This window comes from Pongo pygmaeus, chromosome 2, assembly GCF_028885625.2.
Source record: "Pongo pygmaeus isolate AG05252 chromosome 2, NHGRI_mPonPyg2-v2.0_pri, whole genome shotgun sequence".
Taxonomy (NCBI): domain Eukaryota; kingdom Metazoa; phylum Chordata; class Mammalia; order Primates; family Hominidae; genus Pongo; species Pongo pygmaeus.
Window position 1 is genome coordinate 154,837,620 of NC_085930.1, and position 140,182 is coordinate 154,977,801.

Genomic DNA, 140,182 nt, shown 5'->3' on the forward strand with positions numbered 1-140,182 from the left:
AAAAGGCACAAACAGTGGAATTAAAAACAGAAGCTACTTACCATAGGATACTATATCATTCTTAGCTATCTATTTTAGAGTAATGAAAATCTATAGTCACAATAAACATGTACATGAATGTTTCTAAAAGTTTTGTTTGTAGTTACTCAAAACTGGAAACAACTCAAATGTCCTTTAGTAGGTAAATGGGTTAAATCTGTAATTTATCTATGTAATGGATTACTACTCTGCAATAAAAAGGAAAAATTTATCCATGCAATAGCACTGTTGATTACCAAAGGTATTATACTGAGTGAAAGAAGCATTTTCAAAAGGTTACATACTGTATGATTCCATTTATATGCCAATCTAGAAAAGGTAAAACTATATAGAAGATCAGTTTAGTTGGTGTTATGAGGAAGGGGAAGTTTTAACTACAAAGGGGCAACAAAAAAAATTGTTTGGTGTGATTTGGCTGTTTATATTCTGATTATAGTGATTGTTACACAAATCTACTTTTATGTTAAAATTATGTTAAAACTGTACACCAAAAAAAAGAGAAAAGTTTTGTTGAGAAAAAAATCTTAATTGAATTGCCCAAGATTATGTGAGATTTATGTCAGAAGAAAAGTAAATAGTCTTCTGACTGGGCCCTCAAGCATTTCTTGAAAGAAATGAATTGATAAAGGAAAAAGCATTTTACTGGTAGATGTCACAATGGTAATTTGGTAATACATTAACACATTTATCTTTATTTTTTATTTTTTTATTTTTTTGGAATGGAGTCTTGCTCTGTCACCAGGCTGGAGTACAGTGGTACCATCTCGGCTCACTGCAACCTCTGCCTCCTGGGTTCAAGCAAATCTCCTGCCTCAACTTCCTGAGTAGCTGGGACTACAGGCGTGCACTGCCATGCCCAGCTAATTTTTGTATTTTTAGTAGAGACAGGGTTTCACCATGTTGGCCAGAATGGTCTTGATCTCTTGACCTCATGATCCGCCCACTCGGCCTCCCAAAATGTTGGGATTACAGGCGTGAGCCACCATACCCGGCCAACACATTAATTTTTAAATTGAAATCACAAATTTTAATGTACTTAAATAACACTTTATATCCTCCAAAAACATTCCCAGGTTCAATATTTTCTGCCATATGACTTTACAGTTTCTCCTAATAAAAGTTCCAAGAGTATTTCTCCATCACGCAATTTGGGTTCAGCTATATAACTTGTTTTAGCAAAAGAATAAAGTAGAAGTGATCATGTGCCAGTTTCAAGCCTAGACCTTAAGAGGCCTTGTATGTTTCTATTTGCCCTCTTTTACCTCTGAGGTTGCCATGAGAAAAACATTGCTGGGGTTAGCCCACTTGCCCTGGGAGGGAGATGAGAGATGTGTAGTGCAGAAAATCCTGCTAAACTAAACCTAACTAACCCACAGATCAGTAAGATTAATCATCAGCATGTTAAAGCACTGTGTTTGGAGGTGGTTTGTTATGTAATCTTGTGTGTGTCAAAGGCTAATGGAAATCTTCATAAAGCAAAAACTGACCTTTAATCCCTAATAGGACTTCAGTCTTATGGTAACAGCTATGAGAATCAAGATATCTAGGAAAGTGTTCCAACAAAAGGAACAAAACAAATCCAGTTCTAGTAAGTGGAGTACATAGTTTATCCATTGGCTCAAAATAGATGTTAACAGATTTGAAAGAAAAAGTCAAAGCAAGGCAGGCATCAGTGTTGTTACTTGATCTACTGGAGGCCCTTAAGCACAGATAAGATTAGAACTCAAGAGTTGAAAGCAAGACTGACTCTCTTGGTGAAGTTCTAATGTATACATAGAATAGATGATGGTTAACTAAGAGGAATGCCTTTATGAAAATATAACGAGGCCTCAAATACATAACCCATTGTGTTTCTTTTGAGCTGGCATCAAAAGAGCTTAATGATAGTTTTTGTGTGTGTGTGTGCAATTACAATAAGCCTCTCACTGCTTTGTCTCAGTGTTTTCTGACCTTTCTTGTCTTCATTTTAATAGTATTTACATTATTCCTTTGGACTACCTCTAATTCATTTTGAGTGTGACAGATAGTATAAATATCAATGTATGATACTTTAGCCTACGAACCAGTGCCTTTAGAATTGTACATCATGATCTCACCAACAATGTATGCAATATTTCAAGAATAATGGGGGGGATACCATGAAGGTTGCTACTTGCCTTTTATGTAAATGGCTAATAACACTGATTTTTATAAAATTCTATTCACTATACTGAAATACTCAGGCAATCTTAAAAACTTTGGGGAAAAAATGCCTTTGCCAAATGATCCAGGGTCACAAATTTAAATCATTGCAGTTGTTCTGGGTAACTCTTATTCAATACTGTGATTAATTTCAGATGAGAGAGACTGAAAGTTTTCTGCCAGGCTTTATGAAACAACACTCCTTTTAACAGCTGAAAGATATCTAAAGTCAAAGGAATAAAAAGTAGTTTATTTTGGTTATGTCTTAAAACCCAATGTTTTAAATAAAAAGAGAAGCAATGAGCATAGCATTAAAATTTGTTTCACTTGGAAAGTCCTTAAATTTGGAAAACCAATTTTGGATCCCATGCTTATGAGCTATGTCATTTGCTATCAATGATGATACAAGTTCACAATGTGATCTTAAAATACTTTCATTTATGATACATATTAACCAAATTATATGATGCATAAACCCAACAACATAAGAAATATTAGCACTGTTAATCTTTACTTTTTCAAAATCCTTTTCAAACTTTTCTAAACATTTTGTGGACATAAACAGTAACGTAAGTGTTCTAACTTTATTGCAATCTTAAAGAATTGCATTTGAAAATTCTGGGACTACTATTATCAGAAAATTAAACTAGAACAGATCAAAAGCCTGATATTTACATTCAAACAACAACAAAATATTGTATTTACCTATAAGTTGAGAGAAACCACATTTAAGGATAGAACTCACTTAGATGCATATTAGGGTCATTGAAGTACTTTTAAAAATCACTGTACCTGGGCCTTACCCCCAGAGATTCTGATTTAATTGATCAAGGGTAAAACAGGATATCGCTATATTTTTTCAAGGCTCTCTCAAGTGATTTTAATGTCCAGCCTGGCTGGAAAATCATTGATCTTTTAAATCAATGTAGTATGACTGCGGTAAAAATTGATAAAATGTTGGGCTTCATTTCTAGAATACAATGATGAGATCTAAGGAGGCTATCAGAACCACTATTATAGCCAGGTTGTTCAATCTGCTATCCAGGTGACACATTGTGAAAGGTGATGTTGACAAAGGAGAGAAACAGGTGTCACTGAGCACAGGATGATGATATGGTTTTGAAAACCTGAAATCTTTTCTTGAAGAGCAGATTTAGGAAAATTACAATCCATCTGCATTGCTAACACAGGGAAAAGACAATCAACATAGTCTGTGTTCCTCCAGGAGGCAGAGCCAGAACCAATGGATAGAAGTTAGGATGGCAACTTTATCAGCTCAATAAAAGTAAGAGCATTTTGATTAGAGCTTTTCAGCCACAGATGAACAATCTGTAAAATACTCAAGCACAGGCCAGGTGATCTGTCATGAACATGGGAAAGAGGTTGAACTATAGATATTTTCTTCCTCATTGTACAAATAACCTGAAAGAACATCTTGAGGCTTCATGAAATTTCTCAAATCACGTCCTAGTGGTTTAGAGGCTAAAACAGAATGACTGAGGGGACTCAGACTATTGGGTAGAACCAAGCATGAGCTGCTTGTTCTTTGTGTGACCTCGGGAAGTCTACCATGCATGCCCTCCTTAGCACTAGCCAAGTCTCTGGGTATAGCATACCCTCAAAGAGAAGTTTTTTTTTCTTTTTGTCTTTCCAAATAGAAATTTTAGTTATAGATTTCACTTAGATTGCTATTTAATGATTGATCAGACATTTTCCACTTATGATAGTTCCATTAATATACTACAGTAAACTCAGTATAGAAGTGTTATGTAGTGGTAGCACTATAACCTTTAAGTGCTAAGCTAGATCAGATTCTCCCAACCTGTGCTGCACATTAGAAGCACTTGGAGAACTTTTAAAATAACTGATGGCCTGGCTTCACCCTAGAGAATGGAATTTAATAGGTCTAGGTAGGGTCACAACATTAAATGCTTTTAATAGTTCCCAGATGATTTTAATAGGAGGCTGACAACCACTAAAAATTTCTAAGGTCGTTCTCTAAAACTTCAGAATTCAATGCTTTATTTTCATTTAATTGCAAATAAGTATATTGTTTGTTGAAAAACAGAACAAATTAAAAAAAAAAAAAACCTGTAGCCATGATCAGACTTTCGATTATAAATTTATACAGAACACAGCAAGCCATTCGAATTTTGGTTCATCTTTCTGAACAGTTTTGTAAATTACCAAGACTCAGTTGTCGAAAGCTAGCTCATCATTTTGGGTGGCATGAACCCAAGAGGAGAATAACTTAATTATGTTGAGTGATAGAATTAGCTTTCACAAAGATTGAAACAGGCTAAAACTATAATTTAAAACCAATAAAATTTAATTTAATAGCATTCTATACTTGGCTCAAGAAAAATGTGAAAGTAAGTACTATAAACTGAAGTCATGGCTTAACAGTGTTGTTATGAGAAGGAAAACAACATTTTTCCTGACTGCGAATTATCAGCAGTACAATACAGTTGCCCATTCCTCACCAAAAGTAATTTGATACTTAATTTTATTAACAAAAAATACAAAATATGAATGAGTCTTCTCTTTGCTTCTATACCACTTATACCTAGTACTACCTAGCATATTAAGTTCAGATCTGGCTACCACCCTTCCACAGCTATGTTGATAAACCATTCCAAATGTAGAGGAGAGTGATACTGATACCAGGACTTTGTAAAATCAGCAAGCCAGTCAGCTGGGAGGAGCAGTGAGGGTGGTCAGACAAAGACTAGTGAAGAATCTGGTATTTTTAAATGTGGAAAAGGTAATAAAGTGAGGCATAGAGGGGTGGTAGGTGGGAGGCAACTGTTGTGATTACTGCTGTTAAATATTTTATAAGCCCCATATTAAAAGGTATTAGGTTTTTCATATAATTTCCAAGTGTACCCATATAAGCTTTACAAAGAAGTTACAAAAGACAGTCTTCATTACAGTTATGGAGAAAGCTTTGCTGTTTCTGTGTTAGAATGCAGTAAATTGCCTGTCACCAAATTGTAATGCAGGGTTGATATCTAAATCATGTTTGTAATTTCAGGTACATTGATGGGCTTGTAACAGATACTCATAAACATTCACTAAATGAAGTTTTCAAGTAAACCTGGGTGATCAACAACCAGGAAAGCTTGAAAGATGATTTGTTTAGGGTAGAGGTAGGACAGACTTTGGACTATATAGCTTTTAACACTACTTCCAATCCTCAGATTCTATTGTTAGATGACATAAATTAAATCACAAAATCCTAAGATAACTCTAGATTTTTATTATTTGTAAATCAACATAAACCTAAATTCATCTTCTCCTAATAAAGTGTACATCTTTTTCTCACACACGATTGTCGTTTTAGTCAGGTTAAAATAAGCGGTCTTGCAAGCCTTGAAACTTCAGTGGCTTAACATAGAAAACTTCATTTTTCTCTCTCGCATAAATCTGTTGTCCTGGCAGCTATTAAGGACAACTTACTTCCCAATAGTGATTCAGAGATCCAGGCATCTCAATACATATGCTTCAAGGTCTCTAAAATGGGCTCTTAAATGTGTGGCTTTGCAAGTAATCCACATAACTTCCATTCATTGGCCACTGGCCAAAAGCAGTTCCATAATCCCACCTAACTACTAGTGGGAAGGAAATCTGGGAAGCCCATGTATATTCAGCTAGCTATACATGTAACTGTCACAAAAGTAAACCATCAGTGAAGATTAAGATTCAGGGCTACAAGCATCTGAGAGAGGACACAAATTAATTATGTCATACAGACAAGTACATGTTCTGTAATTCTTGTTCTGTCTTCATTTTAGAACTTAAAAAAATACTGTAACATTGGATTAAAATTTTGCAAGAAAATCTATTGGAGGATGAAACTGTCTAGAATACAGTGTAGATGATATTCTGTCCAAAAATAATAGATTAGAAAATTTAATGTCAAAACAAATGTCCCAAATTGGATGAAACCCCTCTAATCAATGGCAAGTTAGATGGCAAGTTAGATGTGTGTTTATGTTCATTCTCCACATACTTACTTGAAATATAATTAATCATAACTCCTGAATCTCATTGCTCCCTCTTAATTCTTATTACTTTACGCACTTAAATTTGCTCTTTGGTACCTTTTAAATATCTCAGACTGGGCAATTCACTTACCAATTTTAAAAATAGCTCCTCTATATTGATTAAAAAATAGGACTTCACAAGAACCTCAAGAGAAGTTCTAAGTTTTATTTTTTCTGACATCATCCCAGTTATAACTTTCCCAAATAATTCATATTTTGAACAGAGTCCTACAGGTCCATAATTCTGAAATTATAAAGTTTTCGTTCCATTATTTATCACATTTGTAAGACCAGACTGAATAGATGTTAAAATGACATTTGGACAAAACCAAGAGAGGCCACACCCAATGGGCAATCGAATCTGTAACTGAGGTAACAACACTAGTTCCAGAGTCAGTACATATCAAAGCTACACTTTCCTTGGCATTTGAAAATCCACTGTCTTCACATATTTCTAGTTTAGAACTATTTTCTAGTTTAAAGTTAGAGGATAAAATATAGAGTTTGTAGTCATTATATAAAACAACACTTTTTAAAGCACCTTTTAGAAAACTGCTTTAAGATGTATAAAAGCAAATTAAATTTGAAACACTTATTGAATGTTTAATACAAATACACATAGTAAGCACATACTAAGCAAATTACTCATAAACTGAACCCTCCCTCTCTCAGTCCTTTGGCCCAGAATGCTGAGGATAACAGTGATAGTTTCCTTTTATACTGTCTTAGTGCATCACTGTATCCAACTTGAGGCCACCTACATGTTCCTTTATTCAGGGACAAACTGTACAATATTTCGCACATCTTTACTTCACACAACTACAGTACACATAGGTTTATTTTTTGGCTACCTCTTAAATTCAAAACACCTATTCCCCCTCAGGGATCATTTTGATTCAAATAGAATAAAATTTCAGACATAAAACCAACTTCCAGTTAACACGTAAATAGCTACTATATGCCAGACTGTATGCTAAAACTGAAAAGATGGAATAAGACCCAGTCCTTGCCCTCAAGGAGCCCATGGCCTTATTGAGGAGAATGAAAGGTAAGTAAACAATCCAGTATGCAAAGTGCTCTGAGAAGGAAAGCCTATTAGAGATACACTATAGGCAATTAATCCTGTTTCAGTTATCCATTTCTGTGTAACAAACCATGTGGAAACTTAGCGACTCAATAAATTATCATCTTTTATAGTTCTGTATAGGTTTGCTTAGCTCAGCTGGGTGTTTCTCGGCTGAGGGGTCTCACATGTGGTTGCAGGCAGATGTTGACAGGAGCTATATTCATCTGAACTGGGATTTGTCTGGGACTGATGTCCAAATAATTCACTCATGTGGTAGAAGTTGATGCAGGAGCTTGGTTTCAGCTGTTGGCCAGAGTGCTTGCACATGGCCTTGCCATGTGGCATGCGCACAGAATGGTACCTGGATTCTAGAGAATGCCCTAACAGTAAATGTTCCAGGAGCTCAAAACCACAAAGCTTCTCATAACTCAATTTGGAAATTAGGCAGTCACGTCTACTGCATTCTATTGGTTACAGAGGACCCACCTGGGTTCACAATGGTATGAGTACTGGGAGGCATGGTTCATTGAGGACCATCTTTGTCGACTTGCTATCACAGGCACAAAATCATTTCAAAAATACATATTTTTAAAATTCTCTCTCCTCTTGGCTCATAGGTCAATGGGAAAGCTGTCTGAGACAATATGAAAATCAATGATGCCACTCTAGCATTAGCTGAAGATCCCCTTGATTTTGTCCAGCAGCCAAGACACTAAGTGACCCAAAGGAAGAAAAGGGTGATCAACGAGGCTGTGCGGTAAGTAAATGTGCAACAGCTGGAGTAAATTAGAACTACTTTAGTGCATAACTGCAGCAGGAATAAATTTTGTTAATCTTCAAAAAGTCAAAACAAGGATTGTAACTTTCACAGTATCTGAATCACCCAAATTTTACTACCACAAGACTTTTGTCCTCATTGTTGCACTTACCAGTTCCGTACTGATAATAAAGAAAAATTATGATTTACCTTTTCCTAACAAACAGCAATTTTTAAAATTTTGTTTTTACAATAGGACCCTATGGAGCTGTTGTTTTATGTAAATTAAGTAATTTTATCTACTCTAAACAAACTGCTTTATCAGTTGTAGTCAAATCTGACTACTCCTATGCTTATTTTATTATTAATCCAAGTAAATATTCTCTATTGAACATAGATTAGCAGTTTACAAATTAGATAAAAATAGAAAACAAATCACTTCAACAGTATCAACTAGAAATATGCTAGCTACCCCTTATTTCAGAATAAGGTGTCACAATTCTTCCTTTTAAAATGTTGTATTGTATCATACTTAAAAATATATAAATAATTCCTGAATAAAAGCATCCAATATTTATCATTTTATTAGTATTAGCCTTTGGGAAAAAATTTGATAGCATGATTTTATAAAGCTCTTGCATTTGCTTTAAATTTAGGTTCTGTTAGCTAACTATTTTGGCCACAAGGTGGAGCTGTGATGTCACAATTTGGCAAGATTTGTAAGATACAAAAACTATGTAAATACAGATGAAAATAATTTAATAAAATAGGATCTCATCTTGTAAATATGCACTATTTAAAATTTATCAATTCTCCAAACATTAATTATCAGGAGAAAACTATCATTTAATTTGTCCAGTTCTCACTTAGCAGTTATTGAGCTTTATCATATATAAAATTGTCTTCAGTAGATGCAGAATTATTCTGTCATTTCACATCACGATCCCAGATTTAGTGACTTTAAACCAGTGTTAAAATAATGTCTTTCAAAATTATTTTGTAATTAATCACAGACTAATTCATTAACCATTACAAAATGTACATTTTTTTTCTCCTTCTCCATCCCTTATTTTGTTATCCAATATTGACTTCAGGATCATCCATTATATCTTCTAAAATAATTCTTTCAGTTGATTATTTGTATTTTGTATTGTTAAACAGGCAGAAATTTCTAATTTTCAAAAGAGAGTATTCAGATTTTGAGTCAACCAAATTTCAGTGAAGATAGACTAGCATGCTAAACTCATCAATTGTCTCTTGAATTATTAAATAAACAAACATTACCACCACTTCAATAATATCTGTCAGGAATGAAACCACTTTTCCAAATGAATGTTTCCTGATCTATTTTAATATATTAAGAATAAAACAAAAATATATCCATACATCTGTTGATGGACATTTAGGCTGTCTCCAAATCTTACCTATTGTGAACAGTGCTGCAGTAAACACAGGAGTGCAGATATTGCTTCGGTATACTGATTTTTTTTTTTTCTGGGCATATACCAAGCACTGGAATTGCTGTATCATATGGCAGCTCCATTTTTAGTTTTTTTGAGGAACCTCCAAACTGTACTCCATAGTGGTTGTAATTAATTACATTCTCAACAGCAGTGTGTGAGGGGTCCCTTTTCTCCACATCTCTCAAGCATTTGTTATTGCCTGTCTTTTGAATATAAGACATTCTAATTAGGGTGAGATAATATTTCATTGCAGTTTTGATTGGCATTTCTCTGATGAACAGTGATGTTGAGTATATTTTTAAATGCTATTAGAAAGATTTAAGACTTATAAAGTTCACAAATCCCTAGCCTGTTTACTTACCTTTCCAGTCTAATTTCTTTTATCAAAATAATATAATTATGCAGTACATCACATTTTTAAAGCATTTCTACATGTGCAATTTTCTCTTCTCATTATTTCTTAGTGTACTTCTCTTCCATTTTAATCCAAAACTCATTGCATTAAGAAATTTTATACATTTCCCTATTTTTCTTCCCAATGGCTTTTTCTTAATAATTATTCTTAAATAATGCTGTGGCTTGCTACTCTAAAAGACCACAAAACAAACAGTTCTGTTTGATACACTGCTTTCATGAAGTCTTGAAGACTTCAATATTCCACAACAGTTAACATCTAGTCAGAGGGAGTTATTTACACAGACACAATTATGACTAAAAATTCTACTGGGCTCTTCTGCAACTTTGAGACATCTGTTGAATAACCATTCCAAATTCCAAACGAATGACAAGTTACCAGCATGTCATGTAAAATGGGCTTTAGGGCATAAAAAGCAAATAAATCAAGACATACATATGTCAGACAGGAAAACACAAGTGAGTATATAAAGAGATTCTGTGACGAGGATGGACCACTCAACTCATATGTTCATTGTTTTCCACATTTCTATTCCATAGAAGGATATTTGACCTCTTAGTTAAGTTACCAATACAGATAAATTACTAGTGTTTTCAAAGATGAAGCAGAATTAAGATTAATGCACTGGATGACTATTGAAGTATCTATATTAAGGAAAATATTCATATTGATTCCTGTGCACATTGAGAAAAAATTCTACCACGGTGAGCATTTAAAGCATCTTGGTAATGTATGTACACACATACACACACATGCACACTTGTGCACACACATGCGCACACACACATGGTTACTATTGACATCCATATGCTTCCATTTATTCAAATTAGTTACGTGAATGTCTCCTTTTCTTTCTAGTCTTTTTTTCTTTAAACAATCAATACACAAATATATTTCTATAATATTTCAAAAACACAAGGGTAAAAGGTAAAAGACATAAATCCTATTTACTCCTCCATGATCTCATACCACTCTCCAGAGTTGTTCCTCTCTAGGAAATTTTCTGTAGGTTTATGCACACATATATAGTATTTTGTTTATAACATAAATGGTATCATACTCTAAATAGTGTGACTTTATCAGGTTCATCTGTCAGAGATACCCGATTGTTGCAGATACACAATAAGCCCTTGGACTACATGTGTTTAAACTACGCGGGCTCATGTGTATGCCGGTTTTTTCTGTCTCTGCCACCCCTGAGACACCCTTCCTCTTCCCCTTCCTTCTCGGCCTACTCAGCGCGAAGACAACAAGGATGAAACCCTTTATGATGATCCACTTCCACTTAATGAATAGTAAATATATTTTATCTTCCTTTATAATTTTTTAAATAAATTTTTCTCTAGCTTATTCTAACAATACAGTGTATAATGCATATAACATATAACATAAATGTTAATCAGCTGTCTGTTATCAGTGAGGCTTCCAGTCAACAGTAGGTTATTAGTTGATAAGTGTTGAGGGAGTCAAAAGGTACATGTGGATTTTCGACTGCACGGGGATCAGTGCCTCTAACGCCCACATTATTCAGGGGATAATTGTTTATATATATGGGTGTGTGTGTGTATTTTTTTTAAAGCCTTTATTATATTGCATAAAATGAATGAATCAAACAACAGATGTACTTTCTGTATCTTCTGCTCTGTGTGTTTCAAGTTGTATTTTTCTCCATCCTTCCAATTCTACTTGTTTTCCGTTTTTCAAATTTTTTAATCTACTTATGGGAATTTTTCTAATTTTCTCTCACGAATTATGAATCATCTTTTTAAAGCTACATTTTATATTATTTCATGGAATGTAGGATAAGAGGAAAGACAAAAAAAAAGTGCTCAATAGACTACCTGGATCCCATTTCTGAAAACATGGCATGAGACTGAAATAGTTATGCTAAGTAACCACCCATGGATACCAAAATGGAAAATAACTAGTACCTGGGAGATGTCTTTGAACTGTACCACAAGAGATATTAAGCTGGCTTGCACTGGTAGGAACGAACTGATCTGCTTTTATAACCAGAGTCTGTTCCGATGAGTTGGCATCGATGTCATACCAGGTGTTACATATTTTGAAAACCATTCCTGATGTACAGTAACATAATTCACAAATCATTACTAAAATGTCTCCTCATCCTAGCTGATGGATAGTAGAAATTTTCTTTGGGTATTAAGTGTCGCCAAAGCAGAGAACAAGAGTAGAACCAACTTCCTTATCTTTTTAAGTCCATCTCACAGTGACTATAATGTCTTCTTCATCAACATATCCTTGGTGCCTGGAACAGTGCCTGACCCATAATAGAGACCCAGAAAATATTAATAAACAAATAAACCTATATTGAATAACGTTTAGGCTTCTATTTTCTCACTTTTAAAATGAGTTAGATCAAATCCCTAGTCATCCTAAAATTGAAGATTTTATAATTTCATTTATAATTCAATAGTTTCATATATCATTAAATCTACTAAGCAAAATGAAAAATTATAGGCTTCATTCTTTCAGACAATTCCATCATGTATTCACTTCAGAAGATAAACACCAATAATAAAGAGAACAACAAAACTTTCTAAAATTATTTTATTTTTTATAATTTTCTAACACACGGTGTTAGAAAATGAATTTTGGCACCGTGATTAAGAATTTCTTTTCAAGTTTAACCTTTACATTAAAAACAGTAGCTACAATAAGGGTATTTCAACCTTACTTAGAGAAGTGATAAAACATCAAGTCAACAAATATTTTTGTTGGAGAATTTTTTTATAAGTGGGATAGAGGGAAGTTAACATAGACACTCAGAAGAATAAAATGGAAATTATACCAGGAAGATAAAAAAGCAAATAACCCTCCCCCCAAAAAAAGAATAAGGAGCGAGACAAAGGGCAAAAGGGAAGAAGCAAGGCTCAACAACTTTGTTTTCCTGATATAAAATTCAAGTACTTAAAAAGTTTTTTTAAAAAATAATTAAATGCACTACTCATCTCAATGAAATTTTTCGTTTTCCTATTTTCTAGAACTTTCTAAAAAAGGAAACAAAGCAAAAACAAACAAAAAAAAAACCTCTTTGACTTAAGGACACTTGCTGATCTTGACACTTGATAATACTTTAAGAAATGGAAAGGTTTTCCTAAATCTAATACCTGCTTAATATAATCCACTTTGGAAGATTCACCTGAAAGAAACATAGGGTTTGATTTTTAATATAAATATAAAATAATCTGCCTTAAAATCAAAACAAAAATGTTTTCAACTGTATACGCTCCTCAGTTGTGTTTTGTACTAATTTTCTTGAGGAAAACATTGTGTAATTCTTTGTGTGTTCCCTTAGTAACTACTGTAAATAAGACCTGCATAGGTGTTCAGAAAAATACTTAGTTGCATACAAATCCAGTTAGAATCTGATTTTCAAGGTTTTAAAACATGGTAATTTTCATTTATATCCATTTTGTCTACATTTCCTCTATATTTTGATAAATAAAAATCTTCCCATGCTTTTTTTAAATAAGAAAATATTATGAGTCTTGCTATTTGTACCTAAATATTTTATCAATTTGAAACACAAATTCATCAATTGTCATTATTCTCAGAGGCAACAAAGCACAGAAATAAATATTTAAGTTTTTTCTTTCTTTTCTTCTTCAATCTGTGTTTTAAGGCTCAGAGCAGACATTAAGAAATATCAAACAATTTTTTATAAAAAGTTTTTCAAATGTTTGGCCCAAAATGAAGTCCTTCTGTTGACGTTATTTAAATATTCCCCTCATCTTCTCAGCCACAACTTCAAAGACGTGTTCATGCCAGTCATTCATCCAAAATAAATTTCAATTCAATGAAAAGTAAATAACTTAGGGATCTATAAATGACACTGCAATGTATCTTGTTCCATTTTTAACAGGAAGTCCTTCATGCAAATGTGTGAGTCTCCCAGGATGCATGAAGCTCCAGCCTTTTCGTGGTGACTCAATAGAGCAATTGTACCTTAGAAATTTGCAACCACCTCCCTAAAAAAGTTAAAATGAAGAAATACATCAGATTATATTTAACCAGTGGCAAAATTCAAATTATGTCATTTGAGCAAAATTTAAAAAAGAAACTAAGGCCTAAGGCAAAGTCCTTTTCATAATGATATATTTCTTTTGAACAATCTAAAAACACAAGAGTCATAATTACCTGAAAGTCTTCTCCCACGTTATTAAGTGCAATGTTTATGGTAAATGTAGAAGCATCATGATGAGGACGAAGAGAACGCTGTCGTTCGGGGGAATATTTTACTACAAAATTCAGTAGTGCAAATCCCTGAAAAAGCAAAGTAAGCCAGTGGATTTGCTTATTAATAAAAACATTAAAAAGAACACCTGTGTAAAAATGGGTAAGAAATAGGCTGGAGGGGTGAGAGGATAACTACCTTCGTATAATAGCCTGCAAAGACCTTCAGTGTAACTGGTGCAATGAACTCCCGGATAAAATGAAGCCATACATTCTCCAGATCAACTTGCTTCATGTGGATATCATCAGTTGGGACATTTTCATAACCACCAGATATACGGCTATCCTAGAAACAACATTAATGACATAATAAGCTGTACTCCACGTGCAATTCCCATTTATATTATAGTATTTTTTTCAACCACAGATCATAATAGACAACAAAAATAACAGTTGTTCCAATGTGGTATACCATCTGCTTTAACTGTAAAATTATCAAAATAACTTAGGTAACAGCTTTGTCAATGATACAATGACAAAACAAAGTAATGTAAGGTCAGTAGACTCCTTTCCTACTTCTTAAATGTATATGTGAAGTTTAGCTATAAAGTAAATAAAATTGACTTCCTAAGCCCTCACATCCCCTCTTAAAAATGAGTCTTTTTTTACAGTGACCCTTTAGGCAGTCTTAGCTGCTTGATGAGCATACACTTGGCATATCTGCTGTCTGTATTACCAAACACCGAAAACAAGCTTTCCCCGCCCTTCCTCACTTCTGTTTGTAACACTCAAAAGTTTTTGAATGATTGCTTTTCATTATTTCACCACCTACTGACTTAAGTTCTTCCTTATACTTTAAGCTTCCCTCTCCCTTATCAGCTCATTACCTGGGGGACATAACCGTGCAGAGGCAGTAATATTCCAGAGTATTCTGCTAAAATGGCACGTCTGTTCTCAGAGGAAAAGAAACACATCTAACCACTGGCAGTAGTATTTCCTGCCAAGTCTTTGACACTGAAGGCAAATGCAAAACTGAATTACACCTAAGGCACTCAGATCCCTCCTTCCTATCTTTACACACAAAAACAGTTTTGACAGCCAGATAACGTTTGCCTTAGAATTTTCACCATAGCTCACTGAAAATGCAAGGAATAAAAAGTGGCCTTGGAAAAGAGTGATATCACTCTGTAAAGACATGTGTTACCTAACAAACTCTGGCCTGAGGACATCTACCCTTAGGGAACATCCAGTGTAATTACATGCATAAAGGAGAAACCCGCCCAAACTGATGAAATTACTTAAGTGTTAAAAAATTGGTTGGTGGGAGAAGTAGACTGAAATCAGAGCCTTGGCTAGCCAATTTATCTAAGTCTAGAACTCAGAGACATATGAGAAAAAGTATATAACCCCTCCAAATTCTCTGAGTATCTACTTAACCCCCACATACATTTTAGTTCTTAGTGTGAAATTACAACTTACATGATGTTTTCCCCCAGACCATTTGCCATAATGTTCCATTTCTTCTACCAATTCATCACAGGCTTTTTCAGAAAATATGGGGAACCAAAAGACATCTGGACAGGGCTATAAAATATGCATCATCGTTAGAAGACATAATAACTTCTGTGTCTTAATAGTCTAAAATAGTTATTTTAATATGTGTAAAATAAAAAATATTGTATGACTAGGAAACATAGTTTTCTGTCATGGTTTATTGACAGTATTTTTTTTCTCATGGTACATAAATAATGGTACACCTCAGAACTGATGACATCTTACATTCTCAAAAATTAGGTATTACGAATAGTTTTGAACACTAAGCTAAAAGAGAATTCATGTTTCGAAGATGTCTCTGAAAAAAGACTCTTTCAGAAAGACAGCCCAGTTTCTTCCAAAGATAAGCTTTCACTGCAAGAGTTCTACATCAGAGATCTGTCAACAGTTTCTATTTTTAGTGGTTTCAGAAAGCTATGACACATAGGAGCATGCTTTTTAAAAAGGCATGCTTTTAAAATGTTAATTTCTATGTTCTACATTTTACAACTGTATGTTCCTTAATGCCATTTAATCAGTAATTGAGCCAAATAAATTTTACCTAAAAGGTAGTTTCTCCACTTTCACATCTTCTGTGAAAGTAGTATTGTATTAATAATATTTCTTCTGGAAAATAACAGCAAAATTTTCTATACTTTGTAATCATTAATACAAACCTGTTCAACTATATTTTCAGTGAAAATCTTTGAATAATCACGGTTTATATACTTTTCCTTCCAGTCCTATAAAAAGAAGTACATATTAAAACAAATATCTTTATAAATACTTCACTGAAAAGTACAAAGCATATGCATTTTAGAAATTATTCAACTTATAAATGATTATGTATAGTGGACAAAATAGTAATTTTCAGAAATCACAGTATATAGCTTAATCTTTGCCTGGTTCTGAATATCCTTATGTCATTCTATGAAATACAAAATTTTTATTTATGAAATATTGTACCTCAGGATTTTAAAACTTAAGTAATCTTACGGTGAATAGATTCACACATTTTACAGACGCTCCCTGACTCACGATGGGGTTATGTCCCAATAAACCCGTGGGAGGTTAAAAACACACAGTACCCTGACAAATCCATCATAAAGCTGAAAATTCCTAAGTAAAGCCACCATAAGTTGGGGACCATCAGTATTTTAATATATACACAAAGTAGGTAAATAAATATGTGCTTAAAGGTAAAAGACAAGGAGCAAAATTCTACCAACAAATATTTGTAAAAATGAATTAGTTAATTCATTAACTAGGGTCTGTCTTATATGTCTATAGTAAATTATTCTAAATTTGATTTTTTAAATGAGTTTTTAAAATTTCTGCCTTCACTGCAGTTATTAATATTTATCAAGGAATAATCATGAGTTTACTAGCACTTTCACTTCTTTCAGTTACTAAAATTAAGGGTTAGGGCTCTATATTGAAAAATGGTTTCTCTTTATTCTAATCCATGAATTTGATTCTTTTTGACCAATCTCTGGCATAAAATCCACACACAAAGATATCTCAACTTTTTTCAACAAAAGCTAAAGAATTATTTTATTGGGTCAAGTTCTTTATTCAAATATGGATATTTATTAAAATATTAATATATTAATATATGGAGTGATATAAATATCCAAAAAGATCTCTTCTGAAATTTAGAATATTTCTAGAAATTATTAATTTTCTCTTTACAAAGTGCAAATACAGAGAGGCAGCAGGGAGGAAGTGAGACACAGACTCAAAATAATTCCAATCAAAAGATGTTTCAAAAGATATTTGCCTTAAATACATCTTTTGAGGCTAGATTTTAGGGGCTGAATATTTATATCACAATTTATGTCATTGGTTTTGCATATCTGTTTATATGTAACTCAAACATTTTTCATGTGAAGGAAACAAAGGTATCTTCAAAATTTTAATAAATTTCATGTTTATGTAGTATATATGGATCAGATTTCTATATTATCTCATTATTCCCTCTAATATTAATTAGCTTTCTGATTCTAAAATATGGGAAGAAAACTGAATAGTCATTCATAAGATTTAAGAATTTTTACCTGTAGCATTTTTCCTGTGCATCAATGCTGATTTTTCTTCAAGTTAAAGTAAAAAAAAAATCCCCTAAGATTTTATTTTAGGGCACTAGTATTAACATTTCATTGTAGATCACCTTTCAAATCATTGAGCAAACTGTGACTTTATTAATTTCTTAGAAATTCTGATAATGGGATAATCAATAAGCATTTTGCTATGCGGTATCCCTCACGAGGCATATTAATCAGGCTGATTTAACAGAGAACAAAGAAAGCCATGGAAAGAAAAGTTGTTCCTACTTAGTTCTGATATTTTCATTGCTTACTTTCCAAAGACTTGAATTCTTACACAAATATCTACAATTCAGGATATAATTCAGGATATCTGACTTGGAACCTAATGTCACCCAAGAAATCAAATAATTCTATCCCTCAAGACACCAAGAGATTCAATGGTGAAGTGAAATATGGAATTCTACCCTCACGACTAGAAAACACCTCTTTTCAACTTTACTTCCGTGAAAGAGGAAGGTATGTGGCTAAAATGGAACAAAAGTACTTTTAAAATAACACTATGTCAAAAGATAATATTTTCCTATTCAGAATATTCAGAGACAACTACATTTACTATCCCCATATCTCAACTATTCCTACAAAATAAAGGACAATTCTCATCAGGTGGATTGAGTCTGCAATTTAAAACTTTTACTATTGGCAAGGGGAAAATCATTACAGCAGTGTTACAGGTTTGATTGTTGAAGAGAGCATTTTCCCTTGAATAAGTGTGCCACCTGCCTAACAAAAAGATGTCCCTGTAAAACACAAAAGGAGCTAATTACTGTACCATTCAAATCTGTTACAAAAAAAAAAAAAAGAAGAAGAAGAAGAAGAAAACAGATTTTAAAAGGAAATTGTTTCTTCAAGTTAAGACTCTTCATATGCTGAATCAGCTTTCTCTGCAATTCTCTCTGGCTATCTTTGATGTACATTCACAAAACTGTCAAAAAATAATTTAAAAAAATGTTTTTTCCTAAACAAAATTTTTGAATTTTCTTCTAAAAAATCAAACTGTTATAATATGCGAGCTATTTGTAAACATGTTTCTAAAATTATGATTAAAACTGGATGGTGCTTTTGAATACACAAAACAAAAATATTAGAATATTGGAAGAGAACAAATTGATAATTCCCTTCCCCAAACCTAATAAGTGTCTTAATAAAAACAAGTTATTGGTCAAGTTTAGATCTACTCTATAGATCATGAAATACAATTAATTATGTCGTTTTAATTTTTTTCTTTTTATTTACTTTTAAAAAAAATTTCAGCTTTTGGATTCAGGGAGTATATGTGCAGGTTTGTTGCAAGTGTATAATGCATGATGCTAAGGTTTACGGTATGACTGATCCCATCACCAAGGTAGTGAGCACAGTACCCATTAGTTGGTTTTTCAACCCTTGTCCCCCTCCCTACTCCCTCACTCCTCTAGTGATCCCCAGGGTCTATTGTTCCTATACTTATGTTCACAAGTACCCAATGTTTAGCTCCCAGTCATAAGTGAGAACATGCAGTATTTGGTTTTCTGTTCCATTAATTCACTTAGGGTAATGGCCTCCAGCTCTCTCCATGTTGCTGAAAATGACATAATATTGTTCTTTTTTATGGCTTTATAGTATTCTATGGTGTGTACGTAACACATTTTCTTTATCCAGTCCACCATTAATGAACACCCAGTTTGAGTCCATGTCTTTGCTACTGTGAATAGTGCTGCAACGAACAGATACAGGTTCATGTGTCGTTTTGGTCAAATGACTTACTTTCTTTTGGCTATATACCCAGTAATGGAATTGCTGGGTCAAACAGTAGCTCTGTTTTAAGATCTTTGAGAAATCTTCAAACTGCTTTCCAATTTGCTAAACTAATTTACATTCCGACCAACCATGTACAAGCATTCCCTTTTCTCCATAGCCTCACCCATATCTGTTTTTGACTTTTTAATAATAGTCACTCTGGTGTGAGACAGTATCTCATTGTGGTTTTGATGTGCATTTCACCTTATGTCATTTTTAAAAGCCTCTAACCACATTTTATATTATTAACCGACTGATTTATAAACACAGTTATAGAAAAATAATAAAGTTGAGTATGAAATACATACCACAGGATTTTCAAAAATCTGCCAGAGGTCATTGTTATAATGAGAAGTATTGTAATTTGCAGTGGATAATAGCCTTCCAAATTCATGTCTATTAGAAATGTACATAAATACACCCTATATGCCAGAAAATAACAGTATTAATCTTAGAGGTAGGTACAAAAGTAAATTTAATCATAGGAAAAATATATAGAAGATATTAATTTCAATTTTTATATTTCATTTATGAACATGCATTTTTATTCATATAAAATGTGCATAGTTTAAAATAAAAAACTCAAATTTTGATTATGAATTCAGACACCACAGAAAACTAGTAGATAGCACTGACACTCAACTGAAAAAAAAGAAGAATGGACTGTTTTTGTCCCTTTCTCATTGATCCTAGATGTAGACATCGAGGAAAAAATTCCTGTTTGAAAGCAGAAATATTTTTGAGACACAGTGCAATGAATTATACCTCTTTTGGCTTATTTCTCTTTCAAAGAAAGCATCACATTTTTAATCAAGAATTCACTGCCAGTCATATTTCACCAGTCTGTTTCATTCCTTTCTTTTTCTAATGTTTAAAGGCTAACACGCAAATGAGTCATACATTATAAAGGCAGATAAAGAAAACCAATTTCATATTCTTGCCCCAACCAGACAAATGTGGAAAACACCACGAGGTAATGTTGTTTCTTTTTGGACCTGTTTTAATAGTAAAAGACTTAGTGATTAATAACTCAATAATGTGCACCTAAACCTTACTGTAATCAAATTCTATTTTATACCTACTTCTATCCTCTTCTCTCCCTTTAAAAAGAAATAAAAACCTAAAAAAAGAATGAAAGGGACTTAGGTTTAACTTTCTCACCTGTCAACCATAAAATATAAATCAGCTCAAAGAACCAAGAGTTGACTATCACACAAGACCCATGCCCAAGTCACACAAAACACACACACACATACACAGATGACTGATGAAAATCAACATTATACCAAGCTAAATGCAACTAAGGCCCTTAAAGAAACTTTACTACTAGGCAATATACTATATCAAATATTAAATAAACAAAAATAAATAAAATAAGTAAAAATAACACCTTTGGGGGGCTGAGCATTTGGAATGTTTCCGGAGTAGGGGAGTCTTTTTCCCTTTGTAAAGTCTAAAATGAAGAGAAGCATTGGGTAAGTTGACCTGTATACCCGCTCTCTCAGGTATTCTTGGTAAATAAAAATAATAGCAGCTGTTGATCAAAAGCTAACATTCTGAAATGTCCTTCATAGACAACATGCAGAACAAGCAAAGCTTATAGCGCACACAAAGAAACATCTCCAGCTCTTTCAGCCCTTCTTTTCTTTTCTTTTTGGGAGGTGTGGTGGGGTCAAACATAAGTCTAAGCTCATTCCTTAGCAGAACTTTCATTAGACACATAAGACAAAGGAAAAAAATGAGTAAGAGAGGCCATTCCATGATGCGCTGTTGAGTCAAATCAGCCAAACATGAGCACAAAATACAATCACAAGTACTGAGGATATTCAATAATAATGCACATAGGTTTGTAGAGAAAACAAACATATTCAAACAATACATGCTTTGTTAAACTAAGAAAAAAATACTTGCCAACTTTTCTGATTTTTCATCAAATCACAATTGCTTATATAAATTTGGAAATCGGAAATAAAATAACCCCATCATTTCTAAAACCAAAAATCATATCAATATATTCTAAGCCATATTTATGCATTTTGAAAAATTATTTTCTAGTCATGTTAAGTTTTATAAGAAAAGTATATTTGTAGTGCAGCAAGGTATCATTAGTATTTTATTTAGAGTAAATACACTACGTATCTCAACACTTCTACTAGCTTGGTGGTAATAATCCTGCTTTTTAAGAATGTGAAGTTAGTAACAACTTTAAAATTTTACCTAGTTAGAGAAAATGTGGACATTAATTTTAGAACAAAAATATTCTTAAATGTGGAAATATTGTTCCATCTAACCTTATCTAATTAATTTTAATTAGATCAAGTTTTCACTATAGAATTTCAAATTAAAGATGTATTCTTAAAAGAGCAAAGCTGATTTGTAACAAATACATCTTTATTACTGAAATCCAACTCTGTTGCCTATGAATTAGCCTGAGCACAAAAACTAACATTTTTCATACCATTTCTATAAGTAAATGTTAAATTATCTCCAAAATTGCTCCCAAATTTTTAACACAGAACCAAAAAAATTGGCTAGTACTTACAAATTAGCAAGACAAAGGGCATCAAAACACAGTGACACACCAACTGGTAAAGCAAGCCATCTTATAAGAACATTCAAGCAAGCCATCACTGCATATCTTACCATTTCTCTAGTATTTCGGCAAAGAGCCATATCAGGATCCAGTTTGTCACGAACAAAATAGTTCCTTTCATTCATCTCTGATCGGAGTGTCTTTCCTTTAATTAAGTACACATTAGCCATGTATGGGACATTCCATACTCCTCTGAAAGTAAAGAGAAGACATTCTTATATACCACAAATACAAACAATTTTGTTTCATTTTTACCTTTTTAAAATAAATGCTTTGTGTTTAGATTTTGTATATATAAATTATTGAATCAACATACAAATATATTCAATGATATATATATGATTACACTGTATACACTATATTTAATGAGATTTAGGAGATAAACCACTGTCCCTTTGGATACATTTCAATTTTGGGTTGGTATCTGTTTGGCATTTGTATTATAGCTATCATATCTCAATCAGTTGTTACAATTAGACTATTATAATCTATTGTACAGAAGTTGTTTCTATTTAAAATTAAAGAATTTGATAGCATGAATCATAACATACAACCAGTGGTGCACTAGACCCAGCTCATACTGGCTCCCCAAAGTTAACTTTTTCTGCCAAGTCCGTGTTCAGTAATTTCACATTGGAAACTTGAAATCAGCCATGGTAGAAGTATTTACACCAAACATATGGGCGAGCACTTTAAATCAGGGAACCCTCCACCTCCAAAAGCCAGTTGTTACACATTTACCAGCATACCACTGAATACAGCCTAAAATTCTCCAAAATTATATTCTCTTACCATTCATTAAGCCATCTTAAATATTTTATAGAAAAAGGAAAACATGAAGAAATACAGCTGGGAGCACATAAACGTTGCATCCTTTCCCACATCTATATTCTCACTCTGAACATGACTGATTTCATAAAAACTGCAAAACAAGTTTTGCCCCTAAGACTGTGCGCCTTTCCTTTAGAGAACATCAAGGCAAGATCTTGACCAAGAAATGTAGTTAGATATTAAAGGAAATATGATATTGTGTCTTACTAGACTAGCCTCAAAGAAAAATGCCTTAAGGAGTACAGCAGTCCCCGCCTTATGTGAGGGTGATACATTCCAGGACCCCAGTGGATGCTTGGAAGCAGATAGTAACAAACCCTACACATACACTACTATGTTTTTTCCTACACATACACTACTATGTTTTTTCCTACACATACATACTTATAATAAAGTTTAATTTATACATAAAGTACAGTAAGACTAACAACAATAATAGAACAACTATAACAATATGCTGTAATAAAAGTTACATGAATGTTTACACTTTCTCTATCTCAACATATCTTCGTATTTTCAATCCACAGTTGACTTGAAACCATGGAAAGCAAAACCATAGATAAGGGAGAATTACTGTATACATGTCAGCTAAATTCAGAAATTAATCTCTGGGGAATTATTCAGTGTTTCAACTTACACACACACACATACACACACACACACACACACAGAGTTGCTCCTTCGTGTAGCTTTTGGACATTAAGTGTATTCCAGATCAAAAGTTTCTGCCATATTTTTTTCCTTATACTTTAGACAACAATGACAGGAGGTTGGACAGAAAATCACCAATGCCTAAAGCAGCTTGAAACGAATTTTCCATTCTACCTTCACAAACCCTCATTTCTGATGTGCTCAAAGATACTATCAGGTATACTGTCTATACAACTCACCCAGAGTCAATACAACTGCATAGAAACAACAGAATATGATCTTAATAGTCTTTTCTCCTCCACTGTGCATTTTAATTGCAGCTAACAAAAACCTTTATTGTATTTACGTCATTCAGATTGAAGCTTTCCACACCAATTACTATTTCCACAAGCAACACATCTTTTTACCACTCAACTGTTTGAACAGAAACGTGTGCCTTTTTTTTTTTTCTAAATTTAAGGACACATCCTTTTAGTCCTGAGAGTGTACTGCCCCTTTTTAATCAGGCTGACATGTTTGAGAACTAAGGCAAAGCATGTAATGTCTTAGTCACTCTGGTCCATCATATGTATGAAAAAAAGAATGACATTCTTCTCCAATATTACCTTAGCAAAACTATTTCAATTGTGATTATTTTTAGTAATCAACCATTGTCTCTGAAATAAATATAAATCATGCACACACTTTTCAGCAAATATATTCTTTTCAGTCTCTAGAAGTGAAAATCTAATATTGGTGAAAAAACTTGTGTTTAAAGTAGAATAGCTATTTCACACACAAAAAAACTCATGCAATCAGGAATACTGGAATGTTCTGGTTGTTAGTGTTATTGTTGGCTTAATTATAAATTGTAAAACCTATCAAAACAACCCTTAATTATAACCACTAAAAAGTTAGTAAACTAAATCCCCTTTCCAAACTTTTAAATAAAGAGTATTACTCTTCTATCAAGCATAATGTGAGTATGGTAAACATACATAATCTCTTAGTATTCCCCACAGCAATGAGCTTGTTCCTTTGAAGATTAGGGACTTTAAAAACATTTTTTTAAAATATTAGTTTTATACTGGTATTTCAGGATTCCAAGTGGTCTTGGGTTCTCAAATTCCCATTAACTATAAAGAAAAGAGATGAATGCAAAAAAAATTTCAAGTAATACTAACAAGACTACATCTTTAGATTATGGTATTTCACATTAAAATATTAAACCAAGTAACTTACACTCTATTCCCTTGAACAATATCCACATAATCTTCAGATCGTGCATAGTATCCATCAGGACTCAATGCTCCCCAGAAATTGGACCATAGCTTTCCATGACGAGTTACAAGGGGAGCAATGATCTTTCTAAAGACAGAGAATGTGAGAGAGAGAGAGAGAGAAACCTATATAATTATTTATTTTTAAATTACCACAGAATTATGTATTTTGGGCTTAGCATGTCATATAACACAATAAAGCTCATTTAACAAACCTGCAGTTAATAAAAATAAAATAAGAATCTTCTTTCCCAACATCTTTTCTTTAATAAGCATATTGCTAATTTTCAATCATATTGCTTAAAAAGAGTAACAAAGAAGGAAAAAGTAATTGAAAATGCTAATGAATACATAAAAATGACTTTTAAAAATGCCTTGCTTACATCCAACAGAGGGAAACTACTTTAGTTATTTAATTATATTTAAGTTTAATTAAAGTATTTCGGAACCTATACTAAATGAAACCAAATATTTTCATTGTCACTGGGTGAACAACAGCCCCTGGTGCATTTAAGATATTCAATTAATATTTGTTGAATTTGTAAAAAATGAATGAAGATGAACTGAGACGTTTGTAAATAGGCAAAGTTTTCCTGTAATTAAGTCTCAAATTACTTAAGTATGTTTCCAGTTTTCCATGACTTTAAAAAATGACTTGTGATTACAGTAAGCTAGTTCTGGCAACACTGAACTTTCCTTTAACTATTTCAGAAAGCAAATTTATGGAACAACTATTCTTTATAAGAAAAAAGAAAACCTATTTCACCTCCATCTTGTGAAGACCAGCCAGGCCCTTTCTATTACATGCACAAAAGTGAAATAAATAAACACACATCGGGCCAGGCACGGTGGCTCATGCCTGTAATCCAGCACTTTGGGAAGCCGAGGCGGGCGGATCACAAGGTCAGGAGTCTGAGACCAGCCTGACCAACATGGTGAAATCCCATCTCTACTAAAAATACCAAAAAAAGTTAACCAGACATGGTGGCGCCCACCTATAATCCCAGCTAATCAAGAGGCTGACACAGGAGAATCGCTTGAACCCGGGAGGCGGAGGTTGCAGTGAGCCAAGATCATGCCACTGCACTCCAACCTGGGCGACAGAGCAAGACTCCGTCTCAAAAAACTAAATAAATAAAAATAAATACAAATCATGCAAAATAATAAATTTTGGTTTATTCTTACAAATTCCTACTAAACTATTAATCAGAAACACGTTTTGTTTTGTTTTGAATACCTACAATATTGGAAATAATAACATGAATTAGAATCTACATACATTAATTTGGGAAATAATTCAATATGAATAACTATCAAATATTTAATTTAAAAAGAACTTATAATTTATAATCCCAGCTGCCTCCTGAAAAGGTTTAAACCAACAAATTTGGGAAACCAAAATTCATCTGCTGTATACCTCAATGTTTTTGTGAATGAAAATGTAAGGATGACAGCTGAGGAATGATTCATATTATTATACAATTTAAGGAGTAAAATTTAGAGCAAGGGAGCAAATAGAGATAGGAAGAGGAAAAAAGAGAGCTGATGAGAAGCTAGAAAGCCACCATGCCCAAGATGTGTCAAATCTTTCTCTACCCTTCAGTCCAATCTACTAAATCTTGCAACATTCCTGGCATATGTGAATAGACTATAGAAACCACATGTCTAGATACAAAAGCAAGAACCATAGGTATTACATAAACCCAAACCTTTGATTAACTAACAGAATTCCATGGAGACATAGCCTGAGTTTTACTCTTTAAGGGGCAAGGGACCCAGATGACAGGTAAGTTTTTTTTCTTTTTTGAGATGGAATCTTGCTGTTTCGCCCAGGTTAGAGTGCAGTGGCGCAATCTTGGCTCACTGCCAGCTCTGCCTCCTGGGTTCACACCATTCTCCTGCCTCAGCCTCCTGAGTAGCTGGGACTACAGGCACCCGCCACCACACCTGGCTAATTTTTTGTATTTTTAGTAGAGACGGGGTTTCACTGTGTTAGCCAGGATGATCTCGATCTCCTGACCTCGTGATCCGCCCACCTCGGCCTCCCAAAGTGATGGGATTACAGGCGTGCACCACTGCTCCCGGCCGGGAATTTTTTTTCTTTTAGAAGGTTTAAAATGTTTAATATTAAGAGGGATATATGTCAAATACATAGTGTAAATTCATTAAATAGTTCACTAAGAGAATAATTAATAAATATCTAAATTATAGTCATAAAATGAAAATATCTAAATATTATTAAAAAGCATATGTGCATTACACACTATAGCATTTCAATCAAATTAAGAGAAAACAATGCAAATTCAAGAAAATAGTACTGAATTAAACTAGGCTTCAAGAGTTACAAATCATACACTATTTCATATCTCTAGGGTATCACAACTGCTTTTCCTTGCCAAATGATCAAAACCTCATTCATATGCTTTGGAAAATTACCTACAATGTACATAGATAGTTAACTTAGATATTGAGTATCTATAACACAGCTATACAGTTGGGCTGTATATACAGCTTGCTACAGAGAGGTCTTAGATTTTTGAAGTAAAAACTAAATTCTCAAATTTACAAATTCTAGTGATATGGATAGATAGATAGATAGATAGATAGATAGATAGATAGATAGATAGATATTATATATAGGGTGGGTTAATAAAGCATAGTAGATTTCCCATGTATCTTACTTAACAAAATAAAAACAATCATTCTAACATTTCATCCACTAAACATTCTATTTATTATGAGAAATAATTGTGTTAATACATGTACTTACAACAATACCTGGCACTTAATAAGCACTTGTTAAAGGTGAGGTCTTAGCAGGAGTAGTAAAAATGGTATTATTAGTATTAGCAGTAGTATTGACAAACAAACTTAATATCATTGTAAGCTGATATACATGATGTCTTTTTCCCATTTCAATTGAGTTAAATGAGCAAACAGACACTGTTAAGTGATAACTAGTTCAATAGTAAATAAAGCTACACATATGACTGTCGGATGATTTGTACCTCTGAAATTTCCTTCTGATACTAAGGACTACAACTCTGTATGCAATAACTATTTTGGTCAGAAGTTTTGTGAAATTCTACTTTAAAAATATCTATAGAGAATAAAACAACTCTAAATTTTAGTATCAGATATATCATAATTTCACCTAGCTTTAAACAGAAAAATGGGCCAAGTAACTATTTGTGATTATAACTAACATTAAATAATTCCAGATGTATTCAGGCTGTTTTCTATGACTCCTTTAAATGAAAAATAATTAACTTGAATTGAAAGTTTATTAGCTGTAGAACATAACTAAATTCCCTCAATTTACTAAACACACAATAACTACAGTATGTTCACATCAATATGAAAAATAATCATTTTAACAATAAATTGATATCGAATTTTAGAAAGTACCTGTTTTGTTCAATCAAAATTTTTAAAGTCCTTGGATTTGTCAAAACAACATCTGCATCCACACTAAAGTAATAATCACACTTTTCATCCTGACGGCAAAAGTCCCTAACATTGAAAAAGAAAATGAAATGGGCATGAGATAAAATAAATTTCTGCTGACTGAAAAATGTTAACATAAATATTCTTAGATGTAAAATATGGTTCTCTAGCATACTTTTCTGATCAAAATAGTGAAACAATATCTGAAACGATATATATATTGTCTTAAATTTCAAAATGGTCAATTTAACACAGATATTCACAGGGAGATCACCTCTAAAATTTTAGGCCAGTTAAAATATATTTTCAAGCCAGTAAATATTTTAAGGCATAAAACATCCACAAATCAAAACGTTTCTGCATACATACATACATACATACATACTTACACATGCACACAAATGCAACTTATATATCCCACAACTCAGTTTTAAACGAATGTTGGAGATGTAAGTATATGATTTTTCAGGTATTAATATTTTACAAACTTGATTTGCATCAAGTTTTCTAAGATAGTTATTCCCCTACCTTCTTACCAGGGGCAGTGACTATGTTTGCTTTCCCTGGTACAGTTTGTAACATTATCATCAGGAATATCAAGGAATGAACAACTGGAGATACCAGATGACATTTGGGTTATCAACTTCCTACCTCTGGGGTCCCCTCCCTCACTGTTGGTCCCAGTCAGCACTTTTTGCTGTTGTCAGTGTGTGTCTCCATACCATATTTGTTCCAAGCAACTATCAAACAAAATACCAAACAGGAGCACTTGGTACAATCATGAAAAATATTAAAGAAAATATGTTCTGAATGTGGACCCAGAGGATTCTCCAATGAATAAATTATGGAATCATTAGTAATAACATCAGTTTGGTTTTTCAGAGGCCTCTTTTCTGTCTATCCCTACACCCCTAACCTAGTCAGAATCCATCCCTCTGGGACCTCAGCTTCTGCAGCACAGGCATGAGGGTTCGTAGTAGATAAGATTATTTCCTGATGAGAATGGATCATGTCTTCACCTTTTTATCAGCTACTCTTAACACAGCTCCTGGCATATTCAATTAATATTCATTGAATACACGATTTTTTTTACTATTACTAGAGTTTTATTAGTAGAATGAAGTATTAACAGGGCTAAACAAAAGGCCTATAATACCCCTTCTTGGGATTACAGTATTACCTAGCTCAGTGAGTAACTGGAGAGTAAGAGCACCTGTTTCCCCCACAGCCTAAAAACACACTTTTACCACACACAACCTTCAGAGTGTACACTTAAATTTAAGTCACTGCTATGAAAGTCATGCTATTCATTTATCTGCCTTTAAAAAAAATTGATCTTACTTTGATTCATCATTTGATTAAATATGTTGACTTGTAGCCATTAAAAGAAAAACATAAGTAACTTCTACAGCCCTTTATGTATAAATACATACAAACATAGACACAGACTAAGTTGGCTACTGCATACACAAACAAATAGTTTGAGACACCCAAATTTGGCATAACAATTTTAATTTAAAAGTTTATTTTTTCTTAAAGTTTCCTTAGTAAAATAATTTAATTTAATTTTAATTTATTAAAACATACATTCCCATGTTTCTGGCTTCTGCTTGACTTAGATTTTCTTCTGGTCCTACTATTTTTATAGTTTTGATTTCATGCTTAGCTTTATCAAAAAATACCTTGATGTCCTTTTCATGATAAACTTCCTGTAACATATTTTAAAAATCAAAAATTAGAGAATAAGACAATAAGATGACTGAAGTATTCATATGTAGAAAGTGCTTCACATTCAAGGTCATGAATTCTACAATTCAGATATTCAATTACATATAAAATAATAAACATATTAAACATGGTATATTTAAATATCACTTAAATGTCACATGAATAATCTTAAATACATATATATCAATATTCTTAAAGAGAAGATGTTTCAAAATTCTGTCAATATCTACTGCTAGACAAGTATTTGTATAAATACTTAAATCTTTAATAGGTGTTTGCATAAATACTTAAATCCTTAGTAATATAAAATGTTTCCAATTGGAGAAGAAAAACATGGCCTGTAGCCTGGAAATCTAGATATATGTTGTAAAATATCTAGAAAAAATGTCTACTAAGCATAATAGCCATCAATCTGAGTTACAAATTTAAACAATCACATTTTACAAAATACTCTTTGAAACCAGAGTAAAATAAATGGTCACATATAATAAATTTTTTTATTTACCAAAAAAAGGAAAAATTTAACAAAATTCTATGGATAGATTAATGGGAAAACCATCAACATAAAAGTTACCAATTTTAGTGTGATTCGGCTGTGCTAAAATTCAGATAAGATTATCTGTCTCCATCATTAGAGCATTTCAGAGATTTTTATTTGTCAAGTCTCTAAGTTTTCTGAAAAGCTGTTGCTTTTTGCAGATTTTTAAAATAACTTATCACATAAAAGCAACATAGAGTTAATACTAAATAACCGAAGATAAGACAAAAACTTCCGCCATCAAGGATTTTAAGGCCCCATGAAAGCAGGGAAAATATAAATAAAAGACAATACATAAAAACAAAATAATTTAGTGAAAGTATATACATTACAACATATTTTACAAAGCAAATGCTCAATTTTTCACCATTTTAAATCCATTTAAGCTAGTTTTCTGCAGTTAAAATATTCTCTGGAAAATGTGAATGGTTAGCTGACATTTACATTAGGAAAAAAGAACAATGGTAAACAAACAGTATTAGGACAGAAGAGAAAAAATCGCACACTTCACAGCTATTGAGTTTTTCTAGACAATGTTAAATACCATTGGTTTTAGTAGACAAGAAATAACTGTAAAAATACTGAGGAAAAATATCTTCAAGTTTGGATAATATGTGGGAGGTATGTAGGAGGCTCTGAATATTTTTGAAGAAAATGACAGTATCAAAATCCTTTGGGGAATGGCATACCCTTGTGTGATTAATCAAAACAGTACTCTATCTGGAAACTGTTTCAAGTTCTTATGATATGTTATTGTCTTAAATCACAAACAATTTAATGACCAATTCTATAGAAGAAAGTACCAGAACTAACCCAAAGGCAAAGGGATTTAAGGCCCTTTGAATCTCCTTGATTATGTATTAATTTAAGCTATATGATGATGGCTAATATTCAGCCATTTTTGATCTACAGAAACTGGCAGTTTCATGTGGCTCATATCAATATTGTGGTGCTAGTCTCTAGACTCTAAAATCCTTAGGTCCTAAAAAGGCAGGGCTGTAATTACTCCAAAAATCCTCCACTGAACTTAACCCAATGAATTTTATTAGACATAAATAACAAAGAGTTCCAAAAAAGACCAAAAATAGTTTTGACATAAAATATTCATTTCTCAAATACTTACTTTGTTATGAATAAAAAGTTTAAGTGCTTCTTTTGGGTAATCCAGTGTCAACAATATGTCCAGAAACCGAGGTAGAAAAGGGGTTGGTTGCTCAATAAAAACACCTATTGATACGTTTGGATGGACCTTTGTTTTACACCAAACATAAAAATAAAATTATCATTAGTATAGTTTTATTTTAAATTTTATTCAAATCTTAATCAGCATGACATAAAAAATACTAGAATACCAATTCAACATAATCTGCTAAATTTGAACTGCCCCATGGCAGTTCTCTAACACTTGAAACCAATTTTTTTGGCCCCCCCCATCAAAGTGATTTTACTGAATCCCATCTTGGTTATGAGTTAGGTTTAAAGATGAAATTATCATAGTTATTACATGAATGTAATTCATGGTACTGCCTACACTACTAGTCAATGCTTCCTTTAAAATAGCCCTTGCAGAAACTTCTTCACATCTGAAAGCTATTTTGAAAGCTTCGTCTAAGAAACCAAATACTAATTGTGTTTCTCTTTTTGTTTCCACAGCTTAAAGTTCACGGCTTAATTCTGAGCATATAAAAAGCAATCATGGGAGACCTGAGACTTTATCCTTTTATTTCCTTTCATTATTATATTATGTATAAGGAGAGCTGTTTTCTTTCATCAATATTAATATATCTTATCTTAATGTATATATTTTAATATATTTTCTTAAGTTCTCTTTAGATATGTTTTGGTGTGGAGTTTATCCTTCATTAATTGCACAAACAATTCTGAAATAGCCATTATACATTCCAATCCACATGATGGGCAATATTTGGCAAAAGGAATGAAAGTTCCTGGCTTGAAAGACTTACAAGTAGATGGGGAAGACAGAAACATAAGTAAACGCCCATGTAACAGTGTCATGACCAGAAATCTATAGAAGACTTGTTTATAATGTCTTACTAAAGCCATGTCTTAAAGTCTGAACAAAAGAATTACAAATATTTTTAAATACCTTATACATTAAGTGCTGAATTAGCAACCTTCTTCCATTTTTTCATACACGGTACCTCACACATTCCTCCATTATCTGTATAATAACATATGCTCACATAAAAGTACACCTTGTACACTATCATATTTCTTCATCTATTCATTCACTTGCCCAAATATTTATTATTAAATGAATAAACAAATACAAAGAACACAAAATATCTACTCTCTAGTAGTTCTCGATTTAATAGGAAAAATAATTTTAAAAGTAGGTCACAACTCTCCTTTATCAAATGAGATGACGCATTTCATTTAATTTGCATAAAAGCCTTAGAGGTTATTTTCCCAAATTTGCACATGAGGAAATGAGATTTAGATAAATTTAAGTAACCCAGAACACATATATTTGAGGGTAAAGTGCTGGGTTTCAATCCACTACATCACCAATAACCTAAGTTCAAGTTTATATAACAACAACAGTATAACAGTTAACATTTATTGAAGACTGACCACTTCGTATATGTATATTAAATTTATACAAATAAAATATCATTTATATATTTGTTTTATATATTCATATATATGTGTGTGTAAAATTTCATTTAACATTCCTACCAATACTCTGAGATAATCACTATGACTTTACATATAAAGAAACATGCCTATGGCCCACATCTAACATTATGATAGGATTGGGATTTAACTACCTACAGAATTTTAATTTTTATATCCCTATTGAAAAACAGCTGTATATAGCACGTAATTTTATTGTGCATAATGGAATGAATAGTTTTCCTTTCTATCACATTTTAATAAGCTGTAAGACAAAACAGCTTAAGTATTAAATTACATAATCCTACATGCAAAAAGAAAAAATGTTAATATAAATATTTTTCTATCTTTGCACCAGAAAGTTTATATAAAAGGAAACAAAACATAAAAAGTATTAACTTGCCCTCCAGAAGACAACACTACTTTCGGCAAAAAAAGATCAGGATAAATTTTTAAACGTCTTCATGATGCAGCTTCATTCAGAAATATTCTGGCATTCTTTCCAGATAGGAAACAGTTTGCTATCTGAGAGACTGGCCAAAAACCATACTTTCAAGTAAAATAGGGCTCTATTCATAAGCTCCTACATGTACACAAGTTACTCTTTATACTCCTTTCAGACAATGATAAGAATAGAAACTATTTAATTCAGAAGCTTGAACATATTACAGTAAAAGTATTTTGCATTTGCATGGGTTCAGGAGTTAGTAGTACCATATTCCTAAGAGCTTTATTTTTGCCTATATTGCTTCTACGTTTCTGGCTGCTGTAGATACTCAATGAACTTACGGTGAATGAAGGAAAAAATCAGTCTTAATGACAAAACTCCCTAGAATCAACGCTTCATACATACAATCTTCCAAGTTATGTGAGCAATTTTTTGGAAGAAAAATGTTATCGTAGGATATCAGCTCTGGCTGATGTTAGAACAAAGATACATAAAAATGTTTTATAGATTAATAATGAATATTTTCAACTCTTTGTTCACTCTCAAAACATGAATGATAAAATATAACTATCTATGAAATACATACAAGTAGCACCATGCCTAGAATATACACATCACACAGGTAAAAATGCAGTGTCAAGAACATACAGTAGTCTGGAGCCAGACTCCCTATATTCAAATCTCACCTCCAACACTTAAAATTGTGTGCCCTTAAACACGTTACTTACATTTATGCACCTCAGTTTTCTCGTCTGTAAAACTGAGTCAATTGTACTACCTACTTTAGGAGTTTTGTGAAGTTTAAATGAGTTATTATATGTAAAGTAGTTAGAACAGTCGTTTGTTATATAATCAGGTAGTATTAATTTTTACATACCAATTTTGAAAATCCAGCACAGATAAAATTAGTCAATAAAAATGCTGAAGCCTTGTAATGATTTTTTCTCAATGCTTTGACTAAGCTAACAGACTAAACACAAGAGCACCCAATCGTAGTAAGCTATTAAATGTTAACCACAGGACTCTTTCATTAGGTTCAATCATTAGCTGGTTTTTCTTTCAAAAAACAGTTCTGAAACACAAATCTAGCAAATGGCTGAATCATCATGTTTTAACACTATATCCCCGTTATCTATCATAAAATCAAAACTATAAAATAATTTGCTTTTCCTATAAATCACAGTATTTCATGACAATGTACTTTCTATTACTACATTTCACACATAATCAATTCCACTTACATCTACTGCAGACAAGTCGACCGTATCGAATTCACAAAGAGTGCAGCCATTATCCTGTGTCCATGAATTGGGTACATAGTTTCCAAAATAATTCAGGAGAATCTTGTAAATGAAGGAAAAGGTTATTAATGAAGGCAGGCCTCTCATCAGTGTGGTTTCATTCTATAATCATCTAATTTAAAAGCATGTTTTCTGCAGCAGGTATATTCCTTTAGTAATTCTACTAATATATCATCTGTAGGTGCAAACTGAATAGTTTTCTCCAGGATATGAATTGTAAAGCAGGACAAAGTATGTCTAGCAATGTCAAAAAAAGTCTTATAAATCATAAAGGTCATTTTATTTCATATTATATTAGATATAATACCAGAAAGAATGATAAAAAAGAAAAAGCAAACAATGAAATAGAGTTTTAAATGGGCTAGTGAGACTTATTAGGAAAAATACAAATAAGAGTCACATGAATAGTAATTTAGTAATAAGATAAACCTGTTTAAAGGCTGAGCACAGACACCTACAGTAAATGGGGCAGTAGTAATGTGACCTCTAACTAACACAACGCCACACAAAATAAATACTAAGTAAGCTTTGTCACCAAAAGACACTAAGCTCTTCCAGGAAACTATGTTACTATAAGCTAAGCTTCTGGGCAGTGATTCAGGGGTACTGATTCAGGAAAAGACAGCTTGCAGATCAAAATAGATCTAGGGCAACCACTAATAACAGTCACCTGACAAATCCTAGTGACAGTAAGCTAAAGTACAATACTATTTCTCTACACATTTTCTTTCAGATCTCTCTGAGGATCCCCCTTGTGAGGTATCTGTCCTTAAACAGCTATTGGCATTCATTTTAACTGTTAAAAAAAAAAAAAAAATCTGTGCTCTTCTGTGTTTTGGGGAGGGGTGGTGTGAGGGAAGAAGGATAGGTGACGGAGGTCGACACACTTAGATTTGCTCTGAACCCTCAAACAAAATATTTAATATCCCTAGAATTTGAACATGTTAGGCAAAATCCTGCTGAGTAAATAGTAAGTGAAATTACTACATCTTCTGCAATTTTAATACCCAGTAGTGGTATGAGCATTTATATTAATAGGTTTTTTAAATTTTCTTTCCACAAACTATAATTTTGCCTCATGCTATTAAAAAGCACCTAAAATCCCTATTATCACTATATGATCAATAATTTTTCATTGGAAAGGTAAAATGAAATCAAAAGAAAAAAGTCCATGTTAAACATGGGGATCAAAAAATGTACAAAAGTGTCAACTAGAGTTTTCTAGCTTCTTGAAGTCCTAAAGGGGATGTTAAAGTGTGGAATACATGAAGTAGTTGGGTATCATTTTGCCAGATTCCTCTCAAATATTTGGGATCCTGTTCAAATATTCTTACTGTACTGAAACACTGAAACAAATACTGCTGAAACAAGAACTTTAAAATGGGAAAAACTTTGTGTTGTACAGATATTATAGATATAGCTACATTTAATCTCTACAGCAAAATTAGAAGACATGGACAAGTAAGCCATTCACATTTCTTCTAGACTACAGGATAATTCAGAAAACAAATTACAAGGCAGGAAAGATGTAGTCATGATATTAACGACATTTCGAGTCAATGTGGTCATTTTAATGTGTCTTGATAATAAAAACAGAAATAAATATTTTACTGTTGTCAAATGACAAAGGCAAACATTAATCATTTGTGTTCTACAAAATATCATGGTTTTGAAGGAAAAATATCTATGTGGAAATGTATCCCCTATTTAGCATTATTTCTTAAAAAGATAAAGAATATGCAAGGGTGAAAAGCATAGTTTTGTTTAAAATATCCTGAGAAAAAGTTTTTTTAAAAGACGGAAAAAATTTCCCAAATATTTGGCCATATCTAAAATCTCCATTGTATATAAAGACTGGTATTTCCACCATCTCAGAAATCTTATTAAAAATGTAAAATTTATTACATGAGTTATTGATCTGTCTACTAGAATCCCTATATGAATATTAAAATGATCACTAGTTTTTAAATGTTAGAGCATAAAAGACAGCACTTTTAGTTTTCGGAATTAAACTTGTCACTTTCCTACCTTCTGCTTTTTATCTCCATTTGTTTCCTAGATAACTAAGATATTTTAGAAACATTACTTTTGACTAGAAACTTCCATCTTTTGGAACTCTCACCACACAGGCAGAGGTTATCCACCATCACCACCCCCCATTTACATCTGTTTTCCTCATGAAAACTGGAGACATTTTTGCTGGCAGCTCTAGATGGTGCAGAAGGCTGTTTACGCAGTTAGGCTGCTCTGGACACTCCTGGGCTACTAGGTGATAGTATTTTCCTGATTCTTCTTTCACAATATCAAAATGTTTCCAAGTATGATGTCATTTTCATTGACAGAGAAACTTTTCCACCCAAATCCTTTCCCTCTTTCTTCCTTTTAAAAATTATATCCAATTATTCAAGGTCACAGTGACCCAAGTACTACAGTTTTTATGCACAAAATTAACATCTCTATTTTTATTACAAATCAGTTTCAGAAATGAGTTATGTTCATGTGTAGATCAGGTGATTAGCTCTTCCTGTTTATCTTTTGTAATCAATATGCAAAAATTGCAAGCATTCCTATACACCAATAATAGACAGAGAGCCAAATTATGAGTGAACTCCCATACACAACTGCTACAAAGAAAATAAAATACCTAGGAATACAACGTACAAGGGACGTGAAGGATCTCTTCAAGGAGAATTACAAATCACTGCTCAAGGAAATAAGAGAGAACACAAACGAATGGAAAAACATTCCATGCTCCTAATGTTGTGAAAATGGCCAAACTGTCCAAAGTAATTTATAGATTCAATGCTATTCCCATCAAGCTACCATTAACTTTATTAGCAAAACTAGAAAAAACTACTTTAAATTTCATATGGAACCAAAAAAGAGCCCGTATAGCCAAGACAATCCTAAGTAAAAAGAACAAAGCTGGAGGCATCATGCTACCTGACTTCAAACTATACTACAAGGCTAGAGTAACCAAAACAGCAAGGTACTGGTAACAAAACAGATATATAGACCAATGGAACAGAACAGAGGCCTCAGAAATAACACCACACATCTACAACCATCTGATCTTTGACAAACCTGACAAAAACAAGCAATGGGGAAAGGATTCCCTATTTAATAAATAGTGCTGGGAAAACTGGTTAGCCATATGCAGAAAACAGAAACTGGATCTCTTCCTTACACCTTATAAAAAATCAACTCAAGATGGATTAAAGGCAAACCTAAAACCTAAAACTATAAAAACCCTAGAAGAGAACCTAGGCAATACCATTCAGGACATAGGCATGGGCAAAGACTTCATGACTAAAACACCAGAAGCAATTGCAACAAAAGCCAAAATTGGCAAATGGGATCTAATTAAACTAAAGAACTTCTGCTCTGCAAAAGAAACTATCATCAGAGTGAACAGGCAACCTACAGAATGGGAAAAAAATTTTGCAATCTATCCATCCAATATCCAGAATCTACAAGGAACTTAAACAAATTTACAAGAAAAAAAACAAACCACTCCATCAAAAAGTGGGCGAAGGATATGAACAGATACTTCTCAAAAGAAGACATTTATGTGGCCAACAAACATATGAAAAAAAGCTCATCATCACTGGTCATCAGAGAAATGCAAATCAAAACCACAATGAGATACCATCTCATGCTAGTTAGAATGGCAATGACTAAAGTCTGGAAATAACAGATGCTGGTGAGGATATGGAGAAATAGGAACGCTTTTACGCTGCTGGTGGGAGTGTAAATTATTTCAACCATTGTGGAAGACAGTGTAGTGATTCCTCAAGGATCTAGAACCAGAAATATCATTTGACCCAGTAATCTCATTACAGGTTATATATCCAAAGGATTATAAGTCATTCTACTATAAAGAAATATGCACATGTATGTTTATTGCAGCACTATTTACAATAGCAAAGACTTGGAACCAACCCAAATGCCCATCAATGATAGACTGGATAAAGAAAATGTGGCATATATACACCATGAAATACTATGCAGCCATGAAAAAGAATGAGTTCATGTCCTTTTCAGGGACAAGGAAGAAGCTGGAAACCATCATCCTCACCAAACTAACACAGAAACGGGAAACAAACACTGCATGTTCTCACTCATAAGTGGGAGCTGAACAATGAGAACTCATGGACACAGGGAGGGGAACATCATACACTGGGGCCTGTTGAGGGGTGGAGGGAAAGGGGAGGGAGAGCATTAGGACAAATACATAATGCATGCAGAGTTAAAAACCTAGGTGACGGATTGACAGGTGCAGCAAACCACCACAGCACATACATACCTATGTAGAACAAACCTGTACGTTCAGCACATGTAAACAAGAACTTAAAGTAAAATTTTAAAAAGCTACCAAATTCATAATTAAGATGTATATTGTTTCATATTTAAAAGAAAAGGCTGAACATTAAAATATGCATCTTATACATTACTAACAATAAATGGGTTTCAAGAAAAAGTAAAGCTTCAAATTAGAAACCAGTTTCTATCTAAAAATTGATTCACATTAGATTTATATAGACCAAGTATGAAAATAATTATTTAAAATACCTAAATATGTTTTAAATAAAATGTTAATTAAGAAACACACAATTATTTATATACTACTATGAAAACAAATGAAAATATAAATGTTCATAGATATATACTAAGGAGACATAAAAACTGAAAGCAGCTATGAATTAAAGCCATATAGGAGGGCAGTATAAATGATTTTTTAAATTATTTAAAATTGTTAAAATTATTTTTTCTAATGGCATAAAATTTGGAGAAAGTAGGAAATAAGCTCATTTTTTATACTTTAGTATCATCAACATACTATAATCACTTCACCACTTATAGATTATATATATTTTTAATGAAAAAATTGCTTAAATGTTTAGTTCAATATTATGGCTCAAAACCACTATCATTATAAACATCCATTACTCAACAAAATAATAAGTAAAACTAACTTACAAAAAATCATACCAAAAAATCCTTCTACCTTTTATAAAGGTTAAAAAATGTTTGTAATAATCCGCTTTCCCTATCAGCCTGGATAAGAAGAATATGTGACATACTCATTTGAATTTATTTAACTTTAACCTAATATTATAAAGTATTAGTATTAAATGTTTACATATTCAAATTTTCTCGAGTTTTTGTATTATACCAAATATAATATTTATAATAAAACTGCATATTTTATTGTCTAATAGAATAACAAAATGAACTAGATACGATCATATCAGAGAAAACATAATAGGAGCATCACATAGCTTGAAATGCCAGAAACAGTGATAGTGCAAACTGAAAATGTTTCCAAGAAGACTTAATATTTCTTAGTACACCTAGGTCTTTCTAAATGATTAAGGATTAGTGCTCCTTTTCTTGTGATGTGTCCTTTAGTCACTTTTTAAAGCTCCAGTCAGCATCATCCTGGAAATTTGGAAGGAATTGGTGATCACGTTGAAATCACTGAACATAAGGCCTTATCCATAATCACTAAATTCTCAGAACCAAAATCACTCCTCAAAGACATTTAAATTTTTGAGACACACTCTCGCTTTGTCGCCCAGGCTGGAGTGCAGTGGCCCGATCTTGGCTGACTGCAACCTCTGCCTCCCAGGTTTAAGCAATTCTCGTACCTCAGCCTGCCAAGTAGCTGAGATTACAAGCAGCTGCCTAATTTCTTTTTTTTTTTTTTTTTAATTTGTATTTTTAGTAGAGACAGGGTTTCGCCATGCTGGCCAGTCTCGAACTCCTGGCCTCAAGTGATCTGCCTTGCCTCAGCCTCCTAAAGTGACATGAGGCGTGAACCACCGCACCAGCCTAAATTTGATTAAAATATTATATTACCAAGGAGGAACAGAACACTGTAGTTATGGGAAAAGTGGGGTTCTACCAGCTCTTGACTAACTGGCACTGACAGTATCACAGACAGCTAAAACAGTGACTACACACACATAGTAAAGGGATTCATCTATCAAATTTGCCTAGGGAAAGTTACAGTGACCAAGAGTAATTTTTTTTTTTTTTTTTTTGAGACAGAGTTTTGCTCTTGTTGCCCAGGCTGGAGAGTAATGGCGTGATCTTGGCTCACTGCAACCTCTGTCTCTCAGGTTGAAGCGATTCTCCTGCCTCAGCCCTCTAAAGTAGCTGGGATTAAAGGCATGTGCCACCACCCCCAGCTAATTTTGTATTTTTAGTAGAGACGGGGTTTCACCATGTTGGTCAGGCTGGTCTTGAACTCCTGACCTCAAGTGATCCACCCACCTAAGCCTTGCAAAGTGCTGGGATTACAGGCATGAGCCACCATGCCCAGCCAACCAATAGTAATTTGATAATGCTTTTGCCCTGCCAGAAAATAATCTGCCTTACTACTCCCAAGAATAATGCTAGGTCATTAGATTACTGACTCTAACATTCAATTAAGTTTGTTGAAAGTGTAGTATTCGCTACACATGTGCTGGACCCTGAGGAAACAAAAGTAAGCAAGACAGGTAAGATTTCTGTAATTCCTAGACCAAAGGCCTAGTAAGAGAGACCAGAAAACAGGCAAATACCATTCCTGTCCAGTGTGTGATACATACTGTAACAGAAGTAGTTCCAGATATTACAAAAGCATACAAGAGACCCGAAAAGTAAAGACTGCACTGACACCTAAAAGATAAGGACTTAGCAGGTAGAGATGCAGCAGGTGGGAATTAGGGGGAGAGGATTCCAGGATATATAAAAAGCATGTACAGAAGACTTGCAGACACAGCAACATGAAACTTCTGCGAAGTTGAAAGTAATGTAGTATTGCTGAGCGGAGAGGGAGAAAAGAGAAGAAATTGAATGTGAAGAGGGTGTGAATGTGTAGGGTTGGGAGTGGGAGAATGAATGGGGTGGTAAATTGGTGGCCACTAAAGCAGGAGCAACATAAAGAGCCTTGTAAGACAAGTTGAGGATTTTCAACTTCATACCTAAGTTCACAGAAAATCATTATATAGGTGAGTAGAGTGACAGGGTTTCTGCTTTGGCAGAATACTCTAGTTCCAGGCTGCTGGGGGTGTGAATGCTACTAGAAGGAGGCTGCAGGTGGCCTGAACTAAGAAAGTTGCTATGGCCACTGAGAAAATCAGATAAAACCAGCATGCACAGGAGTTAGAATAGAGGGCTTTTGGAGTGGGAAGTGCCTAGAGCCAAAACAAAACCCAGGTTCTGGTTAACCACTGGGTTATAAGGGGAGGTAATGCTGCAAGTCTTAATCTCTGGGTATATGTAACACAGAAATCTACCACTTGAGTATTCTGACCTGGAGCTTAGGAAAGACACAGGAATTAGAGCAAGGATTTGAAAACCACCAGCATTGAGAGAATTCACTGATGAGGAAATGACTCAAATTACCCAACAATGCATATGGAAAAGAAAAGGAAGAGGCCTCAGACAGGCCCCTGTGAACATTTACTAAAACAGTAAGGATGAGGGTCACTACATGCACACAAACTGAGTTGTAAAATTTTAAAAATAAATATTTTGAAGAACAATAGAGATTGAAGAGGAAAGCCCAGAAAATAAATAGACAAAGCAGCAGAGCATCGTGGAAGCAAAGGGAAGGAGCATTCAAGTAGGACCAAACGATATCAACAAATTGTCAAATGCTGTCTTTAGGTGAAATAAAGATAAGGGCTGAACAATGTCCACTACTCAACAAAGATTTCACAATGGACCTTAACAGGAGCATTTCTTAGTGTGATGGGAAGAGGTTGAGTAGTGACAGTGAGTTATCTATATTTTAAGAAAGTTTGGCTGTGAAGGGGAGGAGAAAAGCCAGGTGCAGCCTGGAAGGCAGTGTGGATTGAAGAGGATGTTCTACCTTGTGTTGGCTTGGTTTGGTTTGGTTTGTAAGACAGAGGAGACTTACTGGTCTTTAAAATGCTAATGAGGAGATGACAGAGCTGGGGAAACTGATTATAAGATAGAGACTGAAGGAGGGCACAAGATAGAGATTGCTTTGTAGGAAGGCTGGAATGGGATGAAAACCAAAGAGGAAAGATTAACTAGAAGAGACAGGAATCTACTTCTTTCAGTTTGATGGAGCAGAAGTTGCCAGCATGGGTTTTCCTTGCATTTCTTTCTATTCACATAGCTTTTCCTGGAATTCAGATCACTCACTCCTCTGGAACAGAAGCCCACATCCCCCAGTATTTTCTTCCCACAACAAATATCTGTTAATCCCTTTTCTAGGTACTTAAACCAGGCATTTCAGCATGTCAGAAGGTTGTTGTAAGCACAGTATTACTGTATTTTTTCAATGCAATTTATGTTCCAGCTTGATTGGATCCAAGCAAAACAAACTTTTCATCTATAAATTTTGCAGTCAATAACATTTTTAGCAAGCTCAATTATATACATTTGAAACAGAAAGGCATCCAAAATTTTATTGGTCAAATTATGTCACTTTCATTAACTGTAGTTAATGAAATAAGAGAAAGAGGAAGCTTTCTGGCCATATTGTAATACCCCAATCTTAACAGTGTTGTTAACTTAGAAAACGGCAAGTCAGGTGAAACAAATGATCTCTTAATGTCCTGAGCAATTCCTAATGAGAAACAATACCCAGTATGAGAGAAATGTGGCTCACTCCCAAGTTAGTTGTTATTATTTAATAAAATGCCAAATGTGCTATAAATAGAATAAAAGGCTATCACTCTGCTGAGGAAAAATCAGTTTGATTAATTAATTAGTATAAAACCAGATGATATACTGTGTAAAAGATGAAGTCTTTATTTTAGCACCAAAATAAAGTCTTTGAAAGAAATTTTTAAAAATAAAATAGATGACATTCCACTTATCAATCCATAGTCTATCTCCAAGAAATAGCCAAATAAAAGTAACTGTTACTTACCTTGGTAGGTCCATTTCCATTAATTGCCACTGGTAATGTTTCATAAAATGTATTCTTAGCTCTGGCTTTGCCATTTTCAAATTTTAAAACAACTTCATCTGGGTTAAAAAGAGAAAATAGGCTCTAGTAATTTAAAATACGTGTGTGTGTCTGTATTCGTGTGTCTGTGTGTGTATGTGTATGTATCATCATTACAAAATTTCTCATGGATGTAATATTCCAAGTGCTACAACACTTCTAGTAACCTCATCTACTCCAAGTCAGCAGATACCCAAAATGAAGGATGACAGTGACAACAGATACAGATACCAAACTCACTCCAACCTGACACCAGTAAAGTCATTGAGGTGCTAAGCCAGTGAGCTGTCTGTCAGAATAATTCATCTTGCAATCCTGCCTTTGCCCCTTCATAGTAACGTTATTCTTGCCAAGTTAAATTAGTAACTCAGTTTAGTCATCTATCAAATGGTATCCATGTCTGTCTTTTAGGGTTATTATGAAGATAATAACAATATATGCATGGTGAGTAGAATATTATCTGGCATAAGCAAGGGTTCTACAATTGGCTACCAATGATAATATTTCCAGTTCTTAAAAATCAGACTTAGCACATTAATCAAGATAAAACTCAAGTCAGAGGGGAGCAGAGCCATCTTCTTAAAATTTCCTGAGCACTCCAAACTAAACATTTTGCATTGTGGGAATCTTTGTTCTTTTTTTAGAGACTGGGTCTCACTTTCTGGCCTAGGCTGGAGTGCAAGGACACGATCACAGGTCATTGCAGCCTCAAACTCCTGGGATCAATCAATCCTCAGCCTCTCATATAGCTGGGACTATAGGCACGCACCACCATGCCTGACTAGATTTTAAGAATCTTTTTACTAAATGAACTGACTTGAAGTACTGATTGAATTGCAATATATTCTCAATTTTTATACATATATTTTAAAGTAGTTATGTGTTAATAAATTATATTTTAAATTTTACTGTATTGATTAGTTTTAATGTATTTTATCAAGATATATGTATCTATAATACACAGGCACATATGCATATCCACACGAGCATGTACACACACACAGACACACACACACACACACATACACACACACTCTTCCCCAGTCTACCTGTCTAGTTGTCACCAGTTATCTTTCAGCTGGGTCAAAAGGATCTACTCTAATACTCTGGGTAATTCATGATACAAAGAATTTCACTAGAAAATGTGTAATAATAAAGTGTAATTAATTCATAAACTTATCTAAAGTTCCCAAATGGTAAGACACTAAATTTTAAGTTACCTAAAGCCAGAAGCTTATCTTTTTCACACTAGTCATAAGAAATTTTAATTTAATGTACTGACGTTAAGTTCAAGTCTAGTATTTTTGTTAAGTTACAATAATTACAATATTTACACTGTCAACCTTAGTCACAGCCCCCAAATGGACATAACAAAGGAAAGATCGTTGAAAACACAGGTGTTTGTTTGTATACTTAAGCAATCCGGTATTTAGGAAGCATACCTACAGCTCCATTTAAGGTCTGGAAAATTTTGCATTTGTGATCCAATGTGATGTTAATAGCTTCCTAAAACATAAGAATAGAAATGATATTGAAAATGACAACAAAAACAGCAAACATTCCTATCATATTAATATAGTTTGTTCTTTGAGGGAATTTAAAGTTTAATATTCTTATATCTTAAGTGTCTAATCAAAATATTTAGATGACTAAAGTATTTAGCTAAAACGTAGAAACTGCGATAGTTGCAACCGATTGCAAAATACACTTAAAGAAAATCTTGTTTCCTAATGACAGCAACTACAAACACACAATTAACTTTTATATCTGTATCCAATATATATAGTAAATTTATTAAATATCAACTTATATTGGTAAATATGATAAAAGTATTCTCAAATTAGAAAATCTTGCTTTACTGTACTCCAGAGTTTCACTCACATCAATTTCAGGAATATTCTCTCTAGGGCCCATGGAAGACTGCCTATTGTACCCAACATTCCCTCAACTCCCCAATAAGGGAACTCAGATTTCAGTAGCATACATCTGCTTAAAATAAAAAAACAGATTTTCCTTTGGGTACTATGAGTGGGCACATACATATGTTCTGATCAAAGTACGAGAAACTATTCGGTAAGACTTCTAGAAAGGCTACTTAAAGAGAGTGATGAAACTGAGATGGCCTGTTTTTACTACTGTGCCTCTCTTAGCTGCCCAGAATATGAATGCAATGACTGAAACTCAAGTAGCAATTTTGGACAAGGAAGTAAGATTAAAACTGGGAACTATGGGCCAATGGTAGAGCAACAAAAGAGCTATCCCTCTTGACAGCATAAAGCCTCCCTAACAGCCTTGTGCTCCCTACCTCTTAATTACTTTTAATGCGACAGAAGGAAAAAAAACACAAATAAAACATCTTTCTTATTTAGACCACTGCTATTTTGACTTGCTTTACTTATTACAGTTTAAGTATTCTTATGAATAAAAGGCAAAAGCCTGTGTCTATAGCACAGTCCCATGGATCCTCAGGCTCTAACCTCTTAGGGATTTCATTATCATCTCTTTAAATCTTCAGGCTCCATATTCTCAAATATTTGAAATACACAAATTGGCTATAAAGTTTCCTAAAAAGGATCACACCCATCCTTACAGGCTCTATCCACTCTGGGCCACCAAACACTTGAACAATGACCAGGGCTTTTGGCTTCAATGTTTTCTCAACACCCATAATCTCCAGGCTCCAAATCTCAGAGGAATGTCTCTGTCCTCAGGGGTATCACAGGTAATTTTCAAATTAAAAACTGTCTTCTGAGTGGCTTTATTCACATGTCATTTCAAAATACCAGAAAAGGTGTTCTTTTACAATTGTAGCCAATTAAACACATAAAGTCTATGTTATTATCATATGAAACAGAAAAAAAGTCCAGATTTTGGTTTTCAGGGAACCAAGGATCCAGTCCCTACAATGTCACTGACTATGTGGTCTCAGTTTCTCTACTGATAAAGTGTAGATACAGAGTCTAGCCTCTAGCCTATCTAGGATCAAAGAAGCTGAGAGGTACAAAGGGCTTTGCAAGGCTAAAGACTACAAATGAGAATACACTGCAAATTTCACTCTGGTATCAAATGGCTTTGGTGTAGCTTTTGAGAAAACAATTATAGCTGCAAGATGGAGTGAATACAAGAATACACATTTCTAATGCTCTATGTTAATAAATGACAGCTATTTATTCAAGAATATGAAAGAAGACATTCTCTAGAATCTTTAGGATTTCATTATTGTCTCTTTAAATCTCCAAGCTCAGAAGTTTTGATAATGTAACCTATTCTGTTATTTTAGGGCAGCCTAAGTGAGTATGCAGTGGAGGTTAGGGCCATGACAATGGTGTGAGGGCTGCCATTTCATTTTAGTATCAAGTCATTTCAATATGTGTCTCAATACATATAGCACTGCATTACATAGTTCTTCTTTCCTTCTGCCTGATCCAACGAAGTTTGGCAAGTTTGCCAACTTGGCCACAAAAGAGAAGCCATAAAGACACACTAAGTTAGTGCTGATCTCCAGCCAGGTGACATAAACCAATCTCACCTATTAAAAATATGTTATCAACAAGAACATTTTGAAATTCAGTTTACCAGTTGCCATACTATCATAAAACCTTTGTTTCTGACCACTCCACATTAACACAATATAACACACAAAACAACCAAATCAATAAAACAAAAAAATTGCAGCTGTTACACACCCTTTTCAGTGGATCAATGTAAATTTTAGTGTAAAAGAGCTGATCATCATCATTATCCTGGAGATTCCATTGTTGAACTATACGGTTGACATATGGAGCATAGCCAATAAACCCTGCAACACAGCAAAGAGAAAGTAGATAATTTAGGATTCAAAGACCAGAACTGGTGTCATGTTAATTTCACTGACCAGTTGAACAGAGTTGTGAAGTCATGAAGCCTAATTCTTAGGTTGGAATTTCACAGCTCACCATGAAAGAAATATGAATTATTGAGTGCCCCTTGTTTTATATATAAACTCCAATAGAGTGTTTGCTACCAACTGCAAAACAGAAAATAACCAAACTCTTTTTAAATAAATGTGTCTCAAAAAGTAATTGACAAAAGAGGGAGAACTAATGCTTTCCAAGGCTCCTAAGGGAAACAGATTTACTAGGAAAAGAATAGACTAAGAATTTTTTCTCTGACCTTCTAAAAAGCTCTTCTTGGATGCTCTGCAGAGAACTCACTCTTACTTACAGAATAAAATCTCTACTACAGTGGTTTTACTGTCAGTGCCAGAGATGCTAATGCAATCAAAGGAATGCTGGATTTGTCACTAACTGCAAACATCCCGAAGAAATTTTATATCTAAGACATTTTGGAAATGTTTCCATTACTTTGGCCAGTCATTATTATGCCTGCTAAACCATTTTCTGGCTAGGTCTTTTGTGTCATAGTCTGGAAAAAGGAAGTCTAAAATTGGATTGTTCTCCTTGGCCTTAGAGCACAAGCATTAAGACCGCCAATAACATTTGTCTATTAAAGACACAAACGGAATCATTTTTCCTGTCTGAATCTTCCTCTGAATTATGGAAATGCAGCCAAGCTGCTATGTTTCATTGACATTCAATACTTTTAAAAAGGAACCAATGTTACTCCTGTGAGTTGAAGAAAAATCTATTTTTTAACTGTCAAAATTAAAATTTTCTTAAAAGAATTAAAAAAATAGGTCCAGGGAAATTACTGGAGAAAAAAGACAAAATGAAAACATGACCAAAACCAATCAATGGTTGCTCATTTTTTGGTTCTTGCCATATAAATTTTTTTGTTTGTTTGTTTGTTTTTTTTTTTTTTTTGGAGACAGAGTCTCGCTCTGTCACCCAGGCTGGAGTGCAAAGGCACAATCTTGGCTCACTGCAACCTCTGCCTCCCGAGTTCCCCTCTGCCTTCTGCCTCCTGCCTCAGCGTCTCAAGTAGTTGGGATTACAGGCACCCACCACCATGCCCGGCTAATTTTTGTATTTTTAGTAGAGATGGGGTTTCGCCATGTTGGTCAGACTGGTCTCGAACTCCTGACCTCAGGTGATCTGCCCGCCTCAGCCCCCCAAGTGCTGAGATTACAGATGTGAGCCACCATGCCCAGCATCAAATAAAAAAATTCTGGGGAGAAGATAATACATTTTTTAAATCCCATGGCCAATCTTCTATGATGAAAAATGTACCACACAGAGACATTCAACATTTTCCAATGGTTTATATTACTGTTCTTCAAAAATTGTTTCCTTATTTTACACGCCCCAAATGTCCTCAATAAATGAAAAAAATACATCTATTTTCACATTACATATTTTATGTGATTTATATTTTTCTATTAAAAACTTTTTTTGTTGTTGTTTTTGGAGATGGGGCTCTCACTCTGCCACCCAGGCTAGAGTGCAATGGTGCACTCATGGCTCACTGCAGCCTCGACCTCCTGGGCTAAACAATCTCCTCACCTCAGTCTCTGAAGTAGCTAGGACCACAGCCATGTGCCACCATGCCCAGATAATTTAAAAAAAAATTTTAGTAGAGATGGGATTTCCCTACGTTGCACAGCCTGGCCTGAACTCCTGGGCTCAAGTCACCTTCCTGTCTAGGCCTCCCAAAGTGCTGGGATTACAGGTTTGAGAGACCGTGCCTGGCCAAAAACTATTTTTAAAAACTAAATAGTATGCCCACAAACAACTCATGTCCCTTAAATAACTGTAAATATGTGATCCATGAAATTATTCAAACTTTTATTAAACATATTTATATTTTCTGCCATTCTCTAATTATTTTGACTACAGAAAGCATAAGGATGATGCTTTGATGTCCTTTTATGATTACTTTCCCACTTATAAACACCTTTTCCTTAATTAAACTGACTTACAACTGCACTTGCTTGCTAATTTCTTGCTGCTTCCAAAGCACTGTGAGTCTGTCTGAAACCTGACCACCTGAGTACATACAACACTATTTGAAATAAATTTACATGAGATTTCACTATGCAAGTCATCTTCAGAAAAATTTCAACAAGCATAAAATAAAACATGTCTCAGAGTCCCACAGCTACATATTTCCTTTAAAAAATTGGTTTTAAACAGTGGAGGACTTAGAATAAGTTGCAAGATTAGCCATATGTTACTGAGGTCTTGACAGTATGGAGGCCATGATGTGGAAGCAGCACCCATCCATGAGCCGAATGCTCAAGCAGAGAAGTGAAGGTGGGTAGCCGTATTACAGAGAGGCTTTGACAGTTCATGAACTGGAAATCCAACAGAGAAAGACTGCTAAGGCAAGAAGCACAGAGTAACCAATATGATAAACCTCGCGTTCTCACTTGAATATGGAAGTTAAATCCAAAGGTGGTAGATAGATTTGGAGAAAAGAAAATGGTCAAGAGATCCCAGATAGCATTATCTGTAGAAATATTGAGACGAAGAGGAACAGAGATTTCAAGCCAGGCAGTGCAAATTGGAATTTAAGGTTTCAAAAGTACAAAATCTATATGAGCTATCAAAGTTCCAAGGTACAACTGTGGGAATAGGTTGATAAAATAAAGTGCAGGTGCAAAGAGCTGAAATTTAAGCATTACCAAGAAACTAAATCACTTCCTAGTGGCTAAGCAAAGCCTAAAACCCAGATATGCTGCTACCTGAAGCAGCACTTATTTTAACTAGCCTGGATAGTACTGGTTATATACACGTAGATCACCCCCAAAATTCATTTTTCCAATGTGGTTTGCAATTTGTACCCAATTTGTTTCTCTAACATGTCCTTCATCCTATTTGGTTATGTCTTTTGTCCCTATGTTTATATTAATCTCAAACTAGTAAAAATAAATTTGTAGCCATCATAATGTCCAAAGTCAAATTTTATTTAATTTTCTAAAGGCTGGACTGAGGAATGTGGTAATTCGTTCCTTTAATCCGTGGTAGCACAGCTAATGCAATATTTTAAGTATACCCAGACACTCAATGTTAGATATTTTTCACTACTGGGTTCAAGACAAATCATTTATTTAATCCCATAATGTTTAAAATCAGATAATATTAAGTAATACCTATTCTTAAAAGCTGCTTGATTGCGGACTGAGAATAATTTTTTTTCAAGTAAGGAAGCTTACTAAACTTATTATCCTAGAGCAAGAAAATTCTCAATGTGTCATAATTAAAGGAACTGGATCCATACTTTTCTTCCTTTAACAACAGAATATCTCTAGAAGTCACTTAAATTTGAAAAACATGAGTTTCCTCACTTATAATGTGGAAATTATAACATTTATATTACCTAGTGTTTTTAGGAACACCAACTCACATAATACACGGGAAAATGCTTTGTCAATATACGAATAATAAGATAAGGGTTATTTAAAACTTCATCTAAAGTTACTACATCTGCAAAAACGGTTGTTTCATTAGTCTTTATAACTTGCATTAAACTTTTCTTCCAGTATCTAACTCACCTCCTGAATTCAGATAGCGTTTCCCAATGTGCACAACAGGATACTTGTCTGCTAGTCTTTTATCTGGCCACAGAATTCCATCTGCTGCAAAGACCACTTTGTGGTTTGCCTTTTGGAATTTTTTTAGAACTTCTTCTGGACCACCAGCAAATATGACATCAAAGCTGTTCAATGAGGAAAAAATGTGTTTTAAAATACACTTGTCAGAATCTAGACACATAAACCATGAAAAGTTCTCTAACAAAAGTCAGAATCTATACCTGTGCCAACTATTTACACAGAACACCAAACAAAATTTCTCTCAACTTAAATTATATGAATTGTATTGAATTATTAGTTTACATTACATTAGCAAATGAAGTCCAAATAAAAGTCAGCTTTTTTAGTGTTAGCCTTAATTTTTTTTTCAATAATCACTTATTCCCAAATTGAAATTCTAAAACAGTATTGAAATGTTAGAAATGCAGTTACTTGTTGAATAACTTAATAATACAGATAGAGTCATTTACGGAAGTTGCCATAACTGCCTAATATTTCAAGTAAATTTGTACCAGTCCATTACAGTTTCTGAAGAATTATTTTTGAAAAAATGTGTTTAACTGCTAAATGTCATCAATGTATGTTTAATATTTGAATGACTGTTTAGCATGGAATCTTAAAATAAGTGTGTTCAGACAACTGCAGGTTTTTAAAGCTCAATACACTTGAGGGAAAATTTTTGTAAAAACTGACACTATAATTTAATATCTATAATTTCATTGATTTTTCTGATGACTTTCTTCCTCATGGTTCATTCACAGAATCACAATGACTTAACAAAATGTGAAGTATAACAGCCACTATCTAAAATTTTTCTACTCTGCAATAAGTTCTTTATTCATTACAATCACAAATTATTTTACTTTTTTTTTTACATCAGTGCACCTTAAGACCAAAGGTTTCCAATGATGATAAATTAATGACTTACCATCCCAGGTAGCTAACAGCATAATTGTAAAGCCACTCACAGCATACAATTTGCAGTCTGCCAGGTGGGTTTCTAATCCCACCTCTGCCACTTGATATGAGAATAACCTTAGGACAAGTCACTTAACCTCTTTACACTTAAGTGTAAAGTATAAAATGGAGGGAAAAGTAGTATCTATATCCTCAAGTTATAATTTAAAAAAATTAAAAGTAACTCCTGGCACACTGTAAACACTGAACAAAGTTAAAAATTAACATGAAAGGGACTAGAGTGAAGGGAGAGACAGACGAAAACTCACTTCAAAGTTTTTACAAATCTGTAGGTTAAAATAATTTTATTTTTAGCCAAATACTTGTACTTTTGAAACTGAACTTTAAGTTACAATAAAATTTTTCTGACTGAAACCTCAAACTTTGCCCTGTTTATTTAAAAAAAACTGATTAATCTCACATTACAAAACATAACACTTTACTTTTTCTGCTAAGTACAACTGATTTCCTCAACCCGATTTAACAGTGGTATTTTCCTCAAGACTATAAGTTGTTGATAATTTTTTTTTTTTTATAATGAAGACTGGGAAATAAGACCAGTTTTATGGGTAATTGGGCCAGGAGAAGCGAGGCAAATAAACCAAAGTCTCTGAAACAGCGACTACCATGCAAGTGATAAACAGACCCTTTGTGCATTGCCTGGAGATGGGGAAAAATAGCTTGTGATGTCAGAGCATCTTATGATTGGAGACTCCGACTAAACTGAGTCTGAAATTTTGCAGGTAGCAGCATGCATACAGTGTGGCAATTCCTCAAGGATCTAGAATCAGAAATGCCATTTGACCCAGCAATCCCATTGCTGGGTATATACCCAAACAATTACAAATCATTCTTCTATAAAGTTACATGCACACATATGTTTATTGCAGCATTATTTACAATAGCAAAGACTTGGAACCAACCCAAATGCCCATCAATGATAAACTGGAAAAAGAAAATGTGACACATATACAACATGGAATACTATTCAGCCTCAAAAAGAATGAGTTCATGTCCTTTGCAGGGACATGGATGAAGGTGGAATCCCATAATTCTCAGCAAACTAACACAGAAACAGAAAACCAAACACCGCGTGTTCTCACTCATAAGTGGGAGTTGAACAATGAGAACACATGGACATAGAGAGGGGAACATCACACGGTGGAGTCTGTCGGTGGGCAGGAGGCAAGGAGAGGGAGAGCATTAGGACAAATACCTAATTCATGCAGGGCTTAAAACGCAGATGAGGCCGGGCACAGTGGCTCACGCCTGTAATCCCAGCACTTTGGGAGGCCAAGGCAGGCGGATCATGAGGTCAAGAGATCAAGACCATCCTGGCCAACATAGTGAAAACCCATCTCTACTAAAAATACAAAAATTAGCTGGGCCTGGTAATGTGCGCCTGTAATCCCAGCTACTTGGGAGGCTAAGGCAGGAGAATTGCTTGAACCCGGGAGGTGGAGGTTGCAGTGAGCTGAGATCGCACCACTGCACTCCAGCCTGGCAACAGAGTGAGACTTGGTCTCAAAAACAACAACAACAACAACAAAAAACTCTAGATGATGGGGTAATAGGTGCAGCAAACCACCATGGCACATGTATACCTATGTAACAAACCTGCACGTTCTGCACATATATCCCAGAACTTAAAGTAAAATAAAAATAAAATTTAAAAATTAAAAAAAGTTATAAATGCACTTTCGGGATGTGAGTGAATATTTTTTGTCTTTGAAACCCTAATGATGGATACAGATTATATAAATAGTATAGCTCAAACTATTAATAAATGTCAGTTGTTTGAAAAGGAGTTATGGTAACTTTTATAATTTAGTGTTTTATAAGCCTGCATTATCTTTATAACAAAACACAAGTATCTTAAAGCAAAAAGTCAAGACAAAAGTTATCACATAATTGCCTTTGAAGAAAAATTTCACATTGCTGAAACCTTTCCTATCTCATTCTAGTAGCACTGCTATTTCTGTGTTTAAATACTTTAGAAAAGTTATTTGAACTTATTTAAAACTTCTCAAAGGGCAAGGAAGGTTTCCTACTTAAATTTATTTTGGCTGCAAAAAGTCAAATTGTCAAATTTAAAAAAATGCACACAGGTGTTTCGGGAAGTCAGGGACCCCGAACAGAGGGACCAGCTGAAGCCATGGCAGAAGAACATAAATTGTGAAGATTTCATGGACATTTATTACTTCCTCAAATTAATACTTTTATAATTTCTTACGCCTGTCTTTACTGCAATCTCTGAACAAAAATTGTGAAGATTTCATGGACATTTATCACTTCCCTAATCAATACTCTTGTGATTTCCTATGCCTGTCTTTACTTTAATCTCTTAATCCCATCATCTTCGTAAGCTGAGGATGTACATAGCCTTAGGACCCTGTGATGATTGCATTAACTTCACAAATCGTTAGTAAAGCATGTGTGTTTAAACAATATGAAATCTGGGCACCTTGAAAAAAGAACAGGGTAACAGTGATGTTCAAGGAACAAGGGAGATAACCATCAGGTCTGACTGCCTGAGAGCCAGGCGGAACAGAGCCATATTTCTCTTCTTACAAAAGCGAATAGGAGAAATATCGCTGAATTCTTTTTCTCAGTAAGGAACAGCCCTGAGAAAGAGAATGCTTTCCCAGGTGGAGGTCTCTAAAATGGCCACTCAAGGAATGTCTGTTTTACACAGTTGTAGATAAGGGATGAAATAAGCCCGGGTCTGCCGTAGCACTCCCAGGCCTATTAGGACGAGGAAATTCCTGCCTAGCAAATTTTAGTCAGACCAGTTGTCTGCGCTCAAACCCTGTCTCCTGATAAGACGTTATCAGTGACAATGAGTGCCTGAAATTTCATTAGCAATTTTAATTTCACCCCGGTCCTGTGATCTCACTTTCCCCCCATTTGCCTTGTGATATTTTATTGCCTTATGAAGCATGTGATCTCTGTGACCCACACCCTATTCGTACACTCCCTCCCCTTTGAAAATCACTAACAAAAACTTGCTGGTTTTGTGGCTTGTGGGGCATCATGGAACCTACCGACATGTGATGTCTCCCCCAGATATCCAGCTTTAAAATTTCTCTCTTTTGTATTCTTTCCCTTTATTTCTCAGACCGGCCAACACTTAGGGAAATAGGAAAGAACCTACGTTGAAATATTGGGGGTGGTTCCCCTGATACACAGGTCATAAAAATATTCTCACAGAAATTGAGTCCATCTACATATGAAGAAAATAAAATTTTCCACATATAACTGTGGTAAGTATGCCTGGGTCCTGAAAAAACCATAAGATTCTACCTGATGTGGTCATACTGAGTCCCCTGCCAGACATGTCAGTGTTCTATCTCAATAGATGATTGAGATTTTCCTAAGTGTTTTTCCTTTTTGTCCTTCTGTGTTCCCTACTTCTGTGACACCATCAACCACATACTCACCTAGGTTGAAAATCTTTCATTCACCCTTCACTCCTCTCTTTCCACGGACTATCTCATGGAATCTTTTCCCTAATCCTATTGATTCTGTCTACTTAATTTATTTTGCATTCAATTCCTCTCCACTCCCATGAGAAGGCACAAGGCTAGATTAATTTTAAAACCCTAGAGACCTCCACATTACCCATCTCTTCCCCACTCATAAATAAGACTGTCTGACAAACTATTTCAAAAATTATTCTGTGCCAGTTCCCAGATTGTATCAATGGTTCTCAACTATGGCCTAAAGCAGAAGTCAGTAAATATTTACTCTCTGGCCTTTTACAGAAAATATTTTAGGTCTTGATGACCATATTGTCTGTCACAGTGACTGAACTCTGTCACTGTGTTGCAAAAGCCACCACAGACAATATGTAAACAAATGAGCACAGCTGCATTTCAATAAAACTTTTTACAAAAACAGACAGTGGTACAAGCCACAGAATCCATCATCTTTAGTCTCAACAAGAAGCAAAAGCTCCCATATAGCCAAAAAAGAAAGCAACAGAAGTGTTCCCTAACCTTGTCATTTAGCCCCAATCCTTTATCATTATTGGCATAAACTTCAGCAAAAATTTATAATCATCCAAACTATTAGCAGCACAGAAGTAGCTTCACACCTGATAATTCTTTCATCATATCTTCACCTGAAACATATGTCTGTATTTCCAGAGATAATTAACATCACAAACCAATACTATGGATCCACTCCTAACCACCCACCCTCAAAACACACAGACACACAGACACACACACACACACACACACAGTTAAAAACACCCACGTACCCAGTTGACCTTGCACAACAGATTATGATAAAATCACAATAAAATGATTAAAATTATTTTGTAAATTTTGGAGGGAGGGAAAGGGAGTTCGTTGGCATAAAATGAATACAATTTTAACAGCTAAATATTGAACCATCCTGGCATTCCTGGGATAAATCCCACATAATCATGGGGTATTTTTGTTGTGCTGTTGGAAAGAAAATAACTATATCAACAGGATACCTATACTTCCATGTTAACTGCAACACTACTTATAATAGCAAATATACGGAACAAATCTAAGTATATATCAACAGATGAATGGATAAACGAAATATGGAGTACATACATAATAGAATATTATTCACCCATAAAAAAGAAGGAAATCCTGTTATTTGCAACAACAAAATGGTTAGAACTGGAGGTTATTAGGTTAATGATATAAGCCATGCACAAAAAGACAGTATCAGATGGTCTCACTCATATATGGATATCTTCAGTTTTCCTTTTGTTCTGAGAATAACCTAAAACCTTGCCAAATATTTATTTTTATCTAAATTAAATATAATAAATCTTACTCTACAGATTATAAAGAGCCAGTTTCTAATTTTAAACGTTCATCCAAAAGTAAGTTTAGAATACACATTCCATGGAAGGAATGCAACAAAATTGTTTCTAAATTAATTCAGGCTTTTTAGCATGTCTAAATGGCATACAGGATAATTAGGGGGTATCGGAAACATTCTAAAATTGAATAATGGGGATGACTGCACAACTCTGTAAATTTAATTAAATTCACTGAATTTTACACTTACAAATGTTTATTGGCATGTAATATAAATTATACCATAACAAAGCTGTGTTTCTTAAAAGGCTCATCTAAACCACTAAGTATATAAATCTGTGTATATTTTCATATGATAGTGACCTATGCTTCCATAAAACAGTTGAATTGTCCTTAAAAATACCACATAAAAAATAAGAATGTTTTGCTTTATTAAAATGAATATATCCTGAATTCTGGCCCTTTACCAGAGCTAACCTTAATTAAGAGTTTAGGAATTGAGTTAAGAATGGGCATCATATTTCAAACCATTTACAAACAGTTTAATTCATTCTCCCGGGCCCTAGATTACAATTTTCAACTGCATTCATCACTCTGTATAAACTTTTTAAAAAGAGTGTTGTTTTTAAAAAATAAGAAGGTTAAAAAAAATTTCTTATGTGGCTTCAATTGCTCATCCCTCTTTACCCTCCTGGTTACTTTCTCATGACCCCTAGGTTTTTTCCACAGGAGTCATGGTAGGTAATGATGGAGAAAATGTTAATGACTCCTCTTAGACAATGACTTGGCTGAGTGGGTACCCATGTTTTCAGTTGGCTGGCTGTTCTCACAGGAGTTGTCAGGAATTTTATCTGTTTGTTTCTGTGATATATCCCAAACACTAACAGTGCCTGGAAGACACTGTGTCTTCCATTAAAATTTTATTATCTTTTCTGTCAAGCTGGGTCCTAAAGTATCATCTAAATCAACAAACTCAACCTCAAGCAGGCTTTAGGTATCTCACAGTGTCCTTCTTCTCATGAGAAAAAAATAGGTCCCTCACTATACCAGTTGTCCACAAGGATAAATGTTAGATAGGGGGCCGGAGGTAGGGGATGGTGATGCGAGAGTGATGGTAGAGAAAAGTTCTTCCTAAAACCCAAAAGGAAGCTTGAGGATGTAAAATCATTTCTGACTCACATGTAGTAACTCTTACAAGGAGAATCTGCCTCAGAGCCAAAGTGAAAATGTACATGTGGCAAGTTTAAGCTGACTAATATGGTTGTTTGAAATCCATGGTAATGTTAAACCAAAACATACTCATATTTATTCTACAGAGCTATTTTAATGAACTTGGTATTCTTTTTCTAAGTGTAAAAAAAATAACAAATGCTGTAGAAAAATTCCCAGTACACTATGGCTAACACTTGCCTTACCATACTTCATCTTGCAAAATAGGTAACCACAAGCAGAACTTAATTTTTTGTGTAAAATATAACAGGAAAATTTTACAGATGCAAGTGTTATGTATCTTTTGAAAATTTTTAAGTGTGTATGGCACTGGGACTTCATTATATTAATATCTATTTTCATTTCATAATTTACAACTTTCTTATTTATACTAATGCATAAAAATATTACTCTTATTTTCATCTGTAAATAGTTTGTGTCTTTATATTTTCAAATTGCGAAAAAATATGTAAAAAGACTTTCCTAAGTTAGAGGGGAAAATTCACGGGGACTTAAAATGAGCAATCAATAACAAAAACAAATAAGATACAGAAAACAAAAGAAAGGAAGTAGTAACTAATAACTCATGACAATTCGATGTCATTACAAAATTGTAAGAAGATGGCAAAAAAGAGTGGATATTTTAATTAGGAGAGGGAAATATTACACAAAATACATTTACATTAAAAAAGTTCTTGTTTCATAGTAACACAGGCTTTCTTATGTCTCACTTGTATTTATAACTTTGAGTGGTCTTTTTTCTTCTGTTTAACCAGAATCCATTAAGTTACCCGTCTCAATAGTAAAGCTCACTATGATCTTTATTCTTAACTCAAGACTGAAGTATGAATTTCACAAAAATGTTAGCTCTTGCCATGTTCTCTCATTAGTGTTTATGGTAATTCATCATCTTTGATGGTATTACATCATGTCAGACCATAGTTGATATAATTTGAATCAACGTCCCCACCCAAATCTCATGTTGAAATGTAACCCTCAGTGCTGGAGGTGGGGTTGGGTGGGAGGTGATTGAATCATGAGGGCAGTTTCTAATGGTTTAGCACCATCCCCCTAGTGATGTTCTCATTACAGAGTTCTCATGAGATCTGATTGTTTAAAAGCATGTAGCACCTCCCCTCACTTCCTCCTGCTCCAATCATGTGAGACCTTCATTCCTCCTTTGCCTTCTGCCATGATCCTAAGTTTCCCGAGGCCTCTCCAGAAGCCAAGCAGCTGGCCAGCATCATGTTTCCTGTACAGCCTGTGAAATTGTGAGCCAATTAAACCTCTTTTCTTTATAAATTATGCAGTCTAAGGAATTTGTAGCAGCACGAGAACTGATTAATACAATAGTTTTGTAACTAGTAATAACTACTTTTTTTGCCTCTTTTTTTTATTATACTTCAAGTATTAGGGTACATGTGCACAACGTGCAGGTTAGTTACATATGTATACATGTGCCATGTTGGTGTGCTGCACCCAGTAATTCGTCATTTAACATTAGGTGTATCTCCTAATGCTATCCCTCCCAACTCCTCCCACCCCACAACAGGCCCCAGTGTGTGATGTTCCCCTTCCTGTGTCCATGTGTTCTCACTGTTCAATTCCCACCTATGAGTGAGAACATGCAGTGTTTGGTTTTTTGTCCTTGCGATAGTTTGCTGAGAACGATGGTCTCCAGCTTCATCCATGTCCCAACAAAGGACATGAACTCATCCATTTTTATGGCTGCATTGTATTCCATGGTGTATATGTGCCACATTTTCTTAATCCAGTCTATCATTGTTTGGCTTGGTTCCAAGTCTTTGCTATTGTGAATAGTGCCGCAATAAACATACGTGTGCATGTGTCTTTATAGCAGCATGATTCATAGTCCTTTGGGTATATACCCAGTAATGGATGGCTGGGTCAAATGGTATTTCTAGTTCTAGATCCCTGAGGAATCGCCACACTGACTTCCACAATGGTTGAACTAGTTGACAGTCCCACCAACAATGTAAAAGTGTTCCTATTTCTCCACATCCTCTCCAGCACCTGTTGTTTCCTGACTTTTTAATGATTGCCATTCTAACTGGTGTGAGATGGTATCTCATTGTGGTTTTGATTTGCATTTCTCTGATGGCCAGTGATGATGAGCATTTTTTCATGTGTCTTTTGGCTGCATAAATGTCTTCGTTTGAGAAATGTCTGTTCACATCCTTCATTCACTTTTTGATGGGGTTGTTTTTTTCTTGTAAATTTGTTTGAGTTCATTGTAGATTCTGGATATTAGCCCTCTGTCAGATGAGTAGATTGCAAAAATTTTCTCCCATTCTGTATGGTGCTGGGAAAACTGGCTAGCCATATGTAGAAAGCTGAACCTGGATCCCTTCCTTACACCTTATACAAAAATTAATTCAAGATGGATTAAAGACTTAAATGTCCCATTCACAATTGCTTCAAAGAGAATAAAATACCTAGGAATCCAACTTACAAGGGACGTGAAGGACCTCTTCAAGGAGAACTACAAACCACTGCTCAATGAAATAAAAGAGGATACAAACAAATGGAAGAACATTCCATGCTCATGGGTAGGAACAATCAATATCGTGAAAATGGCTATACTGCCCAAGGTAATTTACAGATTCAATGCCATCCCCATCAAGCTACCAATGACTTTCTTCACAGAATTGGAAAAAACTACTTTAAAGTTCATGTGGAACCAAAAAAGAGCCCGCATCACAAGTCAATCCTAACCCAAAAGAACAAAGCTGGAGGCATCACACTACCTGACTTCAAACTATACTACAAGGCTACAGTAACCAAAACAGCATGGTACTGGTACCAAAACAGAGATATACGTCAATGGAACAGAACAGAGCCCTCAGAAATAATGCCGCATATCTACAACTATCTGATCTTTGACAAACCTGAGAAAAACAAGCAATGAGGAAAGGATTCCCTATTTAATAAATGGTGCTGGGAAAACTGGCTAGCCATATGTAGAAAGCTGAAACTGGATCCCTTCCTTACACCTTATACAAAAATTAATTCAAGATGGATTAAAGACTTAAACGTTAGACCTAAAACCATAAAAACCCTAGAAGAAAACCTAGGCATTGCCATTCAGGACATAGGCATGGGCAAGGACTTCATGTCTAAAACACCAAAAGCAATGGCAACAAAAGCCAAAATTGACAAATGGGATCTAATTAAACTAAAGAGCTTCTGCACAGCAAAAGAAACTACCATCAGAGTGAACAGGCAACCTACACAATGTGAGAAAATTTTCGCAACCTACTCATCTGACAAAGGGCTAATATGCAGAATCTACAATGAACTCAAACAAATTTACAAGAAAAAAACAAACAACCCCATCAAAAAGTGGGAGAAGGACATGAACAGACACTTCTCAAAAGAAGACATTTATGCAGCCAAAAGACACATGAAAAAATGCTCATCATCACTGACCATCAGAGAAATGCAAATCAAAACCACAATGAGATACCATCTCACACCAGTTAGAATGGCAATCATTAAAAAGTCAGGAAACAACAGGTGCTGGAGAGGATGTGGAGAAATAGGAACACTTTTACATTGTTGGTGGGACTGTCAACTAGTTCAACCATTGTGGAAGTTAGTGTGGCGATTCCTCAGGGATCTAGAACTAGAAATACCATTTGACCCAGCCATCCCATTACTGGGTATATACCCAAAGGACTATAAATCGTGCTGCTATAAAGACACATGCACACGTACGTTTATTGCGGCATTATTCACAATAGCAAAGACTTGGAACCAACCTAAATATCCAACAATGATAGACTGGACTAAGAAAATGTGGCACATATACACCATGGAATACTATGCAGCCATAAAAAAGGATGAGTTCACGTCCTTTGTAGGGACATGGATGAAATTGGAAATCATCATTCTCAGTAAACTATCGCAAGAACAAAAAACCAAACACCGCATATTCTCACTCATAGGTGGGAATTGAACAGTGAGAACACATGGACACAGGAAGGGGAACATCACACTCTGGGGATTGTTGTGGGGTGGGGGGAGGGGGGAGAGACAGCATTGGGAGATATACCTAATGCTAGATGACGAGTTAGTGGGTGCAGTGCACCAGCATGGCACATGTATACATATGTAACTAACCTGCACATTGTGCACATGTACCCTAAAACTTAAAGTATAATAATAATAAATAAATAAATAAAAAAGACTTAAATGTTAGACCTGAAACCATAAAAGCCCTAGAAGAAAAACTAGGCAATACCATTCAGGACATAGGTATGGGCAAGGACTTCATGTCTAAAACACCAAAAGCCATGGCAACAAAAGCCAAAATTCACAAATGGGATCTAATTAAACCAAAGAGCTTCTGCACAGCAAAAGAAACTACCATCAGAGTGAACAGGCAACCTACAGAATAGTAATATCTACTTTTTAAAACAATGATTCCTTGTCAATAATTTTTTTTTGAAATGGAGTCTCGCTCTGTCGCCAGGATGGAGTGCAGTGGCGCAATCTCGGCTCACTGCAACCTTGCCTCCCGGATTCAAGCAATTCTCTGCCTCAGACTCCAAAGTAGCTGGGATTATAGGCACCCGCCACCACGCCTGGCTAATTTTTTGTATTTTTAGTAGAGATGGGGTTTCACCATCTTGGCCAGGCTGGTCTTGAACTCCTGACCTTGTGACCCAGCTGCCTAGGCTTCCCAAAGTGCTAGGATTACAGGCGTGAGCCACTGTGCCCAACCATATTTTAATACATCATCTACAAACATAAACATCAGCTCTTTAAAAAGTAATTGAATATAGATTTTAAAATCCACAGGTTGTTTCTCTTACCATTCAGTAAAGATGACAACCAGATCATCTTGATCAGCATAGTGTTCCATGACTTCTTTCATTAATCTCACTTTCTGGCCCCCTCCAATACTATTAATTCCATCACCACCTCTCCATTCTTCTCCTTGACCAAGGACCTATAAACAAAATCAACATTTCATTCCTGAGCAAAACTCAAATTATGAAAGTACTATGAAAAACTTAAAGACATCATCAACTTGAACAGTACTGTACCATAACCACTCTTCTAATGTTTCATGAAACCATGATTCTAGAAAAAAAAATCTAGGTGCCTAAATCAGATCATAATTCTTCAATGTTATCCATCCCCAAAATGCCCTTCTCAATTTTTACCATCTCAAAAGTTGTGAGTCTAATCCAAGGAAATAGACCCAGAAAGTATTTCTCACATTGCATCATTTTATTCCTATTTGTTTAGACCATAAAGAAGAAAAATGAATAAATTTCCCATATCACTTTTTTTTCAATCTGGCAGGAAATCTTTATGATCAACATTGAAGCTGAGTGGCTCCTTGATGAGAGGCCTTTAAGTGATTTTCCTACTGAACAAAAATGGGTTTTTCAGGGAATTGCAGAGGGCATCAAGAAAAAAATCACCTTCTTTACCTTATACATCTTAAACGTATGTAATTGTCTAAAGCTTAATAAGGATTCTTCAGTGCAAGATATTGCCTAAGTACGATTAATTTAAATTTAATTTTAATTACCCTGTACCCTTTCTCTTCACTATTTGCTTGAGCCTCAGCAGCTGCTCACTGAATTGGAAATGCATTATGACACACTGACTCTAAGGGAACAGAAAGTACAATACACGTCCCTTCCCCCACACAACACACACCTTTTCTCTTCATTTCATCAAAACAAAGTCTGAAATTGCCATTATAATGATCTACTAAGACATCTGGGAAATTAATGGAGAATGAAATTAAAAATAAACACACAAGAAAAGGATAAAATAAAATTTAATAATAAATACCACTAGTTCTAACTTTACTTAATACTGAGCCAGAGATAAATCTTGCCGGCAAAGCCTGTGGGGCTCCCAGCCACAAGTGTCTTGTTACAACTTATCACTTCCTATGTGGCAGGTTGCGGGAAAAACACAACCCAAGAAAACTCAACCTGTTTTGGATCTGGATTCAAACTAGGCTAATCTAGAAGCATTAATAGTACTTTCTCTAAAAATTGGTCTCCTCTGGCCCTGAGATTTGTTCCACAACCCATCTGGAATCCCTAATCCTAAAGCAACATTGGACCCAATGACATCTGAGAGTCTACTCTGTGCAATACACCATGTTAAGCACCACCCTCTATGTTCTTTCCACTACACTAGTGGTTGTCAAATTTCAGTGTGCATCTGAATCTCATGGAAGCCTTGTTCAAACACAGACTTCAGGGTATCACTCCCAGGATTTGTAATTCAGTCCGTCTGAGGTGGAGCCTGATTATTTTTTCTTTCTAATCAGTAGCCAGGCAATGCAGATGTTGGTGGTCTGGGGTCCACGCTTTGGGAACCACTGCATTACATGAGGAGAGAGCAAAAGGATCATAAACTCCAGTAAGTTAAGTGGGGATGGGGTCCAAGATCTGATATTATACTCTATATAGTTATTTGCCTTGGGACAAGCTTTCCTCATCCAGAAATAAAGTAGTATCTACCTTACATGGTTCATATAGTGACTTAACAGCATATCATATATAAAGTTCCTTACAAGGTGCCTTGCACGTAAGAAACATTCCACTCTCTCTCCAGGCTGAACCCTAATGATTCCCCAACTAGATTTCAGCATTATTTTATCCTGATTTTAATTTTATTTCCACAGTGTCTCCTATCAGTGCATACTACTACATTTTCCATCTATCTTAGTAACATATTTCTAACATGTTTTTCATTTATCCTATATTAAACATCTAGTTGTTACCACTACATCTCTTTTTCAGCAAAGTTTAGCTGTTTATTAGCTGTTCTATATTAACACTTAGCTGTTCTATATTTACATCTATACTTAGTATTCCAGTGGTTATTTAATAAAAACTACCTTTTTAATATATTACATACTCAAATGGATCAGTTTTTCTCCAAAAAGTAATCTTTCTTCTTTTTTAAAAAAAAAGTTTTTTGCTTTTTGTGTTCCTACCTAGGTATCTCCTTGTTCTCCTCTTATTTGTAGAAAAGACTTGGCTGACAGATCCTTCTTTCTATTAAAAAAAACAAGTAAGTAAATAAAATGGCAGGCCTCTCATAGCTAAGTGTAATAGTTCTATCAATTTCCCCAAGTTTCCTCTGATCACTTGTCAATGAGATGTTCACCTGGAGATAAGTTTTCTAAAATGCTTTGGTTAAAAATACATTAACAATCCTCCCAAATTCCTCTAAATGAAAACAAACAAACAAACAAAAAAAGCAAAAACAAAAGCAATTCTCAATAATAGACAGAAAAGGCACCCTCTTCACATTTATGTTTCTAATTCCCTGTAAACAAAGAATCATCCTATGATAGCAAAACCCACTACAGAAAAAATTATGCAGTCAGTGAAAAAAATCCCTGCCAAATCTTATTTACATTGTATTTGTACATGACCTGCCAGAAAGAAATTATATATATATATGCAAATACGTATTAACTTTTTTTGCTGTTTTATAGAACATATTTATACAAAGCATTGGCAAAAATTAAGAAATTATTGTTTGAGTGGCACAGCATTATTTTATCTTAATTATTACAGGTGCATAATAGTTGCATATTTATGGGGTACATGTGATATTTTGATACAGGCATATAATGTGTAATGATCAAATCAGAATACTTTGGCTGTCCCCTCACCTCAAGCATTTACCACCATTTCTTTGTGTTAGGAAATATTAATAAAGCCAAAAACTACATGAACTAACAGCAATTATGTAACCAAATGCTATCTTCCTTGTGAAGATTACAGATTCTAGTGCTGTTGTGAAAAACATACTTTAGGCATACATTACAGGATCTTCATAGGTTAAAGGATATACCATACCTTCACAGTATAATTGAAATATTTGGCTGACTGCATAAATCGATGGAATCCATCACTTTCTTTTGTTGCTACAGTTATGACTAATAATTTATCTGCAAAGACAAAAGGAAACAAAAGAAGGTTTACCAAGAGATCAAATGCTCACATTTTACAACTCACTACAGTAATTGAGACCTCACTAAACCCATGGGAATATTCTGGTTTACTGATCTACACAAGACTAAACAAAGAGCTGTTGAAAAAATAGATGACTCAAATTGGTTGTATTACTGCCAAATGACGAACCTTCAAATGACAATTATTTCAATGCAAAAAAGTACATTGATGATTAAGAAAAATCATGCCATCAAGAAAGTATTTCAACAGACAAAAACTTCCATAAAATGAACATTTTTTATAATCCATGATTAAGATTCCCTGACATTATCTAATCAACAAACTTCACCATCATCTATAAATCATTCCTGATTTATGACATCATCAGTGAGGAGATCAGCAAATTACATTCATCAAAATAATGACATATACAAAAAAACAGATACAATCATTAAATCTGATTCTAATTTTCTAAAATAAATTGTGACAACTGGGAGCAAATATTTAAAAACAAAATTTTTTTCTCCTATCCGGGATTGCTTTTTTATGAAAATTCTTATAAGCGACAACATTATTTATTGTGTTTTGGTTTCTCTTTAAAGAATAAATGGAATCAAAATAACCACTGCCCTAGTAAATATACAACTATTAGCTACCATTTTATAATGAATTACTACTTTCAATCCAACATAACACTTCTTTTTAGTAGAAGTAGACAGATTTAAGGAATTGTCTCAAAACACCCACATAAGCTACTACAGATAACGATTATTTTTAATAGGAAAAGATATGCTGGAAAATGCACAAAAGAAACAAGTGCATCAACAAATGCCAAAAGGGCTGGAACACTTTTTTTTTTTAACAGGAGATTTAGAAGGACCTACACGTTAAGAAAGCAAAACTAACATCTTTTCAATATTCTCTGAGTAACATCATTTGTTTCTCACTTGCCCTCTATTTATAAGAAAAAATTCAGGTTTTGAGTATCCCCTAAGCAACAATCACCAAACATGGCAATAATGCATTATAGGATTCGGTTAAAAATTATAGCAGATGCACCAATGTATTTATCTGTCAAAATTTTGAAAGAAACTATAATAAAATATAAGTAAGTACAATATACAAAGAAATACTACATTCAAACATTCAATAGTCAACCAAAAAAAAAATAATTTCCATGAAGATAAACATCAACATTCTTAGAGTTTTTTCTAAGAAAAAGGTATTTCTTGGCCAGGCATGGTAGCTCATGCCTGTAATCCCAGCACTTTGGGAGGCCGAGGTTAGCAGATCACTTGAGAGCAGCAGTTTGAGACCAGCCTGGTCAACGTGGTGAAACCTCATCTCTACTAAAAATACAAAAACTAGTCGGGTATGGTGGCACACGCTTGTAATCCCAGCTACTCAAGAGGCTGAGACAGGAGAATCGCTTGAACTCGGGAGGCGGAGATGGTAGTGAGCCAAGATCACACGGCTGCACTCCAGCCTAGGTGATGAGGCCCTAGTAAATGTATTTTAAGAATACTTTTTAAAATTAACTATTTAAAAAAGTTTTCATTTATAAAGTTTCAAACAGAGCTTAACTGATTATGAAAATTTAACATTATTCAGAGTAAATTTCAAAATAGGGAATACCACATTTTATTTTATAAGAAGAAAGAGCTTTTTAAAGTCTATCTGTAATAAAATTACTCTATTTAAAGTTACATTTCTTAAATTTTTCTATATAAATCATAAGAATTAACTACAAGTTTCAGTTTTTACTGGATGGATTTTCACACTTACAATTCCAGTATAAAGTTAACAGCAAGGATTTCATCATCCTTAATTGGAAAAGTAAAGTTGGCCAGACCCTTGAGTAGACAAAAATGTTACCAAATCCAGTGACTCAGAAGGCAAAGCTTAATCATGTGTACTCTGACCATGTCTAGCAATCCTATGCCAAATAAGAACTCCTACTGTTTCAGTACTGTTCCTCTTTATAAATAACCTCAACCAAATCACAAATACGTAATTTTGTTAAAGAAAGGTCTGGTTAGTAATATTACACATGAACAGCTGTTTCCTCTAAGTTGCTATTCAGTATCATGACTATGATAAGAAACAAAGTTAAAGAAAAAAAAATAGTGTTGACATGTATCACCCACAAGCTTTTTTAACAATTCTAGAATTCAACCATCTCACCATTTATGAAGTATTACTGTTAGAAAATGTAACCTAAGCTGGACACGTACTTTTCAGATTTCACTACCATTTATGCTACAAATTTACCAGAAATAAAGAGACAAAGATATGGTGACAGGAAAGAGATGTCAGCAATAAAATTCAGAACATGAGAAATTCTATAGGACAAATGATTTACGTAATCGATGGCAAAAGGCACAAAAGGGAAGGGAAATATAGGGAAACATATAGAATATTAACATAAGAGACATTTCAAACAAATGTTAGTCATGGACCTCAGTTGGGACCTGATTTGTAAAAGCTATAAAAAAGCATTTGTGAGAAAATTAGAGAAATTTGAACACTAATTAGATATTTGGTGATGTTGAGAAATTAGTTAATTTTTTAGCATGCTAATTTCATTTACTTTTTTTAAAAAAGAGTCCTTATAATTTAGAGACACATACTGAAGTAATATCCAATCAAATGATACCATGCCTGCAATCTGTTTTCAAGTTAATTGGGGTAAATAGATTAAAACAAGACTGGCCATATGTGATAAATACTGAAACTGCATTTTTTGTATGTTTAAAAATCCCTATAATTATTATTTTTCCATCTGTTTGTTCACTTATTGAGTCAACACATATTTTCCAAGTCCCTCGTTCAGTTACTCATTGTTGCATACAAACACAAAATTCAGTGTTAAAAAACATAAAACTTTATTTTTGTATGGTTCAGCAATATGAGCTCAGCTGAATAGTTCTTGTTTTTATTATTTATTTAAATTTCATTTTAGATTCAGAGGATACAGGTGCGTGTTTGTTACATAGGTAGATTGCATATTGGTGGGGATTTGGCTTCTAGTATATCCATTACCCAGATAGTGAACACCATAACCAACAGGCAACTTTTCAACCCTTTTCAACCCTCTCCCAACCTCCCGCTTTTTGGAGTCCCCAGGTCTATTTTTTTTCCATCTTTATGTCCATGTGTACCCATTGTTTAGCTCCCACTTATAAGTGAGAACATGTGGTATTTGGTTTTCCAAATTAGCTCACATAGGATAATGGCCTCCAGCTCCATTCATCCTGCTGCAAATGACATGATTTCATTCTTTTTTATAGCTGTGTCGTATCCCACGGTCTATATACATATATCACATTTTCTTTATCCAGTCAACCACTGATGGACTTTTAGGTTGGTTCCATGACTTTGTTGTTGTGAATAGTGCTGCAATAAACTTATGAGTATAGGCGTCTTTTTTATATAATGACTTTGTTCCCTTTGAGTAGATACCCAGTACCGGGATGGCTGAAGAGATATTTCTCAAAAGAAGAAATACGAATGGCCAAGAAATATATGAACAAATGCTCAACATCAATAATCATCAGAGAAGTGAAAATCAAAACCACAATGAGATACTATTTCACACCAGTCAGAATGGCTGTTAACAGGTCAAAAAACAACAGATGTTGGCATGGATGCAAAGAAAAGGGAACACTTACACATTGCTTGTGGGAATGTAAATTACTTCAACCTCTATGGAAAACAGTATGGAAAGTTATCAAATAACTAAAAATATAGAATTCCTATAAAGACAGAGTACAACTTTATGTAAAATCTCTAAACTTCCAATAAAAAAATATAGAAAATTATGCAATGTAAATCTTTTAGCAGACTGACACATCTAAGGATAAGGAAAGATAAAATATACAGAGTTCTTTAACCAAACAATATTATAATTTATATAACTATAATTAATACCTTTTCCAATCCACCCTCCAAAAGCCAAATGAATGATAAAATGAGATGACTAAGGAATGGTGCTTCAATAACAGGCACCTGCCAACCACTAATACCACCAATCTATAACAGCAACAGCTATCTCATTTTCTTCGTTTCAGCAAGATACCTGGCACCATGATGTTAAAAAAACAAGCAAATGGAAGTTCATCAGTAGCCAAACGTAACCTCTATTGCCACCTTCGGACTCTAGTAGACAACAGATCAATACAGTTTCCATGAATAAGAAACAGGTGATGCATCTATACAGTGTGGTAGATTTGAACAATCACTTACCAAATGAAAATCAGTGGCAGACTATGTAATCATCTTTACATAATCCTCCAAACTGCCTATCACTACAGTAAGATTTAATAAATATTTGTTAAATGGCTGAATATTTTGCTCTGTCTGAAAAATCAGATGAATTTCATAATTTCCCCAAGAATCAAGAAGTCAATTTGTTTAGAAAGGCCAAAACACGCTATGTCCTCAAAGCTCTGGAAGAAAAAAAAAATGCAGTTGGAGTCATCTTTTTCTCCAAATAGCTCTTGATATCTGAACACAATTTACCAATATTCAGTGGTGACACAATTTTTCTATTCAAAAACAAACCACGGTTTTAAAACAGAAAGTGTTTTTGCTAATATATCCTGTCACCAAATGCTAAAGCAGCTTATGAAGTCCATCTGAAATCCATTTTTTGGGGGGGTAACAGAGTCTCAGTAGCACTGAAATCAATTTTCTTAATGAGGGCATCACAGTTAAGTAACTCAGCACTAGCCCAGCTGCCTTTTATCCATATCTTCTCAAGCACCTTTAAACACAGTTCTTAATTTTAAACTGGCAACAACAAAAAAAAATGATTGTGCCACAGAAGTAACTGTGAGTACACTGTTCTCATTCTACAACTAACTGATTTTATGACCAGACATGTCTTTTATCTGTAAAGATTACTGTTTCTCAACTTTCTACTAAAGAAAAATGTTTTCGTAGTAAAAGTTAGCATAATAGAGATGTTGAGAAAACTTCTTCTGCAGAAGGTCAAATAGTAAATATTTCAGGCCTTATGGGCCACATACACTCTCTAATACAATTTTATTTTTTCCTTATTTTTTTACAACCTTTTAAAAATGTAAAAAACATTTGTAGTTGTCTGGCTGGCTGTGCAAAAACAGCCAAGGGCCAGAGTTGGCTTAAGGGTCATAAGTTAGCTACTTATCCATATAGTTGGCCATATGGATCTGAAGGCAAACTAGTTAAGCTTAAATCCCAGCTGTACTATTTCTTCTTGGTTTTGACTTGGTCAGTTACTTAAACTCTGTGTCTCAACTATAATATGTCTGTAATAATAGCATCTACCTGACAGTATTTCCATGAGAGTAAAATGAGTTAGTATATATAAAGCAGTCGACACAAACTCCTACATATGTGTTAGGCAGCATCTTACATATATATTCAAAGGATGCACGGGCAAGATAGATTGTAGCTGATGTGCAAAACTCAGCAAGTTATAACTCCCATCCCTTTCTCTACCAGAGATGCTATCCAGATTGTTTTTAAAAATTATGGAAAAACAGTCGTGAAGCTGTTTATTCAAATAGTTTAGCAAGTAACTCTACATAAGCCTTCTCAAATCTTTACATTCCTCTCCATCTCCCAGCAAGCTATAATAACTCTAACTCAAGTTATAATCAGTACTAGCTCAGGCTTCTGCAATCGCCTCTTAGGCCAACTTTGTACACTCTAAACCTCTGTTTACAAAGCAGCCAGAGTGATCATTTCAAAACAGTTAGATATCTGACCATGTCACTTCATTGGAAAATACCCTCTTAGGATAGTAGAGAAACTCCATTACCACAATGTGGTCCTAGTTACTTCTCTCCTCTCCAATCTCATCCACTTTCTCTCTCCCCTTTGTTCTCTCTTCTCCAACCACATTGGCCTGTTTATTTTCTAATAATGCCTGCACCCTCCCATTCAAAGAGAAGAGCCTTTTCAAGACCATTATCTAATATTCCTCCCTGACATCTTGATGTGGCCACTGCCTAGGTAAACTTGAGATTCTTACACATATGCTATTTCCTTAGAGAGACCCTCTCTGACCTACTAGAATAGGCCAGTACCCATGTTTTCACTGCACTTTCTACTTCTCTTTCAGGGCACTCACCACAAGTTGTAATTACATATTAATTTGCATAATCTCAAATTATGAATAATCTCAAATTATGTGAGATTAAAGTCTCTCTCTCCAATGAGACTGTAAGTTACAAAAAGGCAGAGAACATTCTTTTGCTCACAATTAGACCTCCAGAGCTTATCACAATATTAAGCACACAGTAGGTTCTTAAAAAACATTTCAGAATGAGTGAACTCAGGGGCAAGTAATATCATATGTCTTGCATGTATGTGTGCATAAAATAATTTAACAAAATCCCTATGTAGTTAGCATAATCATCTCAAATTCACAGGTGAAGAAGGTTAAGCTCCAGTAAAGTAATTGACTTAGCCAAAGTCACCTAACAAATTACTAGTAGGGCCAGAAGTAGAACTTCAGAGTTATTCTTCAATGTCACGTGGCCTCCCTTGGTGACAACTGGTTAAGGGCTGAAGCAATCATTGAGTTTTATTATGTTCAGAAAAGAGATAGCAACTTAAGACTTCTATCCTTAGAAAGATCTGCTTATAAGGTTGGTCCTTGGCAGGCATCTGAAAAGTTGGATTCCATATGGTTTCCAGATGGTTTTCCAATGGGAAGGGTTCCCATCATTCCTAGATAAGATGGCTCACTGTGGCTAAATTATACAAACAATGTGGTTTATGCTGAACACCTGCCTTCCTTCTGGGTGCCTGAAATTTTGGTACAGAGGCTGCCTATGTGACCATTCTCCAGAAAAGCTATGGGCACTGAATCTCTAATGAGCTTCCATGGTAGGTAAACATTTCACACATGTTGTCACAACTAGTTAGTTGCTTGGAGAATTAAGCACATCTTGTGTGACTTCACTGGAAAAGAACTGTTAGAAGCTTATTCCTGGTTTCCCTGGACCTCACCCATGTGCTTTTTCTCATTGCTGATTTTGCTTTGTATCCTTTCACAATAATAAGTCATAGACATGAGTACAACCATATGCTGAATCCTGTAGGTCCTCCTGGTGAATCACAGAACCCGCAGGTGGTCTTGGGGATGTCTGACATATTATCCTAGCTACAGTCAGAAAGTCTTATCTGAAAGAGGTACTATGGGGATAGTGCATTATGCTGTGTTCTGTACTCAGAGGCGAAGCTGGAGAGATACAAAAATGACTCCAAATGGATTCCAGAAAATAAGTATTTGGTACATAAAGTAATCATACCCTGCTCTTCCACTGACTGAAAGTCATTTCCTTTAATGTGAATTATGACCTCAGGGTCAGTCTAGCAAAGCCCACTTCTTTCATGAAGGAGGAAACCATAATCTAAAGAGAAAACAAGACTTGTCCAGGATCCTGCAGTTAAGTGGTAACCAATCTAAGACAACTTGGGATTCACAATTACTAAAAAACTTGGTTTTCCTAGGTTTCACTGCACACAATTTAGTTGCTTTGTTAAGTACTGAGTCACCAAAAACTATGACAAACTGAAGCCATGAAGTCTAATTTTATTTTGTGGAATTGTTGAAGAGAATTAATTTTATTTTGCAGACTGTTGAAAAAAATTCAAGACAAAAATTCCTCAAGAGTAATTCACATCACAATTTCAACAAGAAAAAAAAAAAAAAACCTAAAAAGGATGTGTCAAGAGACATCCAATGATTTCCTACCATTTTTGTAGAAAAAGAGGGGCAATGGAATGCTTAAAGAAAAAAGTCACTTCCAACCTCTAATGCTACATACAGGGCATCTTCACACACATTAGCTTTCAGATGGATGCCTGGGCTTCCACAGCCCACTCTGGACAATGAACAGACAAACCACAAATTAAGAGAAGTGCTGAAAAGTGGAGGGTAGTATGCAGAATGACTCACCATCCCAGTAGGCCCAGGGCTGAGGAGATTCCAGAAATACAGGGCTTTCAGTTTTAAAACTGAAAAAGTCCTAGGCAAACTGGAATGAGTTGGTCACCATAGCAGTATGTGCAGTGGGATGGAGAGGGCAAGTATCGCCAGTTATTTACAGAAAGGCTGTAAGACAAATGGTCCTGGATAGGAGTCATGAAGTTAAAAATAAACTCTTCTAGAACCATAAGGTCCAATACTAACTAGACACCAAATGAAGAAGGATAGATCAAGACTTCCAGAGATAATAGATATGTGAAAGACCAAGGTGCACCGAGACCATCCCCATCCTTTATAAATACTTCAAACCAAACCATGATATATCTTTATCATTTTTTTCAAATAAAAATTTTATACATGCCAACATTAAGAACTTCTTATTTTTGGTTTCCTGATCATCCCTTTGGATACTCATTTTTTCCAGTGATATGCCCACATGTGTGCTTTTGTCTGTTAAGTAACCTAATAGTGAATGTTTGACAAATTTCAAGACAGAACTCAAAGGAATATTATGATCAAGAATTTCTAGTAGCTAGTTACTTTCAAAATGCTATGAAAGCTTCAAGACATTTTTTAAAACATACAGATTATACTGCAAAAAAAATCAAAATTCGTATATTTATGGTCGATAAAACTTGAATAAATATTAGACAAAGATTTGAATTTTAAAATAAAAGCCTGGCAGGATCCGGTGGCTCACGCCTGTAATCCCAGCACTTTGGGAGGCCAAGGTGGGCAGATCACGAGGTCAGGAGATCGAGACCATCCTGGCTACGGTGAAACCCGGTCTCTACTAAAAATACAAAAAAATTAGCTGGGTGTGGTGGCTGGCACCTGTAGTCCCAGCTACTTGGGAAGCTGAGGCAGGAGAATGGCGTGAACCCAGGAGGCAGAGCTTGCAGTGAGCAGAGATCACACCACTGCACTCCGGCCTGGGCGACAGAGCAAGACTCCGTCTCAAAAAAATAAAAATAAAATAAAATAAAAGACTCCATTTTCCTAGTGTATGAGGAATTTTAATATAAAATAATATTTTTATTTTTTTAATATAAAATATTGTGGGCTCCTCTATAACCATGTTATAGCAACAACTGATCAAGAAAATTATGACAAAACCTTGAAATAAATACAGTGACATTTAAATAAATTTACATTCTCACAATCTCAAAAGTATCCATATACTTCAGAAAGTCATTAATATATACATATGAACCATATATAATTTTTCCAATCTGTACAAAAAACCACTTTACTTAGAACTGCTTGCAATAACTCCCTTCAGTAAATCCCACAGGCCCTCATCACCCCTATACCTCTCTACTTCTGCATCTCAACAATTGTCCATGACCTAAATGTTAAGAACTCAACCTAAACATGATAAGCAATTAAAAAAGGGGGAGCTGCTCCTCCACATGTATGCCAATCCCTTCCCAGAAACACAGAGATTAAATGAAAGGGCTGGATTGCAGCCAAGGACTATACACTGAGTTTCAGCAAATTCTTTCCAGAGTTCAGAAGGGAAAAGTAAAATTCAAACAGCAAAGAATGATCACACGTGGTGGGGAGGAGGTTCAATCAGAGTAAAACCTGACGTTAAGAAGTTGGGGAAAAAAGGTGTGTCATGGGCCTTACTTGAATACAAACTCAAAAATGAGCCAAAATGTGAGATGGCTGACCAAACCAAATAAACAAAAACGAAAGCTATTTTAACAAGAGAAGTGATGATTACACTGTAATCTGTATAGCCCATCTGTGGAAAATTGTAAGAGCTTGGGATGCTAAATTAAGGAGAATTTTAACAAATAAGGAGTTTAACCAGTAGGTTCAGGGGTCTAGCAATCACATCATTACTGAATAGTTGAGGGATTGAGAAATTTTCTACATGAAAAAAAGAAGAAAGATTCACTACCTCCCCACCAACTCATTACATTTGAAGAGAAAACAATACTAGATTTTCTCTATATGATTTTAGTGGAAAGAACTAGCTGGGGTGGAAATAGAGAAGAGAATTAATGAGGAGTGCAGATTACATATCAATACAAAGTACAATAAACAATATCCAAAATGAAAAGATTATCTTGGAAAAGCAGTATGTTTCCTATCTTTATAAAAATTAAAACAAAGAATATAGGACCATTTTCCAGAATTTATGACTTGGAAAACACATTTGATCCCTTCAAATGTTATAAAAATGTATATACTAGATAAATTTTAACGTCAAAGGAAAATGGATCTGCCCCTTCACAAATAGAGCAGACTTTAATCTGTTGAATTCCAAGAATTCAAAGGTTTCAGCAACCTCCACGAATGAATGAGAAACCTTCTCTGAGTGGGATGGGGTAACCCATCTGCTGGCCAAATGCTTTATTAGAGAATATGAACTGCCTGCCAGAAATCTGGCACCAAGGTTATGTAGCTTGCTGAAACAGATATGATCCGTTCCTGTTTATTTCATATTTTACACGGACACTAAAAATATTTCCAATGCTTATATGAAAAGGGGATCAATAGCAAAGTTAGGAACCAGGACAAACCAGCACAGGCTCAGGTAATATATTCCTGCCAATTCGCATATGAATAAGGAGAGTTGCCCTGGAGCAGAAAGCTTGAGTTAGGCTTATGCTTAGGCAAGCCATGCTCTAAGAGAAAGTTGTAAGGATGAGGTGCCTGAATCAAGATAACATTTTATTCTTCATAACGGAAAAAAAAACAGCCTTTATGTACAAGTCTGCTGAAATTAAAGCAATGAAAATAAATGAATCAGTTACACAAATTAAAAGCAGACCTGGGGGTGAGGAGCCAAGACGGCCAAATAGGAACAGCTCCAGTCTACAGCTCCCAGCGTGAGCGATGCAGAAGATGGGTGATTTCTGCATTTCCACCTGAGGTACCGGGTTCATCTCACTAGGGAGTGTCAGACAGTGGGCGTAGGACAGTGGGTGCAGCGCACCGTGGGCAAGCCGAAGCAGGGCAAGGCACTGCCTCACTCGGGAAGCGCAAGAGGTCAGGGAGTTCCCTTTCCTGCTTAAGGAAAGGGGTGACAGACAGCACCTGGAAAATCGGGTCACTCCCACCCGAATAATGCGCTTTTCCCACAGGCTTAGGAAACGGCGCACCAGGAGATTGTATCGCGCACCTGGCTCGGAGGGTCCTACGCCCACGGAGTCTCGCTGATTGCTAGCACAGCAGTCTGAGATCAAACTGCAAGGCGGCAGCGAGGCTGGGGGAGGGGCGCCCGCCATTGCCCAGGCTCGCTTAGGTAAACAAAGCAGCCTCAAGGAGGCCTGCCTGCCTCTGTAGGCTCCACCTCTGGGGGCAGAGCACAGACAAAAAGACAGCAATAACCTCTGCAGACTTAAATGTCCCTGTCTGACAGCTTTGAGGAGAGCAGTGGTTCTCCCAGCACGCAGCTGGAGATCTGAGAATGGGCAGACTGCCTCCTCAAGTGGGTCCCTGACCCCTGACCCCCGAGCAACCTAACTGGGAGGCACCCCCCAGTAGGGGCAGACTGACACATCACACAGCCCGGTACTCCTCTGAGACAAAACTTCCAGAGGAATGATCAGACAGCAGCATTCGCGGTTCACAAAAATCCGTGGTTTTGCAGACACAACTGCTGATACCCAAGAAAACAGGGTCTGGAGGAGACCTCTAGCAAACTCCAACAGACCTGCAGCTGAGAGTCCTGTCTGTTAGAATGAAAACTAACAAACAGAAAGGACATCCACACCAAAAACCCATCTGTACATCATCATCATCAAAGACCAAAAGTAGATAAAACCACAAAGATGGCAAAAACACAGAGCAGAAAAACTGGAAACTCTAAAAAGCAGAGCGCCTCTCCTCCTCCAAAGGAACGCAGATCCTCACCAGCAACGGAACAAAGCTGGACGGAGAATGACTTTGACGAATTGAGAGAAGAAGGCTTCAGATGATCAAACTACTCCGAACTACAGGAGGAAATTCAAACCAAAGGCAAAGAAGTTGAAAACTTTGAAAAAAATTTAGACGAATGTATAACTAGAATAACCAATACAGAGAAGTGCTTAAAGGAGCTGATGGAGCTGAAAGCCAAGGCTCAAGAACTACATGAAGAATGCAGAAGCCTCAGGAGCCGATGCAATCAATTGGAAGAAAGGGTATCAGTGATGGAAGATGAAATGAATGAAATGAAGCGAGAAGGAAGTTTAGAGAAAAAAGAATAAAAAGAAATGAACAAAGCCTCCAAGAAATATGGGACTATGTGAAAAGACCAAATCTACGTCTGATTGGTGTACCCGAAAGTGACGGGGAGAACGGAACCAAGTTGGAAAACACTCTGCAAGATATTATCCAGGAGAACTTCCCCAATCTAGCAAGGCAGGCCAACATTCAGATTCAGGAAATACAGAGAACGCCACAAAGATACTCCTCGAGAAGAGCAACTCCAAGACACGTAATTGTCAGATTCACCAAAGTTGAAGGAAAAAATGTTAAGGGCAGCCAGAGAGAAAGGTCGGGTTACTCAAAAAGGGAAGCCCATCAGACTAACAGCGGATCTCTCGGCAGAAACTCTACAAGCCAGAAGAGGGTGGGGGCCAATATTCAACATTCTTAAAGAATTTTCAAACCAGAATTTCATATCCAGCCAAACTAAGCTTCATAAGTGAAGGAGAAATAAAATACTTTACAGACAAGCAAATGCTGAGAGATTTTGTCACCACCAGGCCTGCCCTAAAAGAGCTCCTGAAGGAAGCACTAAACATGGAAAGGAACAACTGGTACCAGCCGCTGCAAAATCATGCCAAAATGTAAAGACCATCGAGACTAGGAAGAAACTGCAGCAACTAACGAGCAAAATAACCAGCTAACATCGTAATGACAGGATCAAATTCACACATAACAATATTAACTTTAAATGTAAATGGACTAAATGCTCCAATTAAAAGACACAGACAGGCAAATTGGGTTAAGAGTCAAGACCCATCAGTGTACTGTATTCAGGAAACCCATCTCATGTGCAGAGACACACATAGGCTCAAAATAAAAGGATGGAGGAAGATCTACCAAGCAAATGGAAAACAAAAAAAGGCAGGAGTTGCAATCCTGGTCTCTGATAAAACAGACTTTAAACCAACAAAGATCAAAAGAGACAAAGAAGGCCATTACATAATGGTAAAGGGATCAATTCAACAAGAAGAGCTAACTATCCTAAATATATATGCACCCAATACAGGAGCACCCAGATTCATAAAGCAAGTCCTGAGTGACCTATAAAGAGACTTAGACTCCCACACAATAATAATGGGGGACTTTAACACCCCACTGTCAACATTAGACAGATCAACGAGACAGAAAGTTAACAAGGATACCCAGGAATTGAACTCAGCTCTGCACCAAGTGGACCTAATAGACATCTACAGAACTCTCCACCCCAAATCAACAGAATATACATTTTTTTCAGCACCACACCACACCTATTCCAAAATTGACCACATAGTTGGAAGTAAAGCTCTCCTCAGCAAATGTAAAATAACAGATATTATAACAAACTGTCTCTCAGACCACAGTGCAATCAAACTAGAACTCAGGATTAAGAAACTCACTCAAAATCGCTCAACTACATGACAACTGAACAACCTGCTCCTGAATGACTACTGGGTACATAACGAAATGAAGGCAGAAATAAAGATGTTCTTTGAAACCAACGAAAACAAAGACACAACATACCAGAATCTCTGGGATGCATTCAAAGCAGTGTGTAGAGGGAAATTTATAGCACTAAATGCCCACAAGAGAAAGCAGGAAAGATCCAAAATTGACACCCTAACATCACAATTAAAAGAACTAGAAAAGAAAGAGCAAACACATTCAAAAGCTAGCAGAAGGCAAGAAATAACTAAAATCAGAGTAGAACTGGAGGAAATAGAGACACAAAAAACCCTTCAAAAAATTAATGAATCCAGGAGCTGGTTTTTTGAAAGGATCAACAAAATTGATAGACCACTAGCAAGACTAATACAGAAAAAAAGAGAGAAGAATCAAATAGATGCAATAAAAAATGATAAAGGGGATATCACCACCGATCCCACAGAAATACAAACTACCATCAGAGAATACTACAAACACCTCTACGCAAATAAACTAGAAAATCTAGAAGAAATGGATAAATTCCTCAACACATACACTCTCCCAAGACTAAACCAGGAAGAAGTTGAATCTCTGAATAGACCAATAACAGGATCTGAAATTGTGGCAATCATCAATAGCTTACCAACCAAAAAGAGTCCAGGACCAGACAGAGTCACAGCCGAATTCTACCAGAGGTACAAGGAGGAACTGGTACCATTCCTTCTGAAACTATTCCAATCAACAGAAAAAGAGGGAATCCTCCCTAACTCATTTTATGAGGCCAGCATCATCCTGATACCAAAGCCAGGCAGAGACACAACCAAAAAAGAGAATTTTAGACCAATATCCTTGATGAACATTGATGCAAAAATCCTCAATAAAATACTGGCAAACAGAATCCAGCAGCACATCAAAAAGCTTATCCACCATGATCAAGTGGGCTTCATCCCTGGGATGCAAGGCTGGTTCAATATACGCAAATCAATAAATGTAATCCAGCATATAAACAGAACCAAAGACAAAAACCACATGATTATCTCAATAGATGCAGAAAAGGCCTTTGACAAAATTCAACAACCCTTCATGCTAAAAACTTTCAATAAATTAGGTATTGATGGGACATATCTCAAAATAATAAGAGCTATCTATGACAAACCCACAGCCAATATCATACTGAATGGGCAAAAACTGGAAGCATTCCCTTTGAAAACTGGCACAAGACAGGGACGCCCTCTCTCACCACTCCTATTCAACATAGTGTTGGAAGTTCTGGCCAGCGCAATTAGGCAGGAGAAGGAAATAAAGGGTATTCAATTAGGAAAGGAGGAAGTCAAATTGTCCCTGTTTGCAGATGACATGATTGTATATCTAGAAAACCCCATTGTCTCAGCCCAAAATCTCCTTAAGCTGATAAGCAACTTCAGCAAAGTCTCAGGATACAAAATCAATGTACAAAAATCACAAGCATTCTTATACACCAATAACAGACAAACAGAGAGCCAAATCATGAGTGAACTTCCATTCACAATTGCTTCAAAGAGAATAAAATACCTAGGAATCCAACTTACAAGGGACGTGAAGGACCTCTTCAAGGAGAACTACAAACCACTGCTCAATGAAATAAAAGAGGATACAAACAAATGGAAGAACATTCCATTCTCATGGGTAGGAAGAATCAATATCGTGAAAATGGCCATCCTTCCCAAGGTAATTTACAGATTCAATGCCATCCCCATCAAGCTACCAATGACTTTCTTCACAGAATTGGAAAAAACTACTTTAAAGTTCATATGGAACCAAAAAAGAGCCCGCATCACCAAGTCAATCCTAAGCCAAAAGAACAAAGCTGGAGGCATCACAATACCTGACTTCAAACTATACTACAAGGCTACAGTAACCAAAACAGCATGGTACTGGTACCAAAACAGAGATATACATCAATGGAACAGAACAGAGCCCTCAGAAATAACGCCACATATCTACAACTATCTGATCTTTGACAAACCTGAGAAAAACAAGCAATGAGGAAAGGATTCCCTATTTAATAAATGGTGCTGGGAAAACTGGCTAGCCATATGTACAAAGCTGAAACTGGATCCCTTCCTTACACCTTATACAAAAATTAATTCAAGATGGCTTAAAGACTTACATGTTAGACCTAAAACCATAAAAACCCTAGAAGAAAACCTAGGCATTACCATTCAGGACATAGGCATGGGCAAGGAATTCATGTCTAAAACACCAAAAGCAATGGCAACAAAAGCCAAAATTGACAAATGGGATCTAATTAAACTAAAGACTTCTGCACAGCAAAAGAAACTACCATCAGAGTGAACAGGCAACCTACAAAATGGGAGAACATTTTCACAACCTACTCATCTGACAAAGGGCTAACATCCAGAATCTACAATGAACTCAAACAAATTTACAAGAAAAAAACAAACAACCCCATCAAAAAGTGGGAGAAGGATATGAACAGACATTTCTCAAAAGAAGACATTTATGCAGCCAAAAGACACATGAAAAAATGCTCATCATCACTGGCCATCAGAGAAATGCAAATCAAAACCACAATGAGATACCATCTCACACCAGTTAGAATGGCGATCATTAAAAAGTCAGGAAACAACAGGTGCTGGAGAGGATGTGGAGAAATAGGAACACTTTTACACTGTTGGTGGGACTGTCAACTAGTTCAACCATTGTGGAAGTCAGTGTGGCCATTCCTCAGGGATCTAGAACTAGAAATACCATTTGACCCAGCCATCCCATTACTGGGTATATACCCAAAGGACTATAAATCATGCTGCTATAAAGACACATGTACACGTATGTTTATTGTGGCACTATTCACAATAGCAAAGACTTGGAACCAACCCAAATGTCCAACAATGATAGACTGGATTAAGAAAATGTGGCACATATACACCATGGAATACTATGCAGCCATAAAAAATGATGAGTTCATGTCCTTTGTAGGGACATGGATGAAATTGGAAATCATCATTCTCAGTAAACTATCACAAGGACAAAAAACCAAACACCGCATGTTCTCACTCATAGATGGGAATTGAACAATGAGAACACATGGACACAGGAAGGGGAACATCACACTCTGGGGACTGTTGTGGGGTGGGGGGAGGGGGGAGGGATAGCATTAGGAGATATACCTAATGCTACATGACGAGTTAATGGGTGCAGCACACCAGCATGGCACATGTATACATATGTAACTAACCTGCACGTTGTGCACATGTACCCTAAAACTTAAAGTATAATAATAATAAAAAAAAAAGCAGACCTGATAAAATGTGGTGTGACTGAAATAGGAACAAAAATGGACAGAAGTCATAACTTTCATTTACCATCTTCAATTATAGTGAAATATTTGCTTACTTTACTCCACATTGCCATGAACACATTATAATATGATTTTTATAAGGAGATATCTTCCATTGTATCTACCTTGCATAAAATGAATACATTTAAATTGAGGAGCAGCCCATCCTCACACTGTCTTGAAAGTTTTATGGCATCAGTTTTGGCAGCTCAGAATCCTCCCCCAACAAGTTGCTGAAGTTCTCCACATTGTTCCACGAGTTGAAGTTGTTGCTATGTAAGATATTACTAGAAAACTGAATCTGTATATTATGTATTTTCAGTACATAAAATTAAATGATGATTTGATGAAGACAACTACAAATATCATCTTCTATGGAATTACCACAAGACTCCAAAAAAGTTTATTATTCACTCTGTGTTGAAAACTGTCATAAATTCTCATCTTTATGTAAGGAGATATCTTTTTTTGGAGTACATCCCAGAAAATACAAGAAACATTCTAGCATCCACCACGTCAAGTTGGAGATCTAAAAAATATATTTATATATGTGACTGATCTTTCCTTACTTGTAATTTAACTTTTGGACTAGGTGACGTAGAAAGTGATAATCTTTACCAGACATTTAACTGACTTCCCTTCAGAAAATATCAATAATACTGGTTCGGATGTATGCTTTAAGAGATATTTTAATGCATGCAAAAGTGAATACTTCTCATACGTGTGCATACTCTCTATTCCACTCTGCATCTTTTTAAATTTTTGTATTTCTTTGAGATATTTCCAAATAGAGTACAGACATATAATATTCTGTTGTATGAATGAACCATCATTTAGCCAGCATGGTGGTAAAAATTTAAGCTGTTTCCATTCCACTGCTGTGCTAAAAAAAAAAAATTAAATATTAAAAAGCTGCAATTGATAAAGATGTTCACAAGTAATTTCTTACATGTAAGATTGTATCTCTACAATAAATTCCAAGTAAACCTTGTGGGTTGAACATTTTCTCCCCACTTACCATTTATCTTTCAACTTTGTTTTGACTGTATGATTTTTTTTCCAGATAGAATTTTTATTTTTCTATGACTTTTCAAAATCAGCCATTAATTCTTACATCTTCTGGGTTTTGTTTCTCACACTTCAGAAATGCCTTCTACATGTTGCAATTATAAAATAATTATTCATATTTTCTTCCAGTACTTTTATAGTTTCATTTTTTACACTGATATCTTGTCATATGCATAGTGCTGAATAAATGAAATACTGAACCTGATGAGACTTTACCAATTCATATTACAGGTTGAGCATTCCTAGCCCAGAAATCCAAAATTCAAACTAAAACTTTTTGAGTGCTGAAAGACCACAAGTGTAAAATTCCACACCTGACCTAATGTGAGGAGGACAGAGAAAACTTTACTTCTTACATAAAATTATTTAAAATATTATATAATATTGCCTTATATGTAAAAGGTATATATGAAACATACACGAATTTCATGTTGAGATTTGGGTCCCATCCCCAAGATACCTCATTATGTGTATATAAATACAGTAATGTGCCACATGATGTTCCCATCAATGATAAGCCACATATACAACACTGGTCCCATAATATTACAATGGAGCTGAAAAATTCCTGTCATCTAGTGATATAGTAGCAGTCATAGCACAATGGGTTGCCTTTTTTATGTTTAGATATATTTAGATACACAAATACCATTGTGTGACAACTACCTAAATATTCGGTACAGTAACATTCCTTACAGGTTTGTCGTGTAGAAACAGTAGTGTAAACTATATTGTCTAGGTGTGATAAGCTACACCATCCACGTTTATATAGGTACACTCCATGATGTTTCTACAATGACAAAATCGCCTAATGACTCAATTCTCAGAAGGTATCTTTGTCGTTATGCAACAGATGGTTGTATTCCAAAATCTGTAAAAACTGGAAATCTGAAACACTTCTGGTCCCAAGCATTTTGCATAAGGGATATCCAACCTGTACTCCAAACAATGAAGTTCTTTGGTTCCATTCTGAATTACCAAACTTACGATGAACTGACATGTTAATGCTTTAATGAGAAATACTATTTATTTCAACTATGATTCCAAGATGACCTGTGATTTTTTTAAAAAGATGGAATTGACTAAAAGGTATTTTCTATATATCAAAGCATAAAAATTCTGAAAATAACAGGAATACAGCTCCATATGTTGTTTCTAAATAATTGGCTTTATAGCACCATTTTGATTCAGTAAGAAGCTCTATCTGCCACATTCACAAAAACTCTCCTAAGATGTAATGACCTCTGATTCAATTAGCTCCCGCTGTTTAAGTTGTGATACTCCCACCTCAGCCTCCTGAGTAGCTAGGACTACAGGTGCTCACCACCAAACCCTGCTAATAAATTTGTATTTCTGGTAGACATAGGGTTTTACTATGTTGGTCAGGCTGGTCTATAACTCCTGGTCTCAAGTGATCTGCCTGCCTTGGGCTCCCAAAGTGCTGGGATTGCAGACATGAGCCACAGCGCTGGCCCCAACTGGACCCTTAATCTCAGATATTCCCAGTCTGGAAACTGGCCCATCATGCCAATGTCCTTGCTCAGTGCTTTTCAAGCATTAGCATGGACTAGAACAACTACCCAAAGACTTGTAAAAACAAGAGATTGTTGGGTCACACCCCAAGAGTTTCTGATTCAGTTTGTATGGGGAGCTCCTGGGGAATAAATTCCGAGTACCAGGCATCATCATGAAGAGATGCAGACGATGCTCAACAGGGATCACACTAAGAAAAATACCATCCTAGGTATGCCAAATAATAAAAGATTGGTATTTCTGATTCTAGATAACAGCCCAATGAGGAGGTTAAACAATGAACGGCAACAATAAATCAGAGGAGGAAGAAATCAAGACAAGTTGAGGTAATACCACAGGGGGAAGAAACAGTTAAGTGGGTCTCAAAGACATGAGAATATTTTGCTAGTCAGAAATGGAGAGGGATTCGTGTTTTCATTATTCAAAAGACAGGAAATGGTTAATTGCAAATTACCATTTAGAATTAAGAGCGGACAGCTGGAAGCCAAGATGGAGCAGATCACAGACCACAGAGGGCACAGCTAAGAGAATACTGGGTATACATGGGAAAGATGATACCACATGAGGTTTTGAGCAGAGAATTAACCAGGTGCCATAAGTTCACTAATTCCTTCAGTGTTACTGTGTGCCTACTATGTGCCACTGTTCTAGAGACTCAGCATTCAAGACAGGACAAGAGACCAAAAATAAGCCTCTGCCATCATGGAGTTTATATTCCAATACAGGGAAAAAAAAATTTGCATTTAACTTTCAGGGCTAAAGATAAAGAACGAAGTGTCATAGAGTGTCATAGGGAGTCTTGAATGAGTTGCTATCTTGGATAACATAACCAAGTTTCACTGAGAGGATGACCTGAAGCAAAGGAAGTGAGCTATGCAGATATTTGAGGGACATCTTTCCAGTAAAAGGAAACAACAAATACAGAGAATCTGACTGAGCTCAGTTCAGACCTCATATATTGGCAGTGGAAGAAAAGGGAGGACAGCAGGCATCCAGAATGGCCAGAAGAGACTATGCAAGGGAAAATGAGATGAGTTCGGAAGTCAGAATGAATAGATTGTACAGGGCCTAGGGGGTCATTGTAAAGATTCTGGTTTTTACTTCAAATGTAATAGCAAGCTAGTAGAGGATTCTGAGTAAAGAGATGATATAATAGCTACTAAAATAACAGTAATAACAATACAATAATAACAATGTCTACCATATAGATACTATTAATTCATTTAATCCAAGTATTACTGCTCTTCCAATATTACATTTAACTGTGTTGCCCAACTTTAAATATATGGTAAGTGGCAGAGCTCATATTTGAACCGAGAAAGACTAGCTCCAGAGGCTGTGCTCTTAACTGCCATGCAATACTGCATCTCATAATCTGACTCACGTTTAACAGGATTACTCTGGTTGCTATCACAGAGAGAGGCCAAGGACAAAATTAGGAAGTCTGTTGAAGAGTGTTTTGAACAGTGTTCTAGGTTAGAGACCATGGTGATACAGACAAGGAATGGTAGTAAAGGAGGTAAAAAGTCATCCATTTGAATATGTTTCTAAGGCAGACTAAACAACATTGATGGACAGATTAAATGGGGTTTGTGAAAAAGAGCAGTGAAGAAGGATTCCAAGTTATTTCGTAAGACTAATCTTAAAAGATGAGTCTCCTGCATCAATAAAATTTTAAGAAAATGTTTAAAGTAGTGAAGGACTCCAAATTATCTCATAAAACTAACCTGAAAAGATGAGTCTGTTACATAAATAAAATTTTAAGAAAATGTTTAAAGTATCTTCTGTGACTTTCTAAACAATAAGAATTCTAAATACCACATTCCCTATCCTGAAGGAACACAAATTTCTACAATTTATCTTGATAAATGCTCACCCCGGTAGCATTATAAACGCCAACTATCAAACAACCTAAATGTTGGATTAAGGGTTTTATTATGATGCAGGAAAAAGATAATAATGCAGCTCATCCTAAAGTGTAAAGCTTTTCTGCACATCCAATATTTTACTTAGATTTCCACTGGACTTAAGCAGAAATGAATATTCAGAGGATTTTCTCTCTTTTTCAAACCAGTTTGTAAAATAAAATCAAGCCAACAGTTACACCTTCCTGTACAAATGCCATCACTTTAAGTCATTAGCAAGAAATTTATTACAAGGCTTAGAATATATACATTGAAACAGCACTAGGGAAGAAATAGCTGCTGGCAAAAAATATTGTTGAAGAATGTCACTGTGTAAAAAAGCTGGTCCTTCCCTGCCTTCCTCCCTTTCTCTTTCCCCATCTCGTATACAGTCAAATTCAACTAATTCCTAGCTACAACACATTAGAAATGAATGATTCACCACCTGGTTCTTCAAGATTGCTCCACAAAAACATAGCAAGGCATTAATTAGTCATAAGCAAGATGCATATTTAAGGTAGATGTTCATAAAATAGCTCTCTTTTGAATGCAATTTAAATTTTCTCAGCAGTATAAATCCATACAGGGTCAGGATGCTCCAGTATGACCCAGTGCACTGGGTCAGGTTGTGTCTGAAAGAGTCAATGGTTCATTTGGGGAATTTATGTAGCAGGAAATAAGAATCCCCTTGTTAGAAAGCTGAGCCATTGCTATATGGGGCCAGTTCTTATGACAATTCATCAAAAGTCCAGCCTCTCAAGATGCCTCTACATTACAAAGACAAACAGAGACATTCCCATTTGTGAAAGGATTCATGACATTCCTCATCATAAAACTGCTCCCCAGTGAAGTCTGATTTCACTGTGACCTAGAAACAAGTGTAAGCATTCAGTGTTTTGTCAGCGTCAACGACCTCTCCCCAACAATCCTCACTCATTCTTAATTCCAGAATTTCTCAAAGTAGAAAGAACTCAATAATTTCATAAACTAGTATATAATTAGAAGTATATACAGCTCAGAGTCTGAATTAAACTATACTATGTGTGCTTTTTCAGAAATACACAATACGCTTTAATAAAGAATAGGATCAGTTTCTGAAAATCCACAAACGACTCTGCATTTTTAGTCATAAAGCATTCCAGTCAATTAAACCATGGTGTCTTTCAACTTTCTCTAAACACTTTCTATTAATAATGTTAATAATGCAAATCATTCTGTCAAATGTGATAATTAAGCAAAGAATACCAAACAAATATAACCTCTTCTTGAGGACTGATGATCACTTACCATATTTTCCAATGATATAGTACTTCCCCAGAACATCTAAATCTACAGAGCTGTTTATTCCTATAATAAGTGGCCCCAGACAGAATGTTTTCCACATGCTGCTTCTGACCTTTAATTTCTTGGTCTCCATTTTAATGTCTGAGTGTCCATGTACCTGCTCTGTCAAGAACACAACATGTTTCTTCATTTACTGCCCCCTAATAAGTTTTATTATGAGGTTTTATTAAGTTTTATTATGTACTCTCAGTACATAATAAACTAGATAAATAATAAATCAGATAATTTAATACACAGTATGAACAAATGAGTTATCTAATGGCTTTCCTACCTTTAATTATAAGTAACATAAATAGCTGGATGTTTAGATTAATTACAACCCAAAAAAAGGACAAAGTTAACTACATTAAAATTTAAATTGTTGTATTCTATTAATGTGGACCGCTAATAAAATGATCACTACTGCATTAACTCTTCTGTGATTTATCTTGCAGTTTACTTAAACTGCATACATTCCCTAGATGCAGTTTACAAAATGGATCTAACACTAAGGAAGTTCTCATTTTTATTGAAAGAAAAGTTAGAACCGGCACAGTTGGAAATTTCCGATTGAGATGGGGAAAGAAATCCCCAACCTCAGGAGAAGTTCGTGTTCCTCAACTACAGATTTAACCCGATTCCACACCACATTTGAGCCCTGCAAATACTCCTCAGTGGGCTTTCATCTTTATTCTTTCAACAGATATTGACATTCACTGTTTATCAGGCACTGTACTACATGTTGGAGACATAATGGTAAACAAAGTAAATGCTGGAATTGAAGAGAATGTAAACCTAATATATCCCCAAATCCTAGCTGATACACAGTAGGCACTCAATAAATATTTTTGGAAGGAAGTCACTCAATAAACATTTTTGGAAAAATCAATCCCTGTCTTCATGGGTCTTACAATACAGTTGTGAGGGGAGACAGTGGCATATAATTCCACTAACAATTTAAAATGGAAACTGCAGTAAATACTAAGAATATGTTCAACAACACGAAGAGGATGAAAGGTTTTAACAGAGAAAGTTATTTTAAATTGGAAGTTTATGAAAAAAATTGTGAGGAATTCGCACTAAAACTGAGGACAAATGAGTTCACCAGGTGAAGAAATGTAACAGGGGAATGGGATTCAACATTCTCCATTTCTGTTCCCAGAGAGTTAGAAAATTGGTAAAAACATCATTTACTGTATCATTAACCAAATGTTCCTGTCAGAAAACAACTGCCAAACTATAACTTTCAAAAAGATGAGAAAAGTATTTATCCCTTGAAAGTATCTCTAAATAAACGACAAGTAAAGCTATTATCTACTGATATTTATCCTTTATTAAAAGGAACTAGTTTTTTATTCAGATTTTTGTCATCAAGAAAAATAATGCCTAAATTAATATGAATGCAGTGTTTTCTTTTTTAATAGAAATCTCTGTTATCCAACAAGTTTTAAGTTAGCAAAAAAATCACTGCCAAATTCACCATCCAGCTGTATGAATCTACCCCTCCTGGTGCTTCTCTCTACTGTTTTTTCCATCTCTCTGCCTATTCATTCTCAGTCTGTCAGTTTTTCTTCCTTTACCTATTTCCAAAAACTAAGGGTGGTACACAGAAAAGTCATCAGGGATCTTTTTCCAGCTACATGGTAGGTGTACTTTTATGTAAAGGTTGGTCAATAAAAACACTACAAACCTGAAACCTTTCATATTACAAGATTAATTGCCCACTGACCTAAATGGAAAGTGGAGGCAGAGTAGGGTCTGTTCCAGGCACACAAATCTCCAGTTCTTGCCCTTAAACAAAGTTTAAGCACACAAATATCCCAGTGCTTGCCTTTAAACATAATTTAAGTACAATAAATAACAAACAATAAAAGCTACATTCAAAATAAAGCTTTGTAATATACTGCCTAAGATTATAAGAAAGGGGCATTGTCAGCACATTCCAATCTCTTATCAAACCAAATACACTTGATGCCTTGGTACGAACCAAAGCTGACTCAGGGACTCTCTGCAGCAGCACTGATCTTAGAGTCTGTAGCCAGATTTCCCCTGCCATTTGTTCCCATCTTCCATGCTTTGGTTATAACACAATTTCCGTAAACTGAAAAATCTGCTCCAAGCAGCTCTGCTATTTTTCAACGCTATCGGCTAACATTTTGCAGAATGCTTTTTCCCAAACTCACGACTCAGTGAATCACAGCAGCTATTTTGGCCTACTTCCTAGAGTTAAACACTCCGACCGCCCTTGTAAAAATATTTTTAGGGTCCTGTTTTCCACCACTAGCATTCTACTGAATAAACATTTAGATAACATTATAGACACAAAGAAGACTATAAGTTTTAATAGTAATTATTAAAATAAGAGTAAAGCAGTCACCAGAGTAACTCATGTTTACAATCTATGTAAACATGAGTGAGAATATTAAAAAAACAGCATGTAGAGTATATACTCAATTGGTGTTAAGACTTAAATCAAAACTTCTAAGATGTAAAATTTTAAGAATAAAATTTGGAGTCATCCTTAACTCCTGTTTTTCTCTCACATTCCCCATCTAAGTTGACCACAAATTCTATCAGCATTACAGGATGCACCCTCTCCTAACCATCTTTTCTGTGACTAGTCTAAACCTAGGCACCATCCTCTTCTCCCTAGACTACTGAAATCAACTCTTAAAGAATTTCCCTTTATCTACCCTGGCCATTGTCAATCTCTTCTTTCTACTGGCCAGAATGATATAGCTGTAACTTTATCAATTCAGGGCCACAGTGTATATAGTTTAGCAACTGTACTATATAATAGAGCCACCCTTTAGAGAGGCTAAAGGGGAAAATGGGGCTGAAATCAGCCTGTACTACATTCACCAACTAAAAGTCCAGATAAGATAACCTATTCTAATTCACACACATATCTTGCATTTCTCTCCAAATTTTTTTAAGGGTTTGCCTCTTGTTCTCAATAAAATCCAAACTCCTTACCCTAGTCCACACTCCAAGTACCTAAGAGATCTGGCCTTGACTGTCAATCTGATCTCTTCCATCACTATCCCCTCTTTGTCCCTAATGCAGGCACACTGTTCTCCTGGCTGCTCTGCAGACACATCAAACACATCCTCAGCTAAGAGCGTTTATACTGTGGTCCCTGCTGCCTGTAATCCTCCTCTCTCAGAAAGCCTCCACCCTTCTATGCTCAAATGTAACCAAATATAAAAAGCATCTCCTGAAAACAGTACCTATGATGGTATTCTTCAACCTAATCACTCTAATCTCATTTTATTTTTCAAGATTTATACCTTCCCAATACATTTGTTTACTGTGCTTTCTAAAGGACAAAAAAAATGCCTAAATTAATATGAATGCAGTGTTTTCTTTTTTAGTAGAAATTTATGTAATCCAACAAGTTTTAAATTAGCAAAACAAATCCACTAGAATGTACACACCACTGATACGAATATGCAACTCATATAAGAAACAGAAGTGGCAAAAAATATTTTAGCAAGTAAATAAATCACTATAAATTTAAGAAATAAAAAAGGAGGATAAAGAGAATCAGACAGTATTCTCCCCTAAAACCTTGAATTAAGTGTTTTGAAAAGTAATGGTTGCCAAGATTTCCATACCCTTTTGTACACTGCTCGTGGAAGTGAAAATCCATAAAACCTTCTGGAAATCAACTCCACAATATGTAACAAGAGACAGAAAGAGTACATATCTTTTTATTTAAATATTTTGTTTCTTAAACTTTTCCTATAAAAATAGGTAAAAATTGAAACCAAAACTTATTTTCAATAATGCCCTTACAATATTATTTCTGTTAGTGTCAAATGGCAAACAAGCTATATATCGAATAAGGTAATGGTTATAAAACTTATGGTATAATCCCATGACAGATATAAAAATGTTACTTAAAAATCATGGCTTGAAGAGTATTCAATGACATGGGAAATGCTTAAAATATACTATTTTGTAAATAAGACAAATACAAAACTGTGTCTTTATTGGTTATCAATATGTATGTATATCCTGATTTTATAAAGAAAATATATGAAGATATACAAACAGAAAAAAATGAATACTATCACAGTGTTTTACATTGTTTACTAATTGATAGTATGTTCACGGACAAATTTAAATTTATTCTTAACTATCTCTGTTTTCAGTTACAAGCATTTATTGTCATTGTAACCGAAAACACAACTCTTAAACGAAGTTATGCCATCTTCATTAGATCTACCATATCCTAGTTCTTACTGATTTCTACTGGTGCTTCAACATTTCTTATAGGAGCTCTGTCATTTCTTACTAGAGCTTTCAGAATAATTTAGATGACAAACGTCATTTAAAGGGCTAAACTGACTACATCCTAGGCATATCATCAAAATAAATCCAGATTCCCCAAATATTTTTGTCTTCATCAAAATAAAAGCAAATGTTTTTAGCTGTCTCATTTTAAACACACACATACAAAACCAAAAACTAAAACTGCCATGGTGGCATAATAAACCTAGATAGGCATGTATTAATCTAATCCAGCCATTCCCAATCTAGTTTTGTCTATGTGTTAATTTGAATACTAAGGTACATCTACCTACCACCTGAAATTATCACTATGAGCAAAACAAATGAAATTTTAAAATAAATAAATACCATGTGTAGTTGAGGTGTCCCAACTCCAAATAATGTGAGGAAGATCAACATTCTAATTTGAATGCAAGATACTCCTCTGTAGATTTGTTCAGCAGGAGTTTCAGCCTGTAGTTAACTGTAGTTTCAGCCTGTAGTTTCAGCCTGTAGTTAAGCTTAACTACAGTTACTGTTACAAGCAAAGAAACTACAAAAGTAAAAAACAATTACATAAAAACCAAACTTTCAAATAAAAATTGTGAAACATAAATTTACAATTAGAAAGTACAGTTATGGTAGTCCACGAAGTTTTCTTTTGTACTTTTGTTATCATGAATTTTTAAAAGGCTGAGTCAAATTAAATCCTTCCTTCCTTAATGAGCCAGAATTTTATTATTGACATTCTCAAAATCCAGAAGCTGTGAGTAAGCCCCACTGGTTTTATCTCAGAAAAGTGACATTAGTCAGCTAAGAACTTACTGAAAGTTATAGGGTGCTGTATAAAATAAGAGAACTAGTAAATAAGAAACGAATGAATAAGTCAAACAAATACCATAAAATTGTAATTAGGATTAAGTTGTACCATGCTGTCTCTTCCATAAAAGTTACAATCCACTGGCCTTAAAACAATAAGGATGGTGAGGGGACATAAATTTCTATTACTTAGTTGCCTCTATTTCATAAGTTTCTTTTTTTCCCATGATTTTCTTAGAAATTGCTCTTCTTAACAGCTGAGAAAGTATTCAACATGCTTAGAACTTTATAATAGAGCTCCACGTTAAAAAGCATGTATTTCATGTAATGCTAAGCCCCTTACTTGGGTCCCTATTGGCAAAAACACCCATAAAAATTTAAAATAATTTAATGCTTTGCCAAGCTTCAAGAACAATTACTGAAGAAAGTCATGAGAAAATCAAATATTAAAGGTGCATTTCTCCAAGTTCTTTGGAGCTAAACATTTGGATGTAAATTATACCCCTCCTCTAAGATGTATTCCTGTGAGATTTGAAAAACAGATGGTCCTATCCCTATCACTTTTGGCCGTTTCCATTGGTAAGCATGGTCAGAAGGATATGGTTTACCCTACACCAGTGTTCTAGGGTCAATCTCACACTTTGTGGGAACTGGGGAGGAGGGTGGGTGGAGGGAGAGGGAGAGAAAGAGAGAGAGAGAGGCAGAGAGACAGACAGACATATTGACAGCAGCAAAGGCTGTGGCTGAATTCTGCATTGTTGGTATAGTCACCGCCTCATGGGCATAAGGAATCAACAGAGACAGCTTCTCCATCCCTGGGTTACATTTATGGAAGTCTATTTCTGAATTCAATACTTCCAATGGTGGGCTCCTGATTCCCCACTGGGACAGAGGTAGTAGCCTCCTAGTTTGGTCAGCTATTTCTGCTATTCTAGAAGTCACCGCCGAAAGCTTTGCTAAAGCCCATTCTTCCAGGCTTTCCAGTAATTGTATAAGCTTGTAATTACTTTTGTTAAATCTGTTTTTGCTCAAGATATCTAAAATGGGTTCTTCGTTTGAACAGAACCCTGACCAACATAGGGTGCCCACTTATCTTGTTAGTTGTGACTAGGGCAAGCCATGGGTTAATGGACTATCCCTCTGTAAGGCCTATAGGCAGAGGCTTCCGAGGTTGGGAGTTCTAAGGCACAGCAATTCAAGAGATACGATCTCTATCCTCTTGCAGGTTAAAATCCAACAAGAATGTAAAGTTAGTTCATATGAAAAGACTGAGAATAACATACTAAATACTAATTTAAATCACAGATTATACATTTGCAGAGAATACTGTAGGAGTTCAACATTGAAGGGACAATAAAAATCTACAAAAAAAACTAGAATATAAGACTTAATATATCTATGTTCAGGCCTTAAAAAATGACAGACAGTATTTTGACAGTTAAGGAACCTGGAAATATAATCCCCCCTCCTCCAAAAGATGTGTAAAAGCATGATCTCTTGACTGGATAGTGAGGAATCCAGTATGAATAGAGTGCAAATTGGGAAATGATAATAAATACATTTGGAAATAGAGAAGACACTAGAAGTGGGGCAGTGAAATTAGAAGTGTGCCATCAGACTGTAGCAGAGCTTCCCAACTTCAGCACTATTGACATTTGGGACCAGATAATTCTTTCTCGGGGTGGGGGGTGGGAGAGAGTGATGGGGTCATACTGTGTAATGCAGGACACTTTAGCAGGGTCCCTGGACTCAACCGACAGGATGCAAGTAGCACCCACTGCTCAAAACAAAATGTCTCTAGACATTACCAAATATTCCAGGGGGGACAAAACCACTGGACCATAGGCTGAAAGTCATAGCATGCAAAGAGTCACTGGACTCAAGAAAGATGAGATGAGAAAAATAATTTCAGAAACAATGATAATTATCTAATTCAGTGACGTATACTGAGAGGGGGCTGCAAACACATCAGTGAAGAGGTCAGGCACCGACTATGGTGACTGGAGTGCACAAGCACCCCATCCAAGGAAAGGACTCCTCAGAGTCAGCCAGCTGTTGTTGCCATACGGGAAGGAAAACCCAGGGTTTCCAGGCCTTCTTTTCCTTTTTTTTCCTCCAAAACAAGAAAAATTCTGAGTTTTAAGTAAAATTTCCTGAAACATAGAACTTAATTTGAGACTTTTGAAAAACAATATGCAGGCTAGATTTGACCCTGAAGCTGAAGTCCTGCAGTGTAGACTAAGGTAGTGACAGCTTGGAAGGTGTTTAGGAAGATAAATTTATGGATCCGGATCAAACAAACCAACTATAAAAGGACATAGTTGAGAAAAAGAGGCAAAGGTGAATTTGGATAGGTATTAAATAACATTAAGGAATCACTGTTGAATGCAATAACAATATTAAGATCATGTTAAAAATAATCTTTACCCGTTTCAAATATCTAATAGATATCTAATTATTTATACAGGCAGGCAGGCAGGCACGCACACACACACACACACACACACACACACACACACACACACACTTTTCACTACAGATGAAACAAACAAAAAAAGACAGAGACAAAATAATGAGCAAAGCACTATACCTAAATACCAAGAATAAATCAGAGGAATGAGAAAAAATGACTTCAAAGTTTTGAAGTTCAAAGTTAGAGGTCTCTAGTCTCCTTGTATAGTGAGCGCCCTCTGGCTATATCAAGAAAGCAAACACTCCTCTGTACTGTTTCTGCATTTACCCTAGTATTTTAAAAACATCATCCTCAAATTCTTTGTAATACACTTAATCATAATAAAAGAGGAAATAACACAACTCTCCAATAATTCAAAGCACAACAGACTTTTACCTCAATTTATCAGAAATACCAAGTGATATGAAACACATCCATGGTTGCATCATAATATTACAACATCTATATTTCTGAATCTCTGCTGATTACTGAAGTAACCAGCTGATTTCCTGAAACCAAATAAAAAACAAATTCAGCACTATACACTGTCTCAGTGTATATGTTGCAAGAGGGTCCATGCACACTGGACCATAGGCTGAAAGTCATAGCATGCAAAGAATGGCTGGGATATTCCATTTGTTACGGTTAACATGAAATGCTACAACCGCAATAAGCATAATCCAGATAAATAAATCCCAAGGATGAAACTACCCAAACCATATTTCTGTTCAGGGAAGAATTCAGTGTCACATTTTACATAAGCATAATTTCCCCTGCCAGCACTCAGCAGTGGCTTCTAGTTCAGATTTTTCTGAATTAATTGTGAACTCATTCAAGTCACATATTTTGTAATTTTGTACCACACTTAAAAGCAACTTCCCTTCCTCTATTTCACTTACCCTCTCACTCCCATCACCTCTTCAAACTGAATAGGACTCTTTTTCGAAAGAATTTTCTACAAACCAAATAAGCTTTTAAACTAATTTAAGTGTGGGATATTCTGAGAATTATTAAGAAAAATTCATGCCTTGCATCAATAAAGAATTTAAATCTGGTTATAGAAAATCAGATATAATTATCAATTATAGTTATTTTTTAAGTTTGTGTCTACGGTTCAAAAGTAGACTTCTTAGTTTATCTTTTATCTCAACATGAAAAAAGAATCTCACTTATCCACTCTGCCATAACCCATGGAGTTGACAGTACTGGTGTAACAGAGCCATTCAGTGAGAAGGAGCCCGGTTTGTTAGGATATTATACTTGCTGTTTAAAATGTTAACACTTCATTTTTAAAAAAACATGTTTATGCTTGAGGAACATAAAATATCAAGTGATATTAAACAATAAGATAAAGGTTAGTTTATCATTTTAATAAACCAAATTTTTCTTCAACCTAATATACTGTACAAAAGAAACAGCTACTGATATTTATTTGCTTATTCAATAAATAACAGTTAATTTCCAAAACCAACACCCAGGCTAAATACTTCTGTTAATATTTGCTAATCTTACACTTAAAAAACAACTGTATAAGTAACTATATATGTTTTTAAAATTAAGTCACCCTCTTTCCCTTCCAATTGCTCTGCTTGAACTGCTTCCTTCAATTTACATAAAATCCACCTGGAAACAGTAGGAAAAATACCCAGAAAAAAAAGCACTGCACACCACCATCTTCTCCAACGATTAAGTCTCAGAAATACGCTGCATTCTAAAGATGCAAACACATGTAGAACAAATGCTGCTGTGACAATGACCTAGCAATATATCAACGAAGAAAAGTCCAGATTAAAATGTATTTATACTTTCTATTCCTTTCTTAAGGCTCAACAATAACCTCCATGGCTAGTAAACACAAATGTGTACATACACATATACACATATACGTATGCACATACTTTGCTCCCACAAACTGATTTCGTTTTTATTTACCATGTTTTCAGTTCACTAAATGCAATCATATTTTAAAGATAATTAATCAATCTAAAAGTTGAATCTAGGTATTCCGATGACTATTTATGTAACAAGTTAGAAAAGGGTCCCCAATTTTTAAGTAGCACATATCATAAAACTTCGCTTTAACTTCTACATAGCCATTAAAAAAAAATGAGATCATGTTTTTTGCGAGAATATGGATGGAGTTGGAGGCTATTATCCTTAGCAAACTAACACAGGAACAGAAATCCAAATACCAAATATTCTCAGTTATATGTGGAAGCTAAATGATGAGAACTCATGAACACAAAGAAAGGAACAAGAGATACTGGGCTCAACTTAAGGGTGACGGTGGGAGGAGACAGAGGAGCAGAGAAGATAACTACTGGGTACTGGGCTTAATACTTAGGTGATGAAATAGTCTGTACAACAAACTCCCGTTACGTGAGTTCATCTGTGTAACAAACCTTCACGTGTACCCCTGAATCCAAAATAAAAGTTAAAAAAAAAAGTTACCAGCGTAATTGTTATTAATTTATTTGACTTAAAGGTCAGGACTGAAACAGATGAATATAAGTTTATTTTTTTAACAGCATACAATATTTAAATGTACTGAAGAGGACACGGTTCCTCTCTGAAAACAGAAAATAGCTTCATAAAAACACCAGACTTGTTTTCTCTTCTCATATAAAAACACTTGGAATCTTTTTAAATGTAAATTTAATTCTAGTTACTCTTGGCCTACTGTCCTGCATCTAAATCAAAAGCTAATTAAGAGAAAAAGCGACACCAAGTCCTGGCCAAGTCCAGATCTTGATACAACAACTAGTAGAAAAAGTAGAATTTAAAACACAAAACAACCTTATATCTATGCCTTCTTTGGCCTAACAAATAATAGTAAGTTTTCTTGAGACCTCTTTTCTGATTCCTGCAGCACTCTGCCTCTACCACCATTCTGACACTTAAAAGTCAAGAGACATTGGCCAAGCACGGTGGCTCACGCCTAATCCCAGCACTTCAAGAGGCTGAGGTGGGAGGATCACCTGAGGTTGGGAGTTCAAGACCAGCCTGACAAACATAGAGAAACCCGGTCTCTTCTAAAAATACAAAATTAGCAAGGCATAGTAGCGCATGCCTGTAATCCCAGCAACTCAGGAGGCTGAGGCAGAAGAATCACTTGAACCCGAGAGGCAGAGGTTGCAGTGAGCCGAGATCGCACCATTGCACTTCAGCCTGGACAAGAACAAAACTCCGTTTTTAAAAAAAAAAAAACAAAGTCAAGAGACATCAAATCACAGCACTATAAGGATCACAAATTACAAGTAAAATCTGATGAGGCTCAAGAATTGGCTCAAGGTTGGTGAGTGGAAGGATGAGAACTTAGATGTAGGTTTCCTGATGCCAGATGTGTGTGTTCTTCCCTGCAGTCCAGGTTGCTTACCCATAAGTGCTTCTCTGATTTGCTCAGTTTTATATATACATTATTTTCCCTGTAAGAATCTTAGAATTTCAATACAAAACAGGAACTGAGCCTTGTGTGGTTTTTGTTTGTTCATTCTGGTTTGTTTTTTCTGTTTTTCCTTCACACAAAGCAACAGAACACAGACTAGCCAGTCAATAAATACTCCAATTATATTTTAAAATATTAATTACCAAAATTTCACAGTATTACACAATGGGAATTATTGTTGGCATACATTTGCATCTAAAAATTTACAATGCTGTTAGTTACCTCTAAAAAAATTGTATTATAAGAGAATTTGTAAAGCTTAGCTAAATAAACTAACGCAGATTTACTAAATTATATAGGTTTATAAAAGCATACACAAATTGCTACTAAAATCAAGAATTAAAGCAATACAAAAATAGTTACGGGCAACAGCATAAAAATTTTCTACCTATTGGCTGGGTGCAGTGGCTCATACCTGTAATCCCAGCACTTTGAGAGGCTGAGGCAGGTGGATCATCTGAGGTCAGGAGTTCGAGACCAGCCTGACCAACATGGTGAAACCCCTGTTTCTACTAAAAATACAAAAATTACCTGGGCGTGGTGGCACACACCTGTAATCCCAGCTACTCAGGAGGCTGAGACAGAAGCATCGCTTGAACCCAGGAGGCAGAGGTTGCACTGAGCCAAGATCACACCACTCCACTCCAGTCTGGATGACAGAGCAAGACTCTGTCTCAAAAAAAAAAAAAACTCTACCTATTGAAGAAAATTAAGTGTCCAATGGCTAGAGTTATGCTAATATGTAATGTAATATGTCCCTAAGAAATGACAAATATACCTAGACCATCTATTACCACTTGTCTACCCATGGATCTCATGGACTCCAACCATGGAGAAGAGTTGTCTGTGTAAAAGAAAGTGGTAGGAAGAAGTGAGGAATGAGAGTGAAGAGGGGAGAAAGAAACGCTGGGCAAGGACACAGAATTCATGAACCCTCAAAATGTGCTGGGTGTGCAGGTATCCAGGTTGCTTACCCATAAGTGCTTCTTTGATTTGCTCAGTTTTATATATACATTATTGTCCCTGTAAGAATCTTAGAATTTCAATACAGAACTATACCAAAGTCAGAGAAGAGTAAGAACTCTGAATCTCTACTTTGTAAGTCTGTTCATTTCTTTGCTTTGGTGATTTTCCAGTGTGGGGTTTTGTTTTGTTTTGCCCTTGGTTACTTAGTAAAGTCACTGTTTAAAAAATTCCAACCTTGTCTAAACTAAACTAAGAAGAAAAGGAGGATTGTCCTTCTCTAGACGTGGCCGGCAGAAATTACAGAGGCCCTGGACCAGCAGGGCATTCTGGTCACCACTGTGGTGCCAGCTGGAGGCCAGGAAAAAACCAGCATAGCCAGAGCAGGAGAAGAGGCCTCTGAAGACAAGGTGCCTCAGAGCTGGCTTGGGCAAGACTGGAAAATCCCATCAAAGAACCCATCCGCCCTCTTCATAACAACAGTGCTCTAAGACTTCCCCAGGTGATCACATTAAGGAGATCATTTTGGTCTACCAGCAAACTGTTAGCTGGTTCCTTTTTTCAAAAAGAAATAATTTAAATTCTATATTTGCAGAATTTTTAAAGATGAAATAGCTGTTGGTGTTTAGTACATTGCTAGAAACAGGAAGGAAAGATTTAAATATTTAAAGAACCTGTTAGAGAATGCATTTTAAAAGATCTAAATGTTACTGGCCCCCTTCTTAGCCCTGTGTGCAGCACCCGTTAAGTATTTCGCACCTGAAAGCCCACAAAAGTTGTGGCTTCAAACCATTTAAAACAGAATAGTCAATGACAGAGCAGCCTTGCCTATGAGACACTGTGTGCTGGGGCTCTGGAATAAAGTATAGCTTCTGGAGCTTTTCTTCTCTCAGGCCAGATCGATGCCCTAGCATCAGAAAGCCCAGGTTGCCAAAATCCACATGTCTATTTCGCTTGTTGCTGTGCCTGTGGAAGGGTCAAGCTGCGGAGCATGATGCATATTCAATAACTCCTTACTGCACTTGAGTGTCCGAGACTGACCAGGAGTGCTGTCAAGAACAATAAAAATTATGTGTACTTGAAAATTCCTTTGTCCCATAAAGAATTTTTACCTGTCCACAGCACAAAAAAAAAAAGGAAAAGAAAAACAGCATTTAAATCAGAGGAAAGTCCTATCTCTTACCTACCATTTGGAAGGAACCTTAAAATAGGTTAGCAGTAACTAGAAAGCAAATCAGAAAGTTCTTTGTAAAAATTTGAGAATATAATCCCAAATTAAATGAGCAGATCATTAGTTAATGCACCAGGATGTCTTATGCACACAAGATAATAAAAGCAATATTAAAATCAATAAACTATCAGTAGAACAAATATTTAATTTCAACTGTGGCCCATTTTTGAAAATTCACCAATGTTTATATGAAACACTTTTCCTGACCACTCCCCTGCCTCAAGTAGCCCCTCATTTTAGCCATATGTTCACCAAGACTTTTATTTGTATTAAAAGTCTATTGAGTATATTTACAGTAATAATCATGTTCTTCATTGTATTCAAACTTGAAATACGGTTTTTTTCTCTAAACTTCTGGTGTAGATTTTTATTATAAATACAGTAGTTCTTCAGCCAAAAAAGAAAAGGACATTCCAATGTAGTATACCTTGTCACTTCTGTATTGATAATGCCTGGGGAGTATCCCCATCACTCATGAACTTGCACAGAAACTGATACTGTCTTGTGAGAAGACTAATAATAAAAAAGAACAGAAAAAAAAAAAATAGTGTTAATTGCTCTTGAAATGAAGAGCAAAGGTTATCCAGTTGCTATTTACAGATTTTTCCCTGGTTAAAATTTAATTACAAACCTATACAAACTAAACTTTAAACCTAATTTCTTATAGCAGAAAAGAAATTGTAAACATGAAGCATATTTCCACACTAACAAATTAAGCATCTTCTCACTTAATCACATCTCCTTTAAGAAATAAATTCAAGAAAGGGGGAGTATATCCATATTTTAATAGAAATTTTAAAATGATTTTTATTTTCCTAAATCTGCCACAATATGCTACTAAAACAATCAAGGCCGGAAAAAAATGCATGAGTGAATCAGTAACTAAGTATGTAAATGCATAAACCTGATTGTATTGTTTTGAAGAAAACCAAATTAAAATTAACAAAAAGTACATTTCCCTCTTTTAATACACAAAAGAAAATCTGTAATGAAAATCTTCCTTCTGTGTATAAAAACAATGTATCTTTGCTCTTTGAATTGCTTGTAAAGTTACTCTGAAAACAAAAAATTATTTGAAGTTACTACATTTTTAAATTATAAACAGTATTTTTTGAAGAGGTATCTTTGTGACACAGTCGGGCAGTAATCAATTCTGTACTGCTACACCATCTTTAGTAGTGTAATTACCAAATATGGGTTGCAACATGTAGGCTTTAAGGTGGTAAGCAGAATAAAGATAACAACAACAGAGTTGCAGTCCCAGCTACTTGGGAGTCTGAGGTGATAAGCAGGATCACCTGAGCCCAGGAGTTTCAGGCTGTAGTGAGCTATGATAGCATCACTGCATTCTAGCCTGATCTACAGAGTGAGACCCTGTCTATAAATAAATAAATAAATAAAATAACACAGTCTCTATAATTCTACTATTCTAGGTAACTATTTTTAACTGCAATCTCAATAGCTTTGAAAATTAGTTTCATTGGCCAGGTGTGGTGGCTCACACCTGTAATCCCAGCAGTTTGGGAAGCCGAGGGGGTTGGATCACGAGGTCAGGAGTTCAAGACCAGCCTAGCCAAGATGGTGAAACCCCATCTTTATTAAAAAAAAAAATACAAAAATTAGCAGGGCATGGTGGCAGGCACCTGTAATCCCAGCTTCTCAGGAGGCTGAGGCAGACAATTGCTTGAACCCGGGAGGCAGAGGTTGCAGTGAGCCGAGATCATGCCACTGCACTCCAGCCTGGGCGACAGAGCGAGACTCCATCTCAAAAAAAAAAAAAAAAAAAAAAAAGAAAGAAAGAAAAGAAAATTAGTTCTGTTCAGTTTAGTTTGGGGAGGTAAGCATTCTACAGCAAATGCAAATGAGTAAGATGTAAATTAAAAAGAATATGTCATTTTAAAAGCCACCAAATTCTCAGTTTAGCCTAATTTATAGCAATGATTTAAAAAAATAAAAATACTCATTGATAAACGTGCTAATTATTTCCTCCCAGGAGCTCAGCCACAAATTCATAACCAGGTTTCTAGAACAAATTTCTAGAATATACTCAAGCTCTGAAGAAATATGCATCTCCTTTCCAACTAGCCATCAGTGTTTTATTCATTTTTGATCATGAGAACACTACTTACACCAAAGAACATGTCTTGATAGCTTCAAGTGCTGTGTTTAAAAAGATGTAACAGAGAAGCTCTATGTTTGAACGCAAAACACCACAGGAATCACCAGCAAATTCTAAAATGAAAAACAGGTCTCTGAAATGCCCAGAGCCAGCTGCTACTGTCCAGAAGCCAGCTCCTTCCCACAGAGCAGCAGATCGGCATGAGCCACAACTTAAGTGGGAATGCCATCTCCTAAGGCAAGGTTCGGCAAAGCTTTTCTGTACAGGACCAGCTAGTAAATATTTCAGATTTTGCACACCTCATAGTCTCTGTAACTACTACTCAGCTCTGCCTTGTAGCACCAAAGCAGCCAGACAATAAGTAAACAAATGAATGTGGCTGAGAGCCAATAAAACTTTAATTTCATATAATTTTCATGTTTCATAATATATTATTCTCCTTTTGATATTTTTCAACCATTTAAAAATGTAAACATCTCTGTTAGTTCACAGACCACACAAACACAGGTAGCTGTTTGGGGTCTGCTGGATTTGGCCTATGGGCCATAATTTACCACTCTGGCCTAGGGCCCAGTTTTCCTTCAGCCTGTGCCTACTCCTTTCTCCTCCTTTTACATAACCTGCAAATTATGTCTTTTCCCTTTTAGCAAAGCTTTCCTTTTGTTTCTCTAAGTCACTGATGGCCAGTTTCTGTTTCTTTCCCATAGGTCCCAAAAGTCCAAGAGAACAATTATGAGGTCAGGAAAGACAAGTACAGCCTGAAGAAGGGGCACAGGTCCCTCTTCTACTGCTTTCCAGCTATGTGAGCTTGTGCAAGGTATGTAACCATTCCAAATCTCCATTTCACCACCAATAAAAAAAATTATGGCACCCAACTACCTGAAAGTAATAGTGAAGGTGCCACTTTGTATTGAGAAAAGCAGGTAAAGCGGGAAATACAACCTGTGGAGAAGGGTTGCCAAACATGGTTCAGAAACAAGGCAGCAGATATTTCACTTCTAAGCTGTTAAATCATGTAGCGTATGGGTTCCCAAGCAGAGAAAGGAAGCTCAGTGAATTCAGATAAAGTTCTGGGGGAAGAAGAAATTAGCAACCTCATTGACTGCATAATTCTCAGAACAGGCTAGAAACTCAGTAAGCAAAACCTGAGAATGTCTGTGGCAAAACAATAACAGTGTAGACACTGAAGAGCATAAAAATGAATAAAACTCAGCCCTTCACATTAAAGAGTTTATAATTTATTAAACATAAGGACCTATAGTACAAAGTAAATATGATTTGTACAAACCAACCACATTAAGAAGTTAAAAATAAAAAGAACCAAACAAAAATAGCCAGGAGAAGAATTTCCTAGGAGCTAGACTTAAACAATAAACAGGATTTCAAAAAACTAAAAAGGAAGGAACAGAAATTTGGGAGTGCTATTCAGGTACATATCTAGGATTACAGGACATGGGGATTCTCAATTCAAGTAGATATTATTAAATTGTTCTCCAAAGACCCTGTGCTTCCATTAACGGTCAATTCCCATCCTGACATTTGGTACGATCAGAGTTTATTTTAAGATGCTTTGTCCCATGTGATGGATAGAAAAGGGTAGCTCAATTTAATTTTCATTTCTTGTCTTCACATTCTGTATAGTAGTTTTATATGTCTGTTGTCATGTGAAATAAAAGGCACAGTCTGTTTATGGATGATATGTCATTCTGTGTGGCTGAAGCACAGAATACAGAAAGCACAGAGGACAAGACCCTCTCTCTTCCAGAGGTTTCTCCAGGCCTTTGCTCTTTTCCTCTCCACCCCGTAAATTGTTGGTTTGCATCAGTAGATAGGGACAAACCTTTCCTTTTTTCCTTGAATGTACCACAGTAAATTAGAGAGTTTATAAATGAATGAATGTGGTAGAAAAATACTGGTCTTGACAGAAACATTTGAAACCATTTCCTTTATTTTTGCCCAAAACTTGGTTTCTGCCCAATTTGGATCATAGAATAGTAAGGTGCCTCAGAAAACACACACAAATTTGATCCAGGTCTGGAGACCTGACGGCAAAGACTTGGCAGGAATACATCCACCTTCTCCTTATCCCATCTAGAAGGCAGAAAGGGCAGGAAAGATAAATCAGGGTATGAACCTGATTTACTGGCACTGATTAAGAAGGTTCTGCCTCCGAAAGTTCCCATAAGGATATAATTTTCAGGTAACAATTCCTATACATTATTTTCAGAGAAAATGATTATTTTAGCCAAAATCTTATTTAGTCTTTCCATGCTAAGAATAAAGTGGCAACCAAAAGGAATCAATACAACACATAGAACTCTCAAAAATTTAACAAAAATCTATGTTCTCAACTCTGGTCAACAAAGCACCAGAGCTAGGAAAAATTACACTCCAAAAATCGATGAATGTGTATCACATTCCCAACCACAGTGGGTAAACTGAAAATCACTATAAATATTTGTTTTCAAAAATGATTTGCTGTTATCATTCCAGTAACACTATAATGCCATATTGCCTCAAATACAAATAGATTAGTCTAATCCAGTGATTCTTAACCCTGGGCAATTTTGTCCCTCTGGGGACATTAGGCTTTTTTTTTTTTGGTGCTCAGATTAGAAAGGGAATACTACTGGCATCTAGTGCACAGAGGTTAAGGATACTGCTAAACATCAATGCACAGGATAGTCCCTCAAAGCAAAGATGCGTCTGGCTCAAAATGTCAATAGGGCCAAGAAATTGTGATCTAAACCATTTCTTCTTGGTTAGCTGGGACATGTTGACAAATACACAGGGTTAGAGATGATACACACTCTTCTTAAAGAACTATTAAGCTAGACAATTTCGGGTCCTATAGAAGATCTTGATATTTATGTCAACGAGTAAGCTTCTATTTAGTAATTTTCAGTTGAAATATGTAAAGAATAAAATAGACCACAGTCCATGATTCTGCCCACCTTGTCAAGCAGTTTACCTCTACATTTATTAGTTTATCACATAACCTATGAGAACACCTACCTACACCGAAATTTGTAATCAAACTGGCTACTGCTGGCTTCACCTATCACAAATTAGTATCTTCCCACATTTCCACCCTAACCGAATTCTCCATGCCTGCTTACCAAGTGACCAGTCCTCAGATTTAAACAGTGGGTTTCATGTGGTCTTTTCCTGAGGAAACTTTCATATCTAAAATTATCTTTCTCTGATATCACAATCCATTAAAAGTTTACTGTCCAGTTCCATGAAATTTAAAATCCAGAGTGAGAAGGGAATTTGATTTTGACTATAAATATAAAGGCAGATACAAAGGGATGTCCTCTATTAAAAAGTTAGGGGTGTTGGCAATGAAGTGGAATAAAATATACAAAGGCCAAAGGGGCCTCTCTAAATATTACAAAGTCCTTAGAGGTTATTTTATTTCCCAATTAAAGTTTCCTTGGGTGTTTCAACAAAGAAAGACATTTTTCTGGGGAAGTCTTTTTGTTCTGTTTTTCCTTTTTAAATTTCTCTACTTCCAAATTTGCTGAAAGTATTTAGTTTCTACTTTCTAGATATTATGTTAGAAGAAATATTTTTAAATTATGCAAAAGTTTAGTTCAAATTTAGACGAATCACACGGGTTCAGAAATCCATTTTTAAATGGTCCCATATACCTAACAAAAAGAAAAGCATCCTGTAACTGACAGAAATCCATCTGAATGCTGAAGTTTCTCAAGCTAACAAAGCAAGCACTGTTTTGTAGAAAGATAGGCAGTTCAGCCTGCTGACGCTTTCTGAAACACTTAAAGATGAAGACAAAACTACTGCTACATGGATTAGCTGGACCGCAAACCAAATGTCACTTTCCGAATGTAACTCTGAAATAGAAATTTCTGTCCTTAGGCTTAAGAAAAGTTCAAGTAGAAAAGCATTCTATTACAAACTTGGGGGAAAAAATGGTGCCAAAATGACTTAACAAAAAACAAAACAAAACAAAAAGGACATTAGAAGGTCATTTAAATGCAAGCTCTAATTTCAGAGAGTTGAGCACAAAGAGCACAAATGTGGAAAACTCCAAGGATTTTTCATGTGCCACAAAAGGCAGCAAAGCATGTTTAGACAGACGTGGTGAAACTCTCTTTAATCTGGCTAAATGTAAAAAGTTTTGTTTTACACAGCTTCTGAAAACAAGAAACAGCACCGGGCTCAAGAAAAGGGTAGGTAAGGGGAGCAGCTGTATGTCCACAGCTTCCCCTTCAGATCCCAGAGGAGGAAAGCTGCCGCCTGGAGGTACTGGGTAGCCAGGCAGCCTTACTGAAAACAACTTAAGGTTTTCGAGCGAGCGTTGTTTTTGGCAAGAGGGAGGTGTTACCGGCTGCTTCCTGGGGTGCTGGAAGGAATGTGTCACCATCAATTAGAAAGTACACTAAGCCCCGTGTTTAGGTCACAGAAGGAGTGCTGCCTCGTCCATCAAGGATAAATCCATGCCAACTCTCGGAAAGGAGGGGAAAGGAGAGCTGCAGGAAAGGTGTTGGTGCCCATGACCTGCAAGTCCAAAAGGAAACTCCAACTTGTTCTGCAGGGAAATTCGGGCATGCTGAGTTCACCGAGAACTCCAAGGAGTCAACGAGGGCGGGTGCCCCTACACTTCCCCTGGGACCAGCGCCCCCCCACCGCAATTCTGGGGAAGACCCCGGCGGTCCTGGAGAAGAGGGACAGGCCCCCACTACTCACCTGGCCAGCCCCGCGGAAGGGCTGGTGGATGAATGAACTGCCCCCCCGCCGGCCGAGCCTCGCGGGACAGCGGCGGACCGCGGGGTGCTCACCTGTGGGGATGCTCGAGGGCTTCTCCGAGTCCGCACCCAGACAGGGATTCCAGGGGTGGAAGACGAGCGCCAGGAGCAGCAGCTGAGGCTTCACCGTGCATCCCCCCATATTCGGCCCTCGAGGGCCGCGCGGGCTCAGGCGCCCACGGCCCCGCAGCGCCGCGCTTCTCGCGAGAACGCAGAGACCCGGGTACGCCCTGAGCCGCCGATTGCGGGCGGGAGCGGGCGGGAGCGGCGCGCGGCCGGCAGCCGGAGCGGCGCGTAACGCAGCAGAGTGAGGTTGTCGGCGGAGACACGGAGCAGCAGGCGCCCGGGGCGCTGCGGAGGCCTTATAGGCTCCCCGAGGGGAGGCGACGGGGCGGGCCGCGCCCTGGCTATTGGCCGCCTGCTGACCCGCGGCCGCTGCGCGCCCGGTGCGGTCGCCTCAGCTCGCCCTCCTGGGTCCCACGTCTGGACTGTTTGCTTAGCGCGGACGCTATTTAAGGAGCTGCCTGCGGCTACGTGTGGAAGCTCACGCAGCGCTTCTGGCTGGAACGGGGAAGCCTGCACTTAGCTTTGGGAGTGGGTTTGGGAGAGGGAGGAGGAGCCGCCGGGAGTCTGGCGGGAGGGCGGTGTTCCGTCTGGGTTCCTCTCTGCTGTCCCAGCCCCGGTAGCTTCCACAGCAGCCTTGAAGGGTGAGAATTTGCTCCTCTATGGACTTGGATACTCCACCCAGTCTGAAGTGACTGCAAATCTGCAGCAGTCTTGGCTGACTGGGACCTCGCCAGACTCTTAAGCCATGGAAATGGATCGCCCCTCATTAATTCAGGGGCAGGTTCATCAGCCTGTAAAAGGAAGGCCGTGCTTTTATTTTACTCCGTAAACCGAAAGTTTTATTGTCCAGTGAACATTTCTTGCTCCGCCGCTTGTGCCAAGAGAGCCTTAGACTCTTTCCAGTAATGAGGCTTGTAAATCCTGCGGAATCGGAGCCCAGCGTGTGTAATGCCAGGGCTGTGCTTACAAGATCTTCCTCCAGTCCGCATGGAAAATTACTCCCAAAGACGTGGTCGGAGAGGTCGAGATCTCTGAGCCTTGGCCCCCACTGCTTCCACTTTTGACAGATGTCTAAGAAAATTCCCTTTTTTCTGTTCTCACATTTTAACTAGCCAAGGGTTTAATTTGTTGGAATGAGTGGGAGCAAAAGCACAATTAAGAAAAAAGCTTGACAGTTTTGCCTCATACATTTAATGACATAAGCTATCTTATAGGAGAAAGAGAACCAAACTGCTACCATTCTGGAATCTCCTGCCTAAATTTTCGTGAAATTAGAAAAAAACAGAATCGAGACAACACCTGTTATAACTCTGGGCCTTTGAAATTAAGACAGAAAATTATGGAAAAATGTGTTCCATTATGATCACGTTTTGTCTAAAATTAACATATCAAGATAACAACTTAATGCTTTCATCTTATCTTGATAGATTAAAAACAGGTGGAAAACCCTGCAAAGAAACGTTGCCTGGGATGTGACATTTTAGAAAGAATCATTTCCTGTGCCCAGAACTAAGCCAGTTATTACTCTGTTTTGAAGGTTTGGTCTCAGTTTTTTAAAAGAAGAGGAAAACTGGAGAAAGTTCTGAGAAGAGTAACAAATAATTAAAGAAATGGAAACTATGACCTGTGAGAAGAATGAAATAAGGTTTATTTAGTCTGAAGGGGAAAAAAAAAGCTAAAAGATGGATTCCTTAATAACAGCCTTTCATGTGTGGCAAGTACATCTTCATAAAACTAGGCACAAAGCAAACAGCATCAGTCCTCTGAGTCCAAGGACTCTGCTAGGAATGGCTGGTGTTTTGGCCAGATCTGTCTCCAGAAAGCCAAACCTGCAATTGCCAAACTCCTTGAACTTGACTTCTTGCTTCCTTGGTTCTCCAGTATCTTTAAGAACTTGCAGAGCTACAACCTGGCTTCCTGCCCTCCCAAACCCCCGTTCCCCTCATGAATGGTTAACGGCTTCTCTGCATCACAGATGTGTGTGTGTGTTTAAACTCCAAAAGTCTACTAATAATTTCAGGTCATTTTGACATTCTTCCTTCTCTGTTAAGAGTCACAACGTCTGTGCTGTGAGAGTCGTATAAAGCAGGTGTTTCTTTGGGATTTTCAAATACCTAGACATTTCTAACACAGTCTGAAAGAGCCCCAATTCTGAAACCAAATCCTTCCTGCTTTCTTATATTTCCAGCCATCTGCTGAACATTTCTACTTGGATGTTCCATTGGCACAAACTCGATATGTCTTTTTTTTTTTTTTTTTGAGACAGTCTTGCTCTGTCGCCCAGGCTGAAGTGCAGTGGTGCGATATCCCCTCACTGCAAGCTCCCTCCGCCTCCCAGGTTCACACCATTCTCCTGCCTCAGCCTCCCGAGTAGCTGGGACTACAGGCACTCGCCACCAGGCCCGGCTAATTTTTTTTTTTGTATTTTTAATAGAAACAGGGTTTCACCGTGTTGGCCAGGATGGTCTCGATCTCCTGACCTCGTGATCCGTCCGCCTTGGCCTCCCAAAGTGTTGGGATTACAGGCATGAGCCACCAAGCCCGGCCCGATATGTCTTTTAGCTCATCAAATCCAGATTCCACTCAGCTCCCTCATCTCTGTTGATACTCCTGCTCTGTAACTCATATGGCCTCAGACATTTTTACTTCTCTCTTCCCATCCCCCACACCCGCCAACTCACAGAGCTGGACTCCAAATCTTGTCATTTTTTCCCTTCGTGTTCTCTCTTCATCTATTCCTTTCCATTCTCACTACTACCTCACTAACTAATGCACTCTTGAGTGTATCCTAAGCCATTTCCTGTAGACTTTCCCTACCACCAGTGTAATACCACTGTATACCACAACTAGATTAATCATACTCAGATATCCTTTTGATTGCTTCATCCCCAAACAGATTTCATAACAGATTTGGAAACAATCCACATTCCCTAACCTAGTATTCAGATTCCTCCATGCCAAACTAAACCCAACCAACATAGTTTGCTTTATTATCTCCTAAAGCAGACCAAATACTTTGTCACTTTAATTCTCTAAAGTTTAGGTAGGAATCATTTGGGTTCCTCCGAAGCCCAAGCATGAGCCCAAATTCAGTGACTAGCGGTTTGTGGAGAGTTTCGAGAAAACAAGATAGGTGAGGCTAAAATGACACAGGAAAGGGAAAATATCCAATTAAATCAACCACAGTGGGTAATGGGAGCTTAATCCCACAAAATTGATGTAATATATATCACTCAAAAATATCCTGGTCAATGGGTCAGAGAACTGGGATATATATTCCCAACACCTATCAGTCATTGACTTAAGGGCTGAGGAACACTCACTAATTCCCAGGCATTCCCAACCTGCTATGGTAGCAGCCACTCCGATGTTGTAACTCTTGATCATAAGAAGTCAGGGTGACGTGCTCAGAAATGGTAAGGAAATTTGAGGAGAAATGAAAGAAGCAGCATTTGCTCAGCAACCGTACCTTTGTTCTTGTTATCCCTATATCTAAAAAAAAAAAGGATGACAAAACCTGTCCTCCTTCCTTCATTGGGCTAATGTCTGTCAAGCTCAAGTGCCACCTCCTACAGGAAGCCCAACTGGGGTACCTTACCCTACCTCAGGATGGGTTTAGATGTCCCTGTTCCATGATTTCTAACTTCTGAAGCAAACCTCTCTCATTTATGACAGGGTCTTTTCTTAGAATTATTATTAGACAGTGTGTCTGTTAAGGTCAGGATTCAATTATTTTTCATCATTGAAGAGTAAGTACCATAGTAGCACATTTGTTTATTCATTGATTCATTCAAAAAATATTCCGTGACTACCACATCTCAGGCATTGTTCTAGATAGATGTTGGTAAAAACAAATTTATTAGTGACAGAAAAACAAACATCTATTGTGCTTTAGTTTCAGGTGAAACAGATAAACATATAAGGTAATAAGTGGTAGAGAGAAAGTAAATCAGGAAAGGTAACTGGGAAGGACCAATAAGGTGGGGAGGTATACTGAAACCTTAGTAAGGGATCCTGGGAAAGCCCCACTGAGAAGACGATTCTTTAGCAAAGATCTGAAAGTGGTGAGAAAAAGAGGGGGCCAGGATGTACAGGGGACCTGTGTTCCAGGCAGAAGAAACAGGAAGTGCAAGGACTGTGAGACCAGAAATACCTGGAGTGTTGTGAGGAGGCAAGAGGGCAATTGAGTGTTCAGTGACTGTGCATAAGAATAGTAGGAGATGAAGCCTGAGAGGTAACAAGCAGGGCGGAGGCAAGCAGATAAACAGAGTGTGATAAGGGTAGAACCTAGTAACAGCTTTGTCCTTTACCCTGGATGAATTGAAAAGCCGTTTGGATGGTTGTAAGCAGAGCAGTGACATGATCTGAAGTAGGATTTAAAAAGGATCGCAGAGTCCACAGCTGCCACATTAGAGGAAGACAAGGGAGAGTGAGTGGAGAAATAAAACAGAAAGTCGGTAGACCTGTAGACCAACTTGAAGGCTAATGCAGTGGTCCAGGAGAGAGATGACAGAGGCTTTAAGCAAGTCAGTAGCAGTAAATGAAGGTCAATTTCCAGATAGATTTGAATGTAGAGTCAACAAAATTTGATGTTTGAATGTGGGCATAAGAGAGAAAAAGGAGTCAACGAATATTTATTCAATGAATATTTGTGGAGTGAATAAGAAGTAAAGCTTTGGGAATTTGTGTAATAACTCTGGAGGTACAGAGGAAGGGGGATGTTAAATGAATTAGAGGACAAAGAAAAACCACCAGACATCCAAGAGCTGAAACTCAGAGAAGGCGGACCCTTTTGAGGAAAGAGGAAAAAGAAATTAGCAAAGGAGACTGTTAAAGTCAGATAAATAGGAAAAATGTTACAGAAGAGAGACTGGGGAATAGGAGGAAGCCTCAGAGAGTTCATTGATTATAGCATTGGGAAACACAAGTTTAAGATCAGAACTTAGATGGGAGCAGAAACCACAGTGAATACAAGATATAAACTGGAGATGAGGGCTTAGAGAACACCATGAAGCAGAACTTTTGTGCTGTGACTCTTCATTCTAAATCAGGTCTCTGCTGCAGATGTCAGGGGATGACCTCTCTAATTTTAGGATCATCAAGTTGCCACAAATCTGAAGCTCCCTTTTATATATGAGAGGTTTGCAGTCCGTGGGCCTCAGCAGTTTTCCCTTTAAATTCTTTAAGCTGTAATTTGACAGGAATGATTTACCAGGTGACTTTTTCAAGGCTGAACGTCCTTTCAAACAAAGCCTATATGAGACCAACTACATTTTAAGAAGTTAAAAATAAAAAGAACCAAACAAAAATAGTAAAGGGAAGAATTTCCTAGGAGCTAGACTTAAACAATAAAATGACCTGCTTAACACATAAGTAAAACAGGTTTCCTCATGCAACAAAAACAGTAATTTATCACAGGGAAAATGAGCATGGTTTATTTTCTGAGGTGTTTTATTTCTTTCATTTCTTATTTGTTTTGAAGAGAAGATAAGGACACTTTAAAGTATGTTTTTTTAAATAACACTAATTCTATGTTTTAGTCATCTTAGTGTGCTTATCTGGAATCTTCTTTATGTGGATGTGAGTTGTGAAACCCTTGTACCTAGCAAAATGATGTCAGATGTAAAACTAAACTCAGCCAAGTTCAAAGTAAGAAGAGCATGCCAGGATAGGAAAGAATGCCAGCAAACACAAGTATTTTGAAGATGATTCTAGCAGATGTTTGTGACTAGTCAAAATGATTGGGCAGAACTGTCTAGGCCATGAGTCATCCTTCAGGGTCAGCAATCATTGTGGCATTCACATTCAGTCTTCCAAATATGTTTGACCAAAGTTCCACACGATGACATACTTGTTGGCATAGGTAACACCAGATTAGCATTAATTATGATTAATCACCATGTATAGTCAACATTTTCTTGTTCAACAGTAGTTTCTAATGATTTTTTTTTTTTTTTTTTTTTTACTGACTCTCTGCCCTTATAATCTCTCATTCTCCTGCTTCTCAGGACCATTTAGCTCCTTTCTCTGACATCTGCTCTGCCCAGAGGCAGATTTACCCTGAAACTATTGAAGCTTAAATGTCAATGCCCCTCACTTGCAAAGGCCCCTGTAAGTGTTAGGAGTGTCTGGGAGTAGTACAATATGCTAGGCTGGAAGGGAAGCCAGGCTGTAATCAGGAACAATCACTAAGAAAACACTTCTCAGAAACTGCCTGAGGAAATCTTAGAAAAAAGGGGCCTGAGCTCCAAGGATTCTCTAAATTATTGGGTTTTCTTTTCTTATTCTAAATAAGTACACACTTCTTTATTTTATTTGATACTTGTAACTCATATAATCTTTTTTAAAAAGATCTCTAATGCTTTAGACCCCCATAAATTTTGACTGGCTTTTTCTCCTACCCCTAGAATCTAAAACCAATCCTTTCCATAAGTATTGAGAATACAAGGAGTCTATGATCAACAATTCTTGGGCTCAGCATGCAATTGAATCTTTCTGAGTCAGTTCTGATTGTATGCTATGCTCAATTTCCGATAATGATATTGTTACTTTATTCCTCTATGATTAAGCATGCCCTTATATACTTTGGTTCAAGTATTTTAGTCACTATTTTGGATCCCTGTCTGATTGCCTAATTCATCTCAGACTGAGCTCTTTCCTGATCTTCTTCTGAGTTTTCCAGAAAACGGAGTTCTGTCACTTAATTGAATCTCTGAACCTTCTCAAGGCCTCCTGCCGGCATTGTCTTACCATCTACTATTAGGTATTTCTTTACCCGTCCTTCCCATGGCTCTTAGTCTGCTGGTTCTATCATCCCTATTCTGGCAGAGCTTTTTATGACAGACATGAGATTAACATACATTGATTACAAGTGTCTGATTCAACCAGAAACTTTCAGTTAAACAATTGTATTATAATTCTACTTGGTGAGATCTCTAAGGATGCTATCTTGAAATGAAGTATAGTCTACCTAAGAAAATATTGAGATCTGTTATGTAATAGAAACAGTTGTAAAACTCTAATATTGGATGTTAAAGATGTAAATAACTCTAATATTAGATGTTATATAAAGAACAGAGAGGATAAAATCATAGAAAATTATAAAACTTTGGTCTTAGGGAAGTGGATATCCTTCAGAAATATGGCATAAAAGTACAAATGGTATTCTTAATCTGCCATTCTTAAAATCTGGATAATGCATTATGTGGCCCTTTTTTTTTTTCCAAAAAAGGAAACATTTTTGCAATAGAACTGAAAGTAAGGAGAATTTACTTTAAAGCATATACCAATAGAGAAAAGCATGGCATTGGCCGGTGTGCCACACCATGCCCAGTCTGACTGCAGCACCTTAGAATTATAAGTGTTGTCTTCTTTAGAGTATTTTTTCATTACAGGTTTCTAAAAAGGATAGTTTACATCAGGTATAATTTTCTGTATTATAGGCACAGATCACAATGCACAGAGCCACTTCATCCTTTTTGAAGATCACTATAATGATCATGCAGCCCATTTGCTGAATGCATGTGAAATGGTAGGTGAACTCCCTGCAGACATCTTATTTTGCAAAGTTCTCTTAACATTACATCACGCCACTCTGATGTTGAAAGGTAACATTTGGTTACTGCCCTCTAATTTATCTTTTACTTCAACCACAGTATTTTTCTTAATTACTGTTGCAGTGTTACTTTGTTAATGTCTATGGGCCCTCTTTTTTTTTTCCAGCTGTTAATATGGTTCTTAAAAATTGGAATTCAGAGATTATTGACACCAATTTTATCCTAAAAACATTATTTAAGTGCAAAGGATTATCAGTATTTACCAAAAAAGGTTTTAGGTATAATGAAAGACAAATACTTATTTGAACAAGTTATTAAATAAAAATTTTTTCCTTAAACATTTTAAATTTCACGAAATGAGAAATATTATCAAATCAACTACTTTAATGCCTTCTTTGAATTCTTCAGCTTTTCAATAATTATAATTTATTGCCTAAATCAAAATAAATAAATGATACAACTAGTATCCACACAGCAAATTTGGCCAAAATCAATCCCAAAAGTCAAAAATCTCATTTTATCTTTATTCCACTCATGATTTTCTTAAAGTAGATGCACAGTTTTTCATTCAACAAATAGTTTTAGTGCAGGGACCACATTCCAGACACTGCTGTTTGTCTTTCGGCTTTCAAAATGAATTAGATCCTGCTTTCTATTTGAATACCTACCTACAAAAGCAAATCACTCTGCTAAATAATAAATTAAATTGTTATAACTTGATTTAGTCTGTAATATATCAAAATTAAAACGTATTAAAGAAAAAATAAATTTTCTGAATTTGGGAAACTGGATTATTTTGAATATATTACAGTGTCCCAGATAAAATAATAATTTGAATTATCTTTTTAAGGTAATAGTTTGTTGTCATTTGTTGTTGATATTGCTAAGGTGTATTTGACAATGGTCTATAATTAAGTAATTAAAGTTACATAATTATTTCATAGTCAAGAAACTAATCAATTTTGATATTGCAGCCACCTAAAACGAAAAATGCCACTTTTATTGTGAGAATAAATCAATAGAAGGTAAGTTATTAGAGTTTATTTGTAGTCTTTATTGTTGACAATAGGGCACATCCCCTCACTTTCACAGGCACTAATTTCTTTCTCTATCACAAATTTGATTTCCATTTTTAAGAGGATGCTTTAAAGACTGCTCAACAATGACAGTATGAAATTATGTTGACCTCAAGTCTTTGACTCAGGCCAATCTGGGTTCCAATCCTGATTTTGCCACGTATCATCTATGAAACCCTGGGCTGTTTCTTAGCCTCTTGATTTGGCTGAAATTAAATAAAACTTATTATTGCACATATGAAGTTATCCAGAGACAGGGAAGTCCCCAGGCACAGTCTATTAGGTCTCTGCCTCTCTTTCTCTCTGATGTTATTGGCCTGCCCTCCTATGGTTCTTGTACTGGTAGCAACATGTTTGCAGAAGTCCTGGGCATTAGGTTGACAGGAAGTTACCCAGAAAAAGAAAAAGAAGTGTTTTTATTTCTGTCTTTACCCAGAAACTGCCCAGAAGACATCCCCTTGTGTCACTGGCCAGAATTAGGTCATGTGGCCATTTTTAAACCAATCATGCCAGAGGAAAATGATTGCCATTCATGTTTAGCTTCATATCTATCCCTAGAGCTGTAGATGATGTCAGCTCTCTCTGAATCACACAGGAGACAGTTTGATTTGGAAACTTAAACAAAATTTAGGCCCCATGAGCAAGAATTATGAATGGTTGGATAACCAATATAGTCCATTACCTATTAGTTGACTGCCTACCAAGGAAGATGGTAGATTGGTAGAAGTCTCTCTTCTCTCTCTGTCTCTTTCTGTTTCTCTCTCTCTCTCTCCCCGCCCCCACACACACAAACATACATACACACATTCGCACTCATAAACATACCATCGCCAATCCTCTGCATGTGTGTCACAATTTTAGTTAGATTAATATTTAGTGTTTGCATGATTGTGGTTGTATAAATAATATTTATTGTTAAGCTAAGTAATTTACCATAATTCAATTTCCTTTCTTGTATGTTTTCTGCTTTTCCTGGAATTAATAATTGCCTTTTAAATTTATTTACTGTGTAATAAACTATCATTAAATTCTTTATTCAGTTGCTTAGTTTTCTATATGCCATCACTACATTTTAATTCTTTGGGATAAGCTGTCAAACTTCAACCAATGTGGTCAGTCACATCCAGCAATTTCTTTGTCTTTTTTCTTAGAGATGACTCTCCTAGAGGAAACCTTCATCCTTCTCCTACCTGGACTGATGGAGCTGAAATTCCCATGGGATTTCTCATCATTGTAATCATTGGAATCCCTTAGCCTCTCTCCTTTATTAGATGCTCATTCCTGTGATTCATTCCATTGTTTTGGTGGAACACATCCTCCAGTAACTTTCTGAGAAAAAGTTCATGAAATGTAAATGTTTTGAAACTTTTCATGCCTAAAAATCTACTCATTCCACTCTTATAAGTTAAATGCTAGTTTCAGCGAATATAGAACTTTAGATTGGTTTTCACTTTCCTTCAGTATTTCAGATTGTTTCATTGTTACAATGACTTCTGATCAAGCTTGTGTTTACAACCTGTATCTCTTCTCTCTCTGTCTCCCTCCCTCCCTCTATAATCTTTTGTATTCACAGTGTTCTAAAATTCACAGTGACATAATGATGCATTTTGGGGTAAATCTTCTGTCATTCATTGTTTTGTGTATTCAGTGAACCATTTTTTGAAAAATTTTCCACTCCATTTTCTCTATTCTTTCTCCTATATTGATCCTCTAATTTCCTTACCTTCTCTGATTTTTCATTTATTTGCCTTTTTATTCTATTTAGAATATTATTTAAATGTATCTGCCTCTTTCAAATTTTAATTTCATAATTTAAATTTTAGAAGCCGTTTCTTATTTTCTGAATGTTCACCTTTAAATGTCAGTCCATTATTGTTTTATAAATACACTGTCTTTTAATTCTTCAAATATAATAGAGTGGTTTTTTTATAGTTTTCTTCAATTTCATGCCGGCGCTCTGTTTTCTTCAGTTCCTTTGTTTTGGCCACTATATTTATGTGAAAGCTTGCCTCATATGGTCCGCTTATCCTTGACTTTCTAGTCAGAAAAGGTGTTTAAAAGATGACAGATAGCTCTATGTGCAAAGGTGGGGTTTGTCAACTGGCGTACATTTTGTAAGGTGATGAGAGAAGAGAACATCTAAACATTTTGTTTGAGGAAGGCTCCCAATGTCAGTATCTTTTGATGCTACCTTTTTTTTTTTTTTTTTTTGAGTCAGAGTCTCTCTCTGTCACTCAGGCTAGAGTGCAGTGGCGTGATCTCAGCTCACTGCAACCTCTGCTTCCTGGGTTCAAGCAATCCTCCTGTCTCAGCCTCCTTAGTAGCTGGGACTACAAGCATGCACCACCACACCCAGCTAATTTTTGTATTTTTAGTAGAAGGGGGTTACACCATGTTGGCCAGGCTGGTCTTGAACTCCTGGCCTCAGGTGATCTGCCCGCCTTGGCCTCCCAAAGTGCTGGGATTACAGGTATGAGCCACTGCACCTGGCCTTGATGCAACTTCTCTATAGAAGAAAACTTCGATCTCCTGAATGTAGGGGAGGCATGGCCTTTCAGTTTGGCTGTTATATTCTAGTTCTTGAATAGGGTGGGCTAAAATAATCATGTGGGTCTTACTACTCAGAATGTAGAGATTCATTTAGCTGCCATATTTTTAGTGTGTTACTTTATGTTATAGTCATCTTAGGTGAGTTCCTTAGTCAATTCCCTCTATTCTACATACTGCAGACAATAATTCCCCATTTCACTGAAGAGTTGGAGTCAAAGGAGGAATAGTTTTCTGTCTATGCCAGGAGAGACAGAAGATCTGAGGTGCAGAGACTTCCTATAAAGACTTTATATTTGGCTTGTGGCCCTATCACATAACTTCACATTCCAACATACATACTAGCTCCAAATTATGAGTCTTTTTCTAACAAGAACTGCTTTGTTTCTTACTGAAATTTTCATCTGCAGGCATACAAATTTCAGCTTCTTGAAACTTGTATATAAAGTCTGAACGATCAACATATTAAACATATATTCTTTAAAAACTGTATCATCAAAATGAACTTAGTCACTAAAGAGTGAGCTTGATGGTGTCAACATTCCATAACATATATTTATTTTACTGTATCTATATAATTACACCTCAATAAAATTTGAACTTGACCTGTGGGAATGAGGTGATCTGGAGGAAAATGTTTTAAGGGTTCTTTGTAGAAAGTCTGTGTTTGTTTCATCTGCTGATAAGGACATATTTGTGATTCCAACTAAACTACTCTGCTTTATTCATGCTTCTGTTTGAAGAAATAAAATGTGCTAAGGGTGCTTTAAATCAATAAATGCAGCTCTCAGGGACTGGATGAAAATGTCTTTTATGAAACTATTTTGATGCTTTATTAAATAAAAAATGTATTGATTCATCTGTAGAACTTTGGGCACCGTGTACATCATGTGTACTGGGAATAGAGTGTGTTGGGAACAGAAGCATTTCCAGTCCTTTGGGAACCTGCAATCTATCATAGGGGATGATGATGAAAAAATAATTAAAAGCATTGTAAATGTGATGAAAGGAAGAAGTACAAAGTGTGTGGATGTGGGCTGGTATGGAGGGTTAACATAGTCAGGGAAGGGTTTCATAAGAAAATGTTTAAATGAAGACCGAAATGGTAAGACTCACTAGATGAAGGAGGAGTTAGGGAGAGAGTATTCCAGGGATTTGAAAATCATAAAGCATGAAGACAAACACAAATTGCTCACCAGTAGTGAGCAAAGTGTGTGAGAGGAGGTGGAACTAAAGAGGCAGGGTGGAGTTGGAAGGACGTTTGGTGGAGGATGGTTGGCTTTTATGGAAATGTCAATTGGAAGTTGTTGAAGAGTTTGAAATGCAAGGGAAACATAATCAGATTTGCTGTTGAAAAATATCTTTCCAACTGCCATGTAAACAATGGATTGGAGGCGATTCTACCTTTTGGGTATGGTCCAAAGACAGCTCAATTTCATCCTTTTCTTTTCCATAAAGTGAATAGAATTAAAATAACACCTGAGGTCAGGAGTTCGAGACCAGCCTGGCCCACATGGCAAAACCCTGTCTCTACTAAAATCATAAAAATTAGCTGGGCGTGATTGCAGTCACCTGTAATCCCAGCTATTTGGGAGGCTGAGACAGGAGAATCACTTGAATCCAGAAGGCGGAGGTCGCAGTGAGCCGAGATCGTGCCACTTCATTCTAGCCTGGTCGACAGAGCCATACTCTGTCTCAAAAAAACAAAAAAGAAATAATTAAGTATTATACACATAAAAACTAGAAAGATTTTAAATTGAACTATAGCCCTGTTAAGATTGCTTTTAATAAGATTTTGCATAAAGTAAAATTTAAAAGCTTGACTATGAAATAATTTAAATCCTTTCGAAAACTTCTATAAACAAACTGGAACCTCCAATTGTTCATGTAAAACATGAACAATATGTAAACATGTAAAACAATATGCCTAGCAAGCACATGATTTGTAACTGCATTTGTATATTCTGAAACCTTTGTAGTATATTTAAATTATTTTAAATATAAATTCAGTTTAGCATTAAGTCAAAAAAATTTAAACGAAAGGCAAAACTATCAAAGTAGTTCAAATTCAATATCAGTTTTAATAAAAACTCTCAAAACATATAATCTTTACAACCAAGACAAATTAGTTTTTCATTTTTCTAAACTCAATCCAGTGTTTTTCCTGTAATGATTTTAAGCACTAATGCAAGAGAGAAGGTCCACAAAACATCTATTTTATTTTGCATTAATTTGTTCTTTGCAGTAATTTGAGAAAATACATTCAAAAATTGAACAAAGTTCAGTTTTCAACATAACTAAGAAACCAATTGTATTCAAATTATAAAATAAATCTGTGGATGATCTGCAGTACTAGAGTACCATAACTCTGAGAATCAAGTACTCATAGATACCAAGGTCACCATCGAGACAATCGAAATCAATATTGTTCCCTTCATATCAAATGTTGCTGAGGCTTTCATATGCCCACCTACAAAAGGAATTTTATTGACTTTTAGTGCATCATTTGAAGAAAGTTTGGTCTTGGTCTCATGACAGTGTGAAGAGGTAGCTATGGAACGTGAGGCATAGGTTTTACATTTCCCTGAGTTGCCACAAGGATCTGCTAATACAATTTGGCATCATTCATGGTGCCAATAATCACTGTGTGCATTTCAGAGATAAAACATTTAGCCTCTCTTAAAGGAATGTAGTAATTGTAAAAAGAAAGATGTTGTGTAAGGTCACTATGCATGGAGATCTTCTGCTTCTCCAATGAGTTCTCATCAGAAAGTGCCTTCTCTTACCTCCTGGGCCCCTGACAGATAGCAGGCCCAGAGCTACACCAAGGCTTTCTACCTACCTCACAGTGTGAACTCCCAGGAAAACATGTCTTATCAACCTAAATTATGAATTAAGTTGATATAGCATTGTTTGATATTTTCATCGAACTGCTTGAGAGGGTTATGTCTTCTTTGGTTGAATCAGAAACAGGGTAAAGCCCAATATTTATTTTTAAAGTTACATCAATGCGATTCTGTTTTAGGGAACTTTGGAAGTTAGTTTGACAAATGATTTTTGATCAAGTGTTCGTTTCCAACCTCACAAATGAAATAACTCTTGCTCTGTACTTGCAAGCCATATACTACATTAGAAATAGTCATATTGTTTTTACTCTGTAGTGGGCATAAAGAAGAATGTAACAACCTTTCCTAAAATAAAATTTTAGAAACTGTTTAATTTGCTGTTCAATTTAATGAGATGTACCTAAGATGCCTAACTCCAAGTTGTTGTTATTATTATATTTTTTATAAGATAAACTTTTTCTCATTTTTTTGCTCTTTGCAAGAGCTAAGTACAATCTGAATAAACAATATTAAATAACAACAAAAAACCATTAACTTTTTCCATGAGACATTTCAGGAATGCAAGAATTCATTTTTGATCGTTTGCCAACATAGGGCTATCTGATCCTTGGAAGCTTTCTCTGTTAATTGAATGGCTTGTACAACTATCTACTTCTTTTCTCAGCATCCAACCCACAGTGTCATTCTTAAAATAATTCTTACCGTTTACTTTACAGAAAAAGCAGAAGCCATCAGTATAAAGGTTTTGAACTAACTTCCCCTCCTACTTCTGTTGCTCCAACCATAGATGGACTTGCATTTATTGTCATTGCTGACTCTCCCAGGAAAGTCTCTCCAATTTTGCTCTGGATCCACTCACTTGCAACTTCCTCACACAGTGTACCTTATCAATGGCCCTCTCTCCTACACACTCACCTCTCTCTCTTTACACTTAGAAGCACTTAAATACAATACAGACTCTATTATAATAAAAGTAAAAGGCTCATTTCTTTGGCCCTACATATTCATCTACCAAATTTCTAGGCCAGAGATTCTCAAACATTTTGGTCTCAGAAATACTTTCCTTCCCTAAAAATTATTAAAGGCTCCAAAGACCTTTTATCCGTAAGGGTTATATTCATTGATATTTACTGTATTCAAAGTTACTGTATTCAAAGTTAAAACAGATATTTAAATAATATTTATTTCATTTTAAAATAACAATGTTAACTAGGTAACATCAATAACATATCAAAAATAACTATAACAAAACATTTAGTTAAAAGAATGGCAAATTTCTTTAATATTTGGGTTAAGAGGACACAGCTATACTCATATCTTCTGCATTTAATTCCTCATGGGGTTTTTGAAGTACATGAAGAAATCTAGCCTCATACAAATATGTAGCAAAAAAAAAAGACAAGATTATCTTAACAGCCTTTTCAGGTGAGTGTGGATAGTCTTCTTTGATGACTTACCAAAATTTGAAAAATGGCAATTTCTGAAAGGTTGGTTGTGATGTGAAATCTTTGTTTGGTATTCTGTTATATTAAAAATCAAAATCAATTCATGTATCTTGCTATTTGAATGGATCTTTTACCCATGTATGATTTTGTAACTTTGTGCATCAAATATTTCCAATATATTGGCTCACTTAGTTATACAGAGCTTCCAAATATACATTGGAAAATTCCCCCACATACTCATGAGATAATGAAAGTGAAAAAAGGCAAATAACACTTTAATATTAGTATAAAAATAATGTTGACTATTTCTAGACTGTAGGGCCTAGTGATTAAGAGAGCAGGATCTGGAGTCAGACTAATATGTACAACTATAAGCTCTGCCCACCTTAGGAAAGATACATGATTCCATTTATCATGGGTATAATAAAATATCTACATCATTAGAACTGCTGTTATGTTGAGATGACATAATACATGTAACATAATGGCACACAGTAAATGACCAAGAATGACAGTTTTGCTTTGTTTTTTAAAATGTCCTCTTAGTTCTGATTTTCTCCTGTGCTTTCAATTTATATTCATGTTCTCTCCACCTTTACTTTGTCCTCTCTTCTGGGATCTGACATTCAGGGTAAATGTGTCCTTAGGTCCTGACTGAAGAAAACGTTCAGGTTAGAATCTTCAGCTAAATCCAAATTGGACCAGGAGACAACTCCATTCATGCTTTTTAGGAAGTGAGACAATTTCTAGAACATGGAAAGCAAAGCAAATTGAGTCCTCTAATCCCAGGATCCAGAAGTTTCAAGGTGAAGGATATGACTTACTAAGGGAAGGATATGACTTCTTAAGAGAAATCTCTAACTATGTATAGGGGCTCCTTGAACATATCTGTGATAGGAAGCAGAGTTTCTCTTTCAGGCTGCTTGAATTAATGGAACATTTGGGAAGAGCATGATGTTAGCCTGGGAGAATAGTTGCATTTAGCTCCTGGGCCATAGAAAGAAAATAGCTGACTTCAGTCCTTTGTAAGAAGTCTGGCTCAAGTTGGATTCAAATTTCCTGTTCTAGTTACAATTGCTGTGTAACAAATCACCCCAAAATCTGGCAGTGCCACTTACAACCACCATTTTATTAAGCTCACAGATTCTGGCCTCAGAAATTCAGAAAATGCACAGTAAAAACAGCTTCACCCTGTTTCTCCTTGTTTGTGGTGTCAGCCAGGAAGATTCAAAGGCTAAGAGAAAACTGAAAGAGCTGGAATCATCTGAAGGCTTATTCACTCACTGTCGGGCTCAGTGCCTACGCATAGTCTCTCCAGAGAGCCTGAGCTAATTCACAGCAGACAGCCTCAAGGTAGTCAGACTTTATATGGTGGCTTAGACCTCCAAGAGTGAGTTCCAGAAACAAGCTCGAAACTACACTTCCCCTCATGTCCCAGCTTCATAAGCCACACAGTGTCATTCCCACCACACTCACCTGGTTGAAACATTCACAATCACAAGACTACCCATATTCAAGGGGAGGGGACAAAGACCCCATCTCTCGCTAGGAGTAGTGTCAAATAATTTTTGGCCATGTTTTAAAACCACCTGAGTGCTAGACAAGGAAACTATTAATTGGAGTTTAATGTGAAGAACAATTTAATCCTGTGAGCGTGGACCCAGGGACGGAGAACAAACGGAAGCAACAAAACATTTCTGAGCCCAGGGAGTCAGAGGTTAACTTGGATACTTCAGGACTTGGCTGGCTTGGGCTGGAGAAGCATCAGAGTTTCTTTGGTAGTAGAGCTGGATATGAAGAGACTGAATGCGGAAGCTTGGCAAGGAAAATGGGAGAACAGAGAATAAAGAAAACAAAATCACTCAAAATCCAACTCCCCAGAAGTAACATTCTGATGTGTTACTTTTAGTGTTGTGTCTGCAATACATGTATATTTATGATTTATGTTGTGTGTATGTAAGCAAGAAAGAACATGCATATGAAGCAACATTGCAATCATACCATATAAACAATTTTACGCCCCATCTTTCAACTCAAGAATTGGCTTACTTCTCATTGGCATCCCACCCTGAACAGATTTACATTTCAGTTCTGTTCACTTCTGCTAAATCAGCTAAGTTAGTCTTGATAGAGTTCCTGTGTGCCTAAGTTTCTCTGTCCACTGCCAACAACTTACCACTGAGTTTTTGTTGTTATTGGTGTTTTAAGTATTTACCAATTTGAAAAAGACTTTCCAACCAAGAAAGGAACAAAGTCATTAATTACTCCTGTCCATAAACCTAAGGGCCAAAGCCTCTAATATATTAAATAACAAAGTTTCTGCCCTATAAAGCAGACTCTGCCATCTTGCACCAATGCACCATTCCTGGTGCAGAAGCAACAGCAACAGCAAAGATTACAAACAAATAAACAAACACAAACCAAACTGCTACTGCAACCGTTGGTCATCGCTTCCAGAAATATTGAGAAGGACCCAGGTTACATATTTGGCCACCTAAGGTCTTAGCTGGTTTTCTCCTTGTAACAAATGCCTAAAACAATATAATTGACTCCCATCCCTCAACTGGTACCCTCATTTACCAGCAACCAGTTGTTATGAGATAGAAACGAGGCCAATTAACAGCTCCCAAGCTTCCTGTGTTGACTTCTGAGACACTTGCTCCATTCCTAACCTCCTAACCCCTTGCTCCATTCCTAACACTTGCTCCATCCCTAACCTCCTAACCCCTTCTGAAAGCAGGAACTACAGAGCAATTTAGTGAGGAGAAAAATTATTCCTAGATTTTTATCAAAGGACAAAACTTTAGCCAGGTGTTAAATGTCTCTTGCTAAAAGGCTTAGAAGAGCATAAGAAGAGAGAGTCAAGCTGAATATAGAACGTGTTGCATTTTTAAACAAAAATGCCTTTTTTTTTCTTTTGGCCAATGGATATTTCCAAATAACTAGTGTCTGCTTTAAAGTAACTATCATGACTGGGAACACAATAATTCTAGTGATGCTATTCTTATCCACACCCTTTTAAATGTGTCATTTGAAGTTATCTTTATAGAGACCATCATATTATTTTGCTTATACTCAATGGCATTTATTCAACATTTATTTAGTCCCTACTTCTTGTTAGTTACTGTTATAGGCAGTGAGGATATAGGGTAAACATAACACACAATATCTCTGCCTTTTCAGAACTTATAAACAAGCAAACAAATTATATTTCTTTTTTTCCATAAGTTATTGGGGTACAGGTGGCATTTGGTTACATGAGTAAATTCTTTATTGGTGATCTGTGAGATTTGGTGCACCCATCACCCAAGCAGTGTACAGTGTACCATATTTGTAGTCTTTTATCCCTCGTCCCCCTCCCACTCTTCCCCCCAAGTCCCTAAAGCCCATCGTATCATTCTTATGCCTTTGTGTCCTTATAGCTTAGCTCCCACATATCAGTGAGAATATATGATATTTGGCTTCCCATTCCTGAGTTACATCACTTAGAATAATAGTCTCCAATCTCACCCAGGTCACCACGAATGCTGTTAATTCATTCCTTTTTATGGCTGTGTAGTATTCCATGGTATATACATACCACGGTTTCTTTATCCACTCGTTTACTGATGGGTATTTGGGTTGGTTTCACAATTTTGCAATTGTGAATTGTGCTGCTATAAACATGCATGTGCAAGTATCTTTTTTGAATAATGACTTATTTTCCTCTGGGTAGATACCCAGTAGTGGAATTGCTGGATCAAACAAATCAGTAAGAAAGAAACAAACAATCCCATCAAAAAGTTGGCTAAGGACATAAATAGACAACTCTGAAAATAAGATATACAAATGGCCAACAAACATATGAAAAAATGCTCAACATCACTAATGATCAGGGAAATGCAAATCAAACCAAAATGTGACACCACCTTACTCTTGCAAGAATGGCCATAATCAAAAAATAAAAAACAGTAGATATTGGCGTGGAGACAGTGAACAGGGAAAACGTTACTGCTGGTGGGAATGTAAACTAGTACAGCCACTGTGGAAAATAGTTTGGCAATTCCTTAAAGAACTAAAAGTAGAACAAGTAATATTTCTGATGGTGTTACGTGCTAAGAAGAGAGAATGACGTGAGGGACTGGATGGGTCTGGGCATGTTTTCCTGAGGTGGTGACATGAAGAAAAGGGGTAAGCTACCTTAAGACATAAGAATGATCTAGGACCCTTCTGGGAAACAAAGCTTTGTGAGTAAATGGAAAGCCACTGGTGGTTTTCAGAAGGGAGTAATTTAATTTGGTAAAGATGAGTTTAACATAAGTGAGTGAATATGGTGAGTGTTTCAACTGAAGCATAGAGTTTATGACACGAATTCAGTTTTGTAGTTTGCAGAATAGGGGGCCATTTCTAAAAGATGATTTCCAAAACCGTGTTAACAAAAGAGACCTTAGGAAATTATGCTCACCAGGCTCTCACCACAACTGAAGTCCTGACAAAGAATATTTTGTTACACACACACACGAGGGCAGTTAGGTTTGCAAACAATTTAGTGTGTTTAAAAACCAAACAAATGAGTTATCTGTAGCTAGATAACTTGGCTACTCACATTGCTTTTCTTTTCTTTCTTGGATGGTTAAATATGTTTGATTTTTTAAAAAATTCTTCATGAAAACTTTAATGGCATATAGAGTCTAGAGTTTGTCCAAATGATCACATTCAAACAGAGGGGCCCAAGGTAAGGCAGTCGCCTGAACTCTAAAAACAGAAATGGGTCATGATTCACTAGGGGAAGTCTTGCTAACATGGACATATGGAAACATGGAATCCATACACATTTTTTTCACCATTTCGTTTACTTTACCACTCAGACTTTGGGTATCTTCCCGTAAGTTTGTCTGTGACTCAGTTTTAGTTTCAGATGACTTAATGCTTCCATCTAATCAAGGGAAGGGAACATGATTATTTAACATATCCATGATCCCCAGTTAGGATGCCAGGAGCCTCTAAGAGGGCTAATCTTGTGGCCTGGCATTTTTCATCTTTTCTTTTCACTTAAAAAAAAAAATCATTGCTTACATGTGGCCTGCTAACCAAACATTTCTTTTATCCGTTGAGGATATTTCTGGGTCCATTTGCCTTGATAGCTCATAAAAGCCTATCCAAGAGCCTAAGTTACCTTGTATAGAGCAAAACTAGACCAGCTCCTACACTTCCATCTTTGCTTTTACTTAGTAAAAATGCTAATGTTTCCAAGGGCCAGCCTTATCCACATATATTATCTCATTTTAGTTCTCACAATCACACTGTTATCAAAACAATTCAGGCATTATGGCTTTAATTTACAGATGCAAAAGTAGAAGAGCACAGAGCTTCGTGTCCTGCCTAAGGTTATTAGTAAGGCTGGCTGCTATACTCAAGCCAATGTCTGGGCCCCACAAAATTTAGTACACTTTAATACATCACAATGTTTCTGTAGAACACATCCCAAACTTAACATATATATTATTTCCTACCCCCAGATGAGTATTAGACACTTATAATTTAAGTGTTTGATGTGCTCTTATTGTATATTTGTTATCTATCATCACAGTTTGTGTGGTTGATAGAGAATTCCAGAAAATGAAGTGTAACAATTGGCAGAGATAATAGTCCTTCCTTCTCTCTCTAGACCATTATGGAAAGAGACTCTGTGGTTTATATTTGAAAATGGCACTGAAAACAGCAGTCAGGAGATAAATTTTTATTTTATTTTATTATTATTATACTTTAAGGGTACATGTGCACAATGTGCAGGTTAGTTACATACATATACATGTGCCATGTTGGTGTGCTGCACCCACTAACTCGTCATTTAGCATTAGGTATATCTCCTAATGCTATCCATCCCCCATCCCCCAACCCCACAACAGTCCCCGGAGTGTGATGTTCCCCTTCCTGTGTCCATGTGTTCTCACTGTTCAATTCCCACCTATGAGTGAGAACATGCAGTGTTTGGTTTTTTGTCCTTGCGATAGTTTGCTGAGAATGATGGTTTCCAGTTTCATCCATGTCCCTACAAAGGACATTAACTCATCCTTTTTTATGGCTGCATAGTATTCCATGGTGTATATGTGCCACATTTTCTTAATCCAGTCTATCATTGTTGGACATTTGGGTTGGTTCCAAGTCTTTGCTATTGTGAATAGTGCCACAATAAACATACATGTGCATGTGTCTTTATAGCAGCATGATTTATAGTCCTTTGGGTATATACCCAGTAATGGGATGGCTGGGTCAAATGGTATTTCTAGTTCTAGATCCCTGAGGAATGGCCACACTGACTTCCACAATGGTTGAACTAGTTTACAGTCCCATCAACAGTGTAAAAGTGTTCCTATTTCTCCACATCCTCTCCAGCACCTGTTGTTTCCTGACTTTTTAATGATCGCCATTCTAACTGCTGTGAGATGGTATCTCATTGTGGTTTTGATTTCTCTGACGGCCAGTGATGATGAGCATTTTTTCATGTGTTTTTTGGCTGCATAAATGTCTTCTTTTGAGAAATGTCTGTTCATATCCTTCTCCCACTTTTTGATGGGGTTGTTTGTTTTTTTCTTGTAAATTTGTTTGAGTTCATTGTAGATTCTGGATGTTAGCCCTTTGTCAGATGAGTAGGTTGCGAAAATTTTCTCCCATTTTGTAGGTTGCCTGTTCACTCTGATGGTAGTTTCTTTTGCTGTGCAGAGGCTCTTACCTAGGAATCCAACTTACAAGGGATGTGAAGGACCTCTTCAAGGAGAACTACAAACCACTGCTCAAGGAAATAAAAGAGGATACAAACAAATGGAAGAACATTCCATGCTCATGGGTAGGAACAATCAATATCGTGAAAATGGCCATACTGCCCAAGGTAATTTACAGATTCAATGCCATCCCCATCAAGCTACCAATGACTTTCTTCACAGAATTGGAAAAAACTACTTTAAAGTTCATATGGAACCAAAAAAGAGCCCGCATCGCCAAGTCAATCCTGAGCCAAAAGAACAAAGCCAGAGGCATCACGCTACCTGACTTCAAACTATACTACAACGCTACAGTAACCAAAACGGCATGGTACTGGTACCAAAACAGAGATATACATCAATGGAACAGAACAGAGCCCTCAGAAATAATGCCGCATATTTACAACCATCTGATCTTTGACAAACCTGATAAAAACAAGAAATGGGGCGATGATTCCCTATTTAATAAATGGTGCTGGGAAAACTGGCTAGCCATATGTAGAAAGCTGAAACTGGATTCCTTCCTTACTCCTTATACAAAAATTAATTCAAGATGGATTAAAGACTTACATGTTAGACCTAAAACCATAAAAACCCTAGAAGAAAACCTAGGCAATACCATTCACGACATAGTCATGGGCAAGGACTTCATCTCTAAAACACCAAAAGCAATGGCAACAAAAGCCAAAATAGACAAATGGGATCTAATTAAACTAAAGAGCTTCTGCACAGGAGATAAATTTACTTGAATTTCACTGTCCTCTAAAGCTTACATTTCCACATCAATAAAAGTGGTATGTTATGTGGAAAAGGGGTCACAATAGTTCTGCAAACCTATACCAGCTAGCTTATATGTGCATTTTCTTGATTTGCAACCTTTTTGTGTGGTTCAGGAAAAAAATATTAGCAAAAACTGTAATAGGTTGAATTGATCAAAAGGAGGAAAGTGTGAGGGTAGGGATGGAAGTAATGAAAGTGGAGTTTGGGAGTTGCCTACTTATTGAGTTGAGTGAGGGCATACAGCAAAGAAACTAAGCCAGTTGTTATAAAGCTTAAGACTATTCAGGAAAGGAGATGAATGAAGACTTCTAGGAGGTATTACTGGGCATTAGCAAGGTGATTCCTCTTTGCTTTTTCCTCAGTGTTCAGTCTCCTTAACACTCCTTTACATACAGAGAAAATTTACATTGATCTTTAGTGATTTCTAGAGTACTGCTGTGTTTTGTTTGTAGGGTTGCCAGATTTGACACATAAAAATATTGGGAAATACAGGAAGTATCCACCCCAATTAAATTTGATCGCATTCAAGGACATTCAGATAAACAATGAATAATTTTTCTGTGTGTCTTAAATTCTGTGTGTCTTAAAAATATGACATTCTTTTACTAAAAATTGATGTCTGAAATTCACATTTAATAGGACCTGTATTTCATCTAGCAACTTGGCTAAAAACACAGATAAAAGCAAGACAGTTTATTTTATTGGCTTACATGCAAATTGAGGGAAAGTTTCCTGGAGGCTTTCAGGCAGTAACAGCTGTTCCCAAACTTGTCTCGACATTAGAATCACCTGAAGAACTCCAGATGCCAGTGCCGTGGCTCTGGAATTCTGCCAGGGTGTGGGATTTTTCAAAGTATTCCAGGTGACTCATGTACAACAGTGAGGAGCTGGTGACTGATGTCCAGTGCTTCTTAACTTTCCTACATGTAACAAACATCTGGGGAACTTTTAAGTATACCCATGCCCAGATCCCACCAAGAACAATTAAATCAATGTCTATAGGCAAGACCCTTGTATTGCTATTACTATAAAGTTTTCAGTAAATTTTAATGTTTCTTCATTAGAAAGCCCTAAATTGTAGCCTAAAAATGGCATCCCATGGCCTTTCCAGGTATAGAAATGTCATTTCTAGTTATAATATATCTCAAAAAGTTTAATTTTTTAAATTATGAAATTAATGTTTTTCTTATAAATTCAAGCAATGCAGAAAAATCTGAAATAAATATGAACTCCCAAAATCTACTTTCTAAAGGTATCTGCTATTAAAACCTTGATCTATTTTTAACTTTTTAATCATTTTTAATCATTTACCAAAATTTTTAATCATTTACCAAAATATGGAGAATTATACGCTTATACTCTGAAAAGAATGTGTCCTAGATAGAAAAATTGTAACAATCAATTAGGTTAAATTTATCAACCCTTAGATATATTTTTTAAAATGAACATCTGACTTAGGGCTTACATATTTTAAAAGCTTGTATGTTGGGAGATAAGTATTTTATTATTGGGTTTAGATGCAGATAAGAGGCCCCTCCAAAAAATTTTATTTAAATGTTTTATTTCTTAAGTGAAAACAGTCTAGGAATCATATGGCAGCTCTGTGGTGGCATTACTTTATCTAAGAAATCCTCAGCAACCCAAGTTTCTTCTATCTTGTTGTTCTACTATTCATGGTTTACATTCCCAAGATCAGCTCATGGTCCAAGAAAGGTGTTCTGCTGCCAGCCTTCACACTGACACTGGAGTCCACAAGAAGCAGGAAAGAATAAATAGTAGCAAAAGATACACGCCACTTATCTTTTAAAGAAGTTGCCAGACTTCACTTTTAATGGACCAGAACTTTGTCATGTTTCCACACCTAGCTGAAAGGAAATACTGTGTTTATTCCAGGCTTCAATGTGAATCAATGAAATCAGAAGCTATAACATTAGGGAAGACTTCAACAGACAAGCACACCTCTCCCATAATCATTCCCCACTCCTGACATTCCCATGTGAGATAGTGACATTACAGAACACTCCTGACCATTCTCTGCCCTCTGAAAGAAAAAACTGAGCATGAGTAGTTCAATTCCTTCTTTTTGTCTCTCTTTGGGGAGGCAGCCTGTCTGAAGGGCACACACAGTCCTACCTCCTCCATGGGGTAGTATTAGAGAGACAAGCCTCTACCAGGAACCCCTCTGTTTCTCCACCTCTGCCTGAGACAGGGAGGGTAACTGATTCTATATCATTCTGCAAACATATTGTTGCCAGAATACATGGCATATCCTTAAAACAGCCTTATCAGGATAAAAATGATTTCTGTTTTCCTCCAATACCTATTTCTCAACGGATTTCATTGACAAAGTAATCTCTCAAAATACCAGCAATATAAACATAGTTTCCTTTTGAAAGTTACAGAGCTATCATTGAAGTAAACGATATAATCTCTCCCTGATTTCTATGTCCAGGCAGGCCCTCTGAGTGTAACTCAAACAGGTGGCATGAATACTTTAAACAGAAATGCATAAAGCCACATAGAATTAAGAGAGATACACAAACACAACAAACAGAAAATAAATAGAAATGTTATAAATATTAGAAAAAACAGTAATATCTAAGTAATTCAAAGGAATAAAACTGAACATGGCCAGGAAAAATCTTCATGGCTGTCATCTGATTTGCCAGACTTTTGAAAAAATATCCCCACATCCCCAGCCATATTGTCCATTCGATGTCACCTATCAGGCCAGTAGGCAGCCTGGGTCATATATGGGCAGATTGTATTCCATGCCCATTAGCCATATTTTCCTTTTCCTATTCAAATAATGGCTTGATTCTGTCTGTGCCCATCTGACATTCTCATTTTAACTAACAATTACACCTCTTCAAAGCATGAAAATCTATCAATTAATAGTTTTTAACAAAAAATGTAAAAATACATATTTTAAGAAAGAAATTGAACTCAGATGCGCATGGTGACTACGGAAGAAGATAAAGGTATATCAGTGTATGAGTGGATGAATAAATAAAAAATACTCTATGTTACCTAGGACATACACATTTTAAATGTTTTGTTGTTTTTATAACATAGTAATTTCGTTTCTCCTTTATAGTTAGAAAACCTGTGAAATTAATCTGATTTATTGAGGTAGACACCATGAGTATGTGCTTAAAAAAGATTTTGAACATTAGAATAATTTGAAACTGGGTTTTTTCATTCTTAAAATCTCAATGTTATGAAAGATGTTGCTTTAAAATGTTTTAAATCTCTGCTAAATTTTTGCTGTGGCGGCACGGAAACTGGAATAAAAATGGCGATCTGTATTTTTAGTTCTGGTTTGATTACTAGTTAATTCTCACTGTAATTTTAGACACATAATCTGGGCCTCTCCCACTTCCTTCATTTGTATATTAGAATGTAGAGCAGATGGTCCTTAATACTTCTTCTGATTTTAAAATCCACTGATTCTATTCATTAAAATTTATAGATTGGTACTGATAAATTCTTGGATTAAAAAATGAGCATAGTTTAACAAAAAAAATCCATGAGCTGGTGCTGCCCCCTATTGTAGCTTGTTTTATTCAGCTTTCTGACATGAAGCGGGGAAAGGCAGCAAAGCCAGATAAATATTTTGTCACGTCTACTTGCTTCTCCCTGGCATTCTCTACTTGTTTATTTCTGTAAAATCCAGAGGTTTTAAAATGGTTTGATTTCTAACTACGTTATATTTTATCTGTTATAATGAAGAAAGTTAAAACTCATGTAAATTATGTTTAGTGATTGTTAGCTAAGACAATTTGAGCAACATGTTTTCAAAACTGTTTAAGGAAAAAATTGCTCCTATGATTTCCTAAAATAAATTTGCCTAAGCCTGGGTCATAGAAGAGCTGACACAATTTTAAATAAATGTCTTTTACTTAACAATAGTACTAGAAATATTAAACATTTTAAAAGAATCTGGAACTCAATAATATGATGATAGATAACTCATCTCAAAGAGAAAAATATTTAGTTGTAAGTTAGGTATAACAAATAGTAATAAGTTGCAAGTTGCAATATTATATGATTATATTTATGTTAAAGAATTTTCCTCTGAATATTTCACGTAAAAATCATGTGCAGTTTAAAAAAATAGGTCACTCACATTGCTAGCAATGTTGCAAACTAGATAATCTTAAAACCCCTCTTTCCATAGAATATATAAAGTCTGGCTGAAATATAACCAAAGGGCATTTAGATGCAAAGTGTAGATTTTGGGAGAGTACAAGATTTTAGCAGAAGTTAAAAATAAAGAATAATTGGAAACGTCTGACTATTAAGCTTAATCTGACATTTTCTTTGGCTTCTCAAATGGAAGGAGTCACCAATGTTTATCAGGAAGGTGCTTTGATTTTACCCACCACCATGAGGCTGGAAGTGAGGTCTTGGGCTTAGGCAAGGGTTGATATTAGAAGAGAGACCCCCAGTAAAGTGGAAAGTCTCAAAGGGACACACTCCAGTGTAAAAAGTGAAATAGAAAAATTGGCAAATAGAAATTAAAAGAAAGCTTGATTGTTTTGACCTCTGCTACAGGTAGGGAAAATTTGTTCCCTGAGAATTCTTAAACCAGGATATGTCCACATCATTTAGGGGTTCATATTTGAAATACATACATGACTTGGGAAACACCAAACTGAAGAAATAATATAAAAAAATGGTCATCAGCTGGCAACACCACTGAGGCACCAATAGAAGCAAAGGTAAGCCTCTTTGGAGAGAGCTACCCTCAGACAAGACTTCTGAGTCTCTTGGATTTCCCGGCCATAGTCCTAAATTTTAAAACACATGAAGTAGCATGCCATCTTCCTCCTCTATTTCTGTTTCCCTGTATTTCTGGGTTAACAGACAAAGAACCCAAATATTACACAGAGATGAAAGGAAAACGGGGCATAAAAATTTGGAGTGTAGCCTCTGGATGTTTATACCAGTACTATGCTGTTTTGGTTACTACAGCTTTGTAATATAATTTGAAGTCAGGTTATGTAATGCCTCCAGCTTTATTCTTTTTGCTTCTCAGTGCTTTGGGCAGTCAAATAACAGCTTTGTGGATATAAAGCTAGCTGAGTGGCCTTGTGCAAGACACCTAAATCTTCATTTTCTATTTTGTAAAATGGGAATAATTATAGTAATCTATCTCATAGGGTTATGAGAATTAAATGGGTTAATATACAGAAAGTCTTTAGAACTGGAACAGTGTCTGGCTTGTAGGAAGCATTAAATAGAGCTGGCTGGTTTTGTAGTCTTCATCATTTTCACTATTGTTATTATAGGTAGTTGCATCATCCCACCTATCTCATGATTAGGTTGTTTTTTCTCCATATGTGCCCCAGATGAATGTCCAACATCTGGCCTAGAATTAAATCTTTGGGTAAAGATAGCAATTATGTATCCCCAAATTACATGATTTCACAACTGGCTTCTTTGCTGAGGAGCAGTACAAGTAAGAAAGGCAAGAAATGTAATAGGCAACTATTAAGCTAGCTAATGGCAGTACATGTTTTCAGAATTTGCAATTTACTTTTTTGTTTAGATACTATGTGCAAAGGCATTACCATCTCCCCAGCTCTAGCACCTTCCCCACCCTCATTACACACATTAGTGAACACTCACCACGAACCTGCTCTGGGCAGCTGGGACACAGGATTAGGACAATTGGCCTCATCAGATTTCGGGTTGGAACCTTGAGACTGGGCAGCTCTACAAATTCTTGCATTAACTAAGTTCCACCGCTAGGTGGAAGTAGCTCCTCTAGCTCTAGGAGATTTCATGTATCACCTTTTATCCAACCCTTTAGTTTTCCTTCATTACAATTATAGCAGGGACTCCTTATAGCATTTCATCTTCTTGGTACTATCACCTCTTGATGAGGTTTGCTCTTCCTCTGAAAAATGAGATTGATGTTTACCTCATGATACAGTTGTGAGAATCCAGTAATACACCTTTAAAAAAAAAACACTGTATTTATTTTATGTAATAATTCCTTAGCTTTGTGCTACAATTTTTCATCTACTTGCTTTATCCTTGCTGAGGGATAGACTACATGTTCCTTTCTGTCTTCTTGAACACCTGGCACCGTGTCATACACATATTTGAATTTTTTTCATTCATTCACCAATATTTATTGAGCATCTTGGATATACCAGACACTGCCCTGTACTCATGGTTTACCATAATAAGCAATCAATCCCTGCTTTGCTTGATGAAATTAGAAAGATTGACATTTTCAGTTATACCCACCATGCATTCAGCTTGCAGACATAGCTATAAAGTGCATCTTACTTACCTCCAGCAGGAACAGGAAGTTGCACTGGGCATATGGCACAAACAGCCTGCCTTAACTGTCTCATTAAATGGGACAAAAATATATTATGCAGCACTTGAGATGGTGCTAATGACATGGCCTTTATTGAGTGTGCCAACATTCCACTAAGTATGTGTTCATTGTTGTCCTAAAAAATGTGTGTTTCGTTTGTTTAAAAGTTTATCTTGGCCTGGCGCGGTGGCTCACACCTGTAATCCCAGCACTTTGGGAGGCCGAAGCGGATAGATCACCTGAGGTCAGGAGTTCCAGACCAGCCTGGCCAACATGGTGAAACCCTGCCTGTACTAAAAATACAAAAATCAGCCGGGCGTGGTGGTGGGCCCCTGTAATCCCAGCTACTCAGGAGGCTGAGGCAGGAGAATCGCTTGAACCCGGGAGGCGGAGGTTGCAGTGAGCTGAGATTGCACCATTGCACTCCAGCCTGGGGGACAAGAGCGAGACTTCGTCTAAAAAAAAAAAAAAAAAAAAAAAAAAGCCTATCTTGCCCACTAGCCTGTGAGCCCCGAGAGTAGTAATTATATATTTTAACCTTTGTATTTCTCTCTGCCTTAAGAAATAGCTCAGTGTCTGAATTTAGTAAATGTTCAGTAAAGTATTGATGGAATGAAATAGTGGTAAGCATGACAAGAAGTTTTACTGACAACTATAGCAAATATTTCAAATATATATCCACTTACTGTATTTTAATTCATTTAGCAGACACTGAGTAAATACCTACCATGTGCTATTATTAACCATGCCAAGTGTTATCACATAGTATTTTATTCTGCCTCACTTGGACTACTTTGGAGTGTATCACTCTGCTTTTCTCTTTTTTGAGATTTACAATTTAAGAGGCCTAGAGGAAAATGGGAAATGCATTCTGTGAAGTTATAGAAAAAGATCCATTTTTAACATTAGCTATCACTAGCCAAACAGATGATTTTGATATTAGTTTATTAAATCCAGACTTCTTATGGGTTTTCCAAGCTTGCTTCTTTCAATACAAATTAAATCCAACCTTGAACATTGAGGAAAAAAAAGACTGAAAAGCAGCCAGCTGCTCCAACAGGATCAATATACCATACTCTAGAATCACTCTGATTATGCTATACCTGAATTTGATTTAATATCTAGTTGGTCAGAAAAACTAAGTCTTGTAACCTGATTTTTATATAATTTCTGGAAAAAATGGTCATTTAGAAAAAATGTTTAAAATGCATTCTTCACTGATGGTTACAATTTCTACCAATTTTTCTTCATGATATACTGACATTGAAATTATACTTGAAATTTAAATGTATCTTAGGAGGATTAGAAATAAGCATTTACAAATAACTTGGTCATATAAGAAAGCTAGTTACTACTAAGCAACACCACAGTAATGATTTTAATAATTTTTTTTTTTTTTTTTTAAGACGGAGTCTTGCTCTGTCACCCAGGCTGGAGTGCAGTGGCGCGATCTCGGCTCACTGCAAGCTCCGCCTCCTGGGTTCACACCATTCTCCTGCTTCAGCCTCCCGAGTAGCTGGGACTACAGGTGCCCGCCACCGTGCCCGGCTAATT

The 140,182-nt window shown here is 35.9% G+C and overlaps 1 protein-coding gene across 3 annotated transcripts; it reads right to left on the reverse strand.

Moving 5' to 3' along the window:
* Positions 1 to 12,524: 12,524 nt before the first annotated feature.
* Positions 12,525 to 110,100, reverse strand: PLOD2 (procollagen-lysine,2-oxoglutarate 5-dioxygenase 2). Of its 3 annotated transcripts, none has more exons than XM_054482612.2 (20): positions 109,269 to 110,100; positions 66,302 to 66,393; positions 63,269 to 63,405; positions 51,418 to 51,581; positions 47,672 to 47,784; positions 45,428 to 45,491; positions 43,908 to 44,005; positions 34,952 to 35,053; positions 31,749 to 31,874; positions 29,947 to 30,068; positions 28,321 to 28,425; positions 24,875 to 25,000; positions 22,222 to 22,363; positions 20,969 to 21,031; positions 19,887 to 20,000; positions 16,375 to 16,440; positions 15,644 to 15,748; positions 14,364 to 14,510; positions 14,129 to 14,254; positions 12,525 to 13,959 (listed from the first exon to the last, which is right to left on the reverse strand). In XM_054482612.2, the coding sequence occupies exons 1-20, from the start codon at positions 109,375 to 109,377 to the stop codon at positions 13,804 to 13,806; spliced, it is 2,277 nt and encodes a 758-aa protein (XP_054338587.1). In that variant the 5' UTR covers positions 109,378 to 110,100; the 3' UTR covers positions 12,525 to 13,803. The 3 variants fall into 3 exon arrangements, with proteins under 3 accessions (XP_054338587.1, XP_054338589.1, XP_054338588.1); XM_054482614.2 differs by lacking the exon at positions 109,269 to 110,100 and adding an exon at positions 109,177 to 109,196; XM_054482613.2 differs by lacking the exon at positions 20,969 to 21,031 and having other exon boundaries at positions 109,269 to 109,986.
* Between the last annotated feature and the right edge of the window lie 30,082 nt (positions 110,101 to 140,182).

Coding starts and splice junctions, on each gene's coding strand:
- PLOD2 (XM_054482612.2), bottom strand. CDS start 109,377: ATGGGGGGATGCACGGTGAAGCCTCAGCTGCTGCTCCTGGCGCTCGTC. Junction 63,406..66,301: donor ATTTCAATTATACTGTGAAG/GTATGGTATATC, acceptor TTTTGTTTATAG/GTCCTTGGTCAAGGAGAAGA. Junction 14,511..15,643: donor GGTCTGGGGGAAAACATCAT/GTAAGTTGTAAT, acceptor TGTTGTTTCTAG/GATAGCCGTATATCTGGTGG.